Consider the following 144,179-nt stretch of genomic DNA (forward strand, 5'->3'; position numbering starts at 1 on the left):
CACGGTTCAGTAGGGATATACACACGGTTCGGTAGGGATATACACACGGTTCGGTAGGGATATACACACACGGTTCAGTAGGGATATACACACGGTTCAGTAGGGATACACACACGGTTCGGTAGGGATACACACACAGTTCGGTAGGGATATACACACGGTTCGGTAGGGATATACACACGGTTCAGTAGGGATACACACACGGTTCGGTAGGGATGTACACACGGTTCGGTAGGGATATAGACACGGTTCAGTAAGGATATACACACGGTTCAGTAGGGATATAGACACGGTTCAGTAGGGATATACACACGGTTCAGTAGGGATATACACACGGTTCGGTAGGGATACACACACGGTTCGGTAGGGATATACACACAGTTCGGTAGGGATATACACACGGTTCGGTAGGGATATACACACGGTTCAGTAGGGATACACACACGGTTCGGTAGGGATGTACACACGGTTCGGTAGGGATGTACACACGGTTCGGTAGGGATGTACACACGGTTCGGTAGGGATATAGACACGGTTCAGTAGGGATATACACACGGTTCAGTAGGGATATACACACGGTTCAGTAGGGATATAGACACGGTTCAGTAGGGATATACACACGGTTCGGTAGGGATATACACACGGTTCGGTAGGGATATACACACACGGTTCAGTAGGGATATACACACGGTTCAGTAGGGATATAGACACGGTTCGGTAGGGATATACACACGGTTCAGTAGGGATATACACACGGTTCAGTAGGGATATAGACACGGTTCAGTAGGGATATACACACGGTTCGGTAGGGATATACACACGGTTCAGTAGGGATATAGACACGGTTCAGTAGGGATATACACACGGTTCGGTAGGGATATACACACAGTTCGGTAGGGATATACACACGGTTCAGTAGGGATGTAGACACGGTTCAGTAGGGATATACACACGGTTCAGTAGGGATATACACACGGTTCGGTAGGGATACACACACGGTTCGGTAGGGATGTACACACGGTTCGGTAGGGGTGTACACAAGGACACCGGGATATACACATGGTTCGGTAGGGATATAAACACGGTTCGGTAGGGATGTACACAAGGACACCGGGATATACACACGGTTCGGTAGGGATATACACATGGTTCGGTAGGGATGTACACAAGGACACCGGGATATACACACGGTTCGGTAGGGATATAGACACGGTTCGGTAGGGATATACACACGGTTCAGTAGGGATATACACGCGGTTCGGTAGGGATATACACACGGTTCGGTAGGGATACACACACGGTTCAGTAGGGATATACACACGGTTCAGTAGGGATACACACACGGTTCGGTAGGGATACACACACAGTTCGGTAGGGATATACACACGGTTCGGTAGGGATATACACACGGTTCAGTAGGGATACACACACGGTTCGGTAGGGATGTACACACGGTTCGGTAGGGATATAGACACGGTTCAGTAGGGATATACACACGGTTCAGTAGGGATATAGACACGGTTCAGTAGGGATATACACACGGTTCAGTAGGGATATACACACGGTTCGGTAGGGATACACACACGGTTCGGTAGGGATATACACACAGTTCGGTAGGGATATACACACGGTTCGGTAGGGATATACACACGGTTCAGTAGGGATACACACACGGTTCGGTAGGGATGTACACACGGTTCGGTAGGGATGTACACACGGTTCGGTAGGGATGTACACACGGTTCGGTAGGGATATAGACACGGTTCAGTAGGGATATACACACGGTTCAGTAGGGATATACACACGGTTCGGTAGGGATACACACATGGTTCAGTAGGGATATACACACGGTTCGGTAGGGATACACACATGGTTCGGCTTTGCCACCACAGTGCTGTTAAAATGTGAATAGGTAATACACAGACATAGTTGAAGGCTGAAAAGAGGACAGTATGCGGCGGGTTTGGAAACATATTAAAGGGCATGGGTGGCTATTCTTCCTTCTAGGAAGCAGTACACTCCTGTTGGAGCTAGTTCCACCCCTACTGTAACACACCTGATTCTACTGATTGGCTGTTCCTCAACACATTGACTAGCTGAATCAGGTGTTATAGTAAAGATGGGGCAAAAACCTGCACAACCAGCTCTCCAGGAGAAGACTTGGTCGTCCCTGTTATAGGGTGACCTCTTTGGGTGAAATAATACATTACTGCTATTATCCCTGCAACAGGGATGTACACAGGCTTTTCACTCACTAATGATCAATTTGGTAATAAGGGTTAAGTGAGAGAGAGGAGCTTAACACAAGGTTCACTATAGGGTGTTTCTTCTCACGCATGGTTTATATTTAACCAATAAGGTACGGGGGGGGTGTGGTAAATGGCTACGGGCTGTTCTTAAGCGCGACGCAACGCGGAGTGCCTGGTTACAGCCCTTAGCCGTGCTATATTGGCCATATACCACGAACCCCAGTGGTTCCGTATTACTATTATGAACAGGTTACTAACGTAATTAGAGCAGTAACAATAAATGTTTTGTCAAACCCGTGGTATACGGTCTGTCTGATATATCACGGCTGTCAGCCAATCAGCATTCAGAGTTTGAACCACCCAGTTGATAAAAATATATATATAATCTTACCCATAAGGTAAGATATATACATAATCAATGATCACTTAATAATCCCTTAATCTCTCCAGTTTCGTAAAACAGTCTAAACAACCTGGTTATTCATCCCGTGACTGCTTTAAGCCCTTAACTCAGCGTTTCCCAAACTCGGCCCCGGGGGCCCCCCTGGGTACACATTCTGATTTTAGCCCTAGCGCTTCACAGCTGATTTAAATAATGAACTCATCATCAAGCTTTGATTATTTTTTATCAGATGTGTAGTGCTACGGTAAAAAACCTAAATGTGCACCACTTGGAGTCCCCAGGATCGAGTTTGGGAAACACTGCCTTAACTGTAGCTGTGTCCTTTATGTTTTTAACGAAATGTGTTGCACCCCCACCGATGTGTTGTAAATATGTATTTTTCTATTTCCGTTTATGAGTTGATTTTTTAAAAAGTTGTTTTATTTATTGTCTGCTTGGTCTGTAACGTTGTCACTTGTCTGCTTGCAGCACAGTTCATTCCTCCATCTTGGCAAGGTCGTTATTGTAAAAGATAATGTGTTCTCAATGACTGACTGTTTGTTGTAATTGTACGGACGGTTCATCCCGTCCTGCATATAGCTAGCTAGTGGTTCAGTAACATGAATACCCAATGAGAGTGCATGTACTGTATGTTGATGGAGTAGGCTAAATACAAGTCGCAATGTTGAATGTTGTCACGGTTGCTCAGTTTCGGCTGTGATTGCATCACAACCACACAGGCTTGTGTTTGATCCATCCGCCAAAATCTCCATGCCCCTGTGGCAGCTAACCGCCACCCCCATCCACTGTACCTTCACCACACCCTTCCTAAAACTGAGGTAACACATTGCTCCTCTGACAAACTCGCTTAGCACAAACAATTTAACAAAAAAATTAATATCTGTCTCTACCAAAAAGGAGGAATATAAATGAGGAATACACTTACGAGAATATGTTACCTCTCCCTGAAACAGACACGACTAAAACACAACAACTCTCCCTGCTCAATTCCCTAAATATAGGGCTTTTATTTTGAAAGGTTTGCCTGGCTTACGTCTGAGAGGGGATGCAGGTTGTCAGACCACCACAATGGCTTCCCCTCCACCACAACAACAAACACCACTCCCTCCCCATATACCTGACAGCTAACCCTGAGCAAATATCAATATAACCCGGCTATGTCCTCCTGTCAACGTGAGGATAAATCACAGTTGACCGCATAGTGCATAAAGGCAATGCAAGAACCATTCATGTTGAGTTTCTTTTTAGGCTCAGGTCACAGAGATGCGTCGGAAAAATCTATAATTCCTCTGATCGGTAGTTTACCTAAATTTAGTCCACTCAACTGTAGTAGAAGTGAGCCATAGAGATGGCTAGAGGGCACACTTGCCACAAAAGACTGTGGTGGTGTGATGGCATAGGCAACACCATGGAGGGCTTTCACCATTTTCAAAGAGTTAACTGGGTGGGATTTGCTATGGTTTCTGAGTGATCGGGCAAGGATCAACGCATAGTATTCTTCCTCAAACGAGTTTGTCTATACTTAAGATAAGATTCAATAAGAATTGAATCCAGGTCAGTGGGAGGGATCAGCCAATGAAGTATTCTCCTGTTAAAACATTCCAGCGTGACTTGATGTCAGTATATTGCCAACGATGGCTTTATGCTCGTTTGAAACACAAAATAAGACAACTGACTACTTATAATGGAGATAGCCATCCATGCTGCTGCCCATGCTGTCACAGAGCGATCGATGGCAAAGATAAGACGTGGACCATCAATCAATCAACCAATCAAATGTATTTATAAAGCCCTTTTTACATCAGCAGATGTCACAAAATGCTAAACAAAAATCGAGCCTAAAACCCCCAAACAGCAAGCAATGCAGATGTAGAAGCACCATCTATCCATCTCTATGATGTGAGCAGTTTAAAAAAAAACATATATAGGCAGAGGCCTGGTTTATGAAGATCGGTGTGTGCATTAATGGAACAATGTTACTCTAAGCCCTTACATACGGCATCATACTGTACTACTGTCTTTACCCCATTAGCAAGACATGTATCAATAATGTGAGGAATATATCAAATGTAATATCTGTTGTAGCAGGTCATTCTCTGTTTATTGCATGTGGCAGCAGTGGCTGTGTCCACAATGTATGTACTGTATGGTCAACCAAGTGGGGATGGGTTGAGGGAATCACTTCTGGACACACCCACATATGCACAAACACATGCACAGCTACACACACAGGGCCATATATTTCTAGTGTATATATGGCTCTGCACACACACACACACACACACACACACACTTATTTACTGTGCGCAAAATGCTACGGGTGATACTCTTTTCCTACTCCCGGTCGGTTCCGCTCTATCGCTCCAGTCCAACGATGATCCTGAGAGGATTCTCCAACAGCTGTGCTGTTGTCACTGATATTTGGGCAGATTATGTCCAGGGGGCGTGTACACACACTAGCGTGCACGGTGGGGGTGCACGTCAGCACTCCTGATTAATAACCAACCAAGATGGTGGGTAAAACCCTTCTCTTGATAAGATTGTTTGGGGAAAAACGAGACTCGATTCATGTTGTCCACGGCACTCGAGCCGTGCAACACAGGGCTGCCACGATGGGCATAGGGTAAAGACTTGTTGAGGTAGGAAATCAGAAATCACTACACGCCACACGTGAACTGCGCAGTAGCCAACCATTGTTAGATAAGCAGTAGCTTCATGCAATGGAACTAGCAGGTCATCGTTTAAACCAATTCCCTCAACCCATCAAATCTCTAAGTAGTGATTTCATGGAACGCAGGCTACATACAGTACACAGTATTACTAACACAGTATAATTTCCTGATTTAAATCTTATGAACATCCATCCATGCACACTTCGCCATATGCATGTATTGCAAGTACATTCCAGTCAAGGTATGATGCGAGTGGACATGTCTGAAGTGAAGTAAACGATACGTAGCACTAAGCACAAATGTCCCATTGGAGCATTATCATCTCTGTCCTCCATGTGGGTGGGTTTGTGGGTAGCCTCGTCAAACAGGGCAGGCCTTAGGAGAACACTGTAATCTGTAGCCAAGATTAAGCAGGTCCTATGTGCTTAATCCCTGAGCAGAGCACACTCTGATGAAACCCCAGCAGGCTAAATCAGGGCCAAATAATCCCACATCCCAATGAACGCATGTTTTAATTGAAAGGATTCTTTAGCTCCTGCTACTACTAAACTACAGTATCAGCGGCTTGAGGCTGATAGATAAAAAGAGAATATGAGCATAACATTAGAAAAGGCTATAGAGTACCACAGTATGAGTCATAATACCCATATAACCTAGAGGTCAAACAGGGAAATGATTCCAATCATTTTTACACCATTCATTTTTCCCATTGGGGATTTTAGAAACACTTAAAATAAGGGCTGTGTTTCGTGTAGGCTTACCCTGGCTTGACGTTTTTATAACCGTGTAAATCTCTCTTGGGCAAGGTGACTTTTATCAATATATTTGACTGTATTTACTCCCCCCAAAAATACATGCTAATTAGCTGTGTGTCTATCATTAAGAACTACAAATCCCATGATGGTCTGGATGAGACTTCCCAATCAACGCTAAAGTAAGAATCTCTGGATTAATTATCTAATGTTAGCTAAATGTAGTAATGAATAAATAGGCTACATTTCTTTAACTAGACAATTCTGTGAAGTGTCTTGTGCAAGTTTTAAATTGACACAATACCTGTTAGCAAAGGTATCAGCTAGAGATGGTATGCAGGAGCTTGCAGGGATTCATAATATATTGATAAAAGTCACCTTGTCCGAGAGAGATTTACATAATTTTCAAAACATCACGCGAGAGTAAGCATACACAAAACACAGCCCTTTATTTTAAGTGTTTCTAAAATCCCCTATGTGAAAAATGAATGATGGAAAAAACGATTGGAAACATTTCCCTGTTTGACCGCTAGGTTTTATGGGTATTATGACACCTCCACTGTGGGACTCTATGAACAAACACTTTAAAATTATTAGTTTGGTGCTGCAATGCAACGGCGGGAACCAGCACTAATATAAATGCTACAGCTTTAAAAATGGATTAATCTAAGAAAGGGAAAATTGTATGTAAATCCCAACTATCATCAGGATAGGCATACTTTAGGGTTGTTTTTATTACAGAACGTTCTCTGTCTTCAGTTCCCTTGTGAAAAGCAATGATTGGACACATCTGTGATTCTTATTGTTTCAATTTAACCCTAATGAATGAAAGTGTCATCCAACTAATACATCAACAGCTGTCCTATTCTGATCTTTCTCCAAAATAATGAAGTGTTCCCGCCAGCTAGCAGACAAAGCATCTGACCACTGTGCCTTTTGTGGGGTGCAATGCCTGGCTGTCTCATACAAGGCACCATCAGTTTAGTTGGTGATTCTCAATTGAGGGCTTTGGCGCCACTAGGTGGCCAGATACCGTAGTCCTTGTGCATCTCTGAAGTTGCATGTCATGGTTGTGTTCAATTGGGCACACCATAGTTAAACATTTTGCAACTGTGTGTTCTTATTGGATAAGTTCAGCTAGTAGCTCCACACTGAACACGCCACAGCTGTGAATGTTGGTTCCCCTTTTAAAATGATATATATTCTGCCTGTGCAGATGGATGGAGTGATTTGAGCGAGACAGAAGCATGCAGTGCCCCCATCTGCCAACCCAAGTTCAGCGTCTGGCTTGGGTCACTCAGTGCCACACCACCAGAGGAATCATCTGTTCTCTGTTCTCATTTGACGTGATTAAAAAGAAAGATCGGAAATGACCTCAACCCCAGCCGGGACCCCATGCCTCCCAAGCCTTTCAAACCGGTGTAAACAAAGTCCTAAAATAAAGAGCTATTTTTGTGTACTTCCTCTTAGGATAGGGGTGGCATAGGCACTAGTTTGAGGCTGTCAACACAACGACCATCAGTACAAAATCTACACAAAACCTGTGCGACTGCCAGATTGATTAAATATAATTGCATCCGCCACTGTTCCACTCTTAATGCCAGTGCATTTTAAATAGAGTCCCGTCATATTTACGTAGTACAGTCAAACGGTTGAAGGATTTAACAGAAAACACAATTGTGTTGATGTACTCACTACGCCTCTTTAAACGGAGGTACTCAAAAGGAGAAGTACAACTCATAGATATTCACGATCTGTGATGCATAAAGAGTATGAGCTGTGTAGAATATGTGGTTTAGAGATCATAGACAACAGCACCCTATGGTGCCCAGGAGAGTGAAGGATTGTTGTATTTTATTGTTCATGCTTTTAGGCGCAGGTCCAAATACGCTGTCACTAAAAAAATGAGATATCAAATGATAAAGGGTTTAAAACGTGAAGTTGAGGGATTAAATCAAACTAATCTCCTGACATTTTTTTTGGGGGGGGGGGAGTGAATATCCTGAATTGTTCATTTAGCCAACTGATGTCAATTCAATTTTATAATACGTTTTTGTTGTTGTTGTTTTTTACAAATTTTTGCACATATGGTCATTTGTATAAAAGACAAGGGGGAATAATTTAGAACAACCATAACATTGAGACATACAGTGCATTCGGAAAGTATTCAGACCCCTTCCCTTTTCCACATTTTGTTACATTACATCCTTATTCTAAAATTGATTCTATTGTTTTTTCCCCTCATCAAGCTACACACAATACCCCATCATGACAAAGCAAAAACAGTTAAAATAAAAAAAAGAAAGCTAATTTATTTTAAAAAAAAGTTTTACATAAGTATTCAGATCCTTTCCTCAGTGCTTTGTTGAAGCACATTTGGCAGTGATTAAAGCATTGAATCTTTTTGGATATGATTCTACAAGCTTGGCACACTTGTATTTGGGGAGTTTCTCACATTCTTCTCTGCAGATCCTCTCAAGCTCTGTCAGGTTGGATGGGGAGCGTTGCTGCACAGCTATTTTCAGGTCTCTCCAGAGATGTTCGATCAGGTTCAAGTCAGGGCTCTGGCTGGGCCTCGCAAGCCTCTCCTGCGATGTTTTGGCTATATGCTTAGGGTCATTGTCCTGTTGGGAAGGTGAACCGTCACCACAGTCTGGGGTCCTGAGCGCTCTGGAGCAGGTTTTCATCAAGGATTTCTCTGTACTTTGCTCCGTTTATCATTATCTCGATCCTGACTCGATCCCAGTCCCTGAAGCTGAAAAACATCTCCAAAGCATGATGCTGCCACCACCATGCTTCACCGTAGGGATACTGCCAGGTTTCCTCCAGATGTGACTCTTGGCATTCAGGCCAAAGAGTTCAACATTAGTTTCATCAGACCAGAGAATCTTGTTTCTCATGGTCTGAGTCTTTACAGTAGGTGCCTTTTGGCAAACTCCAAGCAGGCTGTCATGTGTCTTTTTACTGAGGAGTGGCTTCCCGTCTTGTCACTCTACCATAAAGGCCTGATTGGTGGAATGCTGCAGAGATGGTTGTCCTTCTGGAAGGTTCTCCCATCTCCACAGAGGAACTCTAGAGCTCTGTCAGAGTGACCATCGGGTTCTTGATCACCGCCTTGACCAAGGCCCTTCACCCCCGATTGCTCAGTTTGGCCGGGTGGCCAGCTCTAGGAAGAGTCTTGGTGGTACCAAACTTCTTCCATTTAAGAATGATGGAGGCCACTGTGTTCTTGGGAACCTTCAATGCTGCAGAAATGTGGTACCCTTCCCCAGATCTGTGCCTCGACACAATCCTGTGGGACCTTATATAGACAGGTGTGTGCCTTTCCAAATCATGTCCAATCAATTGAATTTACCATAGGTGGACTCCCAATCGAGTTATAGAAACATCTCAAGGATGATCACTAGAAACAGGATGCACCTGAGCTCAACTTCAAGTCTCATAGCAAAGAGTCTGAATACTTATGCAAATAAGGTATTTTTTAAAATATTTTGAATACATTTGCAAAAATATCTAAAAACCTATTTTTGCATTGTCATTATAGGGTATTGTGTGTAGATTGATTTTTCAGAACAAAATGTGTCAAAAGTCAAGGGGTCTGAATACTTTCCGAAGGCACTGTAGAAACTGACTGTAGAGACAGTCTGTAATTATTTTCTGGCACAAGTAACAGAGAAACGAGAGTTATTTGCCTCTCCGACAGAGATAAAAAAAACACAAGAAAGAATTATGAGACTCAAGGGAAAGAAAATGTCTTAATTGTGTCCATTCCTGGAATTAAATCACTTTCACACAGAAAATTGATTAGATTGAGATTAAGGTGACGGTAAATGAATCCTCTCCAATGCAGTGGAGTACACAATTGATATGTTGACATGTTGTAAATGCTGTAATGGACAAAGATAGTGTGATGTAAGTGAGTAGATCATCATCATTTTGCTCATATTCATCATCATTGTCATCCTCGTCACGGTGCTCCTGTTTGGCTCAGTTAGTAGAGCATGGTTCTTTCCACGTAAGAATTGTGGGTTCAAGACCTGCTGCCATACAAAAATGTATGCATGTACTGCTATGAATTGCTTAGGATGAAAGTGTCTGTGAAAGGGCATATAATTATTAAAATATATATCATGTTGTTGATTTTAGTGGGAGGTGAGACATCATGGAAAATACAGTCTAGTTCATTGTCCAGAGATGGATCATTAAAAATGATAAGTGATATTGGCCCTCCTCCAGAGTTAAATTATGATATTGGCCCTCCCCCAGAGTTAAATTATATGATATTGTCCCTCCCCCAGAGTTAAATTATATGATATTGGCCCTCCCCCAGAGTTAAATTATATGATATTGGCCCTCCTCCAGAGTTAAATTATGATATTGGCCCTCCCCCAGAGTTAAATTATATGATATTGTCCCTCCCCCAGAGTTAAATTATATGATATTGGCCCTCCTCCAGAGTTAAATGATATGATATTGGCCCCCCTCCAGTTAAATGATATGATATTGGCCCTCCCCCAGAGTTAAATTATATGATATTGGCCCTCCTCCAGAGTTAAATGATATGATATTGGCCCCCCTCCAGTTAAATGATATGATATTGGCCCCCCTCCAGTTAAATGATATGATATTGGCCCCCCTCCAGTTAAATGATATGATATTGGCCCCCCTCCAGTTAAATGATATGACATTGGCCCTCCTCCAGAGTTAAATGAGTGAGGGACTTTGAGGCTCATAAAAGCCTAAACGTTTTTAACTGCTGACAACAGCACTGCTAGTCATAACATGCCGTATACCGGAATTGAGCCATTCCTGACAATTGAATGACTGATTCTATCATCAACATTAACGAGATTAGAGTCCTTTACCATTTGGAGGAAAGCGGGAGTGCAACAAAATGTGTGAACATGACTGTGACAATAGTAAGCCTGCATTCTAATCAGTTTGTTTGGGTTGCATAATGTGTAGGCCTACAACATAGTAGACCTAATGTCACATTAACAGTGTTAATAATATCCGGCTGGGTAGCTACAGTACAGTATATGGCTTTTTCTTGCCAGTAAGAAAATTAGATTTTTCAGATGTATGCACTGCATGTTAGCTGAAGGTAAAGTATGCCTGGGCCTGTATTCATAACGCCTCTCAGAGTGCTGATCTAGGATCTGTTTTGCCTTTTAGATCATAATGGATAATATCACATGGACAGGGGAGGAACCAAGGTCGTCACTCAGAGCTGAGGATTGTCCTCCTGGTGAGCCGCTACTCTGGGAAGAGTTCAACAGGAAACACCATCCTAGGCCGAGAGGAGTTCCCCATCGGAGCCTGAAACGAGGAGTGTTTGAGGCGAGAAGTGGAATTATTTGTTGGGAGAAGGGTCACTGTGATGGACATCCCCGCCTGGACGGGGCGCTATTTCCCCCTGGACTCCCTGGAGAGCGCTAAGCAGAGGTTGGCATACAACGTGTCCATGTGTCCTCCAGGGGACCACACATTTCCCTGCTAGTCATGGACATGTTCAGGGGGAAGGAGCGGACGGTGGAAGAGCAGCTGGAGTTTCCCATCAAAAGTATCTGGCGATACCCCATCGTGCTGTTCACTGGGGGTGACACTCTGAGGGAGGAGGACTCGAGGATAGAGCAGCTCTTGGAGAGAGGAGCCAGCTGGAAGCAGCTGGTGGAGAAACGCAATAACAGGTACCATGTGTTTGACAATGTGAGCGGGGACGATGATGTCAAACAGGTCAGAAGGCTGCTGGAGAGGATAGAGGTGATGTCGGGAAACAATGGCAGATGCTTTGAAATCAATGACAGTCTGGGAAAATGTTGAACACGAGGAGGGAGATTGAAAAAAGGACAGATGATAGACTGAAGAGGGCCCAAAGAGGGACATAGACACTCAGAGCTCTTCTTCACTCAGGTGAAAAACTGTAATTTCAACCAAACACACAGTACAGTACATATTCGTAACAAACTACTGTATTTTGGTTAGATTTGGATGAGATCTTATGTCTCACTGTCTCACTCATAGAAGCAACCCACAGACTGACAGAGCTAAGGATTTTGCTCCTAGGAGGAAAATAAGATGGGAAAAGCTCTGCGGTAGCGTGGTTGACACGCTGGGCTGGGGCTGGCGCTCCGTGCAGGACAAGTCTGAGCGGGTGAAGCGGGAGGTGGTACGCAGCGTTCATCTGTGTCCTCCGGAGACTCACGCCCTCCTCCTCGTGGTCTCGGGTGACATGACCTTCACAGAGAGCGACAGGCAAGCTTTAGAGCAACATCTGGAGCTACTGGTCCTAGAGGTGTGAACCCTCACCCTGGTACTGTTCACCATGGGGGACTGCTTCAGAAAGGTCACCCCTGAGGAGCTCATCGAGAGCTGGAGTGCCCCCCGGTGGCTGGTGGAGAAAAGTGGGAACAGGTACCACGTCATGGAGAATGAAAACCCAGTGAATAGCCAACAGGTGGCTGAGCAGCTGGAGAAGATTGAGATGGTTGTAGGGTACGAAAGTGGGCTCCTTCTCACAATGTACCAGCAGGCGGAGGAAAGCAACCTGGAGCGAAAACTGTTATGTGAGGACAACCTAAAGACAATGGCGAGCATGAGGAAGTATATCAAAGAGAGGGAGGAGAAAATAAAAGAGATGGAGGACATCTACAAGAACGAAACGTCTAGACACGTGTTGAAACGTGTCTAGAGAAAGACAAAGTCATCAAGGAGATGGAAACTAGTTTTAAAGCGGACAACAGTGGTGTATCCGTCAATGCATAGACAAATGCACAATAGCTGAAAAACTCTGTCAGCCAATAACTATTGTTTTGGCAATGCAGGTAAATATATAGATCCTTAACTAAAAACAGCCTGCAATGGGGTGGGGGGGGGGGGGGGGGGGGGGATTGTTTTAAGATGGTCACACCATGGATCATTTAGCTATTTGGCCTTTACTAGTATAGCCCATAGAAACACATTGAATAACACAAATGGCATTAATGGCAAAAAAGATAGTCAGAAAAAACATCATAAGGAATAAGGTTTTGAAGTGTTTGTCCTACAAATGGAGCTGGCTGAGGCTTAAACTGGTGATCGTCGATGGGTATAGGGATATTGTTATCCATGTCGGTTCCAGCGATGTTAGGACGAAACAGTCAGAGGTCACCAAGCGCAACATAACTCCCGCGTGTAACTTAGCTAGAAAGATGTGCTGGCGACGATAATTGTCTCTGGCCCCCTCCCAGTTAAGGGGGAGTGATGAGCTCTACAGCAGACTCGTACATCTCAATTGCTGGTCGAAAACTGTTTTCTGTCCTCCCAAAAGATAGAATTTGTAAATAACTGGCCCTCTTTCTGGGACTCACCCACAAACAGGGCCAAGCTTGGCCTGCTGAGGAGTGACGGACTCCATCCTAGCTGGAGGGGTGCTCTCATCTTATCTACGAACATAGACAGGGCTCTAACTCCACAATGAAATAGGGTGCAGGCCAGGCAGCAGCCAGTTAGCCAGCCTGCCAGCATAGTGGAGTCTGCCGCTAGCACAGTCAGTGTAGTCAGCTCAGCTATCCCGATTGAGACCGTGTCTGTGACTCGATCTAGGTCGGGAAAAACGAAACATGGCGGTGTTCGCTTTGGCAGTCTCACTGGAATAAAGACCTCCTCCATTCCTGTCATTATTGAAAGAGATTGTGATAATATCTCACATCTCAAAACAGGACTACTTCATGTTAGATCCCTCACTTCCAAGGCAGTCATTATTCAATGAACTAATCACTGATCATAATTCATAACCTTAATGTGATTGCCCTGATTGAAACACGGCTCAAGCCTGACGAATTTACTGTGTTAAATGAGGCCTCTCCTCCAGGTTACACTAGTGACAATATCCCCCGTGCATCCCACAAAGGCGGAGGTGTTGCTAACATTTACAAAAGCACATTTCAATTTACAAAGGGGAAAAAAAACGACTGCGCTTTCATTATTGAGCTTCTAGTCATGAAATCTCTGCAGCCTACTGAATCCCTTTATAAACCTACTGTTTTACAGACCTCCTGGGCTGTATACGGCGTTCCTCACTGAGTTCCCTGAATTCTTATCGGACCTCGTAGTCATGGCAGATAATATTCACATTTTTGGTGACTTTAATATTCACGTGGATAAGTCCACAGAGCCAGTCCAGAAGGCTGTCAAAGCCATCTTCAACTCAGCGGGTTTGGTCCATCATGTCTCCAGACCTACTCATTGCCACAGTCATACCCTGGATCTAGTTTTGTCCTGTGGAATAAATATTGTGGATCTAAATGTTTTTCCTCCTAATCGGACAACCATTTTAGTATGTTTGAAATTGCAACAAATAATCTGCTCAGACTCCAACCAAGGATTATCAAAAGCTGCACTGCAAATTCTCGGACAACCCAAAGATTCCTAGATGCCCTTCCAGACTTCCTCCACCTACCAAAGGACATCGGGGTACAAAAATCAGTTAACTACCTAAACGAGGATCTACATTTTTTTTGCGTAATACCCTAGATGCAGTCGCACCTCTAAAAACATTTGTCTCAAGAAAGTAGCTCCCTGGTATACAGAAAATACCAGAGCCCTGAAGCAAGCTTCCAGAAAATTGGAATGGAAATGGCGCTTCACCAAACTGGAAGTCTTCCAACTAGCTTGGAAAGACCGTACCATGCAATATCAAAGAGCCCTCACTGCTGCTCGATCAGCCTACTTTTCCAACCTGATTGAGGAGAATAAAAATAATCCGACATTTATTTTTTTATGCTGTCGAAAAGCAGCATTCCCCAAGTGAGGATGAACGAATACATGAACTTCTTCACCAAAAAGATCATGTTCATTAGAAAGCAAATTACGGTCTCCTCTTGAATCTGCATATTTTTCCAAAACTCAGTTTTCCTGAGTCTGCACAGAACTGCCAGGATCTTGGGTCAATGGAGACACTAGTGTTTGTTTATCCTGAATCTCTTGACACATTCACGAAAATGGTCATCATGGCCTCTAAACCTTCCATCTGCCTACCGGACCTTATTCCAACTAAACCACTAAAAGAGCTACTTCCTGTGTTTGGCCCTCTTATGTTGAACATAATAAACGACTGACTATCCTCTGGATGTGTTCCAAACTCACTAAAAGTGGCGGTAATAAAGCCTCTCCTGAAAAAGCCAAACCTTGACCCGGCAAATGTAAGAAAAAAACTATTGGCCTAGATCGAATCTCCCATTCCTCTCAATAAAATGTTTTAAAAAGCTTGTGAAGGTGGTACCTTTTAATGATACCTTTTAATGGTGTCAGCCCAAGGTTCTGCATCTGTCCTCGTGCTCCTAAACCTTAGTACCGCTTTTTACACCATCGATCACTATATTCTTTTGGAGAGATTGGAAACCCTATTGGTGTATGCAGACAGGTTCTTGCCTGGTTTAGATCTTATCTGTCGGAAAGATATCAGTTTGTCTATTGATCACTACATTCTTTTGGAGAGATTGGGAACCCTAATTGGTCTACACAGAAAAGTTCTTGCCTGGTTCGATCTCGTCTGTGGATGGTTTTTCCTCTGACAAATTAATGGTAAGTTTCGGTGTTCCTCAAGGTTCCGTTTTAGGACCACTAAATGTTCCTAAAATATGCATGTGTGCATGTGTGTTTTGTGTGTGTGAGTGTATATATGTAGTATGTGAGTGTTTGTGTGTGTGTGTGTGTTTGTGTGTTGGAGTGTCGGTGTGGTATGTGTGAGTGTGTGGGTAGAGTACATTGAGTGTGCATAGAGCCTGAGCAATAATGTCAGTGCAAAAACAAGGGGGGCAAATGCAAATACTCCGGTGCTCAGCCCTCCGTTTCCTGTAGTCCATGCTCAGCTCCTTTGTCTTGCTGACGTTGAGGGAGAGGTTGTCCTGGCACCACACTGCCAGGTCTCTGACCTCCTCCCTGTAAGCTGTCTCATCATCGTCAGTGATCAGGCCTACCACGGTCCGCCGTGTCATCGGCTAACTTAATGATGGTGTTTGAGTCGAACGTGGGCACGCAGACATGGGTGAACAGGGAGTAGAGGAGACTAAGCTGGCGCCCCTGTGTTGAGGTTCAGCACGGCGGATGTGTCAGAATGTCCAGGGTCCAGTTGCAGAGGGAGGTGTTTAGTCCCAGGGTCCTCATCTTAGTGATGAGCTTGGAGGACACTATGGTGTTGAACACTGAGCTGTAGTCAATGAACAGCATTCTCACGTAGGTGTTCCTTTTGTCCAGGTGTGAAAGAGCAGTGTGGAGTGCAATAGAGATTGCTTTAACTGTGGATCTGTGACATACAGGTGTAAATTTGGAATCATTCCTTTATCTATTTTTTTATTTGCCAGAAAGGCCTGTCATTAATTATATAAAACAAGAAGCCGAACTTTAAAGTACATAAAGACTGTTTTAAATGAAAATGTCCTTGGCTGAATTGGCCAGCGTAAATGCAAGACAATGGGCACAGCATCAGTGGTGTGGCAACTGTACAATAGCACATAGCAGCTACAGTAATGATGTATTTTACAGTAAAATATATTATAGGAAATATATCAGTCAATGTATGTTGGTACTGTAATCTGATATTTCCTGCATCAACCTTAGTGCCTCGTAACAAATATAGCACTATTTATTATCTGGTGTAGAGGGTGAATTAGCCTTGCCCACAATATTCAGGTGGTTGAGTCGCGCCGTCACCTTGGCACCAAGTCTATTGGTCTGAGACTTCAGAAACATCTCCAGCTGCTGCTCTCTTGACTCCCTGTGGAAGTTATGAGTCAAAGTTAAAGACATATTAATAATCATACCTGTTGTTCTTGGTTTTGAAATCTTCCATTAAATAAAAAAGAGATCTGTTTTAGATTAGAAAGAATCACAAAGTGTGTGTGTGTGTGTGTGTGTGTGTGTGTGTGTGTGTGAGAGAGATAGTAGTTGATGCTAACACCAGATGCTGAGTGGGAGGGAAAGGAACAGTGTTGTGTTCACCTGGAGGTGTTTACTGTACTGACAGGCATCATCTGGGGAGTTTTACAGGGACTCGGGGAACTAGTGGAGGAGAAGCAAAATGAGCTGTTGTTATCTCCACTTTAATCTAACCTTTATCTAACATCCTCTTTTACAATCCCAACCTGGCCACAAGGGGGCAGTAGTACAGCAGCATCATTATAATTCTGTATCTCTTGACTAATTTTGCATCATGCTGATATAACGTCATTATTTTAGCCAAATTAGAAGAGATCATTTGATTATAATATGATTTTTGACAAATCCAATTACTAACAATTAGCATGCCACACCATCAATAGAAGTACAGAGATAACGACAAACCAAACATGAAGGAATAAACAGAAAATGGTGTGCGTGACATAAATGCTAATTTAAGTTATTGATTGATGACAATTGGCAAGGACTCAAGGGAAGACACACTGATTGAGTTGTAGGCTAAATTAAATGCCAGTATTCCTCATAGGGATTAGAGGTTAATTTAGTGGAAACACAGATGCATGATGCTCCTAGTCCTGCAGTGTATGTGTGTGTGTGTATGTGTGTGTGTGTGTGTGTGTGTGTGTGTGTGTGTGTGTGTGTGTGTGTGTGAACAGTATACCTGCTGTCATCTTTAAAGCTGTCGTCTTTCAGCTGTCTGGGAGTGGAAGGTACATTCTCTGGCAGGGGAAACTCTGCTCGGATCATCTCGGGTGTGAGAGATACTCCCGTGCTTTCAGACCTGGTAAAACACATCAGTCACACAAACCTCTGAAATGGATTCCTGTTACTTTCAGTCCCCCTGCCTGTCAGTGTGTGTTAGTGCTTACGGTCCATCCAGTAGCTCCTCTGTCATATCTTCTGGAAGGCCATTCAGAGCTGTGGGCGCCATGGTGGGCAGAATGTCACTGTTGAAGGGGTCAGACCTGGTGGAACACACGGTTAGGTGATAGACTCGGAGGTCATTAAAGGACTGGTACATTAACTGACTCAATGACTCAACTCTATTATATCAACTGTATTTATAAAAGGTAACACAATTTCAGCCCATGTTGTACAGCTGAGTATAAACATACAGGCTAACATCCTGTTGATGTTTGCAATATCTTCACGTCAGATGACTAGGCAGCCCTATGGTTTGTTGTAGAGGCCTACTTTAACTGATAGGCAACATTTCACTTGGACTTGTTTGGACACTACTTCAACAAAGCAGAGGATACAGCGCTGGCTCTTAGTAACCCTGGTGCTGGAATGGATTCCAGAAAGGAGTCTGCACCATGGCCATAGATCTTAGACAAGGGAACAGAGTGCCGGTCCCCCCTCACCCTGTAAATATGAAGTAAATCACTGTGTTTCCATTCATAAGTCTGTCTGTGAGACTTGCACTGGTCTGGGCCTGTAGCTAACGTGCTACAGCTTAGCCTTAGCCATTCTGGAGGCAGATCTGGAGGCAGAGAAGAAGCACGCAAGAACATCCTTGGAAGAAGTGGACACGCACAAACACACTGAGCCAGCTGGTGGAAGTTTGTGGATGACAGCGTACTTCCTAAGGAGCAAAAGGGTTTTCCACGTTCGTCAAGTCAAAATGCTCTGAGGAAGGGTAGGAGGTTTTTTAAGTGCAACTTACTGGTTGCGTGCAGGGCCTTCATTGAAGCTCTATGCAATCAATGGAAAATCTGCATATAATAGCAAAACAATCCTAACTAACTATCTCCCACAGGAGACGGCTGAGGGGAGAACGGCTCATTATAATGGCTGGAATGGAGTAAATGGAATGGCATCAAATGCCTGGAAACCATGTGTTTGATGTATTTGATACCATTCCACTCATTCTATTCCTGTAATTCCCACGAGCCCGTCCTCCCCAATTAAGGTGTCACCAACCTCCTGTGCTATCTACCTACCCATAGCATCCCAGTACCATGAAACCTCGGCTGTGGGCTGGTCAAACAAGATGATCAAACAAGATAAGCTCATTAATAAAAAAAGTGTTCAGTTGTGTGTGAAGAACAACAGTCTATACGTTGCACTGTTTGCTCAAGAATACATAGTATAGATGAGTTAGTACATCATGATCCATTAAGACACTGTCACTTTAGCGGTCGCTTTACGCAGCTGTATGTGTGGTGTGAGCCCTGTAAAGCTGTGCTACTGGATCCTTACATGCGCGGGGCCCAGCTACTGGTGAGTGTGGGACTGTTGGACAGAGAGGCCAGGGCAGCCGATGGGAACTTCTTCCAGGTCATCACGCCTCGGATCACATCCTGCAATTTGATCAGGATAAAGAATTGTGTAATTGTTGTAAAAACGACTTTGGCTTTAGTCTCAATTACCACAAATGTCCACATTGTGTGAAAAATCAAGGTATTATATTCTATTCTATTATTTTTTATTCTATTTTAATTCTATAGAAATGCAATGCTAGTACACAAAAATGTGAGAGTTTTTGCTTAATAACTCCTTTTGATATGAGAGACCTACTGTTCGGTCTAAAAATGTATTCTGAGTGCTGGGGGTGTGCATTCCAAACACAGAGGGCTTTGGGATGGTGTACCGGGGCAGTGTACACAGGTGGTACTCCAGATCACACTCTAGGTAGAGGGGGTCTGCTTTGAAGGCATGGAGACCGGGGGGCTGGGTTCTACAGAGCAGAACAAAGTCCAACAAGGAACACGAACAGTATAAATTATCAATGCAAAATTATTCACAATTATCGATATTCTCAGGCCCGGTGAAGGATTCCACTATTGACAAGAGGAACAGCTGTTGTGGGAATCATCAGGACAGAGATTCCAACAAAACATTTCCAACACTATGCATGATAGTAACACCAATCATTACGACTACATATGATATGCATGATGAACACATTTATTTATACAGCAGTGGAGGCTGGTGGGAGGAGCTATAGGAGGACGGGGTTGTTGTGATGGCTGGAATGAAATAGAATAATTGGAACAGAGTCAAATGTGGTTTCCATATGTTTGATGTGTTTCATACCGTTCCATTTATTCAATTTCAGCCATTACAATGGGCCCGTCCTCCTATAGCGCCTCCCACCAGCCTCCAGTGATATACTGTAAATAAATAAATAGATGTGTTCTATCCTATTCTGTGTTATTCCCTTACAAAGATTCTGAGGGGGTGAGCGTAGGGAGGCTTCAGCAGGGCGCTGGGGGCCGTGAAGCTCAGACTGGGACACTCATCCTCCTCGCCCTCTGGCTCGGCCACTGCACACCCCGAGGGAGAACGGATCACCCTGGGCAACAGTTCATCCTGAAAGACAGGGACACAACCACGTAAGCAACCAGTGCATTAGGAGACTGAAACAGGAGAGACGACCTGAACTTGTTCAATACCAAACACACATTTTTGTTTTCCGTTACAAAATGTTTTTCTACAGTGTTCCCTAATGAATATGACCCAGCAGAGAAAAAAATAAAAAAAGATTTATCAGTCTTGTATAACAGCCATGCTGGCAAGATTAGAGATACACCATAAAAATCATATCAATGAGATGGGGCCAATCTATTAGAAACTCTAGTTCTGCAATTGCAAAAATCCTACTTGACGTTGTCCTAAAGTAAGATCAGATCTGACAGTTGTAGGATGTTCCTGTAATAAGTATTGTTGTGGTAAAGAGTTTGCTATGGAGAGCTGCCCGCAAATGAGTAAGTGTTTGTATGATGGGAGCTAAGTGGGGACCATGAGCTCTGGAGAAGGGTGATTAATGGTTGTCTTGTCATGGTCTTGTCAAACATGGGAAACTATAGGAACATTAAAAAAAATAATGGTTTGATTACATAAACAACGAGGTTATTGCTGTATCAGTTTGAGCAAATACACACACGCTATTGGATGTCAGAGGAGCAGAGCAGATCCTAGTCTCTGACAGTGACACCATTAAGTAATCAATCAAACCATTCAGAGTTCTCAGGGTTATTGCTGCTTCACATCATTGTTTATGTTATATCACTTGTACATCGTCTCGTAAAAGGCTTAAAGGATTGACTGTGATTTATTTCCTTTGTATAAATGGATCTGTGTATTACACACCACCTACGTAAGCGTCCCACAGTGTTGGTGGTGAGTCTCTTGGCTCACCTGTGCCCCAGTGCATAGCGTCCTGGGCTGGGATGGGGGGGAATGTAGCTAGCGGCAGCCTCAAAGGCCGAAACAGGCTGGTACCCCATTAACTTGTAGTGCTGGGGAACCTTGAGAAACAACACACGTAATGGGACACAAGTGAGCACGTTACTGTACAATTTCTAAGCAAAATCCCTGTCATCATCAGCAGGTACGTTTACATGAGTGACTGATAGGCAAACATAGCTCGTTGTTAGTGCTACAATGTACAAGCAACATCAACAATTCTTTATTTAGGCAAAGACCTCTTATGTAACCGTACCTTCAGGTTGAAGAATGGTGTGTGTCATTTGACCAGGACCTCAGTAGGCCTAACAGGGACGGCACCCCATGCATTGGGAGCCTGGGCATACAGTACAAGGCCAACACTACGTTATGGTCATTTTCACTAAATCATTTCAATGAATACAAGCTACTGGGCAAATCAAATCAGTGTCCCTTCTTTTCAAGTAGTCCACGCAAGAACAAGATGGCTTTTTATCAAAGTGCACTGCATTTACCAGTTGATCAGACTGGTTAGGAAGAGAGAAGATGTGAAGATGTGAATGATGTGATGTGGATGTGAATGTGAAAGGAATCACGTTGTCTGGTGAGATCTTCGGGGGATGAAGGGGCTCCTCCTCAACTGAAAACAGAAAAATGCATGCATCTTGCTTGCTTCCAACATCAAAATGACTTGGGGGTTCACATCATTTGAAAATAGATTTTTATTTTATTTTGGCACAACAAATGCGTGTGCTGCATCGTTCAGGTATGTATTTTGATCATATGCCTGTGTCAAATAGAGAACACGTTTGCCCTGTGGGGTCTCAACAGTGCAATACCTCTTACTCCTGTGGACAGGCGCTTCAAGCTTTGAGTCAGCTGCCTCAACGAGACCAGTCTGTTGTTCACACGACATTGAATCACCACCTGAAACACATGGTGCACTCACTTAGAGGTCGTGTTGTTTCAAAAGGTTATGCATGTTTGTGAGTAAACCCGCTTCCTGCTGTATGACATCTGTTACGGTACATGTTTCTTGCTCAAATAGAGAATGATATAAATACAAAACCCAAAAATGTTTTCAAGTATGCATTGGGCTAAATTTGATATTAAAGAGAACCAGGACTTGGACATTGTCAGCTTTCCAACTGCCTATGAGATATTGTATAACATACTGGTTTTACAGTTTGTCATTTGGTTGAATGTAGGCTACATCATTAACTATAGCTTACCTTAGGAATTTGCATCCCAGACATATGACAGGGACTACTACATGGCTTAAGATCGTTATCATAGAGAGTATACACACCGCCTCACAGGGCTTGTGGTTTGTGAGTGAAACCGTTGTGTTGAGTGGGCTGGGATGAGGCACTCGATGCCTATAGGGCCTAATCTAAGGCCAATGGAGTGAAAGAGAGAGGGCTAAGTACTGTACCTTGCTTGCTGCTGGAAGAGCCTCAGAGCTCTCTGCCTGATCTCCAGATGACTGCTGGTTTTGATTGTGAAAAAGAAAATGGATGAAAGCAGCTCTCATGCTCAAGGGGGAAAAAGCAATATGCATTCCATTTGAAGCCATTTTAGAGGCAAACAGGTCAGTTTTGACTTCAACATGGTACCTGGCCTGTGTTCCTATGCTTCCTGGCTGATGTTTTGGTAGAGAGCTTAGGTTGGCCTCTAGCAAAGTCCTTCTCCTTCCTCACCTCTCCTTTTCTAACCTGGAATTAAGACGGGCGTTCGTCATGTTCAGAATATGAGCAAGTGTGACTAACAGGGATCAATCCCGGGAGAATGCATTAGCCCACTAAGCCAAAGCCTAGGCGTTTGCTAGGGGAGCCATTGCAACTCTTCAAGTCTCAGGTAAGGTTACTGATCATCACACTAGCATGGTCAGTAAACTACCCCTGTTACACAAACGTATGAAACAGATGAGGACAAGGCATAGGGAAGAGGTGTAAAGGAAGTTTTGGTTCCTGGCATGAGCTCCAGATTCCAGAGAAGACACATGAAAGGAGTTTATCCAATCACCAAGTGGAGTGATTGTTCTCTCTAAAAACAATGGTGGCCTGTAAAGAACAGAGTAAATACAGACAATAAACAGAGAGAGGGGAGAGGAAGTGCTGTTAAGTGTCCTGGGAGAGATCTGTCACCTGTTCCCCTTTAGAAGAAACAGCAATAGCAGTAGCTCTCCCTGACATTACAGCGTCATGTTGCGTATCTAATTTAAAGTCACTATGGTTGGCTTCATACATTTACTGGCCGTTCTCAATCAAACTCAAATACAGTTGCACAGCCTGACTTCAAACCAAATCAAATCAAATTGTATTTGCCACATGATCCGAATACAGCAGTGAAATGCTTACTTACAATCCCTTAACCAGCAATGCAGTTCTAAGAAAAATAACTTAATACACTACACATACAAAAGTATGTGGACACCCCTTCAAATGAGTGGATTTGTCTATTTCAGCCCCACCCGTTGCTGACAGTTGTACAAAATTGAGCACACAGCCATGCAATCTCCATAGCGAAACATTGTCAGTAGAATGGCTTTCCTGAAGACCTGAGTGACTTTCGACGTGGCACCATCATAGGAGGCCACCTTTCCAACAAGTCAGTTCGTCAAATTTCTGGCCTGCTAGAGCTGCCCCAGTCAACTGTAAGTTCTGTTTTTGTGAAGTGGAAACGTCAAGGAGCAACAACAACTCAGCCATGAAGTGGTAGACCACACAGAACGGGACTGCAGGGTGCTGAAGCGCGTAGCGTGGTAAACACTCACTACCGAGTTCCAAACTGCCTGGAAGCAACGTCATCACAATAACTGTTCATTGGGAGCTTCATGAACTGGGTTTCCATGGTCGAGCAGCCGCACACAAGCCGAAGATCAACATGCGCAATGCAAAGAGCCAGCTGGAGTGGTGTAAAGCTTGCCGCCATTGGAGGAGGAGTAATGGTCTGGGGCTGTTTTTCATGGTTCGGGCTAGGCCCCTTAGTTCCAGTGAAAGGAAATGTTAACGCTACAACATACAATGACATTCTAGATGATTCTGTGCTTCAAACTTTGTGGGAACAGTTTGGGGAAGGCCCTTTCCTGATTCAGCATGACAATGCCCCCGCACATAAAGTGAGGTCCATACAGAAATGGTTTGTTGAGATCGGTGTGGAAGAACTTGACTGGTCTGCACAGAGCCCTAACCTCAACGCCATCCAACACCTTTGACTTGAATTGGAATGCCGACTGCAAGCCAGGCCTAATCGCACAACATCAGTGCCCGACCTCACTAATGCTCTTGCGGCTGAATGGAAGCAGGTCCCTGCAGCAATGGAGTGGAGGCTGTTATAGCAGCACAGGGGGGACCAACTCCACATCAATGCCATGATTTTGGAATGAGATGTTCGACGAGCAGGTGTCCACATACTTTTGGTCATGTTGTGTATATGTAACAGTATAACTTTAAACCGTCCCCTCGCCCTGTCTCCATTCATCATCCTTGATTGGAGTCCACCTGTGGTTAATTCAATTGATTGGACATGATTTGGAAAGGCACACACCTGTCTATATAAGGTCTCACAGTTGACAGTGCATGTCAGAGCAAAAACCAAGCCATGAGGTCGAAGGAATTGTCCGTAAAGCTCAGAGACAGGATCGTTGCGAGCCACAGATCTGGGGAAGAGTACCACAAAATGTCTGCACCATTGAAGGTCCCCAAGAACACAGTTGTGTCCATCATTCTTAAATGGAAGAAGTTTGGAACCACCAAGACTCTTCCTAGAGCTGGCCTCCAGGCAATACTGAACAATCATTGAAGAGGGGCCTTGGTCAGGGAGGTGATTGAGGGAATGGAGCAAAGTACAGCGAGACCCTTGATGAAAACCTCAGACATTGGCGAAGGTTCACCTTCCAAGAGGACAACGAGCCTAAGCACACAGCCAAGAAAACGCAGGAGTGGCTTCGGGACAAGTCTCTGAATGTCGATGCGTGGCCCAGCCAGAACCCGGACTTGAACCTGATTGACCATCTCTGGAGAGACCTGAAAATAGCTGTGCAGCAACGTTCCTTATCCAACCTGACATAGCTTGAGAGGATCGGCAGAGAATAATGGGAGAAACTGCCCAAATACAGGTGTGCCACGCTTGTAACGTCATACCCAAGAAAAATCGAGACTGTAATCGCTGCCAAAGATGCTTCAACAAAGTACTGAGTAAAGGGTCTGAATACTTACATAAATGTGATGTTTTTTTATTTTTCTACAATTGCAAAAAAAAATCTCAACCTGTTTTTGCTTTGTCATTATGGGGTATTGTGTGTAGATTGAAGAAGAAAACAAATCTATACATTTTAGAATAAGGCTGTAATGTAACTAAATGTGGAAAAAGTCAAGGGGTCTGAATACCTTACGAATTCACTGTTTATGATTATTAATGTGAGTAAATTATGGTTCCTCACCATCTGAAATAATTGGCTCTCTCCACCTGGATGTCCTGTCGCACCCTGGTCTCAAAGAATGCCTCCTTCATCTGTCTTGTCTGGATGCCCAGCTTAGGTTGGGCCATCATGACTGAATTGTAAAATATATATATATATATACACTGCTCTAAAAAATAAAGGGAACACTTAAACAACACAATGTAACTCCAAGTCAATCACACTTCTGTGAAATCAAACTGTCCACTTAGGAAGCAACACTGATTGACAATAAATTTCACATGCTGTTGTGCAAATGGAATAGACAACAGGTGGAAATTATAGGCAATTAGCAAGACACCCCCAATAAAGGAGTGGTTCTGCAGGTGGTGACCACAGACCACTTCTCAGTTCCTATGCTTCCTGGCTGATGTTTTGGTCACTTTTGAATGCTGGCGGTGCTTTTACTCTAGTGGTAGCATGAGTGAACAACCCACACAAGTGGCTCAGGTAGTGTAGCTCATCCAGGATGGCACATCAATGCGAGCTGTGGCAAGAAGGTTTGCTGTGTCTGTCAGCGTAGTGTCCAGAGCATGGAGGCGCTACCAGGAGACAGGCCAGTACATCAGGAGACGTAGAGGAGGCCGTAGGAGGGCAACAACCCAGCAGCAGGACCGCTACCTCCGCCTTTGTGCAAGGAGGAGCAGGAGGAGCACTGCCAGAGCCCTGCAAAATTACCTCCAGCAGGCCACAAATGTGCATGTGTCTGCTCAAACGGTCAGAAACCGACTCCATGATGGTGGTATGAGGGCCCGACGTCCATAGGTGGGGGTTGTGCTTACAGCCCAACACAGTGCAGGACGTTTGGCATTTGCCAGAGAACACCAAGATTGGCAGATTCGCCACTGTGCTCTTCACAGATGAAAGCAGGTTCACACTGAGCACATGTGACAGACGTGACAGAGTCTGGAGACGCCGTGAAGAACGTTCTGCTGCCTGCAACATCCTCCAGCATGACCGGTTTGGCGGTGGGTCAGTCATGGTGTGGGGTGGCATTTCTTGGGGGGCCGTGCTCGCCAGAGGTAGCCTGACTGCCATTAGGTACCGAGATGAGATCCTCAGACCCCTTGTGAGACCATATGCTGGTGCGGTTGGCCCTGGGTTCCTCCTAATGCAAGACAATGCTAGACCTCATGTGGCTGGAGTGTGTCAGCAGTTCCTGCAAGAGGAAGGCATTGATGCTATGGACTGGCCCGCCCGTTCCCCAGACCTGAATCCAATTGAGCACATCTGGGACATCATGTCTCGCTCCATCCACCAACGCCACGTTGCACCACAGACTGTCCAGGAGCATGCCAAGGCGTTGTAGGGAGGTCATACAGGCACGTGGAGGCCACACACACTACTGAGCCTCATTTTGACTTGTTTTAAGGACATTACATCAAAGTTGGATCAGCCTGTAGTGTGGTTTTCCACTTTAATTTTGAGTGTGACCCCAAATCCAGACCTCCATGGGTTGATAAATTTGATTTCCATTGATCATTTTTGTGTGATGTTGTTGTCAGCACATTCAACTATGTAAAGAAAAAAGTATTTAATAAGAATATTTCATTCATTCAGATCTAGGATGAATTATTTTAGTGTTCCCTTTATTTTTTTTGAGCAGTGTATATACACACAGTTGAAGTTTACATACACCTTAGCCAAATACATTTAAACTATTTTTTTCACAATTCCTGACATTTAATCCCAGGAAAAATTCCTGTTTTAGGTCAGTTAGGATCACCACTTTATTTTAAGAATGTGAAATGTCGGAATAATAGTAGAGAGAATTATTTATTTAAGCTTTTATTTCTTTCATCATATCCCAAGTGGGTCAGAAGTTTACATACACTCAATTAGTATTTGGTAGCATTGCCTTTAAATTGTTTAACTTGGGTCAAATGTTTCAGGTAGCCTTTCACAAGCGTCCCACAATAAGTTGGGTGAATTTTGGCCCATTCCTCCTGACAGAGCTGGCGTAACTGAGTCAGGTTTGTAGGCCTCCTTGCTTGCACACGCTTTTCAGTTCTGCCCACAAATTTTCTATAGGATTGAGGTCAGGGCTTTGTGATGGCCAGTCCAATACCTTGACTTTGTTGTCCTTAAGCCATTTTGACACAACTTTGGAAGTATGCGGGCCATTGTCCATTTGGAAGACCCATTTGCGACCAAGCATTAACTTCTCGACTGATGTCTTGAGATGTTGCTTCAATATATCCACAATTTTCCTCCCTCATGATGCCATCTATTTTGTGAAGTGCACCAGTCCCTCCTGCAGCAAAGCACCCCCACAACATGATGCTGCCACCCCCATGCTTCACGGTTGGGATGGTGTTCTTCAGCTTAAAAGCATCCCCCTTTTTCCTCCAAACATAACGATGGTCATTATGACCAAACAGTTCTATTTTGTTTCATCAGACCAGAGGACATTTCTCCAAAACATACAATCTTTGTCCCATGTGCAGTTGCAAACCGTAGTCTGGTTCTTTTATGGCGGTTTTGGACTAGTGGCTTTTTCCTTGCTGAGCGGCCTTTCAGGTTATGTCGACATAGGACTCGTTTTACTGTGGATATAGATACTTTTGTTCCTGTTTCCTCCAGCATCTTCACAAGGTCATTTGCTGTTGTTCTGGGATTGGTTTGCACTTTTCGCACCAAAGTACATTAATCTCTAGGAGACAGAAAGCGTCTCCTTCCTGAGCGGTATGACAGCTGCGTGGTCCCGTGGTGTTTATACTTGCGTACTATTGTTTGTACAGATGAATGTGGTACCTTCAGACATTTGGAAATTGCTCCCAAGGATGGACCAGACTTGTGGCGGTCTACAATTTATTTTCTGAGGTCTTGGCTGATTTCTTTTGATTTTCCCATGATGTCAAGCAAAGAGGCACTGAGTTTGAAGGTAGGCCTTGAAATACATCCACAGGTACACCTCCAATTGACTCAAATGATGTCAATTAGCCTATCAGAAGCTTCTAAAGCCATGACATCATTTTCTGAAATTTTCCAAGCTGTTTAAAGGCACAGTCAGCTTAGTGTATGTAAACTTCTGAGCCACTGGAATTGTGATACAGTGAATTATAAGTGAAATAATCTGTCTGCAAACAATTGTTGGAAAAATTACTTGTGTCATGCACAAAGTAAATGTCCTAACAGACTTGCCAAAACTATAGTTTGTTAACAAGAAATGTGTGGTATGGTTGAAAAACGAGTTTTAATGACTCCAACCTAAGTGTATGTAAACTTCCGACTTCAACTGTATATCTGTAACTTAGTAACAGCAAATACAGTCTGCAGCAGACCCAAATGGCAATGAATTAAGCATTCCAGACTTTGAATAATCTGAGTTAGCTTTCAGTCATACTAGCAAACAAGTCATCCGACAAACCCGGTTTCTCCCCTCTTTACATTAAGTGAATAGTGAATGACACTCCTTCATCTCTTAGAGAAAATCTCATGTATGTTGATTACTGGTGTGAAAGTTGATTACTGGTGTAAAACTTGTCCAGGTACCTTCCCTCAGGTCTTTAGAGCTCAGTTTATCAGTCCGTTGTATCAGTATCTTGACCACTCCAGCAGGGGCGGACACATCAACTGCTGTCTTCAGGCTCAGCTTCGCATCACTCTCTCTTCTCTCCCTTACAGTCTATTGAAATCATACAATACCAATCACACACCAGATATGTTCCTATTCGTATGATTACCTCATTATCTACGTCATTGTATAGTCTGCTAAATGAACTGGAGTGAGTTTCTGGAAAGCCCTGTCACTAACATTGTCCTTTATTTCTAGGATGACTCTTCTCTCTGTGCAGCTGGGTTTTCAAGATAAATAAGGTGTGATGTCAGCTAGAAGACTTTCTGGAAACGCACCCCTGGTACAGCAGGGGTTAAATGGTTGCAGTACCTTTGACTTTTCAGGTGTCCGCATTGACCTCTGCTTGGTTTGGGTCAGAGGTGTCTCAAGGAGATAGGTGGAGGCCCTCGACTGTCAACAAACAAAACTTATTTTGCATATCCCACGTCTTTCTCCTGTTGACTGGGTCAGAAACAACACCAATAAATGTATGTAGCACATTTCCTGCAGTCAAATGACCAAATTACCCTGTAGTGGCTTCATCTGTGGAATGTTACTCATATATTTTTTTGTAATTTCATAATTAATAAACGTTTTTTTATTTTTTAAATGCTGAAAAGCCGATGTTTCTATGTCAAACGGTTTTGTGATATTTCAGTAATATTGGGACGCAAACTGAAAATGTAATACATTTTAACGCTATATCTGACATGGTGCAGGTGTCTTCTTTTTTTAAGCCCATAACCATGTATGTGAGGTGTAAACTTATGTTTCACAGTCAATTTGTTTAAGAATACCAAGAAACAGTCTGTGTGACCATGATTTAGCCCACTGCAGTAAAATGTCAATAATAGTTTGTTTCCATCACTCTAGGCCAAGGGCCCAAACCTAATGCTAACGGAGTAAAAGAGAGAGGGCTAAGTACTGTACCTTGGGGACTGCCTGCTGGAAGACCTCCAGAGCTCAACATAGCTATAAGTTGACTAACAACTTACCAGGCTTTATCTGCAATTAATAACTGAATTGTGTACTTAGCTAATAATTTGACTTTGATACTGCCATTGGGGCTGTTGGCATTGTATGAGTAGATATATCCTATCAATATTTGCTAAACAAAATAAACAATAATCTTCAAAATAGTATCAGTGTAGATGAAGGGGAGGAGACAGGTTAAAGAAGGATTTTGAAGCCTTGAGACAATTTAGACATGAATTATATATGTGTGCCATTCGGAGGATGAATGGGCAAGACAAAAGATGTAAGTGCCTTTGTATGGTAGTAGGTGCCAGGCGCACGGGTTTGAGGGTGTCAAGAACTACAACGTTACTGGATTTTCTAGCTTGACAGTTTCCTGTGTGTATCAAGAATAGTCCACCACCCAAAGGACATCCAGTCAGCTTCAAATCAAATCAAATTGACATAACTGTGGGAAGCATTGGACTCAACGTGGGCCAGCATCCCTGTGGAACGCTTTTGACACCTTGTAGTCCATGTCCAGATGAATTGAGGCTGTTCTGAGGGCAAAAGAGGGTGCAACTCAACCCGCCAATTCTTCAATTAACTCATTCATATCTTATCTTCGTATCTTTTATTGCGAGTCCAGGGAGAAGTAAACATGGGAATATTTGATCCGAAGCACACACATTGAATGGATTGGATACCGATGCATTTTGATATGACTGCAGTTCCCTTGCTTGATAAATCATTAACTCCTCTTAGTCATAACACAGGGGAGTAAAACTCGTCCACTGTCAGTGATGGAGTGCACCCATTTTCTCATGGGAACTGAATCAAAAATAATATTTTATATACAGACTAGAAACAAGAATAACCTGTTTATCTTTATAAGTGACCGTGCGTGGTTTTGAGTCTGTAGCCCAGGACTTAAACAAAGAAGTTAGCCATGAACAGAAATCAATTAAACAAAAGGATATCATCATAACTAGAATCGTGCAGAAGAACCATATATGTGCATTTTCAAGAAATGTAGATAAACATGATACATCATTATAAAAAAATTGTAAAAAATTTGGGGGGGGGGGGTTTATTCAAGTATCTATCAACTATAAAATCCCTAATGTGTTATATGCACACTTAGAAACAGAGAAACATTTGATTATATGAAAATGGAACAGTATGCACTTGTATGGTTCTTCTCTGCAAGAGTTCATTTTTTATCTCTCTAAATGTTTGTACAATTTCTATTTTCAAAGTTTGCAGACAGAGAGTGTCAGAACAGTACATGTGCTGCACTTATGTGCATAGCACTCGTTCTAGGAAATGTGCGTAAGCATTGTTTACACAAGGATATTGTAACCACTTAACAATCACATATTTTCCATTCTTATCAGTAAAGAAATATATTTGGCTCAGTGCATCAATTGACGGAACTCACAATGACACAAAATAACAAGCAATAACGTGACACAAAGCAAGAAAACAGGAACTTTGCTGACCATATATCAAATATGTACATAATTGTAACTATGACCTGGTAAAAATGGCATAATTCAATATAGTGTTTGATGAACTAACCTTTAACATTTCAAAATGGTTCTGGCATACCTAAGTGTCAGGTGGGGCGAGGAGGACCCGCTGAGGGTGCAGACATAGGGTTTGGGGTTGAACTGGGAGATGACCACCTGTAGAGTGACCTGGGACGTGTCATACTGGAACGGTCTGAATGTGACGGTCACCTCCACCTTCCCATTGGCTGGAATCACTCCTAGAATCAAACACAAACAAACGATTATACCGGTCTTGACAAACTCAGAATTTTGACCAATAATGCATTTTTGAAAGGAAAATATTGCATAGGCCTACCTAAACTCAACACTTCGAACCCCTCAAACCACGGAAAACCTAGAGATAGGCTTTCAGATCTCTCTACCTAGTACTAGGCTATTTGCGTAACCCAGGAAATCCAGCATCACTCATTGTCTGGAAAGCATCACCATCAATGCCAGGGACAAAACAGCACAGTTCCCCCTGTTCTAGATGCACCGAGTCCCTGACTGCTTTATGTCAATGTGGCTGTTGCAGACCATGAGCATCTTTCCACAGTAATTCAGACACAAGACATGATGGTGGTGTTGAGGAATCACAGGTCAGGGCTAGGTAATGAGCTAACAATATTACATAAGTTCATAGAGGTTAGTCTGGCTGTCAGCAACAACAACAAAAAAAACGATTATGTGGTTCAAAGTTGAAACTAATCACCTCAATTAACTAACACCAAAACATAGCCGGAACCTTTTTGTGAACCAGAAATGATCCTACCGTCAAATACTTCTAAATAAATTGATACACATCTGGCAATGAGACTCGTGGGCTTAATACATTAATCACAGAATATATACCAACTGTAGATAGAATAATACAGGTGTTATCCTCACTGTCTGTCTGACTGAGCTGTTAAGATGTTGTTGCTATCTCGTTCTAACATAATGGTGTTATTACCACTTTATTCAGTGGCCTAATGTAAAGTGCTACCAAGTCTGTTGATTGGAGTTACCTGACAGGGGCTGGACAGAGAAGGCCTTGTGTGGCTGGATGATGTACACCTGGAACTCAAAGTCAATGGGACAGCTGCAGCTCAGAGGGATCACATGGTTGACACTGGAAGGTCAAAGACGAGTCAAAGGTCAAAGATAACAAGCATAGATATCGCACTGCCCCAGAAAGGGCAACAGCCTACATGTTCTTTGTGACCTACAATGTAAAGCTAAATCAAATTCAGTCGGCCACTCAGTTCAAAAGACAATCATTTTTATCAAGAGATAAAAAATATCCTACGAAAAAAATCTGTAAAATGTAAACAATTATTATATCTCTAGGGCTCTACAAATGTTTATATTCTGATATTTGTGAAGTATTCTCTTTCCAAGCGTATTGTTTTAACTGAATATTGTTGAATATGCAAGACAAATACTACTGACCCTAGCATATACCCCAGCATATGGCTTATTTAGAGAACTACGATTAGCTATCTACCTGTGCAAATGGACTCTAATATATTGACTGCTCACCGCATCATTAGTGTCAACAGAGATTATTAAAAACAAACGTTTATGATCCGTTACATGACCATAATAACACACTGAGTTTATTCCACAAACAAGCCTTTGTTGCCACTCATCATGTTTATCTGGCAGGCTAATTCAGAAACTGGTGCACTTAGCAAACACTTAGCAGACTAGGCTGTAGCTGTTGCCTATCCCTTACGGAAGAAACACATGAATTTCACATGTAAACACATGCAAGACGAAACCTTCTAGCAGTACCCTGGTCCCAGATCAGTTTGCAATGGAGTGACAATGACCTTAGTTGGCAAGACAGCACAAACAGATCTGGGACCAAGCTTACCTTGCAGCAACTATGGAGAGAAACGTTGACAACAAACAACATCTAATGCATAAACACAGCAAATTCCTATTTTGATTGACAATTGAATAGATTAGAAGTAGAAGTTGAAGACATCACTGTCAGGCATGACAGCAAGCGAACTTGATTAGAAACTAACATAGCACTGGATCCCAACCTTGCAATGAACCCGAATACAGTCATAGAAGTAGCGCCATTCATCAGGACAGAAGTGTACTTTCACTGTGTAGGACAGTCCGGGGATGCTGTACAGAATATCAAAATGGAGGAATTAAGCATCAACGCTAACACTCATACGAATCGAAGATTATAGACGGAATGCATAACATGACATCAAATAGTAATAAACAAATACCTGTTTTAAATATTTTGTTTTGAAATGCTTTGTTTGGGTTGGGATAATGTGAATGTTGATCACTTCAGATGATATGTTGATAAGCTTCTGAGGAAGATTACAACAAAGATGAATTAGATGATGCCTTGTATAAGAATGTACTGGTAGATGAAGTGCATATAACTGCACAATTGTATATAAAAAGTCAGTGCTTTGTCTTTTGTTCTCTTGGAACAGTCAACACATTGCTGAAGCTCATTGCTTCACTCACCAAGCTCCTCTGATAATCCTTCCCCAGTTTAAACCCACTGAAGTGAAGTGCTGAGGGTTCTGCTTGGATTGCACTGTTGCTCTTGAGTTTGGTATAGGTTTCTGGAAGGTATAAGTATAATATAAATGAGATATATGTATTCACCATCTGCTTAGTCCCATGTGGCTCAATTGGTAGAGCATGGTGCTTGCAATGCCAGGGTTGTGGGTTTTATTCCCATGGGGGACCAGTACAAAAAAAAGTATGAAAACGTATGCACTCACTACTGCAAGTCGCTCCGGATAAGAACATCTGCTAAATGACTAAAATGGAAATATAAGAAACCAAAATGCCTGAGGAGCCACACACTGTATAATGTAGGCTATGGTAACTCAGATAGCAGCATGAGCATACTAGCCCAAGCACTCTACTACAATAAACATATTCTTCTTGACTGAATATAGCCTGTCAAACATATGACTGAGATGTATCAAATCGTTCAAGTGTAAGGGTCCTACGGGTCTCTAGTAGGTGATGAGGGACATCAGAGGGACTTCTTTTTCTGTCCTCCACCAATTGGCACAGGGGCCGAGGGTGTCTTCTTCCTTTGACTGTCTGTGAATGTCTCTGATGCAGTGTGTGCCACTTCCATCACTTCCATCACTTCTCCATTTAAAACAGTGCTGAAGAAGATCGCAAACAATATCACACATCACATCACATCAGATATGTAAATGCTTGCATTTCAAAGATGCAATGTTGTCCATATTATAATGAGAAGAACCAAATGACACAAAGCTAGCAAGCCAACGTTGTGCATGTGCAGCTACAGTGGTTGACACTGGAAAGCAAGCAAACTAGCTAGGGACGGGTTAGCAAGAGAGAGTGGAAGCTAGCACAACATAGAGGAGCAGCTAGCAAAGAGGAACAGCTAGCTACTATAACGTTAGATTGTTATCAAACTACATGACACCCGTGCGTCTTTCTGGATATATTAGTCTGTAAACAGTTTTTGTAGGTTCGATTTGGTAGCTCATAAACAACACAAGTTTTTATTCGTTGCATCATGTCGGTGCTTTTCAAGGTTAAAAACGGCCCGTACCTGTTGTTTCACCTACAAAACATCCACCAAACACTCTCGTCGCCATAGTAATGCTTCCGTGGGACGTGGTTAGTACAAGCAAAGAGTTTCTAAACCCAGAGGCGCAACATCGCCAGACTTCTGGGAACGCTTGCAAAACAGACCCAGCATATAAAACCGGGTTTGGGGGTTTGAGAATTGAATGAGAGAAGCGAAAAATTATTCTTTAGTGGTTAATTTATCTAAAGGCACAACCTAGATTCGAGCCAATGTATTAAGCAGTTGAACATGGTATTACTACAACCTCGTGAAAGTGAAAACAACGTCATATTGAAGGAGTGCCTTTGATATGATGGCACGCACATGCGCAGTACAGCGTGAGATGACCGTTAGACCCGATTACGTATTTCTGCGCATGAATTTAGCCAACATCACCATGACTTCGCCTACAAGCGTTTTCGGGGATTTCTGTTGGAGAAGCAGTTTCTGCATATCTTCATACTGTATTGTCTTTGGTAATAGTATATTATAAAAAGGTCAGGTGTAATAACCGCACAAACAAAACACATGCAGTTGGTTTGGACAAAGACAGTGGATGCTGATTGATTACTTGCTGCTTTGAATAGGACGATTATTTCAGACTTTTAGTACCGAAAGTCAGTTTACAGTTTCTTCAAGTCTATAATTTAGTTAAACATTTTTTGGTAAATGATGATTGTGACTGACAAAATGCACATTGGAATTATTGGAATCCTACTGGGCATGTACTTGAAGGTAAGAATGCACACGCGTGTTTGAAAAAGCTGGGCATGTTTGGCAAAGGTACATACATATACACTCCGTGTAAGAAACATTAGGAACACCTTCATAATACTGAGTTGCAGCACCTTTTGCCCTCAGAACAGCCTCAGTTCGTCTGGACATGGACTATAAGGTGTCAAAAGCGTTCCTTAGGGATGCTGGCCCATGTTGAATCCAATGCTTCCCACAATTGTGTCAAGTTAGCTGGATGTCTGTTGGACCACTCTTAATACACACGGGAAACTGTTGAGCGTGGAAAAACCCAGCAGTGTTGCAGTTCTTGACACACTCCAACTACTACCATACCCTGTTCAAAGGCACTTAAATATTTTGTCTTGCCCATTCACATTTGAATTGACACATATCACAATCCATGTCTCAAGGCTTCACAATCATTCTTTAACCTGTCTCCTCACCTTTATCTATACTGAGTTGAAGTGGATTTATCAGGTGACATCATTAATAGATCATAGCTTATACCTGGGCAGTCTACTATGTCAAGGAAAGGGAATCTAGGTTGAAGGTTTAGATTTCGAGAAAATTAGAAACTAAGGAATACTTATTTTTATGTTTTGTGCACTCAGTGCCTTCAGAAAGTATTCACATTTAACCTTTTCCAAATTGTGTTGTTACAAAGTGGCATCATTTAAAACATGTTTTTGTCAAATCTACACAATACTTTAATATAAAAGCAGGGTGAAAAAACTAAAATATTTTTATTTTTATATATTAGGAAGGTGTTCCTAGTGTTTGGTATACTCAGTGTATATTATTTTCACATTTAGTGGAGACTACAGCAGTGAGTCTTATCTGGGTATGTCTCTCTAAGAGTTTTCCACAGCAGGATTGTGAAACATTTGCACATTATTCTTTTCGGGATTCTTCAAACTCTGTCAAATAGGTTGTTGATCATTCCTAGACAACCATTTTCAGATCTTGCCATAAGTTTTAAAGCAGATTTAAATCAAAAACTGTTACTCGGCAACTCAGGAACACTCCAGTGTAGATGTGACCTTATGTTTTCTGTCATTGTCCTGCTGAAAGGCGAATTAATCTCCCAGTGTCTGGTGGAAAGCAGACATAACCATGTTTTCTTCTAGGATTTTGCCTGTGCCCATTCCAATGATTACAAGCATACCCATAACATGATGCAGCCACCACTATGCTTGAAAATATGGAGTGGTACTCTCCACGTGTTGTGTTGAATTCCCCAAAACATAACACTTTGTATTCAGGACAAAAAGTACATTGTTTGCTAAATTTTTTGCAGTATTACTTTAGTGCCTTGTTGCAAACAGGATGCATGTTTTGGAATATTTTTGTTCTGTACAAGCTTCCCTTTTTTCACTCTGTCAATTAAGTTAGTATTGTGGAGTAACTACAATGTTGATCCATCCTCAGTTTTCTCCTATCACAGCCATCAAACTCTGTAACTGTTTTAAAGTCATCATTGGTCTCATGGTGAAATCCCTGAGTGGTTTCCTTCCTCTCCAGCAACTGAGTTAGGAAGGACGCCTGTATATTTGTAGTCACTGGGTGTATTGATACGCCATCCAAAGTGTAATTAATAACTTCGCCATGCTCAAAAGGATATTCAATATCTGCTTTTTAACATTTTTACCCATCTACCAATAGGTGCCCTTCTTTGCGAGGCATTGGAAAACCTCCATGGTCTTTGTGGTTGAATCTGTTTGAAATTGACTGCTCGACTAGGGGACCGATAATTGTATGTGTGGGGTACAGAGATGAGGTAGTCATAAAAAAATAAACATGCAACTTATTATGCGGCTTGTTAACAGATGTTTACTCCTGAACTCATTTAGGCTAGCCATAACAAAGGGGTTGAATACTTATTGACTCAAGACATTTCAGCTTTTTATTCATTTGTAAACGTAAATTCCTCTTAATTCCAGTGACCAAAAAAACTAAATTGAATCCATTCTAAATACAGTCTAACAACAAAATGTGGAAAAAAGTCAAGGGTTGTGAATACCTTCTGAAGGCACTGTAGGCTATGGGGAGATGACACGTGCACACGTTCTTTTTCTTTTCAACTGTGAAAGGTTCAAGCAGACTGTGAGCCGTACATCATTCTTATTAGAGAGGAGGAGCGGTGCCTTCATGAGTTGCGACTGCATAATGTGTCCAAAACTCCCCAACCAGGTGAGATGAGACCGTTTGTAATTCTTCCCCCTTAGAAATTCATACCCAGCATGGTTTGTCATGTTTTCCTACGCTAAACAAATATAGGTTAACATGTTCCTTCTCTATTCCATAATAGTCAATGTTCTTAGAATTTGTTTATTTAATGGCATTATATGATATGCATACCACATAAGAGTAAAATCATTTCCAGTCCCACAGGTATCAAAATCTGAAACAGCACCACACATCAGCACATCACTGGGAACCAGGCCAGTTTGACTGTGGACTAGGTTTCCCTCTAGTGGCAGTATAGAGTAGGTTACATCTCAACATTCATAATTATCGTTGTAGTTACTTCCCCACTGTGAGTTCAACATTACTGTCATGTTGGTGAGAACAGTTAATCAGATTATCAGAGCTGTTTGTCTTGCTCCTCTTGTTATTACTGGACTATGGGCGGCAGGTAGCCTAAGAGCATTGGGCCAGTAACCTGAAAAGTTTCATGGTTCGAATCCCCGAGCCGACTAGGTGAAAAATCTGTTGATCTGCCCTTGAGCAAGGCACTTAACCCCAATTGCTCTTGTAAATCACTCTGGATAACAGAGTTTAAATTACTAAAATGTAAATTATTCACAACGACCAAACAACGATTGCCGTTGTACTGTTTGCCTTATAATTATAACACAAATATTTACACACTTTGATTATAATTTGAGAGATACAAGAAAACAGTACATGATTTGTTTTTCTTATTCAGACTGCAAGGGTATGTGGGACCACTTGAATTGCTGGTCTCCTGCTTTTGTAGGGGAAACTGCATCACAGAACTGTCCCAATTTCTTCAAATCAGAAGGTGAGAAACCCCCATCCCATTCCTGGCTGTTACGATGTGTGTGGTAGACCCCTACCCCACCCCTGGCTGTTACGATGTGTGTGTTATACCCCCCCCCCCCCCCCCAACCCCTGGCTGTTATTTGTTAGACCCCCACCCTACCCCTGTCTGTTATGTGTTAGACCCCCACCCCACCCCTGTCTGTTATGTGTTAGACCCCCACCCCACCCCTGTCTGTTATGTGTTAGACCCCCATCCCACCCCTGTCTGTTATGTGTTAGACCCCCACCCCACCTCTGTCTGTTATGATGTGTTAGACCCCACCCCACCCCTGTCTGTTACGATGTGTTAGACGCCCACCCCACCCCTGTCTGTTATGATGTGTTAGACCCCTCACCCCACCCCTGGCTGTTATGATGTGTTAGACCCCCACCCCTGTCTGTTATGATGTGTTAGACCCCGACCCCACCCCTGGCTGTTATGATGTGTTAGACCCCCACCCCACCCCTGGCTGTTATGTGTTAGACCCCCACCCCAGCCCTGGCTGTTATGATGTGTTTAGACCCCCACCCCTGTCTGTTATGATGTGTTAGAACCCCACCCCACCCCTGGCTGTTATGATGTGTTAGACCCCCACCCCACCCCCTGGCTGTTATGATGTGTTAGACCCCCACCCCACCCCTGGCTGTTATGATGTGTTAGACCCCCACCCCACCCCTGGCTGTTATGATGTGTTAGACCCCCACCCCACCCCTGTCTGTTATGATGTGTTAGACCCCCACCCCACCCCTGTCTGTTATGATGTGCTAGACCCCCACCCCAGGCTGTTATGAGTGTGTTAGTTAATGATCCACCACCAAGATAATTTGTTTCCATTCAATACAAAAATGTTTGTCTTTCTACCATAAACTGTCGATTGATGCTCATACAGGCGATCGACTAAAAGGACAGAGGAGTGGTATAGAGTTCATAAAAGGTCTGCTTGTGGAAACAGCGGCATCGTGAAGTGATTTATGACAACCTTACATAACACAAATGACGCCTGCAATAACAATTGCCTGCACTAAAATACCTGAGATACTGAAACTGCATAATACCTGAGATACTGAAACTGCATAATACCTGAGATACTGAAACTGCATAATACCTGAGATACTGAAACTATGTAGGTCTTAGAAAATCTTAGGTCTGTTCTATGGTCAAGGTTTTTTACTCTGATGCTGACTATTTTCACGGCCATAATTTATTTATTTGAACAGTACAGCAAGTAAGTATTGATGAGGCTGTATGATTTTCCAGGTAAAGTGGATCGAAACTGCACAGACACGGGCTGGACGGACCCATTCCCTCCTTACGAGCATGCATGTTTCAACGAAACCTTCCACTTACTTGGAGAGGTGGGTACATGTGTACTTTTCGTATGTGCTACATTACTGGTTGTGTCTTTGATTCAGGACAATTACTTCAAAACAAGGGAAAGCCATATCAGTGTTGAGCATTGATGTAAAAATACATGGACAATTTATGTAAAATAATTCTTACCCCGGGCCTCTTTTTCCTCCCAGTCACATGACTCCCACATGTACTTCCCCTATGTGAAGACCATGTACACTGCAGGCTACGCTCTCTCTCTAATCTCTCTCACCATCGCCATCACCATCCTCTGTCTCTTTAGGTGAGAAACAGAGAATCAAGTCCAAGAACTGTTATGATAAAAAATATGCTAATCCATTTGAGTACTCAATAAAATACACTGTAATCAACATGCGTGTCTTAATATTGGGTCTCAGTGGGGGATTAAACATATTACAAAAACATGTTGGTCGAGGAGGACATTTCAAACTGCTTTTACACTTTTCCTGTTGTCTAGGAAACTGCACTGCACCAGAAACTACATCCACATCCAACTCTTCGTTTCCTTCATCCTGCGTGCTACCTTCATCTTCATCAAAGACTCTGTGCTCTTCACCGATGAAGACTTCTACCACTGTGACGACTACCCAGTACGTATCTACTGTACTTTGTAGTGACTGTCAATGCATGTGAGAATGGATGAACACATTGATAGAGAAATGTGTAATTTAGTGTGTGAATAGCTGTGTTTTGATAAAAGTTGTTCATCTTTCAACATGATATGGACATACTAAAATACCCCTCCTATATACACACAAAAGTATGTGGACAACCCTTCAAATGAGTGGATTTGGCTATTTCAGCCACACCCGATGTGTACAGGTGTATAAAATCGAGCACACAGCCATGCAATCTCCATAGACAAACATTAGCGGTAGAATGGCCTTACTGACGAGGTCTGTGACTTTCAACGAGGCACCGTCATAGGATGCCACCTTTCCAACAAGTCAGTTCGTCAAATTTCTGCCCTGCTAGAGCTGCCCCGGTCAACTGTAAAAATTGTCTGTTGAGTTCCAAACTGCCTCGGGAAGCAGCGTCAGCACAACAACTGTTTGTCGGGAGCTTCATGAAATGGGTTTCAATGGCAGAGCAGGCGACTGCTCGGCCATTGACATTGACATGCGCAATGCCAAGCGTCAACCGGAGTGGTGTAAAGACCCCCGCCATTAGGCTCTGGAGCAGTGGAAACGTGTTCTCTGGAATGATAAATCACACTTCACCATCTGGCAGTCCGACGGATGAATCTGGGTTTGGCGGATGCCAGGAGAACGCTACCAACCCCAAAGCATAGTGCAAACTGTAACATTTGATAGAGGAGGAATAATGGTATGGGGCTGTTTTTCATGGTTCGGGCTACGCCCATTAGTTCCAATGAAGGGAATTTTAACACTACAGCATACAATGAATGACATTATAGACGATTCTGTACTTCCAACTTTGTGGCAACAGTTTGGGGAAGGCCCTTTCCTGTTTCAGCTTGACAATGCCCCCATGCACAAGCGAGAGCCATACAGAAATGGTTTGTCGAGATCGGTGTGGAAGAACTTGACTGCCCTGCACAGATCTCTGACCTCAACCCCATCGAACACCTTTGGGATAAATTGGAACGCTGACTGCGAGCCTGGCCTAATCGCCCAACCTCACTAATGCTCTTGTGGCTGAATGGAAGCAAGTCCCCGTAGCAGTGTTCCAATATTTAGTGGAAAGCCTTCCCAGAAGAGTGGAGGATGTTATAACAGCAATGGGGGGTGGGGCGCAACTCCATATTAATGCCCATGATTTTGGAATGAGATGTTTGACTAGCAGGTGTCCACATATTTTTGTTAATGTAGTGTATATGTCTTTTCTCATCATATCCTGTAGGCGGTGTGTAAGTTAGTGGTGATGTTCTCCAACTACTGCATCATGGCTAACTACAGCTGGCTGCTGGTGGAGGGACACTACCTCCACACCCTGGTCAGCCTCTCCTTCTTCTCCAAGAAGAAACACCTTTGGTGGTACATCATCCTGGGCTGGGGTACGGACACCTGTCCACTCTACATTACAACAACACTACTGATACCATGTCATTGTCATCTGGCAATGTCATGTCATTATGATCAGTTAAGAGACAGACTTGATAGTGAACTACTAACTGAAATGAGAGGGATTGGATTTAACTAAACCATTTTTGTTTTCTTTTCCTACATAGGTTTGCCAATGATTGTCATTGTATCCTGGGGTTTGGCAAAATACTTCTATGAGGATGAAGGGTAAGATACAGATTAATGGGATGTCATAGACTATTTTAAACAGATGACAATTGCATCATCATAGTTCACATACATGCATATGTTTCCCTTTCTCGTCAAGCTGCTGGGAGACAAGGGTACACGACTGGGTTTGGTGGATTCTCAGATTACCAGTCCTACTCTTCATAATCGTAAGTGCATGAATCGCTGTTGATAACTAATGATTAGGCCAATGCCTTGTTCAAGATTGTTCAAGACGGAATACCAGGGCGCGTTCTCAGAGCATGCGCAGGCCAGCTGGCAAGTGTCTTCACAGACATTTCCATCCTCTCCTTGTCCCAGATTATAATCCTAACATGTTTCAAACTGACCACCATTGTACCTGTTCCCAGGAACTCCAAGGTAAACTGCCTAAATGACTATCCCCTTGTAGCACATCACATCTGTAATTATGAAGTGCGTTGGAAGGCTGGTCATGTCACACATCAACACCATCATCCCAAACAACCTGGAACCACTCCAATTAGCATACTGCCCCAACAGATCCACAGATTATGCTCTCAATTGCATTTCACACTGCCCTTTCCCACCTGGACAAGAGAGGAAATAACTAAGTGAGATTGCTGTTCATAAACTACAGCTCGGCGTTCAACACCATATTCCCCTCCAAGCTCAGGACCCTTGGACTGAATCTCTGCAACTGGATCGTGGACTTCCTGACAGGCCGGCCTCAGATGGTGAGGGTAGGCAACAACACTTCCACCATGCTGACCTTCAACACGGGGGCCCTACAGGGGTGTGTGCTTAGTCCCCTTCTGTACTCCCTGTTCACCCACAACACCATCAAGTTTGCTGACGACAACAGTGGTAGGCCTGATCACCGATGGTGATGAGACAGCCTACAAGGAGGAGGTAAGAGACTTAGCAGTGTGGTGCCAGGACAACAGCCTCTCCCACAATGTCAGTAAGACCAAGGAGCTGAGTGTGGACTGCAGGAGAGAGGGGAGAGCATATCCCAATCCACAATGACGGAGCTGGAGTGGAGCAGGTTGAGTGTTTCAAGTTCCTTGGCGTCCACATCATTAAGAATTTAACATGGTGTAAACACACATCCACACAGTCGTGAAGAGGGCACAACAATGTCTCTTACGCCTTGGGCTGAAAAGGTCTGGTATGGGCCCTCGGATCGTCAAAAAGTTCTGGGCTCAACCCCCTTCAGCGCCTGCACCCGGGGGCGCCCTGTGCAGCCCACGGCAAGATGCCGCCCTGGGCATCTGCCCATGTCGTCCGTACCTAAATCCGCTACTGATTTGTATTAGTCTATAAATAAATCTATTTGCCAAAATTCGTCATCTCTCCCATGTCTTATTCGACTAGTGTTTTTGAAAGTGTAAGGATAATTCAGCCATAGTTGTTCTGAAATGTTTATTGCTTGCCAACATTTTATTCCCTCTGTTTAATATAACACACATACATTCATTATTCATTTCGGTTGCCTATCCTGACGTGAAGTTTGTTCTATAGAAAGTATTTGACTCTTATGTGTGCCACAGAAAGTATTTGTCTCTAGCCACAAAATTAAGGAAATTAGGGGGAGATTTGTCACAACACCGGCCCCAGGATCTCCATATCAGGCAGTGTCATGGGAAGGCCCGAAAAATTCCTAAAGACTCTCACCAAAGTTCACTGTTCACTCTACTACAGTCCAGCAAGTGGTACTGGAGCATCATCTCTCCGACAGGCTCCGAGACAGCTTCTACCCCAAGCCATAAGACTGCTAAATAGCCATAGATAGTTAATTAAATGGTTACCCGGACTATGTGCATTGACCCTATCTTGCACTGACTCATTCAGTTTCTTTCTTTTTTACTATTTTCTGTATTGTAGAATAATAGTGAAGACATCAAAACTATGAAAACACATGTACTAACCTTTTTTTTTTTTTTTTTTTACAAATCAAAATATATTTGAGATTCTTTAAAGTAGCTACCATTTGCCTTCATGACAGCTTTGCACACTTTTGGCATTCTCTCAACCAGCTTCACCTGGAATGCTTTTCCAACAGTCTAGAAGGAGTTCCCACATATGCTGAGCACTTGTTGGCTGCTTTTTCTTTACTCTGTCGTCCAACTCATCCCAAACCATCTCAATTGGGTTGAGGTTGGGTGATTGTGGAGGCCAGGTCATCTGATGCAGCACTCCATCACTCTCCTTGGTCAAATAGCCCTTACACAGCTTGGAGGTGTGTTGGGTTATTGTCCCGTTGAAAAACAAATGACAGTCCCACTAAGCGCATACCAGATGAGAGGCATATCGCTGCAGAATGCTGTGGTAGCCATGCTGGTTAAGTGTGACTTGAATTCTAAATAAATCACTGACAGTGTCACCAGCAAAGCACCATCACACCACCTCATCCATGCTTCACGGTGGGATCCACCCATGCAGAGATAATCTGTTCACCTACTCTGCGTCTCACAAAGACACAGCAGTTGGAAACAAAAACCTCAAATTTGGACTCATCAGACCAAAGGACAGATTTCCACCGGTCTGATGTCCATTCCTCGTGTTTCTTGACCCAAGCAAGTTTCTTCTTATTGGTGTCCTTTAGTAATGGTTTCTTTGCAGCAATTCAACCATGAATGCCTGATTCATGCAGTCTCCTCTGAACAGTTGATGTTGACATGTGTCTGTTACTTTAACTCTGTGAAGCATTTATTTGGGCTGCAATCTGAGGTGAAGCTAACTCTAACAAACGTATCCTCTGCAGCAGAGGTAACTCTGGGTCTTCCTTTCCAGTGGTGGTCCTCATGAGAGCCAGTTTCATCATAGAGCTTGATGGTTTTCGTGACTGCACTTGAAGAAACTTTCAAAGTTTTAGAAATTTTCCAATTGACTGACCTTAAAGATGTAATTTCTCTTTTCTTATTTGAGTTGTTCTTGCCATAATATGAACTTGGTCTTTTACCAAATAGGGCTATCTTCTGTATACCACCCATAACTTGTCACAACACAACTGATTGGCTCAAACGCATTAAGAAGTAAAGAAATTCCACAAATGAACTTTCAACAAGGCACACCTGTTAATTGAAACGCATTCCAGGTGACTACCTCATGAAGCTGGTTGAGAGAATGCCAAGAGTGTGCAAAGCTGTAATCAAGACAAAGGGTGGCTACTTCGAAGAACCTCAAACATAAAATAGATTTTGATTTGTTTAACACCATTTTGTTTTCTACAGGACTCTTTCTACAGGACTATGTGTTGATGTCTTCACTATTATTCTACAATGTAGAAAATAGTAAAAATAAAGAAAAACCCTTTAAAGAGTAGGTGTCCAAACTTTTGATTGGTACTTTATACACACACCAAGTGTACAAAATATTAGGAACACTTTCCTAATATTGAGTTGAACCCCCCCCCCCTTTTTTTGCCCTCAGAACAGCCTCAATTCATCGGGGCATGGACTACAAGGTGTCAAAAGCATTCCACAGGGATGCTGGCCCACGTTGACTCCAATGCTTCCCACTGTTGTGTCAAGTTGGCTGTCCTTTGAGTGGTGGAGCGTTCTTGATACACAAAGGAAACTGTTGAGCATGAAAAACCCTACAGCTTGCATTTCTTGACACATTCAAACCGGTGCACCTGGCACCTACTACCACTCCCCATTCAAAGGCACCTACATCTTTTGTCTTGCCTATTCGCCCTCTGAATGGCACACATACTCAATCCATTGTCTCCTCCCCGTCATCTACACTGATTGGAGTGGATTTAACAAGTGACATGAATAGGGGATCATAGCTTTCACCTGGTCGGTCTGTCATGGAAAGAGCAGGAGTTCTTAATGTTTTGTACACAAGAAAACACCCTCATATGCTGCTACTCTGTGCATTATTAGACTTTTATTATTATGTATCCTGATGCCTAATCACTTTACCCTGCCTTCATGTACATTTCTACCTCAAATACTGTGCCTCATACCCCTGCACATTGATCTGGTACTCCCTGTTGCAGTGCATTCGGAAATTATTCAGACACCTTGACCCTTTCCACATTACATCCTTATTCTAAAATAGATTAAATACATTTTTCTCATCAATCTACACACAATGAGGTCGAAGGAATTGTCCGTAGAGCTCAGAGACAGGGTTGTGTCGAGGCACAGATCTGGGGAAAGGTACAAACAAGTTTCTGCGGCATTGAAGGTCCCCAAGAACCCAATGGCCTCCATCAGTCTGAAATGGAAGAAGTTTAGAACCGCCAAGACTTTCTAGAGCTGGCAACCGAGCCAAACTGAGCAATCGGAGGAGAAGGGACTTAGGTAGGTGACCAAAAACCCGACGGTCACTCAGAGCTCCAGAGTTCCTCTGTGGAGATGGGAGAATCTTTCAGAAGGACAACCATCTCTGCAGCACTCCACCAATCAGGCCTCTATGGTAGAGTGGCTAGACGGAAGCCACTCTTTAAGTAAAAAGCGCATGACAGCCGGCTTGGAGTTTGCCGAAAGGCACCTAAAGACCCTCAGACCATGGGAAACAAGATTGAACTCTTTGGCCTGAATGCCAAGTGTCACGTCTGGAGGAAACCTGGTTTCATTCCTACGGTGAAGCATGGTGGCAGCATCATGCTGTGGGGATGTTTTCAGCGTCAGCGACTGGGAGACTAGTCAGGATCGAGGGAAAGATGAATGAAGCAAAGTACAGAGAGATCCTTGATGAAAACCTGCTCCAGAGCACTCATTACTTCAGACATTGGCGAAGGTTCACCTTCCAACAGGACAACAACCTTAATTACACAGCCAAGACAACGCAGGAATATCTGCAGAGAAGAATGGGAGAAACTCCCCAAATATACTGTAGGTGTGCCAAGCTTGTAGCGTCATACCCTAGAAGACTGTAATCACTGCCAAAGGTGCTTCAACAAAGTATTGAGTAAAGGGTCCGAATACTTATGTAAATGTGATCAGTTAATTTTTTTTATACATTTGTAAACATTTTTAAAACCTGTTTTTGCTTTGTCATTATAGGGTGTAGATTGATGAGGGGGGGGAAATCTATTTCATAAATTTTAGTAAGGCTGTATCATTAAAAAAAAGTCAAGGGTTCTGAATACTTTCCAAATGCACTGTAGTTCATTCTTGTATTTATTTTTTACTGCATTGTTGGAAGAGGCTCATAAGCAAGCATTTTCACCGTTAGTCTCCACCCATTGTATGTGACATACAATTAGTTTTTTTTTACATAACTGATAATGTAAATATTAGTTTTACTCCGTACGGTATTCATTTGTTGCCATTTCATTGCAGATTAATTTGGTATTTTTTCTGAGTATCATAAGAATTCTGGTGGGGAAACTGCGGATGCCAGACATGCATGGAAATGAATTCAGCCAATACAAGTGAGTTGTCAACAGGACCATACTGTACTAACGCCAAAGGATTTCAAAGATGTTTATTCTGTAGGCTAAAATAATAAATAACTTAATTGCTTACGAGTGTTATAGTACCTGTGCCAACTTTCTGTAAGCGTTGCCCAGTCAAACCTGAAAGACCAGCACAACGGCAAACTAATGGAATCTCTCAAAACGTGTACAGTATTGATTCGTGTCTTTTGTGTATTGTAGAATTGAATATTTTCCTTGGATATTTTCAGGAGACTTACCAAATCGACTTTTCTTTTGGTGACCCTCTTTGGTTTGTACTACATCCTCTTTGCCTTCTTACCCATCAAAGTCAGTGGTTTAACTTACAAAATATGGACCTTTGTTGAGCTGGCTCTTGCATCAACACAGGTAATTTTGACTTTTCATTTATTTATTTTTTTACTTTGATGGAATACTATTTGATGTCTAAATTCCCCTTTCTTCCTTTCCAGGGCTTTGGAGTTGCTGTTCTTTACTGTTTTCTAAATGGGGAGGTAGGTTTTTGTCCCATTTCTCAAAATTATTATGCAAGTTGAAATAAGTGGTGTAAATGTGCTATTGCTAATATTATGCAGCAGCCCTGATTAACTAGTGTCGATGATACACTATCTCCATCCCCTCCAAACCTCCACACACAGGTACAGTACGAGGTACAGAGGAGATGGCGCAGGTGGAGGCTGAAGCAGCATCTACACAGGGAGCCCAGACAGCATGGTTCCATGAGCCAAAGCGTCTCTCCCCTTACCCAGGTCTCCTTGCTTCCCTGTTCCGGACCGGCCAGCCTGGCATGACCTTTGACCCCCCCCAACCCACCAAATCACTGGTGATCTCCTAGACATACCGGTTAAAAACGCTTACACAGATGACTCTCTCAAGACATCAAATTAACTTAAGTTCTGGAACTTTCTTGAACTTGAGGAATGGTCCACAGAATCACTTGGCCACTGGCATGGGAAACAGCACTGTACTGTGATGTTGTGCCATTCCCTCAAGCAACATTTCTAGGACTATGGACAGTGGACTTGGCCTGAAGATCTAAGACATTTGGGTTCAGTGGAAATCCTAAGAAATGGGAACATGTTCAAAAAGCGGAAGTAGGACTCAGATCTTCAACATCAACATGTGAAAGAGAAATCCTGGAAAGAGGTCTGGTTATGACCAGCCTTTTGTCCAGAGAATTTATCAACATGATTGAAAATTCTCACTTTTTATTATACTTTGAAGACAGATCTTTTAAGAAACATAATTTACTGTTCCTTTGCACCAATGTACTGTATAAAATAAAATACATTTTCTGAAATAAATACCAAGATCAAGGGCTGCACTTTTTCAACAGGATAACAACAAATTGCTGGTGAGTGGTCTAAAACTGTGATCTTGATGGTCTCAACACTTTACCCATGTCAATGTCAGATTTGATCCCTCGTCTTCTTGTTCATTGTAACTTATTATAAATTGGGTGGTTCGAGTCCTGAATGCTGATTGACTGACAGACATGGTATATCAGACCTTATACCACGGGAATGTCAAAACATTTCTTTTTACTGTTCTAATTACATTGGTAACCAGTTTATAATAGCAATACGGGACCTCTGGGATTTGTGGTATATGGCCACTATACCACGGCTATCGGCTTTTCTGAGGCACAACGCAAAGTGGAGGCCATATACCACACCCCCTCGGGCCTTATTGCTTAATTATAAAATGGTTCTTCTACAAAAAATGTGCACTAATGTCCTTAAGATAACCTCTACATTGGGTACTTTGCTTTCATTTCTTCCACAAAGGCAATATATTCTTTTATGGCATCTTCTTTGGACTTTCCTATTGGATTGAAAACAGAAACAGGACATATTGAAGATTTGTTACACATTCAAAACAGAGAGAGTGGAAAAGCAGAATAATACATTGTCCAAAATACTTACCTTCCTGTGCTTTCCAACCATCCCATTTAGATTTTCCTTGGAAGTCAAATATTCCCGGACGCTCTGTGGACACAACGGATACATCTTAAAGTTACTCTTACAACAAAAAAATATTGCTTTAACTGGCAGGTATTGGCAGTCTGAAAGCCCATCGGACAAGTCGGGAATCTTTTTTGGTTACCTGAAGATTATGATCCCTTGATTGTTAATGTAAAAAAATAAGCTGCACTGAATAGAAATGTAAAAAGCAACAATTTCTATGAATTTACTGACTTACAGTTCATGTAAGAAAATCATTAAATTGAAAATAAATTCATTAGGCCCTAATCTATGGATTTCACATGACTGGGAATACAGATATGCATCTGTTGGTTACAGATACCTTTTAAAAAAAAATGTTTAAGTAGGGAGGTGGATCAGAAAACCAGTCAGTATCTGGTGTGACCACCATTTGCCTCATGCAGCCCAACACATCGTCCCATAGAGTTGATCAGGCAGTTAATTGTGGAATGTTGTCCGACTTGCCTTCAATGGCTGTGCGAAGTTGCTGTATTATGGCGGGAACTGGAACACGCTGTCGTACTCGTCCATCCAGAGGATCCCAAACATGCTCAACGGGTGACGTGTCTGGTGAGTATGCAGGACATGGAAGAACTGGGACATTTTCAGCTTCCAGGAATTGTATGCAGATCCTTGCGACATAGGGCCTGTGCATTATTATGATGAAACATGAGGTGGTGACAGCGGACAAACGGCACGACAATGGGGCTCAGGATATCGTCACGGTATATCTGCATTCAAATTGCCATCGATAAAATACAATTGTGTTCGTTGTCCGTAGCTTATGCCTGCCCATATCATAACCCCACCGCTACAATGGGGCACTCTATTCACAATGTTGACATCAGCAAATCGCTTTCCCACATGCTGTCTGCCATCTGCCCAGTACAGTTGAAACCGGGATTCATACATGAAGAGCACACTTCTCCAGTCTCCCTCGAAGATGAGCATTTGCCTACTGAAGTCGGTTACGACATCAAACTACAGTCGGGTCAAGACCCTGGTGAGGATGACTGGCACACAGATGAGCTTCCCTGAGATGGTTTCTAACAGTTTGTGCAGAATTATTTGGTTGTGCAAACCCAGTTTCATCAGCTGTCCGGGTGGCTTGTCTCAGACCATCCTGCTTGTGAAGAAGCAAGATGTGGAGGTCCTGGGCTGGCGTGATTACACGCGGTATGCAGTTGTTAGGCCAGTTGGACGTACTGACAAATTCTCTAAAATGACGTTGGAGACGGCTTATGATAGAGAAATGAAGAACCAATTCTCTGGCAACAACTCTGGTGTACATTCCCGCAGTCATCATGCCAATTGCACATTCAGTAAAGACTTGAGGGACAAAACGGCACATTTTAGAGTGGTCTTCTGTCCCCAGCACAAGGTGAACCTATGTAATGATCATGCTGTTTAATCAGATTCTTGATCTGCCACACCTGTCAGGTGGATGTATTATCTTGGCAAAGGAGAAATGCTCACTAACAGGGATGTAAACAAATTTGTGCCCAACATTTGGGAGAAATACGCTTTTTTTGCATATGGAACATTTCCGGGATCTTTTAATTCAGCTCATAAAACCAACACTTTACATGTTGCATATATTTTTTTTCTTCAGTATATTTACATGCAGAAGTGCCATATATTGCTAACCTTCCACATACACGGGAGGAATCTGAAAAATAAGGTTGTTATCAGTAAATACATTCTCGGAGCAGGCTCAACTTGCCCGACTGCCATACAATGTCCGTCTTTCACAAAGATCAGTTTCAGGCTTACTGGAATCCTTTGCAATTTGGTTGTTTTCACTTCTTAAATCACCTGCCCAATGGGGCAACCTCACCATCCTCAACTGGTGCAACTGTTCAGGTCACTTGCCGCAGGAAATAGGGCAACACTTCATGTCAATCCCTGAATGGTTTACTCACAGTCAGAAAAGGCAGCTAAACAATTGATAAGTCAATACATTTCGTAACTCTTGAGAAATGCACATCCGAGACAAAATGATAAGCCTTGTAATAAGACACTATATAAAAGCACTGCTGCAGGTAGGACATCCCAGAAATATTCTGTAATTGTCAATTAGGGGCAGTTTAAGGGAGAGTTAATGAAACCAACCATGGAAGTACTATATGTTGTAGCAAACTTCGGGGGTAGCCCCAACCGAGATTTGAACCTGTGAATGTCAAGCCAACACATTAACCGTTAAGCCAAGAGCGTACAGTTAAGGTGTTGGCTTGACAGTCGCTGGATCCGGGTTCGAGTCCTGGTCGGGGCTACTCCCCGAATTCACTTCAATATACTTTCATGTCTGGTTTCAATGACTCTCCCCTTTAACTGCCCTTAATTTACTTTTTTTTTTGCTACAACTTCCGAGTCCGTTGGAGAGGAGTACAAATAGTATTCCCTGCCAAATAATAGACTTTGTGCGATTAAGATTCACAGAGCTACGCCTCCTCTGGCTTAAGCGATCACCACGCCAACCAGACATAGATTGATTAAGTGGGAGACAGCTTGTGTCAATTGCAGAACATTTCCTTCCCACAGCAGCACTAGTGGACAATGCTGGAAATATCAGTAAAAGCATAGTGCCTCAAAGTGCTCCAAAACTCCTGGCCATACTTATAAGACGTTGTAAGTACAGTATATTCGGAAAGTATTCAGACCCCTTGACATTTTGTTACATTACAGACATATTCATACGTGGATTCAATTGTTGCTTCTCCTCAATCTACACACAGTACCCCATAATGACAAAGCAAAATCAGGTTTAGAAATTCTTTCAAATGTATATATATATAAAAAAAAAATTAAATATGACATTTACATAAGTACTCAGACCCTTTACTCAGTACTTTGTTGAAGCACCTTTGGCAGTGATGACAGCTTCAAATCTTCTTTGGGTATGACGCTACAAGATAGCACACCTGTACTTGGGGAGTTTCTGCCATTCTTCTCTGCAGATCCTCTCAAGCTCTGTCAGGTTGGAAGGGGAGCATTGCTGCACAGCTATTTTCAGGTCTCTCCAGAGATGTTAGGTTCAAGTCCGGGCTTGGATGGGCCACTCAAGGACATTCAGACACCTTTCCGAAACGACTCCTGCGTTGTCTTGGCTGTGTGCTTAGAGTCTTTGTCCTGTTGGAAGGTGAACCTTCACCCCAGTCTGAGGTCCTGAGCACTCTGGTGAAAGGATCTCTCTGTACTTTGCTCCATTTATCTTTCCCTCGATCGTGACTAGTCTCCCAGTCCTTAACGCTGAAAAACATCCCCACAATATAATGCTGCCACCACCATACTTCACCGTAGAAATGCTGCCAGGTTTCCTCCAGATGTGACGCTTGGAATTCAGGCCAAGGAGTTCAATCTTGGTTTCATCATAACAGAGAATCTTGTTTCTAACGGTCAGAGTCCTTTAGGTGCCTTTTGGCAAACTCCAATTGGGATGTCATGTGCCTTTTACTGAGAAGTGGCTTCTGTCTGGCCACTCTACCATAAAGGCCTGATTGGTGGAGTACTGCAGAGATGGTTGTCCTTCTCCAATCTCCACAGAGGAACTCTGGAGCTCATCCAGAGTGACCATCGAGTTCTTGGTCACCTCCCTGACTAAGGCCCTTCTCCCCCGATTTCTCAGTTTGGCCGGGCGGTCGAACTCTTGGAAGATTTCTGGTGGTTCCAAACTCCTTCCATTTAAGAATGATATAGGCAACTGTGTTCTGGACCTTCAATGCTGCATAGTTTTTTTGGTACCCTTCTCCAGACCTGGCCTTCGTCACCATCCTGTCTCGGAGCGCTACGGACAATTCCTTCAACCTCATGCCTTGGTTTTTGCTCTGACATGCAAGGTCAGCAGTGGGACATTATATAGACAGGTGTGTGCCTTTCAAAATCATGTCCAATCAATTGAATTTACCACAGGTGGACCCCAATCCGGTTGTAGAAAAATCTCAAGGATGATCAATGGAAATAGGATACACCGGAGCTCAATTTCAAGTCTCATGGCAATCAAATGTATTTATAAAGTCCTTTTTTCATCAGCAGATGTCACAAAGTGCTATACAGAAACCCAGCCTAAAACCCCAAACAGCAAGTAATGCAGAAGCACGGTGGCAAGGAAAAACTAGGAAGAAACCTAGGCTCTGAGGGGGGGCCAGTCCTCTTCTGGCTGTGCCGGGTGGAGATTATAAGAGTACACGGCCATTTAAGGCAAGATGTTCATAGATGACCAGCAGGGTCAAATAATAATCACATTGCTTGTAGGTCAGTACCTCATGAGTAAATGTCAGTTGGCTTTTCATTGTCGAGCATTCAGAGGTTGAGACAGCAGGTGCGGTAGAGCGAGTAAGTCGAAAACAGCAGTTCCGGGACAAGGTAGCACGTCCGGTGAACAGGTCAGAGTTCCATAGCCGCAGGCAGAACAGTTGAAACTTGAGCAGCAGCACGACCAGGTGGACTGGGGACAGCCAGGAGTCCTCAGGCCAGGTAGTCCTGAGGTATGATCCTAGGGCTCAGGTCCTCCGGGAAGGGAGAGAGGGTGAGAGAGAGATTTAGAGGGAGCATATTTAAATTCACACAGGACACCAGATAAGACAGGAGAATTACACCAGATATAACAGACTGACCCTAGCCCCCCGGCACAGACTATTCCAGCATAGATAATGGAGACAGGGGTGGGTCGGTGGACACTGGACCCCCGCCCGGCGATACCCCCGGACAGGGTCAACCAGGCAGGGTATAACCCCACTCTCTTTGCTAAAGCAGAGCCCCCACACCACTAGAGGGATATCAACAGACCACCAACTTACTACCCTGAGACAAGGCTGAGTATAGCCCACGAAGATCTCCTCCACCGCACAAGCCCGAGGGGGTGCAAAACCAGACCAGAAGATCACATCTGTGACTCAACCCACTCAAGTGACGCACCCCTCTTAGGGACAGCAATAGGGTCAGAGGCAGAGAATCCCAGTGGAGAAGTGGGAGCCGGCCAGGCAGAGACAGCAAGGGCAGTTTGTCGATCCAATTCCTTGCCGTTCACCTTCGCACCCCTGAGTCAGACTACACTCAATCATAGGACCTACTGAAGAGATGAGTCTTCAGTAAGGACTTAAAGGTCTAGACCAAGAACGCCTATCTCACATGGATAGGCAGATCATTCCATAAAAATGGAGCTCTATAGGAGAAAGCCCTGCCTCCAGCTGTTTGCTTAGAAATTCTAGGGACAATAAGGAGACCTGTGTCTTGTGACCGTAGCGTACGTATGCATGTATGGCAAAACCAAATCGGAGAGATAGGTAGGAGCAAGCCCATGTAATGCTTTGTAGGTTAGCAGTAAAACCTTGAAATCAGCCCTAGCCTTAACAGGAAGCCAATGTAGAGAGGCTAACACTGGAGTAATAGGATCACATTTTTTGTTTCTAATCAGGATTCTAGCAGCCGTGTTTAGCACTAACTGAAGTTTATTTAGTGCTTTATCCAGGTAGCCGGAGAGTAGAGTAGAGTAGAGTATTGCAGAAGTCTGATCTAGAAGTGACAAAAGCATGGATTAGCTTTTCTGCATCAGTTTGACAAAAAGTTTGATTTTTGCAATGTTACGAAGATAGAAAAAAAGCTGTCCTTGATATGTTCGTCAAAAGAGAGATCCAAAGTAATGCCGAGGTCCTTCACAGTTTTATTTGTGACGACTGTACAACCTTCAAGAATAATTGTCAGATCCAACAGCAGATCTGTTTCTTGGGATCTAGAACTAAATATTTTAAAGTAAAAAATATTCCGCCCTCCACTTCCTTATGTCTGAAACAGGCTTCCAGGGTAGGTCATTTTGGGGATCCACCATGTTTCATCAAAATGGACAGCTGTGTGTCGTCCGCATAGCAGTGAAAGTTGGCATTGTGTTTCTGAAAGACATAACCAAGAGGTAGAATATATAGTGAAAACAATAGTGATCCTAAAATTTTACCTTGAGGAACCCTGAAACTTACAATTGATTTGTCAGAGGACAAACCATCCACAGAGACAAAACGATATCTATCCGACAGATAATATCCAAACCAGGCAAGAACTTGTCCGTGTAGACCAATTAGAGTTTATAATCTCTCCAAAAGAATGTGGTGATCAATGGTGTCAAAAGCAGCACTAAAGTCTTGGAGCACGAGAACAGATGCAGAGCTTTGGTCTGATGCCATTAAAAAAGGTAATTTACCACCTTCACGAGTGCAGTCTCAGTGCTATGATGGGGTCTAAAACCAGACTGAAGCAATTCGTATTTCATCATTTTTTCTTCAGGAAGGCAGTGAGTTGCAGAGCAACAGCTTTTTCCCAAACCATTTTTTTTAGGGGAATGGGAGATTCAATATAGGCAGATCGTGACTTACATTTTCTGGGTCAAGGTTAGGCATTTAAGAAAAGCTTGATTTCCATCACTTTTAGTGAGTGTGGTACATCCAGATAATGGGGAGCCATTAATTATGTTCAACATAGGAGGGCCAAGCACAGGAAGTAGCTCTTTCAGTAGTTTAGTTGGAATAGGGTCCTGTAGGCAGCTGGAAGGTTTGGAGGCCATGACTATTGTCTCCATTGATCCTAGGTCCTGGCAGTTCTGTGCAGACTCAGGACAACTGAGCTTTGGAGGAATACGCAGACTCAAAGTGGAGTCCGTCATTTGCTTTCTAATGATCATGATCTTTTCATCGAAGAAGTTCATGAATTTATCACTGCTGAAGTGAAAGCTATCCTCTCTTGTTGAATGTTGCTTTTTAGTTAGCTTTGCAACAGTATCACATTTTTTGGGGGGGATTGTTCTTATTCTCCTCAATTACGTTGGGAAAATAGGATGATCGAGCAGCAGTGAGGGCTATTTGATATTGCATGGTATGGTCTTTCAAAGCTAGTTGGAAGACTTCCAGTTTGGTGGAGCGCCATCTCCATTCCAATTGTACAAAACTAGATCCAGACTGTGGCAATAAGTAGGTCCGGAGACATGTTGGACAAAACCCACTGAGTCAATGATGGCTCCGAAAGCCTTTTGGACTGGGTCTGTGGACTTTTCCAAGTGAATATTAAAGTCACCACAAATTTGAATATTATCTGCCATGACTACAAGGTCCGATAGGAATTCAGGGACCTCAGTGAGGAATGCTGTATACGGCCCGGGAGGCCTGTAAACAGTAGCTATAAAAAGTGATTGAGTAGGCTGCATAGATTTCATGACTAGAAGCTCAAAAGATGAAAACGGCGTCATTTTTGTTGTTATTATAAATTGAAATTTGCTCATAAATGTTAGCAATGCTTCCACCTTTGCGGGATGCGCGGGGGATATGGTCACTTGTGTAACCAGGAGAGGCCTCATTTAACACAGTAAATTAATCAGGCTTGAGCCATGTTTCAGGCCAATGACATCAAGATCATGATCAGTTCATTGACTGACTGCCTTGGAAGTAGGGATCTAAAATGAAGTTGCCCTATTTTGAGATGTGAGATCTCACAATCTCTTTCGATAATGACAGGAATGGAGGTGGTCTTTATTCCAGTGAGATTGCTAAGGCAAACACCACCATGTTTTGTTTTGCTCAACCTAGGTCGAGGCACAGTCTTAATGGTGATAGCTGAGCTTACTATACTGACTGTGCTAGAGGCAGACTCCACTAAGCTGGCTGCCTGCACCCAACTCATTGTGGAGCTAGAGGAGTTAGAGCCCTCTCTAAATTGAAGAATAAGATGAGAGCACCCCTCCAGCTAGGATGGAGTCCGTCATTCCTCAGCAGGCCAGGCTTGGTCCTGTTTGTGGGCGAGTTATCTACAAATTCTATCTTTTGGGAGGGGCAGAAAACAGTTGTCAAACAGCGATTGAGTAGTGAGAGATTTCTGTAGAGCTCATCACTCCCGCTAAATGGGAGGGGGCCAGAGACAATTACTCGATGCCGACACATCTTTCTAGCTGATTTACAAGCTATGTTGCTCTTGGTGACCTGTGACTGTTTCATCCAAACATCATTGGCCCCGACGTGGATAACAAAATCCCTATAAGCTCTACACTCGCCAGTTTTAGCCTTAGCCAGCACCATCTTCACATTAGCCTTTATTTCGGTAGCCCTGCCCCCTGGTAAACAGTGTATGATCGCTAGATGATTATTTTTGTCTAATATTGCAGGTAATGTGGTTGGCAAATGACTAGGGTTTTCAATTTGTCAGCTAATGGTGGGAGGCATCGGCGGCTCAGACCCCGTAATGGGTGGAGAAACGTGAGAAGGCTCGGCCTCAGACTCTTTGCTTAATGGGGACAAGCGGTTGAAAGTTTGAGCGACACCGGTTGAGCATGCCGACAGCATTTCTTTCCAGAAGCCTTGAGAAAATTGTCTGGATGCGGGGACTATGCAGGGGATTTATACTACTATCTGTAGTTAACTGGAGGCACAGATGCTGTTCAATCTTTCCTACACTTAAATTGCCCTTGACTAACGATTGCATGTGAAGCTGTGCTTGCAAGACTGCTATCCTGACCATAAGGCGATAGTTCTCCTGTATATTAGGAGTACAGAGACTGCAATTAGATGGCAATGTTAATTGAACTACTTTGCTTTTTCGGCTGGTGGAGGTCCTGTAGAACCATGTCCAGATAAAGCGTCCGTCCGGGGTGAAAAAGTTGAGCGAGGATAAAAACAAAGAAATTGGTAAATGTACTAAAAGTAAAAACCGAACATTTTGGCAGATAGCAAAGTAGCAACAAACAGCACGGAGACAAGTCCGGAAGATGAGGGCGGAACGATTGATTCTGGTTTGTCCCCACAGAGGATGAAAGGGTCTGAATACTTATGTAAATAACATATTTAAAAATAAAAATAAATACATTTGCAACAATTAAAAAAAAAAAAACTTTTCACTTTGTCGTCATTATGGGGTTGTGTGTGTAGATTGATTTTTTAAAAATGATTTCACCTTTATTTAACCAGGTAGACTAGTTGAGAACAAGTTCTAATTTGGAACTGCGACCTGGCCAAGATAAAGCAAAGCAGTTCGACACATACAACACAGTGTAACACATTAAATAAACAAACATACAATCAATAATACAGTAGAAAAACCTATATACAGCATGTGCAAATGAGGCAGGATAAGAGAGGTAAGGCAATAAATAGGTCATGGTGGCAAAGTAATTACAATATAGCAATTAAACACTGGAATGGTAGGATGTGCAGAAGATGAATGTGCAAGTTGAGATACTGGGGTGCAAAGGAGCAAGATAAATAAATAAATAAATACAGTATGGAGATGAGGTAGATTGGAAGGGCTATTTACATGTACAGGTGCTGTGAGCTGCTCAGACAGCTAGTGCTTAAAGGGAGGTAAGAGTCTCCAGCTTCAGAGATTTTTGCAGTTCGTTCCAGTCATTGGCAGCAGAGAACTGGAAGGAGAGGTGGCCAATGGAAGAATTGGCTTTGGGGGTGACCAGTGATATATACCTGCTGGAGCGCGTGCTACGGGTGGGTGCTGCTATGGTGACCAGTGAGCTGAGATAAGGCGGGGCTTTACCTAGCAAAGACTTATAGATGACCTGGAGCCAGTGGGTTTGGCGACGAGTATGAAGCAAGGGCCAGCCAACGAGAGCATACAGGTCGTAGGTGGGTAGTATATGGGGCTTTGGTGACAAAACAGATGGCACTGTGATAGACTGCATTCATTTTGTTGAGTATTGTTGGAGGCTATTTTGTAAATGACATCGCCGAAGTCACTCTTCAACCAGACACCTAGGATTTTGTAGTTGTCCACATATTCTTAGTCAGAACCGTCCAGAGTAGTGATGCTGGACGGGCGGGCAGGTGCGGGCAGCGATCGGTTGAAGAGCATGCATTTAGTTTTACTTGCATTTAAGAGCACTTGGAGGCCACGGAAGGAGAGTTGTATGGCATTGGAGCTCATCTGGAGGTTAGTTAACAAAGTGTCCAACGAAGGGCCAGAGGTACACAGAATGGTGTCGTCTACGTAGAGGTGGATCAGAGACTCACCAGCAGCAAGAGTGACATCATTGATGTATACAGAGAGGAGAGTCGGCCCGGAAATTGAACCCTGTGGCACCCCCATTGAGACTGCCAGAGGTCCGGACAACAGGCCCTCCGATTTGACAAACTGAACTCTTATCGGAGAAGTAGTTGGTGAACCAAGCGAGGCAATCATTTGAGACGCCAAGGCTGTTGAGTCTGCCAATAAGAATGTTGTGATTGACAGAGTCGAAAGCCTTAGCCAGGTCGATGAATACGGGAAATGTTTTATTTGATCCATTTTAGAATAAGGCTAATGTAACAAAATGTGGAAAAAGTCAAGGGGTCTGAATACTTTCCGAATGCACTATATGCAATTATATATTGATGCTTAAAGTGGTACAAGAAAGATTAGGCAATAATCAGGGATTTGGCTTTGAGGTGCAGCCTGTAGAACAGGTTGAACAGAATGACTCACCCGTGTTGACGTTGCCAAGTGTTGCCTGCTTGTACAAACCATATACTACTGCTAGTTCAGCGTAGCTAGGTTGTACCGTCAGCCTCCTCACCTCATCGGCAGCCTTTTCAAATTCAGCCTTGAGAAAAATAAAACATGTTTTGTATTGCCATCTTTGTGGGGACCAAAGAATTGATTCTCATCCAAAATCCTATTTTCTCTAAATCTAACCATAGCCCTAAAACCAAGCCCTATACCTAACATAGCATTTTTGTTTATTGTGGGGACCGACAAAATGTCCCCACTTGTTCAAATTTTCCTTGTACAATCCTTGTGAGGACTTCTGGTACCCAGAAGGATAGTTCCAAAATATATACAAAAATCTATATATACAGACAGTATGTATAAATAACTTAGCTTATGCCAAAGAAAATACTTGTACACCACATTGTGCCATGTGTTAAAATTATTCGTAACAGATTGAAAATGGGATGAATACCTTAACACACAAAAAACATCTCACTATGACAAAGTCAATCCTGTAGCACCCAGTGAAAATGTATATCTACACTAAGCTACATGCAGTAGCTTCATAACAGATAAACTGCAACAAAAAAAACTTTTTAAATGAAATGCACAGTAGATTCAGGTATTAACACCTGGAAGGTATCAGTAACAATTTGACTTGACTTTGGGTTAGATACTGCACAAATAAAATATAACTACGTTTCTGCTTACCATAGACATGTTGTTCCCCAGAAAAAGACCCAGCTCCTCCTTGCATGTGGAAATGCTCACTTCCGCGATTCTGTCTTACCTTTCACCTTTGAGGAGGTGGTGACATATCAAATTCCATTGGAAATGCGGAAGAAATGGGGAGGTGACAAATGCAATAGCCTATAGCTACCACAAGAGGCCAGCATGTGTCCACAGTCGATCTCCAGGTCAGTAAGGATAGTGAGTGGCAAGTAAATACATTCATGAACTTCTGCATAACAAAGAATGGGTAAATTGTGGAAAATAGTGTGTTTATTCTGCCAATAAGCACTATAAGAATATACATGTCTTTGATTTCCTTTTGTGGATAAACCTATGGAACTTATTGCATTTAACAGAAGAAATGTAACAGTCAGAATATAAAATAGCTCTTACAATTTCACATGTACCATAGAGTCTCCATGACAGCCGGTTAGTTTGATTGTTCAATAAAATTAGTACATTTTATACAATGTCATCATATTTAAATTATACCTATAACAGTGTAACTTCAACACAAAAACAAAACATGAGCCATCCTCGATTGGGTTTGGTGCCAGCAACAATTTGGGACTCGATAGTACATTTTTGCAATCTTCGATAATATATTTTCACAATCTTTGGTACACATTTGATCTTTGAAAGACTCTGACCAGGTAAAGTATAAACATTATAGTGCATTCATTGACGCATCAAAACAATGCAACAATAGCCTAAGGCAAAAAAATATAAAGCTCTATTTTTTTTTTTTTTAACACATCGCCGATGCAGTAAGAAGTGATTACACAGCAGAAGCAGGCATGACACCACCGAACAACCGATGACATTGCTGTGAGGTGCAACATTTTAGCTCTGACTGACCACAGCAGGCAAATCAGACAGCTGAGCCAGATTCAGCCACGAGCAGGGCAGACAGAGCTGAGGCATCTAACAGCACTACAACTACAGTGTTGGATGCCCAGGCTTCCCTCACGTTGAAGTGTAAGCCTGAGACAGTACAAGGTTGTTGTTTTTTTTACCTGATAGCATTGGATGCCCAGTATCTGACTGGCTAAGACACCAGTAGAAAGACAATGACAATGTCTGGTTTCCAGTTTAGTTAAAGGGAGTAGTGGCAGCGAATTAAACGCAGCACTATAATAGTCATCTCCAAAATGCATCACTGTACATGTGTCGGAGGCTTAGTGAGCAATAGAACCATAGTTCATTTCTCTTGATAAAAATACCAAGTTAGATGGTAGTGCTAGAGATGACATGTCTACCAAACAAGAAGCATGTTCACGAGTATAACAAAGGCCAATGAAATCCCTAAATTGCTTTTGATGCATAAGGCTACTGTTGGTGAGATTACATCCCTTAATATGACACAGTCAGTACTTCTCTCCCATCTCCACTTGCCTGCCTCTGTGTGTGTGTGTGTGTGTGTGTGTCTTCCATGCTTCCTTCATTCAATCCTGCATGTAAGACTAAACCAAGCATCTCTCAAACATTACTGATGTCCTCCTGTGATGGCCCATTACGCTCGTCCTCAGGCAGTGTGAACCGGATGGCTCGGCTTTTCTCCCAACCCCTCCTGATACGACTCAGCCGGAGAGCCACGCATGGCAGGGACAGAGCCAGCCTCCCCAGCAGCACAGCCAGCGGCAGGGCCAGCACCAGCAAGAAGGTGGGAGGGAGGTAGAAACGATACTGCTCCGGGTCCAAGCCCCGGTCCCAGCCATAGGTCAGCGTGTGGAGGGTGGCCATCAACAGGGCCATGTAGCCCAGTCTGGACTGGAAGGGAGAAAGAGAGAGGACCATGATAATTAATAACTTTGAGTTGAACTGAATCTGGGTGAAAGCCGGCTTCAGATGTACTCACAACAAATTAATTTGGTTTGAAATCCAGCATTTTCATTCAATACAATGTCAGGTCATGAGATCTGATGGCCAATTTCAAATCAAACTTTGTCACATGCGCCGAATACAACAACTGTAGACCTTACCGTGAAATGGTAAACCCTTAACCAAAAGTGCAGTTCAAGAAATAGAGTTAAGAAAATATTTACCAAATAAAATAAAGTAGAAATAATAAAAAGTAACAATAACGAGGCTATAAACAGGGGTACAGATTATCGAATCAGTGTGCAGGGGTACAGATTTATTTGTACATGTAGGTAGGGGTGAAGTGACTATGCATAGAAAATAAACAGCGAGTAGCAGCAGTGTAAAAAACAAATGGAGGGGGGGATCAATGTAATAGTCTGGTGGCCATTTGATTAATTGTTCAGCTGTCTTATGGCTTGGGGGTAGAAGCTGTTAAGGAGCCTTTTGGTCCTAGACCTGGCGCTCCGGTATCGCTTGAAAATGTCAGTTTAGACACTTTTAGCCCCGCGGCTTCGTGAATGTTGACCTGTTTAAAGGTCTTGCTCACATCGGCTACCGAGAGCGTTATCACACAGTAATCCAGAACAGCTTGTGCTCTTGTGCATGCTTCAGTGTTGCTTGCCTCGAAGCGAGCATAAAAGGCATTTAGCTCGTCTGGAAGGCTCGCGTCACTGGGCAGCTCGCTTCTGGGTTTCCCTTTGTAGTCCCTAATAGTTTTCAAGCACTGCCACATCCGACGAGTGTCAGAGCCGGTGTAGCAGGATTCAATCTTAATCCTGTATTGATAATTTGCTTGTTTGATGGTTCGTCTGAGGGCATAGCGGAATTTCTTATAGGCGTCCGGATTAGTGTCACACTCTTTGAAAGCGGCAGCTCTAACCTATAGCTCGATGCGGAATTTGCCTGTAATCCATGGCTTCTGGTTGGGATATGTACATATGGTCACTGTGGGGATGATGTCTTCGATGCACTTATTGATGAAGCCGATGACTGAGGCGGTATACTCCTCAATGTCATTGGATGAATCCCGGAACAAATTCCAGTCTGTGCTAGCAAAACAGTCCTGTAGCGTAGCATCCGCGTAATCTGAACACTTCCGTATTGAGCGAGTCACTGGTACTTCCTGCTTTAGTTTTTGCTTGTAAGCAGGAATCAGGAGGATAGAATTATGGTCAGATTTTCCAAATGGAGGGCGGGGGAGAGCTTTGTATGCATCTCGGTCTGTGGAGTAAAGGTGGTCTAGAGTTATTTTCTTCTGGTTAAGTTTGCCTGCATTAAAAGTCCCCGGCCACTAGGAGAGCCACTTCTGGGTGAATATTATATTTTATATTAAACGTTAAAATACACTTACAAACTCTTGAAATTATTATAATCCCCCCCCAATACATTGCCAATCAAACCCCTTTATGAAAGACTAAATGCAAATGAAGTTGGCCTACCCAGATGTACAGAACACCTGGGAGATGATTGTTGACCTTTGAACCTTCTACATAACCTTTTAGTAACTCAACATCTTAGTGAGGTGAAAGGAAGTGGTGATTTGAGTGGTATATTATATGTGCAGTATATTAGCTCATCATGGAAGCACGAGTGTAGTAAAGAGGCCCAAGGGAACAGTATGACCTACAAGCTCAACATTTGTCCTTAATGAGCCCCTGTAGTCAGCGTGTGTGTGTGTGTGTGTGTGTCTGTGTCCGTGTGTGTTCCCTCTAATTATTAGCACAGTACAGGGCACTACAGAGAGCAGCTGAATTATAATTACCCTTGACAGGTGGGAAGGTTCAGTCGTGACTCACCCATTTCATCCTCATCCCTAAATATACACGGAACAAAAATATAAACGCAGCATGTAAAGTGTTGGTCCTGAGCTGAAATAAAAATGTCCAGAAAATGTCCATACACTAAAAAAAGTGTATTTCTCTCAAATGTTGTGCACAGATTTGTTTACATTCTGTTTAGTGAGCATTTCTCCTTTGCCAAGATAATCCATCCACCTGACAGGTGTGGCATATCAAGAAGCTGATTAAACAGCTTGATCATTACACAGGTTCACCTTGTGCTAGGGACAATAAAAGGCCACTTTAAAATGAGAAGTTTTGTCACACAACACAATGCCACAGATGTCTCAAGTTGAGGGAGCGTGCAATTGGCATGCTGACTGAAGGAATGTCCACCAGAGCTGTTGCCAGATAATTGAATCTTCATTTCTATACCATAAACTGCCTCCTTAGTCGTTTTAAAGAATTTGGCAGTACGTCCAACCGGCCTCACAACCGCAGACCACGTGTAACCACACCAGCCCAGAACCTCCACACCTGTCTTCTTTACCTGCGGGATCATCTGAGGGGGGTGCATCTGCCTGTAATAAAGCCCTTTTGTGGAGAAAAACTCATTCTGATTGGCTGGGCCTGGCTCCCCAGTGGGTGGGCCTGGCTGCTAAGTGGGTGGGTCTACGCCCTTTAAGGCCCACCCATGTTTGCACTGTTGCCCAGTCATGTGAAATCCATAGATTAGGGCCTAATTTATTTATTTCAATTGACTGATTTCCTTATGAGAACTAACTCAGTAAAATCTTTGAAATTGTTGCATGTTGCGTTTATATTTTTGTACAGTATACATGTGTATTACTTAAAATACTTAATGTATCTAATTTTACCAATAATTATACAAGGCACTGTTAAGAGTCAGTGCGAGTTAACAGTTCCTAATACCAGCCTAACTCACTTAAAGCGATGGCCGTCTGTCGTCAGCACTACGAATCAGCTGGACTGAACTCACTACACTGTCTGGCTGGCTGCAAGCTTAAGGGACTGCAGGACTGTAATCTTGATGGAGAATAATGCTCAAATGTTTTACTGCGGCTTCGGGCTGTAGGCAGACAGGCCATTCTGACAGGCCAAGCAGAACCCAGGCCTTTTATCACACGAACTAGCAGCATGTGACTAATCTGGCGCCGACTGGATCAGCTTAGCATACATATGAAGGGAAAGTTCTAAATGCTCCAAAGGAGGACAAATCCCTGGAAAATGGAACCAGTAAAGTTCCCCCTTTATGAATTCCGCGGCATGCGAGGAGAAGAGTTGACACACACAGCTCAGAGGTTGTCTTTCTACAGTAGGCTACAATGTTAAATTTGTTTTGCCAAATGACTGCTTCATTGAACTAATGCTCATGTACACAGAAAAGGTGTCTGTGCAAATGCGCTGACCTGTACGAAGCTGAACTCCCTCCAGTTGAGCGAGTTGCCCACAGTGGGCAGTGAGGAGATAGCCAGCAGAGAGAGAAGGCCCAGGGCCAGGATGCCTATAGACAGATACAGCTCCATCCTCCACACCTCCTCCTCTACCCACGAGTCTTCCTGGCCTACCTTCACCTGCACAGTAAACACACATTGTTGCTTACTGCGATGTCAAGTGGTTACACTATGAATAAGCCATTACAAATGTTTTACCATATTGAAAACGTTCTAAATGCTGATGTAATGTTTTTAATGCTTTAGAACTATACATTTATAATAGCAATACTAATTCATTAATAGTATGTAGGCTAAACTATTTATAAATAGTTTACTGATGCTTTTCTCACCTGTTTGAAGGCAGCGTTGAGCAGATTGTAGCGAGCAGACCTGCGCATGGGCAAACACAGGCTGTAGACGGCGTGCAGCGCTGCGCAGAGGAAGGCACAGAGGCCCAACTGCTTCCGCTGCTGCAGCCAGCGATCCAACCAGTTGGGGAAACGCCTGTACTTGGTGCCCCACGACAGCTGCAGGAAGGCAGCCACAAGGCCAGGCAGGTAGACCAGAGCCAGGGTCACCAAGGCCACCGAGGGGAGTGTCACGTTTACCATCTCCACCGGAATTTTGTAGAATGTGCTCTTCCCTGCCGTGGCATACGGGTGGACGACGTCACGAAGAAAGTTGTAGGCGTAGAAGAAGAAGAAGAGGCTGAGGGTGGAGAGACATGGGACGCGCCACGAGGGGAAGAGGTACAGGGGGGTGTTCTCTATCTCCTGGGCAGAGGAGAGGCGGCCCATGTCAACAGGGATGAAGCCCAGACTGCGGCAGATCTGGAGTACAGCGCTCTTGGCCTTACTACTGTCACTGCAAATCAGCACCTGGATAGTAAAGAGGTGAGAGTCACAGAAGAGTGTCAGGGAAGGGAATCTTCACCAAGGAGAACCCAACTGAAGAGACACAATACTTTACCAATAGTCTACATCACATAGTTTAGCTACAATAACACCATATGACCAACACCTGTGATAATATGGTTGCAACATGAGAATATGTGAAACATGTAACATTACATAAACTGTGGACATTGTCCGGTTTAGAGCAAAAGACTATAAAACAGTACATCCAAATGTAATTCAGAGTAGTAATGTCTGTCTGTCTTCTCTGGCACTGTTGTGTGTGCAGAGGACTTAGGCTTTACCTGTCTGCTGCCGTCCCTTGGCCCCGTCTGCAGGCTCCAGGCCGAGATCACATTGAAGGCCTTCACCACACTGCTCTCTGGGAAGATATTGGCCAGCTGCTCCGCGTAGGACTGCTTATCCCTGTTGATCTTAGTACCATTACTAACATCCACCAGAGTCTTCCCCACTAGCGGCTCCCTCAGTCCAGCCAGGGTGGAGTAGTGCTCGGGGAAAAGGGCCACGAACACCAGGTCAGCCTGGGTGGCAGCCTGGTGCTGGGTGGTCACCTCAGCCTCCTCGGGAAAGAGGGAGGCACAGCGCTTGGGGTTGCGGCTACCCACTACCACCCGGTACCCAGAGGCTACCAGCCTGGTGGCTAAAGAGCGGGAAAAGTCACCTGTGCCCAGGATGCCAACCAAGGGGGTACCTGGATCAGAAATTGAGGTTTTGAGGTGTCTGGGGCTGGCACCACCAAGTATAAGAGGCTTCTTCATCTCCTCCTGGGGCATCCTGTCCTGAGCTGAAAAAAAAAAAGAAAGGTCGCTAACATTGTTAAATGTCTATCAATAGACAATTGTGTCTGTGCAGCATTCAATGTAAAGATGATTTTGTTATTGACACGGATTAACACTGATGTAACGTTGATTCAACTGGCAAACTAGCTAACGTAAACTCACCCCATTCCGTACAAATGTGCGCAACCGCAACGTTCAAACGAGGCTACAAAGGAAACTAATGGGACTGTAGTGACTTTGTTGACTTCAAAATCAGGGGTGTGAACTACGTTTCTATTCAAGCGTTGATCGACATGGTAATGGCTCTATAGTATTGGAGAAAAGTTGAAAAAAACGGACCCTCCGTTACATCGTGTAATGTACAGCACACATAAAGAAACTAGATCTGTATTACAATCTCTCTCCACCAGGTGTAGCACTTCTCTCATCGTTTAAAAACAAGAAATGGACAGTGACGGGGGTAAGGGGGATGGATACCTAGTCATTTTTTGCATCATTATTCTCAAAGCCGCTGTTTACTTCTAAGATCACCCTAGCACCGCCCTAAAAACCAGATTCAAATTCGACACAAACCTTCAAATAGGTATGTAATGACACATTATATCAACTCTTTGTAGTGTTTTATTTATATCTTATAGTCGATAAGGTGATAAATTGGACAGATCGAGTGAAAAAAAAGCTATTTTCCCACACAACATCTCTCCTTCTCACTATCACGCATTAATTTCGCTTCCCCACCCGCCATTTTTAAAAAGACCCTACGGGCTCATTGCCTGCTTGAATTATGCATAAACGGGCAGCGTTTAGGTCATGTAATTGATTCTGTTGGAAACGGGAGAAATTGTGCTTTACAGTGGTATTGACATTACAGTTGATCTGGAAGTATTATGTTTTGGGGGAGCTAAAATAAGGGCAATTGTACGGACCAAGGCGATGTACGAGTTTACGTGAATTTACGTTAGCTAATGCAACCTGCTTTATAACTGCTATAACTAACTAGCTAGCGAACATGTTACTACTACTACTAGGCCAGCGAAGTTACTAGCTATACATCCTTTATTTGTGCACACCTCAATACTTAGACATTGAGGTATTGAAGCCAGGGCTGCGCATATTGATATTCTAGCTAGCAAACGTTACTCCTACTCAAAGGAGAGCGAACGCTAAGTTACTTAGCTAGCTAACAGTTAGCTAGCTAGCTGTGCAGGCTAACGTTACCTACCTGTTATTGCTTGGTTGAAAGCAATGCTTGCTAGCTAACTTTTTTCTCCAAAATAAAGAACACGGAACTACCAACTCTTTTCGACAAACTTGGCCAACTTCTAAAAATGTCCTATTTATACTTTAACTAGCTAGCTACAGCAAAACAGTGGCCACAAATTATTGTTGAATTCATGTTTTTTGGCTCACCTTTCTCGACGTCTGTGTATTTATGTCTTGCGCTCATAACTTTGTGACTCAGAAATCCGTCCCCGCCCCAACTGCCCCCTCTGTGTGAAGAAGATAAGTTCTTCCCCAAACTGACATGAGAGTTAGCCTACAATAGGCTAGGACTGGCCATTCAGTTAACAGTAGCAACAGTATACGTAATTCCTATCAAGAAGACAGCAGTCAACCCATAATTAACATGGTTCGAAAAGCTCTGACTCGTATGTAAAATTGATTGTAGTGTCTGTGGGTATTTAGGATTTTTCTTTCAAGATGTTCTCTGTGGTGCATTCATTTTACATTGGATGTTTGGCTTGCTGTTATCACAAGTTTATTTTCCATGGGGATCTTAAATGCTGCTGTTTTAAAAGTCAGCCCAGGGATTTACTGTAAATTAAAAACATAGGCCCACTAAAAGTAAAAGGGAGATTTGACTGCAGGTCAGAGGCTGTCAACACTTGTCTGCCTTTGCCAACTGTAGAAGGTTAAATGTATCCTTCAGGCTTACATGGTTTCGTCTGTCTCTCTCTCTACTCACATAACCTACATTTGTCCATTTTCTATCCATTTGTAAATTATGGATATATATGACTATGACCTATGATGGAGATATTGTAGTCTAATTTTGGAAAGTCATGTGGCATTGATTGCGCAGTATGTTTTGACATGAGTAGGCTACATCTAAATGTTATGTGACTCCATTGCCATGCCTCTCCTATGTCAGACATCGCCATATATTGCTGCAGCATTTAAGGCCACTTTAAACTCTGACTTTACACTCCGAGATCCGTTATGGCATCAGTGTTTGTGGTTAACTTTCATCTCAGCCGACAGCTCTATCTGGGCTCATGTTGGATGCCAGGCATGTCCGAACCATTTCCCCGCCTGCCTTGCGCCCAAGCCCTGGCTGCTCCGCTGCATTACTGTAACCTTCCCGGCTCCATCGGTCAAGAGGAGCGCGTAAAGCTGGGATTTCTGTGGAAAGCCTCAGCCTTGATCACAGAATCACACAAATATATGACCATCGGCATCCTTTAACTCGTCCGTGACTGATTTGGAGTATAATATCACACTAATCCCTCTTGTAATCTAGAAATCACAGAGCATTTAATGTGATTTATTGGAAATAAATGACACAGGACCAACGTTTTTTCATGAAGATTGTATACATATTTCATATACATGAACCTGTGTTTCAGTCTATTTTAACATGTAATATTTCCCTTTGTGCCACCAACTGTAAGAATGCATTTGCCTATCAGCAGCAGAGAACCATTGCCACATTCAGTTTACTTACAGTGAGGGGCTAAGTTATTTCTCTTCTACAACATGTTTTAAGTGTATAATGTAAAGACTTGATTTGTAACAGAACAAGGGACTACTCACTCTGTGACTTCTAGGGTCAAAGGTCAACAGAGATCCAGCCAAGTCTAAAAACCTTTGTCCACATTATCCACTGGCACCACGTCATCCACTGCCCAAATCTTTCTCCCAGACTGAGGATATGTTGTCATTATGAGCTGGGCAGTGGGCGCTAATGCAGCCCAGCAGACCTTGACTCTGTGAGTCAGTCTCACGGCATCAGATAACGCAGACTGGGCTGGAGAACTGGGTCAGACTAGAGTTGGAGCCTGGGAGCAGACATGTATAGCCAGCAGTAGCAACTTATGGTCAGCGTATTGACAATGGAACACTTTGGTGCTTCAAAATTTGGACACATACACAGACAGCGGCGCAGATCAACGTAAAATTCTGTGTTTACCTGGGATTTTGCTGATGATATTTCAATGGGCATTGCTCAATGTGCTCACATGATTTCAAAAAAATCTATTGCATTGTACCCTATGTCAGTCTGCATGTTCCTAACTAAGGTTGGATATACTGTACTGGGCTATGTGACATTTGATTGAGTCCTCTACCTCCATTGGCCTCTGAAAAAATATCATCCTCCTAACGAGATATGTGATTAGGGAAATTGTACCCTATGAATCTACCACAGGGCAGCGGTCAGTTCATTGCAATGACCTCCATAGCATGGATAGTGGTGCGCCCTTGCCTCCCTCTTTCCATGGGTGTATTGTTCAAATCCCTGGTAAAGGTCACATCAGCAGCCATGTGAGTAATGAGGCAGTAAGTATTTATCCTTTGTTGATGGAAACAAATGTGTTTATACTGAACTGGGTGGAGCACCGAGATAATTCGGTTTCACTTGTGCTATATGAAACAGGTCCAACTTAATATAAAATTGATCCTCAAATTCGTTTTTTTTCTTCTAGATCTACACAATCAGATAAAAGCTCATAGATTTAACTTGTATACTTTTGTGAGTGGTGTATTTCTTTGATTGGTTGACATGTAAGCTATATATAGAAAAGAGGGGAGTTTTGAAATCCATTATAAACATTGTGGATCGTATAAGAACCAGTGTAGCGGAGTTTCCTTTTCTTTGGCCACTAAGAAACATAGTTATGTAGTTCCACAGATGTGTGTAAACCATGTCCTGTTGGCCTTCTCTTTGAGGAACTGTTTCATCTTGACTTGAAATGACTAATACAAACCTACATACTTCGATCACCACTAATCTCTTTGTGTATGTTTTCAGTGACCTGTTACTATATCATTTTGGATGATCGAGATATTCACACAGCTAAAGTGATAACATGAGATTGAATCTGTCTTGGAGATACCCAGGCCTGTTGATGATGAAATTATAGCTCAAATCCACCCACATCAGAAAAACAGTTTTCTGCCCCTCCCAAAAGATAGAATTTGTAGATAATTGGCCCTCTTTCTGGGACCAAGCCTGGCCTGTTGAGGAGTGTCGGACTCCATCCAAGCTGGAGGGGTGCTCTCATCTTATCTACGAACATAGACAGGGCTCTAACTCCACTAGCTCCACAATGAAATAGGGTGCAGGCCAGGCAACAGGCAGTTAGCCAGCCTGCCAGCTTAGTGGAGTCTGCCATTAGCACAGTCAGTGTAGTCAGCTCAGCTATCCCCATTGAGACCGTGTCTGTGCCTCGACTTAAGTTGGGCAAAACTAAACATGGCGGTGTTCGCCTTAGCAATCTCACTGGAATAAAGACCTCCTCCATTTCTGCCATTATTGAAAGAGATTGTGATGCCTCACATCTCAAAATAGGGATAATTAATGTTAGATACCTCACTTCCAAGGCAGTTACGGTCAATGAACTAATCACTGATCATAATCTTGATGTCATTGGCCTGACTGAAACATGGCTTAAGCCTGACAAATTTTCTGTGTTAAATAAATGAGGCCTCACCTCCTGGTTACACTAGTGACCATATCCCCTGCGCATCCCGCAAAGGCGGAGGTGTTGCTAACATTTATGATAGCAAATTTCAATTTCAATTCAAAAAATATATAATAATATGTTTGTCTTTTGAGCTTCCAGTCATGAAATCTATGCAGCCTACTCAATCACTTTTTATAGCTACTGTTTACAGGCCTCCTGGGCCATATTCAGCGTTCCTCACAGAGTTCCCTGAATTCCTATCGGACCTTGTAGACATGGAAGATAATATTCACATTTTTGGTGACTTTAATATTTACATGGAAAAGTCCACAGACACACTCCAAAAGGCTTCCGGAGCCATCATCGACTCAGTGGGTTTTATCCAACATGTCTCCGGACCTACTCACTGCCACGTCAAACCCTGGACCTAGTTTTGTCCTGTGGACTAAATGTTGTGGATCTAAATGTTTTTCCTCATAATCCTGGACTAATCGGACCACCATTGTATTGCGTTTGAGATCTCAACAAATAATCTTCTCAGACCCAAGCCAAGGGTCATCAAAAGTCGTGCTATAAATTCTCAGACATCCCAAAGATTCCTAGATGCCCTTACAGACTCCCTCCGCCTACCCAAGGACGTCAAAGTACAAAAATCAGTTAACCACCTAACTGAGGAACTCAATTTAACCTTGCGCAATACCCTAGATGCAGTCGCACCCCTATAAACAAAACATTTGTCATAAGAAAGTAGCTCCCTGGTATACAGAAAATACCCGAACTCTGAAGCAAGCTTCCAGAAAATTGGAACGGAAATGGCGCAACACCAAACTGGAAGTATCCCTATTAGGTTGGAAAGACAGTACCGTGCAGTATCGAAGAGCCCTCACTGCTGCTCGATCATCCTATTTTTCCAACTTAATTGAGGAAAATAAGAACAATCCAAAATGTATTTTTGATACTGTCGCAAAGCTAACTAAAAAGCAGCATTCCCCAAGAGAGGATGGCTTTCACTTCAGCAGTGATAAATTCATGAACTTCTTTGAGGAAATCATCATGATCATTAGAAAGCAAATTACAGACTCCTCTTAAATCTGCGTATTCCTCCAAAGCTCAGTTGTCCTGAGTCTGCACAACTCTGCCAGGACCTAGGATCAAGGGAGACACTCAAGTGTTTTAGTACTATATCTCTTGACACAATGATGAAAATAATCATGGCCTCTAAACCGTCAAGCTGCATACTGGACCCTATTCCAACTAAACTACTGAGTTATTTCCTGTGCTTGGCCCTCCTATGTTGAACATAATAAACAGGTCTCTATCCACCGGATGTGTACCAAACTCACTAAAAGTGGCAGTAATAAAGCCTCTCTTGAAAAAGCCAAACCTTGACCCAGAAAATATAAAGAACTATCGGCCTATATCGAATCTCCCATTCCTCTAAAAAAAAAATGAAAAAGCTTTCCATCTACATAACATTGCAAAAATCCGAAAATTTCTGTCCAAAAATGCAGAAAAATGAATTCATGCTTTTGTCACTTCTAGGTTAGACTACTGCAATGCTCTAGTTTCCGGCTACCTGGATAAAGCACTAAATAAACTTCAGTTAGTGCTAAACACGGCTGCTAGAATCTTCACTAGAACCCCCAAAATTTGATCATATTACTCCAGTGCTAGCCTCTCTACACTGGCTTCCTGTTAAGGCAAGGGCTGATTTCAAAGTTTTACTGCTAACCTACAAAGCATTACATGGGCTTGCTCTTACCCATTTTTCCGATTTGGTCCTGCCGTACATACCTACACGTATGCTACGGTCACAAGATGCAGGCCTCCTTACTGTCCCTAGAATGTCTAAACAAACAGCTGGAGGCAGGGCTTTCTCCTATAGAGCTCCATTTTTATGGAATGGTCTGCCTACCCATGAGAGATGAAGACTTGGTCTCAACCTTTAAGTCTTTATTGAAGGCTCATCTCTTCAGTAGGTCCTATGATTGAGTGTAGTCTGGCCCAGGAGTGGGAAGGTGAAAAGGAAAGGCTCTGGAGCAACGAACCGCCCTTGCTGTCTCTGCCTGGCCAGTTCCCATTTCTCCACTGGGATTCTCTGCCTCTAACCCTATTACAGGGGCTGAGTCACTGGCTTACTGGTGCTCTTCCATGCCGTCCCTGGGAGGGGTGCGTCACTTGAGTGGGTTGAGTCATTGACATCATTTTCCTGTGTGGGTTGGCGCCCCCCCCTTGGGTTGTGCCGTGGCGGAGATCTTTGTGGGCTGTACTCGGCGTTGTCTCAGGATGGCAAGTTGGTAGTTGAAGATATCCCTCTAGTGGTGTGGGGGCTGTGCTTTGGCAAAGTGGGTGGGGTTATATTCTGCCTGTTTGGCCCTGTCCGGGGGTATCGTCGGATGGGGCCACAGTGTCTCCCGACCACTCCTGTCTCAGCCTCCAGTATTTATGCTGCAGTAGTTTGTGTCGGGGATCTAGTGCCAGTCTGTTATATCTGGAGAATTTCGCCTGTCTTATCCGGTGTCCTGTGTGAATTTATGTATGCTCTCTCTAACTCTCTCTCTTTTTCTCGCTCTCGGAGGACCTGAGCCCTAGGACCATGCTTCAGGACTACCTGGCATGATGACTACTTGCTGTCCCCAGTACTGCTGCTCCAGTTTCAACTGTTCTGCCTGCGGATATGGAATTCTGAGCTGTTCACCGGACGTGCAACCTGTCCCAGACCTGCTGTTTTCAACTCTCTAGAGACAGCAGGAGATGTAGAGATACTCTGATGGATCGGCTACTGAAAAGCCAACTGACATTTACTCCTGAGGTGCTGACCTGTTGCACCCTCGACATCCATTTTGACCCTGCTGGTTACCTATGAACATTTGAACATCTCCACCCGGCACAGCCAGAAGAGGACTGGCCACCCCTCATAGCCTGGTTCCTCTCTAGGTTTCTTCCCAGGTTCTGGCTTTTCTAGGGAGTTTTTCCTAGCCAACATGCTTCTATACCTGCATTGCTTGCTGTTTGGGGTTTTAGGCTGGGTTTCTGTACAGCACTTTGAGATTTCAGCTGATGTAAGAAGGGCTTAAATAAATACATTTGATTTGAAATTTGATATGTCTGGATCTGACAGTGTGCCAGCAGCAGCTCATGTCCTCCACGTGTTAGTTTATCAACAATGGGACTCTGATAGTGTTGGGTTGAATCACCCTTTTCGTGTCTGAGATAGAGACATTTTTTCCCTTGCAATGGTGGGAAAAGCAACACATCAAAAGCAGGACATCAACTATGTCCATCACCTTATTTGTGTGGGTTTATTCCTCTTAGAAAAACCTACCAATGTCACAGCAATACAAACTGTCACGATCGTCATCAAGGAAATGACCGGACCAAGGTGCAGCGTGGTAAGCGTATTTTTTTTTATTTTAAATGTTGCCAACAAAACAATAAACAGAACGAACGAGAAGCTCCGTAAGGCTATACATGCCACTAACAAAGACAACAACCCACAAATAAGAAAAGGAAAAAAGGCTGCCTAAGTATGATTCCCAATCAGAGACAACGATAGACAGCTGTCCCTGATTGAGAATCATCCCTGACCAAAAGCAACAAACCAGAAAGCATAGACTTTCCCACCTGAGTCACATCCTGACCAAACAGACAGAGAACACAAACATCTAAACTGGCTACTGTTTCACACATCATTTTGGTATCCAACGGACTGATCGTGTGGGATTGCTAGGTTAGAATCTACTGTAGTTAAAATGAATAAATAACAGGCACAAGCAAATTTGTTCTCATTGGATTTTATTATGTAATATAAAACCAATCAGGGTATGCTTGAGTTTATTTATTTTAAAAAAAATATGCTATGCTCCACTGCGTCCTTTTTTTCCGGCAAAATAGCTTATGGGAGAAAGAAAAAAGTTTGACATCCCTTACCACAAACATACTTTAATGTTGAAAAGGTGGACTTACAGTATATCAACCACTGTAATTACATTTACTGAAATAGATTCATTTGGATTGTTGTGTCAAAAAAGGTGAGCTGGATTAAGTCATGTAGTACCTTAAAGGGCTTAAAAGGTCCAGTGGAAGAGTCAACCCATGTAGAAGGGAGTCCCAGGGTGATCCCCAGCAGAGTCCCATCCACCATCATCTGAACACAATTCAAGAGAGCCTTAATCAATTGTTACACCAAATGTAAACCATGTGCTACCAATTAGGATTTAGAATAGTCAATGGTGGACATTATTTTGTTCACCAGCCCAACAAGGCTTGTTACGAGAGTAGAGAGGATATTTACTGTTCAAAAGGGCACTTACCTTCTGGCACGCGCATCGGTGAGAGAGGTCTGAGCATGTGAACCAGGGAAGCGTCTGATATTCCAGACCCAGCTTTGGTAGTTGTACATGGATAACCTGGGTATTTGCCCATTGGAGCACCTGTTACTAATGGAAATCAGTGTTATATAAGGTAAATGACTAGCTGAAATCTCTCGCTCTCTCTCTGTGAAATGTGAGCTAGCTAAAGCACAATCACCTGCTCTCATTGAATATGGGTTAACTCCATTTTGGGCCGTTTGGCAATCCTGTGGTGGAGGTGAATTGAGGAAATTCTGTGCCCACTGACATCCCTGTGGTGGAGGGAAAAAATTCAATTGGCAGGGAGGAAGTAGAGTAGTTCTGGCCTTTGGAACTGAAGTGACTTTTTGTCTTTTTTTATGTCGCTGTGTCAGACCATTCAGCAGTTCATTTTTCTCCGGTGGTGGGACAAACTGGGAAAGGACATAAACACGAGAATTGCTGATTGCAGTTAAAATAGGACTTTGATTTACATATAAAAAAAGGGACAGTTTGGAGTGAGTAGCCTACCTCAAATCCATGAAGAGACTCAACTGCTACTGGACAAATGGGCAGCTCCAACATGGCGTGCTTCACTGGTGGAGAAATGGGCAGTTCAACCACGATGGGCTCCAGTGGAGGTGGAGGGAAGAAATGTGATAGGGCGGGAGGAGGCTGAGTTGTTCTGGCCTGTGGAACTGAAGTTTCCATGTCTGTCTGTCTTTTTCTGTGTCGCTGTGTCAGACCCTTCAGTGGATTATTTTTCCGCGGTGGTGGGAAAAACTGGGATAGGACATAAACAAATCAAATTGTATTCGTTACATACGCTGAATACAACAAGTGTAGACCTTACCGTGAAATGCTTACTCACAAGCCCTTAACCAACAATGAAGTTAAGAAATTAATAGTTAAGAAAAGATTGACTAAATAAGTCAAATAAAAAAGCCTACATAAATGTGTGAATTTCTTATTGGAGTTTAACTAGGACCATGATTTACATATTAAAAGAGATAGTTTGGAGTGAGTAGCCTACCTCAAATCTCTGAAGCGACTCAGCTTCCACTGGAGCGATAGGCAGCTCAAACATGACGTGCTTCACCGGTGGAGAGATGGAACGCTCAAACGTGATGTGCTTCACTGGTGGAGAGATGGGACGCTCGACCACGATGGGGTTCACTGAAGGAAAGATGGGCTATATATAGTGGTTTAGAAACAGAAGGTTAGTCCAGAAACAACACAAATAAATTAAACACAAATAAAAACCAATAAAAACAAACAGATATATGCCACCATGTGGCTGGATTGTTTACTTCAGAAGGAAACAACACTTTTTAAGATCTTCTGTTGAGATTTATTAAATGGCCTAAAACATACCTGTTTGCTTACTTATGAAAATGCAAACCATAATAATCATCCCCTCCCTCATCATCCATCTTAACTCCTGCGGTCTCATCCAATGAAGAAACGTACCTGTGCCCTACTCTGTGTGCACAACAGGGTAACACAACACCACATGACGAACTTAGATTGGTACTCCTGACACTTCTGCCATGCAATCTCAATCATCTCCTTAAGAGTCCCAACACTACAGGAGAGGAAACACACCAGGTTGTTTAGAATGGGTGGAAGGAGGCTTCACACCGTGGATATGAAACTGTCTTTCAATTTCAGATCTGAACTCAATCTAGGTACTCTGGGTAATCGAGGTCATCTGAAACTCCATTACATTGGTCCAAAATCTCAACGTAAAGGCAGTGTAATCATAGCACTCCAAATCCCAACATGAATGTACTGGAAGACAGTGTAGCTGTGCAGATGTCATTGCTGTGTTAATGAACAAAGTACTTACTTTGCAAGAAGCCCAGAGGATGCTGTGAGGACTCCAGGCTGTTCCTGTGGGCTCTGCTGAGGGAGATCAGAGGAAGTAGGGAGGGGGAGGGGGAGATAGGCAGGAGCATCGACAATCTGAGAAGAACCAGCCTCTATTCCCCAGTTGGCCCATTGATCAGGTTGATGCTGGTGGTTCACAGGTGGAGAGATGGGAAGCTCCACCACAATGAACTTCACTGGTGGAACGATGGGAAGCTCAAACGTGATGTGCTTCACTGGTGGACAGATGGGCCGATAAACAACGATGGGCTTCACTGGTGGAAAGACAGGAAGCTCAACCACGATGGGCTCCACTGGTAGAGAGATGGGCAGATCAACCATGATGGGCTTCACTGCTGGAGAGATGGGCAGCTCAACCATGATGGGCTTCACTGGTGGAGAGATGGGCAGCTTAACCATGATGGGCTTCACTGGTGGAGAGTCGGGCAGCTCAGCTACAATAGGCTCCACTGGAAGTGGAGGGAAGAAATCCTGGGCCCTTTGGCATCTCTTTGGTGGAGGTGGAGGGAAATAATCCGATAGGGCGGGAGGAGGCTGAGTAGTTATGGCCTGTGGAACTGAAATTTCCATGTCTTTCTGTCTTTTTTTATGTCGCTGTGTCAGGCCCGTCAGTGGCTTATTTGTCCACGGTGGTGGAGCAAAGTGGGAAAGGACCTCAACAAATCCAATCAAATTGCATTTGTTACATGCACTGAATACAACAAGTGTAGACCTTACCGTGAAATGCTTACTCAAAATGAAGTTAAGAAAAGATTTACTAAAATAGGACCATGATTTACAAATTGAAAGGGACAGTTTGTAGTGAGTAGCCTACCTCAAATCTCTGAAGCGACTCAGCCTCCACTGGAGCGATAAGCTGCTCAACCACAATGCTTTTCAGTGGTGGAGAGATGGGCAGCTCAACCACGATGGGTTTCACTGGTGATGAGATCGGCAGCTCCAACACGGTGAGCTTCACTGGTGGAATGATGCGCAGCTCAACAAGGTTGGGCTTCACTGGTGGAGAGATGGGATGCTCGACCACGTTGGGCTTCGCTGGTGGAGAGATGGGATGCTCGACCACGTTGGGCTTCACTGGTGGAGAGATGGGTAGCTCAGCTACAATGGGCTCCACTGGAGGTGGAGGGAAGAAATCCTCAGCCCTTTGGCATCTCTTTGGTGGAGGGAAATAATCCGATTGGGCGGGAGGAGGCTGAGTAGTTCTGTCCTGTGGAACTGAAGTTTCCATGTCTTCTTCTCTTTTTCTATGTCGCTGTGTCAGACCCTTCAGTTGCTTATTTTTCCACGGTGGTGGAGCAAAGTGGGAAAGGACATCAAGAAATCAATTTTGCATTTGTCACATGCACCGAACACAACAAGTGTAGACCTTACCGTAAAATGCTTACTCACAATGAAGTTAAGAAAATATTTACTAAATGAGCTAAAGTAAAAACAAAAAGACCATATTCAGAGGGGTTGGGTTAAATGAGGAAGTCACATTTCAGTTGAATGCATTCACATGTACAACTGACTAGGTATACAACTTTCCCTTTCCATATAAATGTGAGAATTGCTGATTGCAGTTAAAATAGGACCATGATTTACAAATTGAAAGGGATAGTTTGGAGTGAGTAGCCTACCTCAAATCTCTGAAGCGACTCAGCTTCCACTGGAGCGATAAGCAGCTCAACCACAATGGGCTTCACTGGTGGAGAGATGGGCAGCTCAACCACGATGGGCTCCACTGGTGGAGAGATGGGCAGCTCAACCACGATGGGCTCCACTGGTGGAGAGATGGGACATTCGACCACGATGGGCTTCATTGGTGGAGAGATGGGCAGCTCAACCACAATGGGCTCCACTGGTGGAGAGACGGGCAGCTCAATCACAATGGGCTCCACTGGTGGAGAGATGGGCAGCTCAACCACAATGGGCTCCACTGGTGGAGAGATGGGCAGCTCAACCACAATGGGCTCCACTGGTGGAGAGATGGGCAGCTCAACCACAATGGGCTCCACTGGTGGAGAGATGGGCAGTTCAACCACAATGGGCTCCACTGGTGGAAAGATCGGCGGCTCAACCACGAAGGGCTTCACTGGTGGAGAGATTTGCCATTCAACCACGACGGGCTTCACTGGTGGAGAAATGGGCAGCTCAACCACGACGGGCTTCACTGGTGGAGAAATGGGAAGCTCGACCATGATGGGCTTCACTGGTGGAGAAATGGGCAGCTCGACCACAATGGGCTTCACTGGTGGAGAAATGGGCAGCTCAACAATTATGGGCTTCACTGGTGGAGAGATGGGCAGCTGAACCACAATGGGCTTCACTGGTGGAGAGATGGGTAGCTCAACGACAATGGGCTTCACTGGTGGAGAGATGGGCAGCTCAACCACAATGGGCTTCACTGGTGGAGAAATGGGCAGCTCAACCATGATGGGCTTCACTGGTGGAGAGATGGGCAGCTCCACCATGATGGGCTTCACTGGTGGAGAGTCGGGCAGCTTAACCACAATGGGCTCCACTGGAGGTGGAGGGAAGAAATCCTCAGCCCTTTGGCATCTCTTTGGTGGAGGGAAATAATCCGATTGGGCGGGAGGAGGCTGAGTAGTTCTGTCCTGTGGAACTGAAGTTTCCATGTCTTCTTCTCTTTTTCTATGTCGCTGTGTCAGACCCTTCAGTTGCTTATTTTTCCACGGTGGTGGAGCAAAGTGGGAAAGGACATCAAGAAATCAATTTTGCATTTGTCACATGCACCGAACACAACAAGTGTAGACCTTACCGTAAAATGCTTACTCACAATGAAGTTAAGAAAATATTTACTAAATGAGCTAAAGTAAAAACAAAAAGACCATATTCAGAGGGGTTGGGTTAAATGAGGAAGTCACATTTCAGTTGAATGCATTCACATGTACAACTGACTAGGTATACAACTTTCCCTTTCCATATAAATGTGAGAATTGCTGATTGCAGTTAAAATAGGACCATGATTTACAAATTGAAAGGGATAGTTTGGAGTGAGTAGCCTACCTCAAATCTCTGAAGCGACTCAGCTTCCACTGGAGCGATAAGCAGCTCAACCACAATGGGCTTCACTGGTGGAGAGATGGGCAGCTCAACCACGATGGGCTCCACTGGTGGAGAGATGGGACACTCGACCACGATGGGCTTCATTGGTGGAGAGATGGGCAGCTCAACCACCAAGGGCTTCATTGATGGAGAGATGGGCAGCTCAACCACAATGGGCTTCACTGGTGGAGAGATGGGCAGCTCAACCACGATGGGCTCCACTGGTGGAGAGATCGGCAGCTCCAATACGGTGAGCTTCACTGGTGGAGAGATGGGCAGCTCAACCACAATGGGCTTCATTGGTGGAGAGATGGGCAGCTCAACCATGATGGGTTTCACTGGTGGAGAGATGGGACGCTCGACCACGATGGGCTTCACAGAAGGAACGATGGGCTATATATAGTGGTTTAGAAACATAAAGTTAGTCCAGACACAACACAAATAAATTACCATGTAATTGACACATGGCCTAAAACACACCTGTTTGCTTACTTATGAAAATGCAATCCATAACAATCATCCCCTCCCTCATCCATCCTAACTCATGCTGTCTCATCCAATGAAGAAACGTACCTGTGCCCTACTCTGTGTGCACAACAGGGTAACACAATACCACATGACGAACTTAGATTGGTACTCCTGACATTTCTGCCATGCAATCTCAATCATCTCCTTAAGAGTCCCACCACTACAGGAGAGGAAACACACCAGGTTGTTTAGAATGGGTGGAAGGAGGCTTCACACCGTGGATATGAAACTGTCTTTCAATTTCAGATCTGAACTCAATCTAGGTACTCTGGGTAATCGGAAACTCCATTTCATTGATCCAATATCTCAATCAACTTAACTGTAAAGGCAGTGTAATCATAGCACTCCAAATCCCAACATTAATGTACTGGAAGACAGTGTAGCTGTGCAGATGTCGTTGCTGTGTTAACGAACAAAGTACTTACTTTGCAAGAAGCCCAGAGGATGCTGTGAGGACTCCAGGCTGTTCCTGTGGGCTCTGCTGAGGGAGATCAGAGGAAGTAGGGAGGGGGAGATGGGCAGGAGCATCGACAATCTGAGAAGAACCAGCTTCCATTTCCCAGTTGGCCCCTTGACCACGTTGATGCTGGTGGTTGTAATAGTCCTTCCCGTTCTCATACTTGTACGCATACTCATACTTGTACTCGTTGTTGTTTAGGGTCCACCTCTCTGTAAAAAAGAATTAGAGCAGAAGCTTTATCCTCTCATATCCATAAAGGAATGTTAATAAAATGATACAACCAAGACCCAACTGAGGTGTGAAATACTTACCCCATTGGCCATGTTTTTCATTCCAGTGGAAATATCCATAATCGTCGCCCTTGTAAAACCCGTCCACATCAGCCTTAACAATATAATCAACACGGAGACAGTCAAACGAGAACAACTTTAAAGAGAGTAAAACCTGTTACTGAAGCAAAATAGCTGGAAGGTACAGTTTAAATTGAATCCCTTTTAATGTTATCAGAATGTATTGGGGGAAATCAAATCAAATTGTATTTGTCACATACACATGGTTAGCAGATGTTAATGCGAGTGTAGCGAAATGCTTGTGCTTCTAGTTCTGACAATGCAGTAATAACCAACAAGTAATCTAACCTAACAATTCCAAAACTACTACCTTATACACACAAGTGTAAAGGGATAAAGAATATGTACATAAAGATATATGAATGAGTGATGGTACAGAACGGCATAGGCAAGATGCAGTAGATGGTATCGAGTACAGTATATACATATGAGATGAGTAATGTAGGGTATATAAACAAAGTGGCATAGTTTAAAGTGGCTAGTGATACATGTATTACATAAAGATGCAGTAGATGATATAGAGTACAGTATATACATATGACAAGTAATGTAGGGTATGTAAACAAAGTGGCATAGTTAAAGTGGCTAGTGACACATGTGGCTAGTGATACATGTATTACATAAAGAGTCCTTAATTTAAACAATAACAAACTGGAGATGCCGCCTCTGTTTTGGGAAGAAAAAAAACAGAGGAATGGGCCTGGAGAAATGTAACCACTCAAATTCAGACGGAGCTGGCCATCCATGATATCCAAATGAGTTTTAACCATGTTTTAAGGTTATACAGTGTTGTTTTCATTACATTTACATTGTTTACACACATTGGATTAAAACAAGTTTATATGTTGTGTTCTGATGGGGTACGTATGACAATTGAATTAAGATCATGAGGCATGTACAAGTTATATTCTATAAGAATCAAACGGGTATATATCATTCATTAATAAATAACTAAGGGTTATAACTTTAAGGAACCAACCAGCTAATGTTGGGAATATCTTGAAAAACTCCTGATGTCAATGTTCGGTTACAACCAAACAGGGATCAAACTGGAACATTTCCAGGCCTATGTCCCTGGAATGTTCTGACCGCAACATCATTCTACTGATATTCCATGGACCTACAGGAAACGTTTTGAATGTTGCCAGAACTTTAGAGCCCTGAATGCTGATTGGCTGACAGCCGTGGTATATCAGACCAAATACTGCATATATAACAAAACATGTATTTTTACTGCTCTAATTACATTGGTAACCAGTTTATAATATCAATAAGGCACCTCAGGGGTTTGTGGTATATGGCCAATATACCACAGCTAAGGGCTGTATCCAGGCACTCCATGTTGCATCATGTTAAGAGCAGCCTTTAGCCGTGGTATATTGGCAATATACCACACCCCCCTCAGGGCTTATTGCTTAAGTAACCCACTGGGCACAGACATCATTTCAACATCTAGTTTTGATTTAATTTTGGTTAAGTTGTCAACTAAGGTGAACTCAACAGCAAAAATCACTGGGTACTTGCTAACTCTGGTCTATGGTGATAGTGTGGAGGAACGCACACTTCCGCCCTGGTCCAGAGCTAATAGGCTACTTGCTACCGCCCTGCTCCAGAGTGAAGTGTTTGATTACTCACATTATATGGATCCATAGTTGCAGGATCCATGTTTAGTCAATCTTCAACACAGACGCACTGCACCATCCAACTTCTCCGGTACAATTTCCGGTAAGGTCTCCAACATTCGGAACAACAGACCTTAATGTTTTCAGAGAGTGATGCAAGTAGTCGTCTCCAGAAACAAGTCGATTTAAACTAGCATTGATTGCTCTGGGTTATTTATAGGCTAGATAACGTCACAATACTCAGCGTCAGATTGGAACTCACAGATATTCTGCAACTCATTATGTAAATGTGGTAACACAACTTTGAGTCATAATGCAAGTAATCACACTGCACGCGACCACTATTGACATGGGACGGGTTGGTAATTGGAGTCAAATATTTGGCCACTTCCTTGTGTTTGTTTAAAGCTGAAAATCGAGTAGCCTAGCCTAGGCCTAGCCAACAAGACAAAAAAGGGTTCAAGGGAACACTCACAGCAACACATTAAATTACTATTCTGTTCTATTTAAGTATATGGGAACACCCATGAGGAACATACATAGGAAATATTTAGTCGGTTTGCATTACCAGTGTCTATTGGTAGCCGATAATGACAGACTCAATAACAAGGAATGACCTGGAATAAATTTTAGTTTAGCTGTTCGCTGATTGCTTAGCTGCTGAGACAGGGTGTGAGATGTTAAACCCCAGCTCTGAAACAGAAGGATTAACAGATTTGGTTCAGACATGAAACCGTCACTTTCTTAGAGATTGAAGACAGAATACAAGAATGTGTGAATGTAAATGTAGGTTGACATGGATGGTGTGGGGTATGCCATTTGTTACAAAGAGGAGGTGACGAACTAATATTTCACAAAACAAATATTAGATAGGCCTACAGTAAAATTACTCAATTGTTAAGTTCCTTTTCAAGCGCATTGATACCATAGGCTAAATGTTGTGATTCGTGTTGATTTTCAGCGTTCTAATGATTGGGAGTTGTGCTGAAAGGACAGCTCCTGCCCCATACATAGAGCTTTTCGTTTCGCAAAAAATAAATAATGGCTATTCTGTTCTATTTAATTATATGGGGACATGTTCTGTACAACCACATGGTTTGCATGTAACAAAATATAAATGGCGGGATCAAAGTGTTTAATGCTTTCTAATTCCATATCTTCCTTGCTGTAATATTAGGATTTGTAATTCATACATAAAGATTGCCCGATTATTGTTTCGATCTTAATCCAAATTGCAAAAGGCTTTACTCCGCATGTGTTACGTCAGCGACCCCCGTAGGACTGGAATAGAATAGGAGCGCTCCAAATCCGTGCTGAGCACCAGCGAGCGCCCACCCATGCCAATATTCGTACCCTTCGTCTGTCTGCTCTGGCACGAATGCCTAAGGCTTATGGACAAAACAAAATAGAATAGTTGCCTTGAGGAAGAAAATATATTTGGTGTCCGTTTTTTTCACTTCTAATTACCCACGCAAACCTTCCACTATTACTCCTCCAAGCTCAGCTGACTTTCTATCGCTTGCTTCTCGGATAGTCCAGAGGAAGCGACTTGTGGCCGCTGTGGTTGGCATCGTCATGGTGTTGGCCCTTATCATAGCAATACCGCTGCTTGTGCAAAGTACCAAGACTTCGGCTCACTATGAGATGATGGGCACCTGTCGAATGATCTGTGATCCATACAGTTCGAAACCCGCCAGCGCCACGGCCATTGAGCTTATGCAGGACCTGAATGCCATCCCGCCGCCAATGGCGCATGGCTCCAAGGGTGAATTAGGGCGACCTGGGAAAGCGGGACCAAGGGGTCCGCCGGGAGAACCAGGACCCCCTGGCCCAAGAGGACCACCGGGAAACAGGGGTGATTCCGGGAAAGCTGGTTACCCCGCAGTAACGTCAGGGACTGCAAAGACCGAAACGGACACGGACGAGGTTAACATGGCACTCGGTGAAACAAAGGTTGCGTTCTATGTCGGGTTGAAGAACCCACACGAAGGATATGAGGTGCTTAAATTCGACGATGTTGTCACAAATTTGGGAAATCAATACGACCCAACCAATGGCAAGTTCACTTGCCAAGTGTCCGGAATGTATTTTTTCACATACCATGTGTTAATGCGAGGAGGCGACGGGACAAGCATGTGGGCAGACTTGTGCAAAAACGGACAGGTAAACATTATTTCATTCAATTAGCATATACGAAAATATTGTATTCTCATTCACGAATTTATTTGAAAACAATTAATGTCTATAAAATATTATAAATGCATGCAAAAACCCAAAGGGTATGGAGAAAAACGAATACTTTACGCACTAATTTTACGCACTCACTTTATATAATTTAGCTAGTGAACTTTTCGGCTTTATATTAAGAAATTTACGTCCCTTCGCATTTGCTTAGCAATGGTAAACTCAGTTAAATCGGGTAAGCTATACATTAGATTACCACAGTAAAGAAAGGCTCGAACATTTATCTGATTAAGCCTTTGTTCCCCCTTCTGTGATGTCCAAAGTGACATAATATCATCTATTCTACAAAGTGGTAGTGGAGGAATTTGTCTGACAATAAGAGACGAAATCAAATAACCAGAAAATGTCAAGCTAATGAGGATTATGGTTATTTTGTGTGTCCCTTCCACTACACAGGTTCGGGCAAGTGCTATTGCACAGGACGCAGACCAGAACTACGATTATGCAGGTAACAGCGTGGTTCTACACCTGGATTCCGGAGATGAGATTTATGTCAAACTGGACGGTGGCAAAGCACACGGAGGCAACAACAACAAGTACAGCACCTTCTCTGGATTCATTTTGTATCCAGATTAAATAGCCTGACAAGTTTGAGGCTACCCATGACTCTACCTCCAAATGAGGTCCAAACAGAACTTCATCTTTAATTTCGCTCTCTCATTTCCTTTGAAGAGCAAGGTGCTTGTAATGGTCTTCTAACCACCAATAATATATAGGATAAATAGGCTATATAGCAGTTGAGGTTGTTTGATTGAATGTGGTAAACATGACTTTATGCAGTAGTGTGTTTTACTCAATAGGAACCCCTTATGTGGAGAAATAGCCTATATGTAGCTAAGGTCAAATGCACAGAGATAGAATCATGTAACCCATGTGTTCGGTACATTCAGAGTCCAGAATTGTGTTTTATATTACATCTCTAGGCCAATAATGCATTATATTTTGTCCTCATGTACCAATAAATATTATTTTACAGTATGTCTCATTGAATGTTTTTTCAAATATTTACATGACAGAGCGAGTTACAGTAAGTAGGGACTGCATACATTTTCGTACTGGTTCCCCGCGGAAAACCAACCCACAACTCTGGCGTTACATGCACCATGCTCTACCAACTGAACAACATGGGGACCACAGCATGGCTGAGTCTTATGGAGCAACGCTGCAGGTTAAAGTGACAACCTGCCATCCAATACTAGCACTAGTGAAGGTGCTCCTCACGTATACATTCTATCAGAGTCAAGACTGAAATGTGTGATTTTCCTTCACACATTTCATGTTTTCTTTACGGCTTCACTTCAAAAGAAGTGCACAGCCTTAGGGTTAGTTTATGTTGAGGATCCTTATTTTGCTCAATCTCCACAAGGTTAGTGGCTATTTGACAAAGAAGGCAGTGGTGTAAAGTATTTAAGTAAAAATACTTTAAAGTACTACTTAAGTAGTTTTTGGGAGTATCTGTACTTTACTATTTATATTTTGGGCAACTTTGACTTTTACTTCACTACATTCCTGAAGAAAATAAAGTACTTTTTTACTTTCTCCATTTTCCATGACATCCAAAAGTACTCGTTGCATTTTGAATGCTTAACAGGCGAGGAAAAGTGTCCAATTCGCACACATCAAGAGAACACCCCTGGTCATCCCTATTGCCTCTGATCTGGCGGACTTACTAAACACAAATGCATCTTTTGTAAACAATGTTTGTGTTGGGGTGTGCCCCTGGCTATCCGTACATTAGTAAAAACAAGAAAATGATGCCGTCTGTTTTGCTTAATATAAGTCATTTGAAATGATTGATACTTTTACTTTTGATACTTAAGTATATTTAGAACCAAATACTTTTAGACTTTTACTGAAGTGGTATTTTACTGGGTGACTTCCACTTTTACTTGAGTAACTTTAAGGTGTCTATACTTTTACTCAAGTATGACAATCGGCTACTTTTTCCACCACTGAAAGACGGTGATAATAATCTGTCCTTTCTACTACCTGAGGCCGCCGGTTTGTTTAGATTTCGTTTGTAGTTTAGGGTTGGGTTTAGGAATGTGGTTTAAGGTTGGGGTAAAGTTCAGGGTTATGGGCTCTCATAAATTGACTCACAGAGGCCAACATGAAAAAATACTACAGTTTACTACAGAATACTACAGTACGTACTATAGAATTATATAGTAAACTGCAGTATACTGTAGAAAAGAATATTACACACTGTAGTATCCATCGATCATGTGTAATACTTACTATAGAATGTTGTACTATACTGTAGAATACTATAGCAAATACTACAGCATTTTCCTAAAAAAAAAACACTGTAGTAAATTCTACAGTAAAGACTACAGTAATGTCCGCAAAAACACAACTTTTTAAAACTATAGTAAACACTACAGTATTTAATTAGCATTTACCCTGCACATTCCCCCATTTTGCAATTTGTGCCACCCATAAGTAAGAAACCTACATGCCAAGTACAGACCACATATTGTGTTCCCTACAGGTTATAGAAAAAAGCAGAAGCTCTGAACTATCTGTTCAGACACAAGTCCTACCTACCTACCTACCAACCTACCTACCTACCTACTTAGTTAACTGTAAATAGTACAGTATACTACCGTATACCACAGTAAATATTCACTGTAGTGTTTTTACAGACTTGAGTGAATACTACAGTAATATCTGCAAAAACACTACAGTGAATACTATAGTACTTATACCATAACAACTGTAGTATATTTTTTATATGGGGGTATAGGGGATTTTATCATACATACATTCAAACATTACAAACCCATGAGTCACATATGCCTGTTTTTCTCTCGTCTGATGTCTTTTCTGTGTTTTAATGTGGCCTTCCTACTGGTCCAAGTGAGGGAGTTACAATACAATATACATGATACAGTCTACACTGAGTCTACAAAACATTAGGAAGACCTGCTCTTTCCATGACATAGACTGACCAGGTGAATTCAGGTGAAAGCTATGATTCCCCTTATTCACTTCAATCAGTGTAGATGAAGGGAAGGAGATGAAAGCCTTGAGACAATTGAGACATGGATGCCATTCAGAGGTTGAATGGGCAAGACAAAAGATTTAAGTGGTTTGAACTGGGTATGGTAGTAGATGCCAGGCACACTGGTTTGAGTGTGTCAAGAACTGCAATGTTGCTGGGTTTATCACACTCAACATTTTCCTGTCTGTATCAAGAATGGTCCACCACACAAAGGACATCCAGCCAACTTGACACAACTGTGGAAGCATTGGATTCAACATGGGCCAGCATCCTAGTGGAATGCTTTCAGTACCTTTCAATACCTTGTAGAGTCCATGCCCAGAATAATTGAGGATGTTGTTCTGAGGGCAAAACGGTGTGCAACTCAATATTAGGACGGTGTTCCTAATGTTTGTACACTCAGTATACATGAGATTGTGACTAGGGTTTTGCTGGTGCTGTGAAAATGTGTACATAGAGTAATGTAATGGTAAACCAACCAAATGGACTTCAACTGAAGCTTTTAGCTTCTCAGATATATGTTGTCATCTGTAGGAACCGAATAAGATGACTGTACTCATTAGACCTCTACTGAAGGGCTTATTACTTTTAGGTGACTGCTGTGGTCCATCTGTATTCCCAGACACAGTTGCATTGCTGTCCCCTTATTACTTTTCAACAACGGTCCCCATATGTCTCAGGGACTGTCAGTGGCTTAAAGAGGATGATAGATGGATGTGTGTTTAAGGTGGAGGAGAGAGAGAGAGAGAGAGAGAGAGAGAGAGAGAGAGAGTGAGAGGAGTCGACTAATGAAGGTACATCTGCAACGGACAAGGTGTGTCTTTTCACTTTGACATGATGAGTTCATTGTGACGTATCATCAAATCAACCCGAGTTTATTGGTCGCGTACACAGTTTAGCAGATGGTATAGCGGGTGCAGCGAAATGCTTGTGTTACTAGCTCCTAACAGTGCAGGAGAATGTCAAACAAGCACGCAAATAATCAAAAGACTTCAAACAAGAAGTCAATAAATGTCCGAAAACCCAAATAACTCTGTATCAGTCATCCAAATGCAATCAATCGTGGGAGGTGAATGATGGTGTGTAGACCTGGGTCATGTTCAGTAGGGCACACCATAGCAAAACAAAAAGGAGCATTTCTTATTGGTCAAGTTCAGATGGTACCTCCCTGTCACAAAATGTTTCAAAACATTTTCTTCCAACTGAACATACCCCTGGATAGGAATTGACTGAAAATTCATTAAGAGTCCTTGGAGGAACCATGTCTAGCCAACAGCACACCTAGTTCCTAAGAGGATGACTGTGTTGTGTCTCTAAGTGATGATTTCACCAGCTTTCCACCTGGAGGCAGGCAGATTGAACAGCTGTCGATCAATTAAACAGCAATCATGCAAAACAAATATTAGCCAGTCTGGTTCAGCATGGCTCTGGCTAAGTTGTTGATTTATTTCACTGTGTTCAAGATGACTAAATTCATACCCTACTATTATCCCCAAAATAACCACCCTGATAAAAGCCTTTCTGGCATGGTTTCATCAAATACACTCAATAGTCAATATGGAAAACTTTTGTCCATTTCCTTTTTGCATGTAGACTATAATGTATCCACCTTTCATGTATCCTACTCATTACCAATGGCGTCAAAGTGCTACCAACACATATTACACACAGAACATCCCCTGGAGAGTGTTGTGGTGTGTGGTGATGATACGTCTCATCACCCCGCCTCATCACTTCTTAATTAAGGGAGGAAGTGGAGCTGCCTGCATCGACTCACCCGAAGACATCACCATGCACACAGGCACATTTCAAGACTCAATGGAATCTAATACAGACCCCATCCGGGGGAGCTGTGGGCTATGTAAACGTCCTGGTGTAATGTCACGGATAGAGATGCACTGAGAGCCGGACGGTTTGCAGAAACACTCATAAGTATGGTGGACCCAGGGGGCAGGCAGCTGACAAGGTGACAAAGAAGTGCTAATGACACAAGTGACCACAGGGAGTTCTATTTTCGAAACTCTTCAAAAAAAAGTCCTGTTGTTGATGCATAAGTTGCCACGGGGAGGTGTCCTCATTTTGCATATCAACATGGTTTTCAAAAGGAAAAACACAAACGGCCAGACAGATTTGAGATCAGTGATACTGAGCTGTCTGTTTTCTGTTGTTGAAGCAGAAACAGTTAGAGGCATGAGATTGAGGGAAAAACAACAGTCTGGACAGTAAAATTAGGTTCCGGGGGTGTTTGGTGATAATGTGGAAGATCTCCAGACCAAAAGAGTTTGATGTCAGTAAACATTCAGGTAACAGATAAATGACTTAAGTGTGGTAAGTATTCGAAACCGGGTAAAGAACCAAGGCATTTCTTCAAGGCCACATTAGTCCACTGAGCCTATAGGCATTTGATCAACTTACCATATACTCAAACAAACTGGCCAAGAGAGGTAACGTACAGGGCACGGATGTTAATGCAACGTCTATTCCACGTTGGTTCAACGTAATTGCGTTGAAGGGGCATGGAAACAACGTTGATTCAACCAGTACGTGCCCAGTGGGAATTGACTTGACCCGACCCCTACACCTTGATATTGTGTAGGGGGAAATGCAGCTGAAAAGGCCATCTATGCTATAAACACTCATATGCATTCCCTCTGTAAAACCTTGTGATGTGATGACCTTGTCTCGACTGCAGTCGCTCACTAAAAACAAAACATGAGGGAGAAATGTTCTCCCTCACTCCAATTGAGACATCAACAACAGCAAGGAGGTGTCACTTGCCACAAGATGGAGGGCCAGAACGATCCTTCCTGGATGAGGGTGAAAGATTGGAGGGTGACAGGCAGTCTGGTAAAGCTCCTTGATAGATGAAAGGACGAGTCTGGCTCTTTGCTCTGATGTGATTCAGTCTGACAGGCTTGAGTTGCAGGCAATGTTGTCCTGTCCCGGGAATGATCGCTTCTGCCCCGAGTCCGCTGCTCTGCCTCGTGAGTGAGACAGTCTGACTGTGACTGGTCTTCTCCTGCTCTGAAAATTGAGAAATGCATTTTGAATCATGTAAATACAGTACTAGGTATCACATACATACACACAACACGGCAAAGTACTTAAAGGAACATACCACTCAAAAACCTATTGGTATTTGTTTCGTTAGTCCTCTGTTGATACAATCCCAACATGCTTTGCATGTCAGCAGTCAAGATTCAGAATGTTGAACTTTCAAAACACAGAAAGTGTCACAGAACGATGATCATGTTGATGACGATACTGTGACACTTTCTGTATTTTGAAAGTTCTACATCTTGAAAACTTGATTGCTGACATGAAAATCACTTTAGGACCATTTACCAAAAGATCGTTTTTGAGTGGTATATCCCTTTAACTTCTGTTTGGAAGAAGGAGGCTCTGCTCAAGGCCGTTAGTGTTTCCCATTTGATGCATTTTCTCCAATCTCTTATGGGCTGAGCTACTAAGAGGATAGTTCAGTTTCCCATTTATCAGTCTGACATTATTTTCAGATAAGTGTCAGTGTCAGTTTCACTAAACGCCTCTCAGTTTGAGTCAACGCGTAATCGGATAGCAGGGTGACATCCAGACGGGTCACCTCCAGACGGGTCACATATTATTTCTGATTTAGGGATTGAGGGATTCAAATAAAGTTTGTTTTGTTTAGTCTCTGGGTGGAAATCATTCAGATTCACTGTTACATATCTCTACAATACATTCCACAAATCCAAGACATCAGTTTGTCTCTCCTTCTGACTTTTATTTCCTTTTCAAAGTCAATGGAGGGAAATGTTGATTGATAAATAAAGTACTGCCAATCCCTGGGGAGTTTAGTGTCTGTCTTCATCTCTCGTTTTAGAATTGGTTAATCGTACATCCCCAAAAAAATAGTGTGTGACGGCTCAGATCATAACAGAAGCCAGTAGAGTTGCAATTCAAAATAATTACGATGCACCATCTCATTGCTCTGTGGTTTCCAAGTCTCGCTCGGACTTCTGTTCTGTTTGAGAGACTTTAAAGGACGGGACCCCAAAGACAGTGCTACTGGTTGCAAATTACGACTCGGAAGTCAGACCTGGGATCCCAAGCATTGCACACTAATGAAAGACCTGTTTCGTTGCTACAACGCAATACAGATGCCATAACGAGTTGCTGTGTAGAAGTTTTGACTCAGCAATACGATGTGCAATGACATCGCAGAGTCTTCTAATGCCTATCAACCTTGAGAGCTTGTTGATTTAACACTTTTCAGTGGTCATATCATCCTCACTTGCAACTGTTAAATTAACACTTTTCACAGCTTCCCGGTTCTCTCCTCTACAGGGTTACATTTAATGCTTGGAATCAAATGATCTGTCCCCAGTGGAAGCTCTTCTCACTTTCTGTAGATCCAGAACAATCACATACCCCCTTTAGCATTCTGTAGCATTGGTCTTTGAGGACACTTATCAGCCACCACTGTCACACTTTGTCCCGGCACCTCATTTTCTCCTAACACGGTCCGACTCTGGAGATCCATAGCCTCCAGCTGAATTATGTCCCTCAATCTGCATTGTGCTGCCTGTTGGAGCCAGAGATCAGATGATTCATCGGGTAGAGAATGGGCCACATGGCATGGAGCTGTCAAAAACACATCTCTGTTAGGTTGTACCCTGTGCATGATGAGGAGCTCAGAGGGATACGGAGATCCATCATGACACCCCATCCCCTCCCTTCACCCCTCGATCCATCACCCCCGGGTACAAGGGAAGGATCGCTCATACCTCTCAGAACTGGGGGTTCCCATCACTCATTCTGCACTCTCCACCACCTCTACGCACCTCCCTCTCTCACCCTTTCTCTTTATCCCCTTCATCCCTCCATCCCTCTTTTCCTCCCGCCGGTTACCAATGGGGGCTCTCACTCACTCCTCTCAGAATCTCAGTTCAGGGGGTTGCCTTCTGCATGGCCCTCAACCACCTCTACACACCTCCCTCTCTCATCCTTTTCTCTTCCTCCTCAGGCACTGATCATCATCACTTGTGTATGACACATAATCGTTCAGCTTCTGCAAGAGTCTTCAACTTTTTGATATTGAGTTTTCCGGCTTTGAGATGATCACGCTTGTGTGGCCCATTCATCATTCTTTTGTATTTTTTTTCTCAATTTTTAAAAAACTTCTGATTGAGGTGAAACCATTTATTCTGATAATCAAACAGGGGTTTGAGTAAAAATGCATCAAACGTTTGGTAGAAGGAGAAAGAAAAGGATGATGAAACTAGAAGACATTATCCCCCCCAAAATAATAAGTAAACACTGAACTCTTACAACACCATCAACTCAATCAGATCAGGGTTAGGATTGCAAAATGTATGTTTTCCCCAAAACCCTGGATGGAAGATTCCTGTATTCTTGTGGTAAACTTCCAAACAGGATTTCTGGAAAACCTGGGAATCTTGGGGAAAGTTACCTAGAATTGTGCAACCCTAATCAGGATACAATATGCCTAGCAGAAAAACAAGTAAAACAAATCCCAAACACTTATTAGGGAAACTAAGACAAAGACACTTCCACTACCTTTGTTTTAAAAGCTCACCTCAACACAAATTGCATTTAGCCGCCCTTTAACATTGAAATTGACATGGCTTGTATACAAATGAGATAGTTGCTCCTCCAGGGGCATTGAGAAAGGTTAGTGACTCCACAATGCTGAATGGGAGATGAGGTCCCACATCCACAGGCTACTAATGAGCCTCAACAGCTAAAGAACAAAAATATGTTTGATTAGTAAGAGCAAATGAAACCTCCCTATCTGGGATTTGCCGTTCAAACGGGGACTTCACCAACACAAAGGACTAACTGGAAGGGGATATTTCCTGTTGATCAGTACATCAAATGTTGAAATTGCAGAGGGTGCTTTTAATTGTAGCATTGATAAATGAAGAAAAGGACTCAGAAAAGAACAGGGTTTGGTCAAATTACGGCAATATTGTTCTGTGCAGGACTCCTCACTGTGATGATGTGGGCATTCTTTACTTGAGGGCATTGTGTTTCAAGAGAGTACAGTTCCTTAACCAATCTAAGCATGGCAACTAATGCAACTACTGCCGATGAGGCACATATTTTATTCTTCCGTGGTCGGCAATCAAAATATGACAAGTACGTCTACAGACGTCATGTCTAACAATGAGAATCAAGTCCCATTTTGAAACGACATCACAAAACACAAGAATCCCACATACCAAAAACGAAATCGAAACAGTGTGCCGTCCCTCATTTTGACGACTCATAATTATGACTTCCGACTGTAATCACTTATTGTTTGTGTTTTGCTGTGGGTTGAGGGGACGGAGGGCCACGGAGTCACATGTATGAGTTCTCTCTAAAGTTCACCAGACCTTACTGTGGGCAAAGTGATTAAATTGTTAGAATAAAGAACATGTGGAAGAAATTAAGAAAGAGGAGAGGAGTTGAAGAGGGTGTAGTAGTCACAGATACCTTAAAAAAAGGTATAGGTGTGTATCAGAAAACCAGTCAGTACCTGGTGTGACCACCATTTGCCTCATGCTGCACGACACATCTCCTCAAATCAAATGTTATTGGTCACATACACATATTTAGCAGATGTGGGTGTAGCGAAATGCTTGCGTTCCTAGCTCCAACAGTGCAGTAGTATCTAAAAACAATTCACAGCAATACAAACAAATCTAAAAGCAAAAGAATAGAATCAAGAAATATATAAATATTAGATCGAGCAATGTCAGAGTGGCATTGACTAAAATAGTGTCATTGACTAAAATAGAGTTGATCAGGGTGTTGTTCGTATCCTGTGGAACGTTGTCCCACTCCTCTTCAATGGCTGTGTAGAGTTACTGGATATTTGCAGGACCTGGAACAAGCTGTCATACACGTTGATCCAGAGCATCCCAAACATGCTCAATGGGTAACATGTCTGGTGAGTGTGCAGGCCATGGAAGGACTGGGACATTTTCATGGGGGCCGTGCATTATCATGCTGAAACATGAGGTGATGGACGGCATATAAATGGCACGACAGTGGGCCTCAGGATCTGCAAGTGTGTTCGTTGTCTGTAGCTTATGCCTGCCCATACCATAACCCCACCGCCACCATGGGGCTCACCATGTTAACATCAGAAAACCACACGCCCACATGTCATCTGCCCGGTACAGTTGAAACCGGGATTTATCCGTGAAGAGCACACATCTCCAGCGTGTCAGGGGCCATCGAAGGTGAGCATTTGCCCACTGAAGTTGGTTACGATGCTGAACTGCGGTCAGGTCAAGACCCTGGTGAGGACAATGAGTACGCAGATGAGCTACCCTGAGATGTTTCTGACAGTTTGTGCAGAAATTCTTCGATTGTGCAAACCCACAGTTTCATCAGCTGTCCGGGTGGCTCACCTGCAGACGATCCGGCAGGTGAAGAGGCCTTGTGTGGAGGTCCTGGGCTGGCATGGTTACACATGGTCTGCGGATGTGAGGCCGGTTGGACGTGCTGCCAAATTCTCTACAGCAATGTTGGAGGCAGATTGTGGTAGATTACACATTTTACAGTGGCCTTTTCTTGTCCCCGACACAAGGTACACTTGTGCAACGATCATGCTGTTTCTTGATGTGCCACACCTGTAAGGTGGATGGATTACCTTGGCATGGCAAAGGAGAAATGCTCACTAACAGGGATGTAAACACATTTTTGAGAGATATATGCTTTTGTGACTATGGAACACTTCTGGGATTTTTTTATTTAAGCTCATGAAACATGGGACCAACACATTACATGTTGCGTTTATATTTTTGTTCAGTATAATTTATCACATGGGGATGTCACAATCGAAGGCCAAAACTCCCTCCCACCAAAACAGTTTTTGACCGCACTGTGCCTTTAAATTAATGATTTTTTCATCCCATAAACTGGGTGCTGCACATACTCAGAGAGGCTGAAGAATAAGAAAGGTACTGCGTGAAATGAAAGCCATGACCCAAGTCACGTAGCAGTGTCACAGTGATGAGTGCTGTGGTAGTCACAACAGCAGCCCGTTGTAAACAAGGTCAAAACCTGCCATGATAGGTGGCTGAAAAGCACAACAACCGTAACCTTGTGTTCAGTGGTGAAAGGCACAGAAACTACGACGGGTTTTCTTCCTCTGAATGACTTCAAGTTTAGGAGACGACAGTTGAAAATGATTGAAGATTGAAAGTGTCCTTTCTTTTTCACAGGCAAGGGTATGCAATAAAACAAGCTCTATAAAAGAAACGATGAAAACATTTGTCATTATGTATTATATGAAAGTATAAAATGTAGTGAATACAATACGTTTAGTGTGCATCCATCTTCCCACTCCCTTCCATTGCTCTGTCAGACCGACCCTTCAGCCTAAGCTCTACGACAAACTCCACAAGCTCTCCTTCATCACCTACAATCTATTGCCAGACCCCCACCTCTTTCTTCCCAAATAAATATTGAGAAGAGGAGAGAGACCCTATCCCTTACCACCCATTTAGTCTGAAATACATTTAAATGGCTTCATTATTTATCTGCATTAACTGCTAAATTATACATAATAGGTGTGGGGGTCAAAGATCACTGCGCGCCCAGCTCCCACTGATTAATACATGTTTTATGTTTTATTTCCTGGAAGTGCTTAGAGATGGAGTGTGTGTGTGTGTGTGTGTGTGTGTGTGTGTGTGTGTGTGTGTGTGTGTGTGTGTGTGTGTGTGTGTGTGTGTGCGTGCGTGCGTGCGTGCGTGTGTGTGTGTGAAAGAGAGAGTGATAGAGTGTGTGTGAGAGAGAGAGAGCGCAATAGAGAGAGAGAGAGAAAGAGAGAGAGAGGGAGATAGAGAAAGGACAAGAGAGAGATGGAGGACAGGGAGAGTGAGAGAGAGTGAGAGAGCGAGAACAGAATGATAATTCCCGTTTAGTATGCAAACATCTCTACCTCTCTGGAATATAAATGTCTGAGGGCTGAGATGTGGGATTGTGTGCATACTGCTTGCATTTCAAGAGTGTGGCGAGACTATCAGAGGTGGATGATAGTGGGATGTGTAAAAACCTTGGCTGTGACAACCTTGGCTGAGAGAGGTTTTGAATAGGATTTATTTTTTACAATTCTGTATGTCTGTGTAGACATCTTCAACAGAAAATCCAGACAGATCATTTAAATGAAATCTGACAGTAAAATGACCCAAATGATAGTGATTGTATGCATCACAGCCGGCTGGTGGTAACTTAATTAGGGAGGACGGCCTAATAGTAGTGGCTGGAACAGCATAGATGGAATGGTATCGAACGTATCAAACACATGGTTTCCATGTGTTTGATACCATTCCATTCACTCGTTTTCAGCCATTATCATGAGCTGTCCTCCCCGCAACAGCCTCCTGTGGTGTGGATGTTCATTGCATTTCTCCAGTAGCCCTGCATGTTCAACTCAAGGCTCTACAGTCGTCCTGTCTATTGACACAATGTACATTTATTCAACATTGGCATGGCATGAAATAGAAATAAAGGTCCTCGTTGAGAAGAGCAACAGAGGAAGACAGTGGTTATGGGGCAGGGAGAGGGTATCATTCAATCTGCATGACTTGATGACAAATGCCATCTTATCTTTGGAATATCTCTGTAAATGATTGATTATGGCTGTGTCCCAAATAGCACCCTATCCCGTATGGGCTCTTGTCAAAAGTAATGCACTACATAGGGCATAGGGAACCATTTGGGATGCTCTGATGTCTTTATTCGTAGCCTAATTATCAATACTGCTCTGCTGGCTAATAGGTTAATAACTACAATAGGAGGGATTGAGAGCCTGTCATGGGGCATGCTTGCTCATCATAGGAAGTATTTAGTTCCATTGTGAAATGTATGCGTCTCACACATACTTTATGTACAGCAATGTTATTTTATGTACAGCAACTTACAGCTATGCTTAATAATGCTTACTCCCTTGATAGTTTACATGCTTGTTTGCATCTTACGTTTGCTTGTGGTATATGGCTATGTTACCACCGCAAAAAAGGTTCAACTGGGAGCGTGCTATAGAACTGATTAACACTTATTAGCGATTGTCTGCCATCTACTGGACAAGACTAGAAAATCCCTGTTTGAATTTCCGAAGCGCTATGCTTTCTCGATTCCTTACTTCCTCCCTCCGTCCTATCCCTCCTTCATTCCTTCCTTCTGAACATAAGAGGAGCCCACTTACAAGAATGACCACAAGATGTCGCCCAAGTTTGTTATATTAATGTAATTGGTAAATTGCGAAGACTTGCCTGTAGCTGTGTGTCGGCCAAAAACCAGTGACGACTATTAAGACAACGATGATGATGCAATTACAGTCCAAAAGTCCAACTTGACCATTGATAAGAGAAACTGTTTGCACAAGAAAATATATAGATCTTAAACTGTATAACATTCACATCCATCTATTCTAACTAAACAAAAATAACCTCAAACTTTTATAAAAATCCGTCAATTATATGAAGGGGAAAAGGTTGGCTTAGGTCCACACATGACCTAGTAACGTATTTCAACATGCATTACATGATTTACACGTTATTCGACGGTGACATCGTTAATGGTTTTTATATTAGCATCATCATTACTATGAAATGTTGAACGTGACTGGAATGGGTTCACTGGAAACGACAAAAGACCATTTCTTGAAGCGGCCACTGGAGGACAGCACAATTCCGGTATTGTATCTCAATGTCTCGCACTGTATCGCGCCCTGTGGCCTATCCGAGATGGCAGAACACTTTTCAACACACAGTTCGAATCTCTAGAATAGAAGAAACAACGTGTAACCGATCTGAAACTTGATAATTGTCTACATGAAATACACCTAGGCCTATATGGGCCTAAACGCTACATATCAGTAAGCCTAGCAGACGAAGCGTTTCCATAAGTGGTGACTTTATTTTATCATTACAAGTAGTATACAATTGAATCATTTAAAATGCATGTACTTTTTTAGTAATAAAATTGTTGTATATAGCCGAATGTAAATATTGTTCAAAGCTAGCCTAGATATAGGCAACACACAATCGCAATGGGCCTGGTTCTGAACAGCTAATTTAGGCCTGCTGTATATGAAGCAACGTTCGTGAATAATTACAATTCACAATGGTTATTTAGCTCAATAGCATATTGATAATTTATTATGGATAGTCTCTTAATTAAAGTACACTAGCTTTTGAGATAAGCATTTCAGTTTTAGCATTTTGATTATAAATCTACCCAATACTTTTTAATCTAAAATGTGTAGGCTATAGCTAATGTATTATAAGAAAATACATTATCGTATAATATTATATGACATAGGATTAGATCACATGAAATGTAATACTAACATATTATAATTGTATATAATAAACTAGGCCTATAAAATAATACAATATCACGTGAGTTTATATTATATATTATTTGAATGCAAAGTTATTCAACAAATAAAGTTGATTTTACAGTTATTTCGCAGTAGGCCAATTGCTTTATGGTGTCTTGCATATTTCTCTGTACTAACAAGATAAGCATTGCAAATGCTTTAACGGCTAACCAGGGTCATCCTTTCCACAGGAAAAGAGTTCAAGATGCCAGTGACAATGACAGTACCGTTATTCATTCGCTTTATGATAGTTAGGCTACCAATTTCATTATTTTTTTTACCAAGTTTGATATTTTGTGTAAATGAAATAATGCTTTTCATGCCATTGTGCTCTGTTCTTCTGACTGCAGATACACCTTTGTTTTAGGAAATAATACAAACTGATATTGCTGTTGCCAGTTGCTTGGGTTTATGATTATTACTCGCCAGACATTATAATGTCAAAATACGACCAAGTTTAATTTAACAGACAACGTCCTTCATCATAAGGTTCATTCATTCATTCGGGAGTGAATTCTGTAAATTATTGCCCAGACATTTTTTGTTTGTTTATTCGACTAATTTATGGGATAAACATTAAATGGTAGTGTTTTGAGATTCCACAAATAACCGAATAAACCAATGTTTTTCAACTGTCTTTGCAACTTCCTCCGATAGCCCAAATCACTGATCAATGCCCACAACGATCATTGGATTTTACAAGTGCTGTGCGCTGACGTGCTCTTGAGTGTTCCTGTTCTGACTGCTTTGGGACAAGGTGCAGGTTGACCTTTCGTTGCCTAATTGTTATTGTGTAGCTGACTCCACTCCATTTACATTCAATTGTACGAAACCACAAGTTATCTTAGACTGGGATGCAAGAGACACATGTATATTGAGGTCATATCCTTGAACGTTTCTATTCATGTGGGCTGTCTTTGTCCTGATGTTCATTTACGCATCCAGCCAGGTGTTTCCGTCCACCACACACCTACAAGTCTCTCAACCAAAAAAAAAAAAAATGTATTATACCAGTCTGTTGTCTTTTTGCAAAATAGTAAAGCTATCGAAAATTAAAGCAATTCGACCATGGCCTCAAACTTAAATAGAAAGTGTCGGAGTATTCGTTTAGGAATTATCTGGGGGCTTTTCAGCTAACGTTAGTGAAGGAAGAAGTGTGTGTGTGTGTGTGTGTGTGTGTGTGTGTGTGTGTGTGTGTGTGTGTGTGTGTGTGTGTGTGTGTGTGTGTGTGTGTGTGTGTGTGTGCGTGTGTGTGTGTGTGTGTGTGTGTGTGTGTGTGTGTGTGTGTGTGTGTGTGTGTGTTGCACCCTAGCCCACCATATTCAATAATACGAGCTGCAGGCCGTCAGTGCATTTATCATCCTATTACTGCAACAAATCCAGGTCCAATACATGAAGGGTAAAATGAATTACCAACGTTAAGCCGTCAATAAAGTCATTTCTGTAAATGGTGTCTCAGAAGACTCGCCGCATTATTCAACCGGCTTTATCAGCACCTTGGAAATTACGCGCGGTCCTCTTGAGCGCATAATATTGCCCTGCTTACTTTGATTAAGCGCCTTGCCAGGGAATAGTGACAGTGCTTTTGACCGGCTTTTATTCACTCTACTGTGATGAACGCCAAGCTGATCAGGCGGAATGAAGAGTAATTAAAAGCTATAAATTATATTTTGCGGTCCCTCTCAAGGCGTCTCTTTGTGGGCAAGATAAGAACCGGAGTCCTCATTTACCGCCTGAAAAGGGACTACGTCTCCACAATGGCTACTTGGCTAAATAGCATATTGATAGTGTCCCAATTATAATTTAATTAACTACCCACACTAACGCTATAGCTTTTGGGATAAAGATTTCAATACTAGCATGTTGAATGTGAATCAGTCCTATAGTTTTGAGCAGAATACATTATTTCGTGACTAATTACTCTTATTTATGTGTCATTTTTTTATTGTATCCCTAAGCATGGACAAATGTTGTCACACAACAAAGAAGCTCGAGCGTCTACCTTGTTGCAAAAAAATAAGAGGTTCTCAATGAACAAACATAAAAGGCCTATGTCTCCAATGTGTGTTTGTTTCGTTTGTTTTTGTTTGCTGCTATATCTATGTTTCAATCTGGGATTATAATGTTATATTTGTAGTGATTTTTAATTAGACTCTCTACCCGCACCCCACTGCACCTGTGGTGTAGCCTATAGACGATAGTGACACAGATATAGGCCTATAGAAATGCAAATTGTATGCCTGTTTAAACTTAATAACAATGAGAATGAACATAAACCATTTTCAATTTTACGATACAGGCCACCTTGGAATGGGTTTATGAATGATTAGCCTGATTTGAGATATTTTACATGACCACGTCACCATTAGGCCTAATACTTCTTATTATATGTCTGATACAAACGCTCAAACAGACCACCTCCATCACCCCCTACCACCTCCGTCAACTAACCTAACTCAACTTGTCCCCCTGTTTCTTTATAGCAATGTAAATATAGCATATACCTACAAGCACGTGACCGGTCAAAGTCAGGCTATGCACAGGTGAGGATGATTACAAGCGTTTATCAAGTGATTTATCCATTTGGAAAGCAGAAATTACGCCTGCGTAAAGATACATATATCATAGGGGTTTTGTTGCCGAGATGAGAGTCATTTAAGACATGGGTTGCCAATTTGACACACCCATTATTTTAGATACAAAACAGGAAAAACCTAAACTAGGGTGGGAAAATGCATGTCAATTGTATAGGCTACGGTTCCTTTCAAATGTGGAGGAAGAGGACTTAAGAAAAGCATACACATGTCACCTTTCAGTGGTAAGAGAGTGGATGGCAATCAAGTCGATAGACAAATTAACGGGAACCATTTGTGGCCTAAATGTATAGGTAGCCTATAATATTTCTGTACAAGCCCAATGTCCCTACCATGTTTTCCCCTATCGGTGATGAGCACGGTCATTTGGTATGGAAGAAAAGCGCACCGCTGAGACCCCTTGTTTTGTGCCTAAAAGCCATCAATTATTTATTTGCTGAGATTCGTAAAATTCGATTGGACGTCGTCACTTCTGACAGCGCGGATCTGCACAAGTGATTGGTCTATTGCACGTGTGTTGGCACTCACGTGCTTCCGGTTGGTGTGAGAGAAAAAAAAGTGTGTGAGAGGGATAACGGGCTTTAGGAGAGTTTAGAAAGATCGCGCCGACATACATTAGAGAAAGCTAGCGACGACGCTGCTGCGCGCGATGTGTAGTCATTCGTGGTAGCGCAGGGCTATTGTGACACTTGGATCGCTTTAGTAGGCTAACATGTCGACAGTGTAGAACATTGTCACATATATCAAAAGTATTTGATATAGGCTTCCTTCATAATATAGTCAGATATATTTTTTTGTTTGCTATTATTCGGATACGGCATTGAGCAACAAGTGGAGTTTGGCGTGGAGAGTTTGCGCTCCAGCCAAAAGTGTACCAGTTATGGAAGAGCGAATTGATCAGAACAGCCGTGATTCGACTGAGGGAGAGAGTGTGTCCCTCTCCCCGAATCTACCATCTCCTCCAATTTTGCCCCACCAGGCAGCACAGCAGGTACATAGAACCACAAACTTTTTTATTGACAATATTCTGCGGCCAGACTTCGGCTGCAAGAAGGAGCTTGGGATTCGGGAGCGGGCGCAGACCTCCGGCAGAGAAAACGTCAACCCTTTGGTAATCAGGCCATCTCACGCGAGCAGCCTTTGCCAGGATTCCAACTGCAGTAGTGACAGTACTTCTTCGTCGTCGTCCTCGCCGTCCTCGAAACAGAGCTCGACAAAACAAGGTGAAGGGAATGGGACTACCACAACGAGATATGGAGACACCGCGTCAATAGTGGTTGTGAATGCCAGTAATGGAGGATCTCCACCCGCTAAAGAATCTACGCCGATGTTATGGCCTGCGTGGGTTTACTGCACGAGATATTCGGATCGACCATCATCTGGTATGGCGCTGGTTTCCGAATCATTTTACCTCTGCATGTCTGAAATGTGAAAGTCCGTTATTTTGGTTATGTTTGGAGTAGGCCTAGCCTGTAGGTCAATTTGAACATCGTAAACATCTCTCTCTCTCTCTCTGTCACCCCCCCCCCCCCTCTCTTTCTATATCGCGTCGCTCCCTTGTAAATGTATTCAGTTCGTGAGCGTCACGCACGATAGGCTAAATGAAGAAACATACCTTGAAAAAGCTAATAATAACAACACCAGCCAAAACAACAAATGATGATAGGCCTGGATTATCATAGTAGGCTAGACTAGACATGTGCCTATAGTACTTGTCATAATCTCTCTAACAGTAACAGTAACACAAACATACACACACATTTGCCACTTTGTTTTGGTGACAGCATTTAAAAACTATATATTAATAAGACTTGGCAGAGCATGTTAGGAAGACCAACCGGGCTGCAATTTGATTATCCTCCCTAATTTGTATTATTCTCCTCAAACTAAAGCAATGCCGAAAACCGGTCCTCCATGTTATCACATTGTTTATGCAAAACTCATTGAAAAGTTTTGCATGGACAAGACAAACTTGAAAGGAGTGGACACCGAAACGTCCACTTTAACTGTCGTCGTTTTGTTTTACTATCTTGTTTTACTTCACACCATATACCTATACTGACTGTTAACTGTTAGGCAAGCCTTCGATGTAGGCCGTCTTCAAATCACCCAAACTGCAAAATATGCACGAAATTTAAAAAAAAAAATCGATAGATTAATCAAATAGTTTAGTCTATATTATCTACATAATCCAACCATTATGTCCTTCGATTCGGCCACAATAGCTGACTAGCTGACCTGACTACCTGACGAGCATATTGATGGGCCTATGGTGTAAATCAGGGTTTGTATAGACTGCCTTGTCAATATGTTTGGGGTTTATTTTCCACAGTCTTTCTGAATTTGACATGAGATTCAGAATTCATAAAATATGTATTGATTGACTAAAGTGATTGATTGACTGATTAAGCTATACGATTTAGGCCTAGGCTATATGAATTGGGGGAAAACACTAGGTCTACTGGTTTCGATATATTTCGGGAATGAAATCTGGTAAAACAATGTAGTACTACGAAAATGTAATTAACCCGACATACTATATAATTGTTTTAGCTAATCAAATAGCCTAGGTTATATTTTCGGCAAGTAGGCCCTGGCCTAGCCTGTGTATGTGCTTGCTATTGTAGGCCTACTACTGTTATTGTATTCAAAAAGTAGCCTATATCTGCAGGTAAACGTGACCCCATGTCGTTACATGTTAACCTGTTAACCTGGCTCATGTTGTTCCAAATGACAAAGATAAAGATGACGTAGGGCTACAGTCCATAACGCGGATGAAAATGTCCAATAAAAATATCCCGCCAATTAAAAAGTATAAGGCTATATATAGCCTAGCCTTTGTGTTTATGATAGCAGTAGAAGCATTGAGTTTCACACAATACAGTATCAAACTGATTTAAACCGTATCCTACAATGCACTGACTGAATTGGGATCCGCAGCTTGTTTTTGCAATATACGACCTAATTGTGTTTTTTAGCCTATACAAATAGTTTTTTTTCCCTGAAATGACAGTCTACATTTTGTTGTGTTGTCTGCTTTTTTGGAGAAGTCAATCGAATGGATGAATAGTAGGCCTTTATCGCTGTTAGGTAACACGTTTGCAGAAAGTGTGCATAAAAAGATAAATGATTAATTAGCCTACATCCATGTATCTTCTTCATCGCGATATTAGCCCCGTGTATATGCTACATTATGAACCTCTCAGATGTAATTACGTGCACGCTGCATGGCTGTGGATAGAATAAGCCAAGTATCTCAATACCAGCTTGCAAAACAGTAGCCTTTACGTTCCAGTGCAATGGCGTTTTAGACAGACCTATTGCAATGTAGGTCTAAGCATAGACTAGTGAAATAGTAAATAACCAAATATGTTGCCTTAGTTTGTTTACTTTGACATTTTCTGGCACCGAGTTTTTATTACACACGTTGATGGAATGAGCTCGTTAACTGACGGAGGAATAGTGGCTGAGCTGGGGCATAGGTCTACTTGTGCTAAGGAGGACTAACACCACACTGTGTGTTCTCTTGCTTGCACCGGTCTGCAGGGTAGGCCTACAGAAAAAAAAGGCATGCAAATCAACAATAGTCTGTTAGTAAGTATAGGCATGTAGTTTGATATTATATTGTTATTATTGGTATTACCAATAGGAAACTATGAAATTCTTAGACCACATATAGCCTAGGCCAAAACATATGCGTACAAAAATAGGCACGCAAACGAGGATAACGGTCTGTCACACCGCTAGGCCTACATTTTATTTAGTTTTGACGTTGCTTATATGTTTTTGGTTATGTATTATGTAATTGGAAGATATGTGTTACTGCATTTATGAAATTATGAATATTCAAATGAATAAATTATGTCAATACAACTGTTCATCATTTAGCCTTGTTTGAACCTTGCGCCTGGGGTAAAATGGTCGCAATGACTGCAAACACACATTTAGCCATGAACAATATTTATTACATTGCAATACTCCATTGTTTTAGTCATGTGTAAATTCATGTTTGTTGGGCCTAGGACTAACTGATATTTACGTGTTCGTTTCACTGTTGTTTCTACATCAGGCCCAAGGACACGGAAATTGAAAAAGAAGAAAAATGAGAAAGAAGACAAGCGACCCAGAACCGCGTTTACGGCTGAACAACTGCAGAGACTTAAGTCCGAGTTTCAGGCAAATCGCTACATAACAGAACAACGGAGACAGTCACTGGCCACAGAACTGAATCTCAATGAATCCCAAATAAAAATTTGGTTTCAGAATAAGAGGGCAAAAATCAAAAAGGGGAACGGCTACAAGAACGGCCTGGCTCTCCAACTCATGGCCCAAGGACTGTACAACCATTCCACAACCACGGTCCAAGAGGAGAAGGATGATAGCGAGTAAATTCCCCCCTCGTGCAGGGCAAAATAGACGCTGAACTGAAGCAGAGTGCTTGAACTCTTTTGTGAACTGAAAACGAAAGAGGTAAATACGATTTGACTGGGACAGATGCTATTTAAAACCGATTTCTGTTTATGATACAGTATATGGACATAATTATATAAAATATGAACATTATTAAAGTTTATATATAGCCAAAACAATATGACGTTGTATATATTTAATTTCAGGTAAGGTTATGTCTGTATCAATCCCTACTTGCTGGAGATTTAAACTTTTCTTTTTCTTATGATGTTGTTGGCCATTGTTTTAGTATAAGTGTCTGACTCATAGATTTTTTTTGTGATTTCTGTCGCCCCTCTCCCCAATCTCTCACAATTCTACAGACTGCGTTTCTGAACCGACGTGCCAAGCCAAAGATTTTAATATGTTCAGAGAATATGTAGTCTGAAATAAATACAAAATGTAGAATGTGCGACAGCTTCATTCCTCATTGAAATGCTATACACAAAGCGTAGTTTGTGAATCGATTATAACTATTAGCTTTCAAGGCCCAGGACTAACACTATGTCGTCTAAATAAAGTCCGAGAGACAGTGACCAAATATGGGGTATTTTGTTGAGCTTTCGGGACAAATATACAACTTCAGTGACATAATTATTTATTTTAATGCGAAACAAACCTACCTTTTTACATTTTGTTCTGACATCTAAGACATATTCTTCATCATAGACTACGCGTACCTTTTTAGTAAGTTAATTCAGATAATGTTGACATGCATATATTTCCCACGAGCTATGCCATTTGCTATACAAACATTGCTTGTTTTAATAGGACAGAAGGTCCAGGCGTGCCTCTCTATGTGCAGCCTAGCCTACCTTAAAAAGCCTACACACTCACGGAAACCATGTAACCTATAGGCAGGCCTATATCCGTCAAGGTCACTGTGTCCTCATGGAAGTTATTTTTTATTATTCGTTTATTGGGGGGGGGGGGGGGGGGGGGGGGGGACAGTAGTAGTAGTATTACGATTAGTAGGCCTATTGTTATTGTTCTTTCTTCAATAATATTGTATTACTATGAGTACAAGCATTATCTCGGCCCTTATCATTGGGATACACTGTATGTCTACATTTCGGCTAATGGTATAAAACATGGTGATGACGTTTCTAAATGGCAGTGGTGGAAAAAAGTACCTAATTGTAATACTTAAAAAAAGATGCCTTTATACAAAATGCCTTTATACAAAAGTAAATGTAATTGCTAAAATATACTTAAGTAAAAATATAAATCATTTCAAATTCCTTATATTAAGCAAACCAGACGGCACAATTTTCCTTTTTTCTTTCATTTACGGATAGCCAGGGCCACACTCCAACACATTTACAAACGAAACATTTGTGTTTAGTGAGTCCGCCAGATCAGTCAGTATGGATGATCAGGGATGCTCCCTTGATAAGTAAGTGAATTTGACAATTTTCCTGTCCTGCTAAGTCCTACTTTTGGGTGTCAATGAAAATGTATGAAGTAAAAAGTACATTATTTTATTGAGGAATGGAATGTTGTGAAGTAAATGTAAAAGTAGTCAAAAATATAAATAGTAAATTAAAATACACAGATAAAAAAAATAAAAAAAATACTTGAGTAGTACTTTAAAGTATTTTTACTCAAGTACTTTACACCACTGGTATATATGGTGGCTGGTGTCTTCTCCAAGAAACTGCGTGGCTCAATTCAGAAAGTCAACATCTCTGTGCAGTGCTTTAAATAACACTTTCAGTCTCCTCATGAAATATATAAGGATAATAAAGTCGACACGCTTAGGTTTTTTTTTAACTTGACTACATGACTACAAAAGTATTAAAAGCTTTTAGAGATAAACATACATGTAACAGAAGATTAAGTTCCACTGAAGTGAATAGTGAACACGTTGCAAGAATTCACCATATGAGTTAAAATGCTTAAGAAAACAAATCTAAAGCTATATGCAACGGATGAGCAGGCGGACACACACACACACACACACACACACACACACACACACACATACACACACACACTGTATTACATGATTGCATTGTATAGGATACTATCTCATAACTTGGCCTTGTGGTAAAGCAATATTATTATGGCAACCATCAAGATGACGTTCCGGCCAAAACAGCATCAATTCTGCTCTTGTTAAGTCAGCGTCCCCTCCCTTACAGACACACACACACACACACACACACACACACACACACACACACACACACACACACACACACACACACACACACACACACACACACACACACACACACACACACACACACACAGTATTGTATAGAATACTGTCTCATAACTTGGCCTTATGTTATGTATATTTATTCATTTCCTGTTTTTTGGGTACTTTCTCGAGTCAGAGTTAGGTTGTCCTTTTGTCTAGCTCCCTGCCCTGCCCTGCCACCGTCACCGGACATCTTAACACATGGTAGCTATTTTTCCAGAATGGATCTCTTTTCACTTATTTAACTATTCTCGGCATTTACAAGATTCAATTAAGCACGCAGGCGGTATGGAGGAACGCCAAAAGAGGCAGAAGATCTAAGAAAGGGACATTTTATTGGTCAGAATATCAGATCTTTAAAGAGCAAATTTATGGAATAAAAAAAATCAGAAATCAGATTCCAACTGTATAGTTGGCGCCTTTTCCGTGCACTCTTGTCAGTTTCAAAGCTCAAATTCATTAGTCTTTTTGCACAAAGGGACGTATTTCTTTTCAATCTAGCTGCTATATAGGCTACTCTTGCCCTAAACTAGCCTACGTTATTCTTTTGGACTAGGTTCCCATTCGGCCTGTAACCTACGTTTACGTTTGATAAGCCTCCCCGTGCACCATGCGACATGACACGCGTTGTTTTCAATGCCAGTATGTTGCTCATTGGGATAGCCAATAGCTTAAATGTCCCGACGAGGCAGCACCGGCCTTTGTGTCTGCGTCTCAAAGCCCATGGGCAAGCCATAGGTCAGACCGGGCAGTCAAAACAAGTCATTTCTATTTATAGCACAACCTATAGGCTACATTAGGCCAACCAGACGTTCATTTAAATTCGAGGACAGCGATACTTGTTATTTTCTTTGTTAACTTCCTATGTTAAAATGTTGAAATTTGAACTCTGTGTAATGATTATCAAATAGGTTACTGCGTTAATCAGACATACGCCAAACAAACAAAAAAAAGTGAACTTTCCCAGGTTAGCACTAAAGGACACACATTCACAAAAGTATATATTAGTAGATATTTTCCCCAAAAAATGTAATAGAACATGGAAAGAAAAAGGTTTACTAAAAAGCTTGTACAGTCCAATCCTAGACCGGAGTATGATATGGCTAAAGTAGATTTGGCACTTTATTTGACTTAACCTTTATTTAGACAGGGTTCCATTGAGACCAAGGTCTCTTTTCGAGAGAACCCAAGACCAAGCAATTACACAATCATAGCAGGAGCGTAGGAAACACACAAACAGCCAGATTCCTCAGTGAAGAGGTCCCCTACCAACAACCTGAATTACCCGAAAGGAACCATTCATTATAGGTTGTTCTGAAAGTGAGGGGCGAAGAAACTAAACGCCATGGGCTTCTGAAACGATAGTTGTAGTACGAACAATGGCTATATCATCTTGCAACTTTCGTTGAAACAGAGTCTAGGCCAGCCTACTTCATCGACAGAAGAAGTAGGCCTAGTAGCTAAACTCACATAACACACTTTTATATAGCCTTCGTTTGAACTTGTTCACGTATTAGAGTTACCTAATAGGCTACGTAATACGACTGCTCTGGATGAGTGTCCACTTTTATCGAATATTATGGTATTGTTTTAGTTCTCCAAAATACCTTCAACGTAGTTATCAATTGGTGAACACTATGCTTTGCAGGTGTGTATAGGATTTAGGTGCTTTCCTGCGTAGGCTTGCAGCATTATCTTCTTTAAAATATTCCCTGTGCGACTAAATACGCCAGGATATTGATATTCCCTGCAAATATGTAGCCTAGCCTATAGACTACATTTCCTTTATCTTTATACCCCATGAAAATGATTAATTCATTAAATCAATTTCTCTAAGTTAAATGTACTTTCAACAACAAGCCTAGAATGGGACCTATATTGTCTAGATAACTCATAGTTTCTCAAAATAAGCGTAGGCATATGCTATTACATGTGGAAAACCACATTTTTGCATTACCCCAAAATAACATTATCTTACTACTTGACAACGGACGTGGTTCGTAGCATAGTGCAGGTAAGAGAGAAAAAAAACAATGGCAAAGTTTAAATTAATATAATACGACATGGATAATTTGTTCGTAATTTCCTCTCCGTTCAAGATTAAACGCTTCTACCTTTTTGAGGGCAATTAAAAATAAAAAAAAATGTATACATAAGTCCCTATTTATTAAAAATTACTTTTACTTTTTGATACTTGCTTACTCAATCAATTATTAAGGATGACTTCGTATTGCAGCAAGCCTGGCACAAGTGCAATACATTAGAAATGAAACTATGAACAATTGACAAAATAAACCTTGAATTTCAGGATATGGGCGGCAGGGTAGCCTAGTAGTAACCGGAAGGTTGCAAGTTCAAACCCCCGAGCTGACAAGGTACACATCTGTCGTTCTGTCCCAGAACAGGCAGTTAACCCACTGTTCCTAGGCCGTCATTGAAAATAAGAATTTGTTCTTAACTGACTTGCCTAGTTAAATAAAGGTAAAATAAATAAATTAATTCATTTTTTCATACCAATTGATCTTCTATAGGCCTATAGCCCATTGATTACTGGGCGTACTTCTGAAAGTGCAATTGCAATCATTAATTCATTTGATCATTAATTCACAATACATATTTTCCAACATAATTTGGCTCCGTCCAACACACACAATAAAGCCTATTCAATTTAAATACATGGTCATGTACCTAGTTTATTTCGTTGGTCCTAATATAAGCCTATCTGTTTGTTACGTAACCAGAAATGAGTTCGGATTTAATTAACGGTTGCCCACTTCTCTGGAGAGGACAGCAGCCCAACCATTTAACCGCCCCTGGGCTTCTCGTCGGTTTTGTTTTTAATTATTTCCAATGTTGTTCGAACTGCTCTGGGTTTCGACGTTCAATTAACTCCCCGAGTTTTAATAAACACACACGCACACCACTCATGCATCATTTATTTGAATAACTTCTGTTAACATTGGACTTAAATTATGGGTGGAGTAGCCTGGCAATTAATGAAAAATGTACAGCATGAATTAATTCCAGACTTTTTAAGGACATTTCCAGCCACCATAAGCTTATTAATGTAGTCTAGTTAATGTAGAAATGTAAATTCAATGCATTATGACATCTTAATAAGACATCTATAGATAGATAGACACAGTTCATACGGCACCTATACGCATAATACATTGTTATCCAGCTCAGTGGTTGGTGCAGAAAAATATAATGGTACGGTCGTACGCAACAACTCTTTCAAGTATACTCGGTGACGCCTTTTCTCTATGTTTGTTTCTACCACGTTGTCTATGCGTTAGCTGATGCTATCCTTTTTTTTGTTTGCATTGGCAATTTCAGGACGAATACGTTTATAGTCTAGGCCCACTATCAATGGACGAATGTAATATACATAGCCTAATATTCAAATACAACGTTGAACTTACAATCAAAAGTGCGGTGAAGTTCCCAGCACGATCAGTAAGGCCTACGGTAGCTGCACAGTGGACAGGCAAGCATTTGACTTGACATTACATTACATGATGTGACATGCTCGCCTCTTCATCATCTATTGGTCTGACAACACAGTGCAGTAAGTTGGAAAAAAGTAACTGAAGATAAAAAATATATATATATTGAGTATTTGACATGCTATGTGTGCAAACCCGGATAAGAATTCACGAAAAAGATCTCGGGAATCGCAAGGTGCAATCTACATTGCCCTAGAATAGCACGGAGTGACGCAAAGGGGGAAGTTATTCAGCCAATTAAAAATGACAAGGATACTTTCCCCACCTAATCATTTAGCAGATGCATGAGGTTTATGTATAAAACAATGGAACCCTGGGATCCAGTGCATACTTAGCATAGTCTGCCTTACAGCTACAATATGCATTTAATTTATATGCAAATTAAAGCAATAAAAGAAGACTCTGGAAATTACTCCATTTGAAGGGGGAGCTGTAAAAAAAAAAAGATTTTCAGGTAGAGTGTACTGGATGCTGAATGTACTAGCCGGATACAGAATGAGGATACAGAATAATAAAAAAGAAACCAAATATCGTTTTGTTATTCACAATGTTGAGAGAATGGATTGGGAATATAGTTGGGGTCTTTTGAGGTTGCAGGCTGCATCACCAAGGAGAATTGCAGGTTCGCATGGAGTCCCTTTTGTGTCTCCTCCCTGACCAGCAAAGTCACGCTAGGGCAATCAAAGTGATGCGGAGACATCAAGTGATCCTCAATAGGGCTAAAGTATGCAAATGCACCGGCGAAGTGAGCTTTAATCCTGTTAAAGTACAATGTGGATGGAGGCTCAGGGGTCCAGGGTCTGTCTTGTTTTAATTCCTCATCTTCCCTGACCCTGTGTTTACTGTTAGGAACCTATTTCAAATCCATAATAGGGCCTCGGACAGATGCAGATCAACATACATGGACAGACAGACAGACGCACACAGAAACCTGGCATCAGACACAGAAAAATGCACTCACATACACAACAAAACACACACTTACCTACATGCACATGCCCGCACGGTTCACATATGCATGCGCGTACGCAGAGACACACACACACAACACGCACGCACGCACACACACAGACACACACACACACACGCTCACACACACACACACACGCACGCAGGCAGTTGAAAAGAGCTCCTTAGATCACTACCCTGTGACCATCCCACTGCTAAGTACAGAACCTTAGAGTAATCCCCTTCCAGCTGCTGCCTCCTGAATTATGGGAGATTCCTCTTCAGGGGGAGGGGGAGGGTTTAGGGAGACACAGGCCAACAGTTTCAACACCCTCTCTTCTCTCCCACCCATTGGAAAGTCATTATTTGTTTTCCATCCAGAAATGAACCACATTCAAGACTGAAAACTAAACTGATAACCAATAAGGCAGTGAGTGATATGTGCACAGGAAATCATGTTTGGTGGTAAAATGGAAACATGAAAATTCTTTCTTCAAGTGGAAACAAAGAAGTTTCAGAAAAGTTTCTAGGCTCAAAGTGGATGTAACCGATTCTCACTCTTAGACATTTTAGAAGGTTGTGGCGGTGTGTCAGTGAGGGATTGAAGCCCTTAGCTGATTCCCCTTCAGCCCCCAGGATTGTTGTCAGAGAGAGAGAGAGAGAGAGAGATAAAGAAAGAGAGAGAGAAAGCGAGAGAGAAAGAGTGAGGGAAAATGAGAGAGAAATATCGAGAGAGCGAGAGAGAGAGAGAGACAGAAAGAGAGAGAAAGCGGGAGAGAGAGAGAGACAGAAACAGAGAGACAGAGAGAGAGGAGATAGACACAGAGAGAGAGAGAGAGAGCGAGAGAGAGAGAGATAGCGAGAGAGAGAGAGAGAGAGAGAGAGAGAGAGAGGGAGAGAGAGAGATAGCGAGAGGCTGGAGGGGGCTCTAAGGAGCATGCATGTGCCATGATCTCCATGGCAGAGAGGACAGGGGGAAGACGGGAAGATGACTCATTGCATTTTATGGCCTGTCAATTGCACCGCTCTATCTTTGGGAGCAACACAACAAAGGTGGCATTGACAGAGAACCTCCCACGGCGCAGCTGAGATGGTCTGGGGGCCACTGGGCAAAAACAGCCGTAAATATCCGACAGATAAGTACAAATTACATGGCGGATATAGGCAGCGCCACTTGTTTGTTCTGCAAGTCAAATTCTCTGCTGCCTGTGCCACCGGCAGCAGAAACACAGACTTGCTCATGTCAGCTTATGTGTGAGGGAAGGGAAACTCTCAGCTTTGGAGAGCAGCCTATGGCGATAGTATGGTCACATCTTATTGTGAAAGGGGATGAGTCCTGTTCTGTGCAGAAAATAGCCACCAATGGCCAAAGAGTCATTCTCCATTTGCTGGTGGGTGAGAGTATATTTGTAGTGAGTATAAACAAGTATATTTTCTACAGATTCAACAAGTAAGCTAAATTCAAATAATTTTTTTAATTAAAGAGACAATAGAAAATCTGACCTCGTCTGCTGTTTTATAGTTACCTAATTGAAATAATAAAATAAAATAACTACCCAACGTAATATCAACTGCTTTTATTTTCCCACTGAGTGATGAAAATGCTTTGTTTTTGTCATCGTCAGTCTCCAAGAATGTGACTCGGCGTCCTCGATAACCCCAGTATCCATAACCTTCCCTTGCTCTCTCTGAGGCGCACATGCCACTCGTAAGGAGAATGAAGAAGTGTAAAGGTTATAATTTGCTACATCGAGCGTGCTCTTTGGTAGACGGGATTCTTTTGGACAGCTATATGTCTTTAATTAATAAGGAAGCGACTTCAAATTATACTATGTCCCACCACAGCTATGTGACAGTCACAAAATGTATTCTTCCACTTAAGTCGAGGCTAGAAGAAAACCAGAAGAGTATGTAAGTTTTGATCTTTTTCTTAAGAGAGACTTGGTTGTTTATGGTGTAGCTTATCCACTCAATTGTTGGAGCAATGTCAAAATACACAAGCTAAGGTCTGATATCTATACAATATAAATCCTCATCTTGAAATAAGATGTTATAGTATGCTCATAATGTGAAACATTTATATTGGAGTCATTTAGCAGACGGTTTTATCCAGAGCAATTAGGATTAAGTGCTTTGCTCAAGGGTTCATGGACAGACTTTCCACCTAGTCAACTCTGGGGGTTGAACCAGCAATCTTTCTGTTACTGGCCCAACGCTCTTAACCACTAGGCTACCTGCCACCTCCATAAAAGGCATAAATACCTGGGTTAATAAAATAATAGTAAAATCAGTCACTTTGATCCATTCAATTCTGTCCAGTAATAGTGAATGTACTGTTTCATAAGTAGACTATTAAAGTCACGATTTAAACTGTGGAATTGTACATTATGTACATTATCATTGTGTAATATAGCTGTACAAAACAACAATATTTCTGTAGAAAACGTTTGAAAGTTTCAATTTATATATAGAAATAATAGCATATGTAATGTATATAGACATTATTCAATTTACATCTCACAAAATCTTATGAGAGATTTAGAAACTTGTTGAAAGGCATTATGAGTCACAAAAATAGATCACAGCGAAATGCAGCACTTATAATTGGCTAAGAATGCCATCAACATAACCACATGCCTAACCATGACCAATCAGAAATAGCATTATTAACAAGTTCACCAGTACCCAGATTGAATATATGTTAAAGCAGATTTCCTTCGATCGTCCCACTTGAGTGAAGACAGAACAAAAAGACACAAACAACTTCTCTTGAGTTGATGGGTTCATGTGGCCTCTCATCCTTCGACAATGGCTGCATTACTCCAGAGGTGACACATTTATATTCCTTACAGGAAAAAACTCCACACATTGAAGGCTGGTGGTAGAATGTTAACTCCGTCCACAATGACATCTGTGGCGCACATTTCACATTGTCCAGACTCATCTTGACATTCTCTTTAAATGAAGGTCCAGTATTATGTACACAGACAGATAAAGAGTAGGATCTGGGATTATCAAAGAGGCATATTGTACGGGTGGTCAACAGCACCTTCATCTAACATGCCTTGGACATATGGAATCACTTCATGGGATGGTGAAGTGAAGAGTGGAGAGATGGAGGGATGGTGGAGGAGACGCTAGGGGGATAGTGGCGTGGGCGGGCAGCTTGGCTGGCCATGTTTTCACCCCAGCCTCCTCACTTCAAAAGCAAGGGGCTGTTGGGTAGATTTCTCCCTCGCTCCGTCTTTCATCGCCCCGGCCTCGGGGGTGCCGAGAGGTGATGCGGGAGGCGATTAGTCATATACAATTTACATACGCTTGTCATGGGCTCTCGTTACAGACTAGTGATGTCATTGCTAAATTGGCCCTCTGTGACCAAACAGTTTGGGGAGTTATTCTGTACGTATTGGCGCAGCAAACTAGCTCCTCACATTATGCTAAGCTACGCTTCATCTCTTCTCCGGCCTGGGTCTGGCCACAATACTTCGTCCACATCACAAGATACATTTTCTCTTGCCAAACATCGAGGGAGGTATCTCCTAGCATGGCGTATCCAACCTTGGACAGAGGCAACCTCTATGTCCCCACATGCGTCCTCCATTGCCTGGAGAAGTGGCATGCGGGCATAGGGTTGGCGATCATACACTTTCCAGTGCCAGGCTGAGAATAATTCCTCTATGGGATTTAGAAAAGGTGAATATGGGGATAGGTACAAAACTATACAAAATTGTTTGGACCAGAACAGCCCGGTGAAAACTAATATTGGCCCATAAAACCACAAATCTAGCAGGCTCCTGATCTGGATCAGGGACAAGCATTGTGTAAATTGCATCCAGAAAAGTGAGCATATGGCCGGTGTTGTACGGACCCAGTGTGGCATTGTGATGGAGGACCCCGTTTTGAGTGATGGCAGCACACATAGTTATATTACCCCCACGCTGTCCAAGGACATTGGTAATTGCCCTCTGTCCTATTACATTTCTTCCGCGGCGCCTGGTTTTGGTGAGGTTGAAGCCAACCTCATCCACATAAATAAATTCATGGCGAATTACATGGGCATCCAGCTCCAATACTCTCTGTAACAGACACAATGATATACAGATGAGTAAATATGGTATGTCTGAAGTACTGGAAGTAGTGTTGCATACATACCTCTACAAAGTCATGTCGCATATTCTTGACTCTGTCAGAGTTTTTCTCAAATGGCACCTTGTAAAGTTGTTTCATCGTCACTCGGTGCGGCTGGAGGATGCGTTGTATGGTAGACAGGCTTACAGCATTGATGTTGTTAAGTATGGTGTCATTATTCAAGATATGCTCTCTAATCTCTCAAATCCTAATTGCATTGTTGGCCAAAACCATATTTATAATTGCAGTCTATTGAACATCTGTAAACAAGCGTCCTCGTCCTCCATGATGTCTTTGCCTTTCCACTCTGTACAGAATTCAAACACATGTGTTCAACGTAGGAACTGTAAACAATGTACAAAAAAATGTAGTACAGCATGATAACCAACCTCATTCATTCAATGCAGTGCAGTAAATGGATGGCTTAGAGTTACAAATGTTTATGCAATACTATGCAGTCATACGTATTTTACAGTACATTACTGTAATGCTAAAATAGTCATTAGATAGTTGCATACCTGTTCTCATTTCTGAAGGTTCGAATTATGGACGCCACTGTAAATCGACTCAAGTTGGGCTGGACGCTCAGTCCAGCCTCTCTCATGGTCAAACCGTGGTTGATCACATGATCAACAAGTGTTGCCCTAATCTCATCAAAGATGGCTCTCCTTCCTTCTCTTCTTTGCCCTCATCCTCTTCTTCCTCTTTCTCTCCCCCCTACTCCTCTTGCTCTCTGTCCATTGCTGGCATCCATTGTTCAAAACAGGTAATCTGACCTTTGACCTATTTATAGGCCTATACTACAGTAAAGCAGTGATTGGTTAGTGATGAGTTAAGCTATTAGTGTTTGCACATGTGAGGAGTGTGTGTGTGACCTGGTGAATAAGTGTAGCATTTTGATTGGTTGTGTTTGGAAAAGGAAAGCAAGTCACTTCCTGTTAGATTGGTTGTGTTTTAGGTAGAGAATTGTGTGTAGTGTTTTGAAAAAAGTGTTTTATGCAATTGACAACTGAGTCAAAGGCTGAGAAATAGCTTATGGTTTTGGATATTTGGTGTGTAGTTTTGCACTTTGAGTGAGAGGTGTCGTGTGACATGAAAAGATTTTGTGTGTAAGCAGTTGGAAAAAACTGTAATACATATGTATGTTATTGGCAGCAGTTGCTTCCTTGTCTAAATGAGATGAAAAGGCAGAGATAAATGGATACTGTACATTGGTATACTGTATACTTTGTATTGGTCATAGAGATTGATAGAAAAGGGACGATGAAAGAAGAGGTACGGTATTTGTGTAGGAGGATGTGTGTGATCTGTGACCTGTGTGTTTCTGTAAGTGTGTGTGTGTGTGTGTGTGTGCGTGTGTATGCATATGAGTGTACCTGTATGTTTATGTGTGTGTATGCTTCTGTGTGTGTGTGTGTATATGTGTGTGTGTGTGTGTGTATACATATGTGTGTACCTGTATGTTCAAGTGTGTGACAACATTATCCATTCATATGTGTTAGTGTGTATCTGCATGTGTATCTCCTATACCCTTCTATGTACTTTCCATGGCTGCTGGGCCACGCTGGAAGCCTCATGATAATCTGTTATGGCACCCATCCATTCTGCTGGTCTGTGATTTACTGCCATGTGTCATCCACAGCCTCTCACCAAGGGAAGTTAAATGACCCGAAAATAACATTAATATGTACTAGAGATAGATGGAGTGCTGGACTGAAGGGGTGGTCTCTGGCATTGGCTTTCACACGTGGAAACATTACCTCAAATACGACCCGCAACACCGATAAGGGTCAAGAACCGGCATTCAGTTTTACAGTCAAATGCTGTGGAAGAGTCAAGTGTTCTGCTGGTATGGCTAAGAGTCTGTTAGAGACGATGTAGGCTGGCTGCTAAACTCTCATTGGTGCAGGTCCTCTTGTGTTGATCTGATTGGTCACAGAGAATTGAAGGAAAAGTCTCGCAACCAATTGAATTTGTTTCTCCAAAGAATAGTCGTTCATGAATGTGTATAGTTTGCTGAATTAACGTGAGTATTAATCTTATCCAGTTGCACTTGGCAGATGGTGACATGCTAGAAAAACAATAGTTTGTTTGAATCAAGAACGATCAGAGCAAACATCACTTTAAACTCCTACAATTTGAAATGATGTATACTTTTACTTTTGATACTTCAGTATATTTAAAAACCAAATACTTTCAGACTTTTACTCAAGTAGTATTTCCCTGGATGACTTTAACTTTCTATTAAAAGGTATCTTTACTTTTACTCAAGTATGACAATTGGGTACTTAATACGCCGCTGATGATAACCCTAGAATTAGCCTTTCGGAGCCCACAAGGCAACACATACTACGCACGTCATAGACAGCAGTTCTAACATACTAACCAATTCAACTGTGCCAACACAGTTTCATACTGGATGCACAGACTTGAGGTTCACATCACCACTGTGAGACATCTCTGGAACTGAGTAGCATGTAGACCGTGAATAACTGTTTTAGCACACACACCCAGCGCCATGTGTGGTCTGTGGAATGCCATCTAAAGCCTGTGTGTTTGCGTGTGGTGAACCCGCACACACGGTGTGTCTGTGTGTGCATGTCCACTATGCATGGCAAGACAGCTGTGAGGATGGACTCTCATACGCAAAGCGTAACGCTACGCAAATGGTAAGCAAGCATAATGGTAAGCAAGCATAACACTGTGCAGAAACATTTCTGTTTGAATGTGTGTGCAGTGATGGATATCCAACTATCCATACTTGTCTGTGCCAGTCAAACAGGTTGCTGTGAGCGTGGACACCTGGGCACTCGGCCTTAAAAGCACATGCGGTGCAATTACAGGCATGGACCATGAAAAAAGTGGCATCTGAACGTAGAATGAACTTACTGTGGGCTATTGAGTGGTGCAGTCACACTCGGTAAGGTGTGAAACTATCTACCGCGTGTGTTGGTGAAGACATTTATGAGGAGGAGTTTGAGACTTTTTATTATGGTCACTAGAAGGATATAGCGAATACTTGTATAGTCGGTTTCACCCTCTGCTTGCAAATAGGAGGAACTGGCATGGGATACTTAGAACCTTAAAGTTGCTCTGGAAAAGAGTGTTTCAAAAATCGATCTGAATTGTGTATATATTCTTGCTTTACTGCCTTCTAACTCAAATTAAAAAAAAGTGGCCCTGAAAGCTACCTGATCCTATGTGTACTACATGATTGATTTGAAAAGAGTAAACTAGTATGTCATTTCGAAAATAGAAACCTTACACTAAACTACCATGTTCCTGGTCATATAGTCAACAACAAATAAAATATATATTTTTTGGACTTCAGTACACAGTTGTTTTGGTATTATTCCCTTTGCATCTGTACAGATGTAGGTTCTTAATTTGATCACTCTTTTCTTGATAACAATTTTCCTTCAAAGCAAGGAATGTAAACTCCATGAATTATAATCCACATAATAAATCACATTTCCTGTTGCTGCAGGATTATTTTCCTGTTATAACAAATTGACTTAGATTAAATGCTACGTCTGTACATTTAACACAATTCTCCACATTTTATACAGAGCAGATGGGCCATAAGCAAAACAAACGCCAGAAGAGGACAAGAGGAAAGACAGAGGGTAAAATCATATATTTCCTTCAAATGGGGGTGAGATGAACCACAGATGTTTGTGGATGAGATGAGCTGACTCACACAGCTGGTGAGAGAACATTCTTGTCAATGAGTGGACAGCCTCCTCGAGTCTCATGCCAGTACCACGAATCATTGAATCTGTGCTCTCAGACATGAAATGAAATCACATATTAGAAATAAAAAGGGAGTTGTCGTAGGTTGAATCCAGAAACACTTGGGAAACATTCTGGCTTCCCAATTCCCCTACCGGCCTTGACGAACTTCAGAGCACCGTGACATTGCTCCATCAATCTGTGTTTAAGACTAGCACAGCCGGCCATGCTAGGGCTCTCTCTCTCTTTCTGTCTCTCTGTCTCCCTCTCTCTATGGCTCCTCTTATCTGACACCTGCAGTTAAATGAACACCAGAGCAGAACTGACCATGACTGCCTAATAAGAGGCAGAACAAACACAGCCATTGAGAGAATTCATCCCAATTCAAAGGGCCATCAGAGTGGAAAAGAGGCTCAAATGCCCTCAATTCAGAGCTGCAGCAACAACAAAAAACCACATAAAAAAATAAGAAGAGTATGTATTAGAACAAAGTACAGTCTGGTAAAGCTCCATATAAGTAACACATGGGAGGCCAGATCTTTTGAATTTCCCCAGTTTTGACTTTCCCCAGTACAACCATGTAAGAAAGAAAAAAAACATACATGCAGAAATATTAATATGTGACTCTTTACCCATTGCTGTACCCTTGATCTGAACATAGTCTTTTTTTAGGCCATACCTTGCGGTGTGGCTGCAGCCCCCAGACCAGACCAGGCCACAGCCCAGTCTACTGGGACAAGTGACCCAGGTCTTTGTTCTGCCCGACCCAACCGCCAGTAGGGGGATGAAGATGTGATGGGCTACCCTCCTGTCCCCCAGCCCTCCAGCCCCTCAACCCTCCAGGCAATTCAACCCTCAGCACCCAGACCCTATTCCAGTGGATCCCCAGATGCTATAGGGGATGGAACGGGGAGTCCGGACAGGCTGAGTTAGCTTAAAGACATATAGTCAGCTGGGAAACGTTCCACTATAGGAAAGAGGCTGTGCGTGTGCATGACCGACAGAGGGGAATCACAGGCAACACAAACGGTGAGCCGCATGCTAGGATTGCGTGTGCTTTATTGCATACATTGACATACAAAGCCTGCAGGCGATGAAACATGTATGTACAATACTATCTACCACATTCATTACTTTATTCAATCTTACTGTAGTACTGCTGTGACAAATTCTGTGAACAATTCTGTCAAGATGATATTTTACCTACATGTTGTTGACATGCACATTTGCGTTTAAGTGCTTTTATATTGTGTGTGTTTTTCCCTGGAAGTGTATTGGGGATCATAAAAATGCCATGCTTCATAAATAGCAGCTCATCACGATATTAACACTCAAAACAATCTGTGTCTGGTAGGGCTATTTTGAACAATACATGAAGGGAAAAGGGAGAGACAGCCAGCATGTTAGGATGTCTTCTTTCATTTCCCCCCACTAAAGCAGCAGTGCACAAGAAACAGAAAGTACCATAGTTTGGTTGCAGCAACACCTGCAAGCCAGGGATCAGGTCCCACAGTGCACAGATGTCAGTTCAAAATCTAGTTTTGATTTCAATTTGTTTGAGTTGTCAATTAACATGAATTCAATGGGAAATCAATAAAAATCACAACGTTACTGGATTTAGGTTAAACGTTGGATGAAAAACAGACCAAATACCCCTACGTTGATGACTTTTTGCAAATCCAATTCATTTTTTTCCACATTGTTTCGACGTCATCACATTGATTTTTTGGGTTGAAATGATGTGGAAGCAACATTGTTTCAACCAGTTTATTCCATGTGGAAATAAAAAAGGGTAAAAAGATAGGCATCTGTCCTGGAAAACTATAAACAAATACGATTGAGTGAACATTTGGTATTGTAGAGCAACTACTCTGCACGCGCCAGTGAATAGTGAAAGAGTAGTCTCATGGAACACGGCTGAAAGCTACATGCATTCAGATGGACACCAGTTCACAGTACCTTCAAATGGACACCTGTTCACAGTACCTTCAGATGGACACCTGTTCACAGTACCTTCAAATGGACACCTGTTTACAGTATCTTCAGATGGACACCTGTTCACAGTACCTTCAGATGGACACCTGTTCACAGTACCTTCAAATGGACACCTGTTTACAGTATCTTCAGATGGACACCTGTTCACAGTACCTTCAGATGGACACCTGTTCACAGTACCTTCAGATGGACACCTGTTCACAGTACCTTCAAATGGACACCTGTTCACAGTACCTTCGTATGGACACCTGTTCACAGTACCTTAGGATGGACACCTGTTCACAGTATCTTCAGATGGACACCTGTTCACAGTACCTTCAAATTGACACTTGTTCACAGTATCTTCAGATGGACACCTGTTCACAGTACCTTCAAATGGACACTTGTTTACAGTATCTTCAGATGGACACCTGTTCAGTACCTTCAGATGCTATCACAAAGCAGCACATGAGATACTCAGATCACAAACTGACAGTCCATTTGCATAGATCAGCCTGTTGTGCTAGTTCAACATATTCTCGGGCTCCGACTGTATTAGGAGAGATGGAAAAGACGAAGCAACAACACAATTTCAAGATGGCGACAATTTATTTCCAAGCAATGTGTTTCCAAGGAATTGGTCAGAAATCAAATCATTTTGGGCTGTAAGAGGTTTCTCCAGTCCGTCTTCAAGGCTTTCATTGGACGAGAACTGACGAGAGCTTGACAGGGCCTATCAGCTGTAGATGATCATTGGCATGTGAAGGCCAGATAAGTCAAGTTTAGCAGAGAGTCAGCAGAGTGTCTTAAGACTTTGCGAAGAACGGATTCTATCCAGCTCTGTGTGAGTTAGTATAACATTCTGAATCTGAATATCTGTCCTCAGCTATCAAAAAAAAACACACCATTGACCAAGACATAAGCTCCTTTTGTACCAAACTATGCATGTATGATGATGGAGGGCATTCTGGGTTATATATGCAGTGTGAAAGGGGGCAATCGGACCTAGGAATGTTTTTGGGAGCAAGATTACATGTTTGGTCATTTTGTTTGTCTCTGCTGTCCCCATGGTTACACTGTAAGGGTCAGTTCAGTTACCATGTCATGGGTTCAATCAGTAAGTTAGCCATGAGACACATATTTCAGTTTCCTTCATAGCATCCTTAGACTTCCAGTGGTGTAAAAGCCTTCTGAGTCATGGTCCTAAAGTGATGCATTATGCAGAGTGACAGTGTGTGGAGATTACAGGAGTTTTTTGTAATTACCTGTCAACTTGTTTTGTAAAGCATGCACATCCTGTGTGAGCGCCGAGGAGACGGCCCCAAAAATGATCGCTCGAGGGGGGCAAACAAATCAGTGTCGCAACAAAGAAAAAAGCCATGCACACACAAATGTGTAACTTTAGGCTATTGCTTTTGTTGTTCGAGTTAAAACAGCCTCCATCATCAACAAATGGAAATTAGACAATTATTTAAGTGAGTGGCTCGGAGAAATGATTAAATTAAAGGTCCAATGCACCCGTTTTTTAACTCAATATCAAATCATTTATGGGTAACAATTAAGTACCCTACTGTGATTGTTTTAAATGCAAATGGTCAAAAAGAAACAAAAATTGCTTCCGAGCAAAGAACATTTTCTCAAGCAATAATTTTGCTAGGACTCTCTGGGGGTGGTCTGTGTGGGGAGGAGAAAACAGAACATTAGCTGCTACTGGCAGAGAGGTTTGGAACGCTGTTTCTTATTGGTCTATTAACTAATGGTGATGTCACCAGGCAGGCCAAAACTCCATCTCACCAAAGCAAGCTGATATTTCAGGCGTTCTTTTCAAACAGCTCTTACACTAAAATGGCATTATCACCGTTTGTATAATTTTGCAGTATTATTCCAACGTCATAGTGTGGAAATATATATAAAATACATAAAATCTCATTTTTGACTGCACTGGACCTTTAAACCTATGGTCCCTATAACCCTTTGAATCAATTGTCCAAATTATAGTGCTCTTACGCAAACTCCCATATCTGCTATGTGGTAGAGAAAGCTAACTAATTGTTTTTCCATTACCTACTGATACACATTTATCCAACAGATCGATGCTGTTCTCATTCTATCCCACCAGCTTAATGTAATTAACTACAAATGTGCACCACTGGAGTTTGGAGAGTCCCGTGGTGAGGTTGTTTTAAAAGCCAGGGTTCCCTGAGGAGAACTAAAGAAGCTCCCTGAAGCTGTTTATTTATCCACACACACACACACACACACACACACACACACACACACACACACACACACACACACACACACACACGCACACGCGCGCACGCGCGCACGCACGCACGCACGCACGCACACACACACGCGCAAACACACACACACACACACACACACAGATTCCTCTGCTGCTTACAAAGTACTTCTAAATGGGGTTTTATTGGGTAATGGGGTAATACGTTTATGGGCTAAGTAGCCTCCCTGTGGTCTTAAAAACAATTAGCCCCAACCCTAATTAGGAAGTTTTTTTAATACAACTGTTTTAACATTGTGATTATATAATTGTGTGATTTTCTATTATAGTTGTAATGAACTTGTTGAACATTAGTGTTATTTTTATTGGATTGTAATTTTGACATTTTCTGTTCAAAGAACATTTAATAGCCAATGAAAAACTATGAAAATAATTTATTAAAACAATTCCAAATTTGTCTTGATCTTTCTTCTTTTCACACATTAATTATAGAAAAGCATTTGACTGTTATCCAAAAGATAAAAACAGATACAGACACAAACAACATAAACAAACGGTTATCCAACAGACACAAACTGTTATCCTACAGATACAAACTGTTATCCAACAGATACCAACTGTTATTCTACAGATACAAACTGTTATCCAACAGATACAAACTGTTATCCAACAGATACAAACTGTTTTCCTACAGAAACAAACTGTTATCCTACAGATCCAAACTGTTATCCTACAGATCGAAATTGTTATCCAATAGATCCAAACTGTTATCCTACAGATACAAACTGTTATCCTACAGATACAAACTGTTATCCTATAGATACAAACTGTTATCCTACAGACAGACACAAACTGTTATCATACAGATACAAACTGTTATCCAACAGATACAAACAGTTATCCTAAATATACAAACGGTTATCCAACAGATACAAACTGCTATCCTAGAGATACAAACTGTTATCCTACAGACAGACACAAACTGTAATCCCACAGATACAAACTGTAATCCTACATATACAAACTGTTATCCAATAGATACAAACTGTTATCCTACAGATACAAACTGTTATCCAATAGATACAAACTGTTATCCTACAGATACAAACTAATCCTACAGATACAAACTGTTATCCAATAGATACAAACTGTTATCCTACAGATACAAACTGTTATCCTACAGATACAAACTGTTATCCAACAGATACAAACTGTTTTCCAATAGATACAAACTGTTATCATACAGATACAAACTAATATCCAATAGCTACAAACTGTTATCCTACAGATACAAACTGTTAACCAATAGATACAAACTGTTATCCTACAGATACAAACTGTAATCCCACAGATACAAACTGTAATCCTACAGATACAAACTGTTATCCAATAGATACAAACTGTTATCCTACAGATACAAACTGTAATCCCACAGATACAAACTGTAATCCTACAGATACAAACTGTTATCCAATAGATACAAACTGTTATCCTACAGATACAAACTGTAATCCTACAGATACAAACTGTTATCCAATAGATACAAACTGTTATCCTACAGATACAAACTTTTATCCTACAGATACAAACTGTTATCCTACAGATACAAACTGTTATCCAACAGATACAAACTGTTTTCCAATAGATACAAACTGTTATCATACAGATACAAACTAATATCCAATAGCTACAAACTGTTAACCAATAGATACAAACTATTATCCAATAGATACAAACTGTTATCCTGCAGAGATACAAACTGTTATCCAACAGATACAAACGGTTATCATACAGATACAAACTGTTATCCAATAGATACAAACTGTTATCCTACAGATACAAACTGTTATCCAATAGATACAAACTGTTATCCTACAGATACAAACTAATCCTACAGATACAAACTGTTATCCAATAGATACAAACTGTTATCCTACAGATACAAACTGTTATCCTACAGATACAAACTGTTATCCAACAGATACAAACTGTTTTCCAATAGATACAAACTGTTATCATACAGATACAAACTAATATCCAATAGCTACAAACTGTTATCCTACAGATACAAACTGTTAACCAATAGATACAAACTATTATCCAATAGATACAAACTGTTATCCTACAGATACAAACTGTAATCCCACAGATACAAACTGTAATCCTACAGATACAAACTGTTATCCAATAGATACAAACTGTTATCCTACAGATACAAACTGTAATCCCACAGATACAAACTGTAATCCTACAGATACAAACTGTTATCCAATAGATACAAACTGTTATCCTACAGATACAAACTGTAATCCTACAGATACAAACTGTTATCCAATAGATACAAACTGTTATCCTACAGATACAAACTTTTATCCTACAGATACAAACTGTTATCCTACAGATACAAACTGTTATCCAACAGATACAAACTGTTTTCCAATAGATACAAACTGTTATCATACAGATACAAACTAATATCCAATAGCTACAAACTGTTAACCAATAGATACAAACTATTATCCAATAGATACAAACTGTTATTCTGCAGAGATACAAACTGTTATCCAACAGATACAAACGGTTATCATACAGATACAAACTGTTATCCTACAGATACAAACTGTAATCCTACAGATACAAACTGTTATCCCACAGATACAAACTGTTATCCTACAGAGATACAAACTATAATCCTACAGATACAAACTAATATCCATTAGCTACAAACTGTTAACCAATAGATACAAACTATTATCCAATAGATACAAACTGTTATCCTGCAGAGATACAAACTGTTATCCAACAGATACAAACGGTTATCCTACAGATACAAACTGTTATCCTACAGATACAAACTGTAATCCTACAGATACAAACTGTTATCCCACAGATACAAACTGTTATCCTACAGAGATACAAACTGTTATCCTACAGATACAAACTGTTATCTACAGATACAAACTGTTATCCTGCAGATACAAACTGTAATCCTACAGATACAAACTGCAATCCTACAGATACAAACTGTTATCCTACAGATACTAACTGCAATCCTACAGATACAAACTGTTATCTACAGATACAAACTGCAATCCTACAGATACAAACTGTTATCTACAGATACAAACTGTTATCCTACAGATACAAACTGTAATCCTACAGATACAAACTGTTATCTACAGATACAAACGGGTATCTACAGATACAAACTGTTATCCTACAGATACAAACTGCAATCCTACAGATACAAACTGTTATCTACAGATACAAACTGTTATCCTACAGATACAAACTGTAATCCTACAGATACAAACTGTTATCTACAGATACAAACGGTTATCTACAGATACAAACATATACCCTTTGCCTTTGAAACTATGGCAAACGTATCACTTGAAGTAATTATATGAATGGAATTCAGTTTATATTAATGTAAGTGACATGTCTTCGTAAATGTTATTGGAACAATATTTTGGAATCTGTGTATTCGTGTGCGGTGAGAATGTGTCAGTGTGTGTGTGTGTGCATGCTTGTGTGTGTGCATGCATGCACACTCATCGGTGGAGGTTAGGGACGCAAGAAAACTCCATTATCCTCTAAAAGCAGGGCCAGCCAACCTTAAACAGAGACATGCTTTATGCCTGGGCAGCTCGACAAAGTGACAGATCCTAAAATGGAGCAGCAAACAGAATCGTCCTCACCCTCTGAGATGCATGGAACACTGCAGACTTGATCGTGAATATTTGTTAAAGTAATCTCTGCAGAATAAAAAAATAAACACACACACACACACACACACACACACACACACACACACACACACACACACACACACACACACACACACACACACACACACACACACACACACACACACACACACACACACACACAAATGGAATGGTGATTCCCCAGCTGTAGTGGTGGTGTCTGAAAGCACAGATGTTCCCTTGCCTCTCACAGACATGGAGGCGTTGCTTGATCTCCCAGCCAGATGTGAACACATCCCCACCACTTCAGGACAGGAAGTTTACCCAGTCAACAAGACTGCCCATACAGTAAAACTTGGTATACGGGCATATGATTTAAAGCTGTCTTTTCCATGGACAATGGTAAAGTGCTTTGCCTTTTGAGGAACTGAATTCGAAATGAAACAACTGAAATGCAGATTGGATGAATATTAATTAAATAATGAATAATTTTAAAAATAAAAATAAAAACAGAGCAATATAATCCCTGATAGTAAGAATAGTGTCAGGATTTAATCAATATCAAACTGTACATAGCGTCTGTCTGTCTCATTGGCTTATAATCTACCTCGTACAGACTAGAATTGATTGAAATAATTCAATAAATTGAGTTTTCTATCAAATCAAAGTGTTTTAATACAATAACGGTACATTGATTTCAGAGAGATAAGACACAATCTGATTGGAAAACGTTTGTGGATTTCCTTCCTTGCAAATAATAACTTTGTTTAGAAGCCCATCCACAATCTTCATTACAATAAGATGTAATTACATTGAATGATTTCATTATTATTTCAATTGCATAAGAACTTCTCTTAGCACTAGTCTGATATTGGTTGGTTTGTTGTGGTTGTGATCAACCTGTATGTTAAAGATCACAATGTACTTAGTGTGTCTGTGTGTGCAAAAATATCCACAAATCATCCTAGTTGCTTGTGTTTAGCCAGTTGTGGTAGTACATGTTCACACTGCGTCTGTTTGGTATGTGCCTATATCTGTCTTCCTGCCTGTAGGAAATGTGCATCTGTGTGTGCACTTGTGTGCCCCTGCCTCTACGGCCTTGTACGTGTGTGGCTCCGATTATGTGGGCGCTTCGGCCCATCGGCCCCATCTATGTGCCTACGCATGTGCCCCTATGCATGTGTGTCTGTGTGTGTTCATCGATAGCATGGGGGATACATCTGCGTTAACTTAACCCATTGGGAGAGGCTCCCAGCAGGTAGCTAGCTGTATGTCAGCTTGGGTCGGCACAAATCATTTGGACAGGCAGAAGCGTGAAATCTTTCCAGGCCGGGACAGATGACTTCTCTTGAACCCTCGCTGCCCTACCCTGGCCCTGTGCACTCTGCACACAGATCCATGGCCAGAGCACGGCCAATCCTTAATCCTGGCAGGCATACCAAATTGCAACCTGTTCCCTATGTAGTGCACTACTTTTGTCACTAACTAGGGAATAGGGTGCCATTTGAGACGCAGCCCTGCACTTGCTTTGACACAGCAGAATGGCAGCAATGCGGTTCAGAGGTTTCAGGTGCAGCACGTGGACCACTTTGCCCTTGTGCCCCGAGACAGGAAACCGTATCCCGCAAACCTGCTGCACCCCACGCGAAAACAACAACCTCGATTGCAGCCCATGTCCAATCAGCTCAGTCTCAAACAAACAGACTCCCCTCATCCGGCGAGGACCAAACCATCTCCTGATCATCACCCTCTGCTCATCCCCTTGGACTAATCCACCCTATATATGTGTGTGTGTGTGGGGGGGGGAGGGGGGGGGGGTGGACTTGTATAATGGAGAGAGACAGAGAGAAAGAGAGAGAAAGAGAAAGAAACAGAGAGAGGGAGAGAGAGATGGGGGTGCAGGGAGAGAGAGCTCACAGACAGAGAGACGAAACATGGAACATATGTATGTTAAGAAAGAGGAACATATATCGCTTCTGCTTTATCTACTCTACCTGAGTATGAGCAATACAAACAGTCACCATTATGTGCATGTATTGACAAATGTTAGTGTTTATATATTTTAGAAAAGTTCAAATGTTTCCCATATTGTCGCAACAAATTTGTCAGCTATACATTTGTTTGAATTAAAACACTTAAAGTAAAAGGTAGACAAACGTCTTTCATTTCAGCGTGTGTCCTGTTTCTTAAGAGCCCTGTGTCTCACATATCCGCTGATTGAAATAGTGTTATCTTTTTGTAGTGAGGTGGATGACAGAAACCCTAATGGAAGGCAGGTGTGCTCATGTGTTTGCATTAAGTCCTCAAGTGGGAAAGTGGGTGCAAAGTCAAACCACATGGAGGGGGTCGAGCTAGCAGGGAGGTGTGACTGGGCAGCCATGTTGGATCTCCATGAACAAATGCTGCTGCTCCACAGTTGGTACTGTGGCTTCATAGGAAATACAGCGAGACTATGGCTGACTTGGCTGACAAGCGAGACTATGGTAAGTATTAATACAGTCAAAATGTTTCTAGAGAAGATTTTTTTTCTGGACAATTTCACCAGGATTGTGTATGCAGAAACACACTATTGTGACAAGTACAAACCTTTTAATCTAAAATGATAAAATTGTGTAAGCAGTTCTTTAAAAAGCTGGAATCCCGTTGCGGATTCCAGCTTTTTAAAGAACTGCTTACACAATTTGAAACTGCCACGGCCGTGTGATTTTACGACAACAAAGACGTCACTGTAACGGTCGTCGGTGGAAGAAGGTGAGGACCAAAGCGCAGCGTGGTACTTGTTCATGTTATTTATTTCAACTGAACACTATCAAACTAAGAAACAAAAGCACAACTGAAACAGCTCCGTCAGGTGCAACCCGCACTAAACAGAAAAATAATAACCCACAACTCAAGGGTGAACACAGGCTGCCTAAGTATGGTTCTCAATCAGGGACAACGATTGACAGCTGCCTCTGATTGAGAACCATACCAGGCCAAACACAGAAATACCAAATCATAGAAAAAAGAACATAGACTGCCCACCCAACACACGCCCTGACCATACATACAAAGACATCACAAAGGAACTAAGGTCAGAACGTGACAGTCACTTCAAACAATGGACACTGTTTTATTCCCTCGGACATCACATCACATCATTGCACGTGTGATAGAACAGAAGAGTATGTAGAAGTTTTTTTTTTACCCACTATTCCTCCTCTGCTCAATTTCAGAAAAACAACAGTAAAACGTGTGCCTAGGCTTCACCTGATGCAGATTTCAGCTTTAAACGATAGCTACAATGTGCATAGTAGACTGATACATTGCAATGTTTAGTAATCCTCTAATACGTCTAATTCTTGGATAATGAGTACTTGGCGATTATTCTGACCTGATGTTAGGTGCCATGTCACAGCAATGTAGTTTACCACAGTAAAATAGTGTAAAATTCCCCCATTACTCATCTGACCACTGAAGGATTTCACGTGTCTTGCCAGTGGCAGTGCATCGTCTTCGGCAAATGGGCTTGAACGTTTCACAGACACAGAAACGGCCCAGAATAGGAATCGGACACGCAGGATTGTAGGCTCGTTAACAAATCTTTGTCTCTAATGGCGTAACGGGCAGAACAGTCATGGCTGTCGGCCTGGGCCATATAACATCCGAGCTGGAACACGGCATTGATGATGTCAGGGGGAGCGTACAGTACACACACACATACACTCAAATTCACACGGAAGCACTCACACACATGCATATACTCGGGCATGCATGCACACACAAACACACACAAGCACACAGTAGGCTTATGTCATGAATAGTGTTAAGTCTCCACAAAAACAGAAAACAGAACATTTGGGGCGGGGGGGGGGGGGGGGGGGGCATTCACAATGAAAATGATTGACTAATCGAGGTGTTCCTCATCCTTTTTCAATGCAAACATATATGATCAACTCTTCCGAGAGGAGAGACAACTGAGAGAAGCTGTGAGGCTGTGAGGCCTACATGTGCTGCAGAAGCCTGGGGAACGGGTGAGTCTACTCTCCAGGCTCCAGGATAATCACAGTCCTGGCTTATCTGAGCGGACACAGGGAACTATGAGTGACACTGCCACACTGTATTCATCACAGCCCATTTTCAAATGGGAAAAAGACATGCTAATGAGCTGGCGAGAGATGTTTATGAGGAATCCCTTAACAAGCCAACAGATCACTAACAGATGACTGCTGGCTCTTAGCCATGTGATAGCATCAAGCTAGCCCACTTTTTGCATACCATAAACTGTAGAGCAGAGCTACAGTTGAAGTCGGATGTTTACATACACCTTAGCCAAATAGATTGAAACTCAGTTTTTCGCAATTCCTGACATTTAATTCCAGTAAAAATCCCCTGTCTTAAGTCAGTTAGGATCACCACTTTATTTTAAGATTGTGAAATGTCAGAATAATAGTAGAGAAAATGATTTATTTCAGCTTTTATTTCTTTCATCACATTCCCAGTGGGTCAGAAGTTTACATACACTCAATTAGTATTTGGTAGCATTGCCTTTAAATGGTTTAACTTGGGTCAAACGTTTCGGGTAGCCTTCCACAAGCTTCGCACAATAAGTTGGGTGAATTTTGGCCCATTCCTCCTGACAGAGCTGGTGTAACTGAGTCAGGTTTCTAGGCCTCCTTGCACGCCATGCTTTTTCAGTTCTGTCCATACATTTTCTATATGATTCAAGTCAGGGCTTTGTGATGGCCACTCCAATACCTTGACTTTGTTGTCCTTAAGCCATTTTGCCACAACTTTGCTTGGGGTCATTGTCCATTTGGAAGACCCATTTGCGACCAAGCATTAACTTCCTGACTGATGTCTTGAGATGTTGCTTCAATATATCCACATCATTTTCCTTCCTCGGGATGTCGTCTATTTTGTGAAGTGCACCAGTCCTTCCTGCAGCAAAAGCACCCCCACAACATGATGCTGCCACCTCCGTGCTTCACGGTTGGGATGGTGTTCCTCAGCTTGCAAGCCTCCCCCTTTTTCGTCCAAACATAACGATGGTCATTATGGCCAAAAAGTTATATTTTTGTTTCATCAGACCAGAAGACATTTCTCCAAAAAGTACGATCTTTGTCCTCTTGTGCAGTTGCAAACCGTAGTCTGGCTTTTTTATAGCGGTTTTGGAGCAGTGGCTTCTTCCTTGCTGAGCGGCCTTTCAGGTTATGTCGACATACAGTTGAAGTCGGAAGATTACATACATTTAGCTTGGAGTCATTAAAACTATTTTTTCAACCACTCCACACATTTCTTGTTAACAAGCTATAGTTTGGGCAAGTCGATTAGGACATATACTTTGTGCATGACACAAGTTATTTTTCCAACAATTGTTTACAGAGAGATTATTTCACTTATAATTCACTGTATCATAATTCCACTGGGTGAGAAGTTAACATACACTAAGTTGACTGTGCCATTAAACAGCTTACAAAATTCCAGAAAAGGATGTCATGGCTTTAGAAGCGGTTGAAAAAATAGTTTTAATGACTCCAACATAAATGTATGTAAACCTTCGACTTCAACTTTAAATATAGGCTAGGTTTTCATGCCATGGTCAGTCTCTTTCTACTAGGTTTAGATAGCTGTGCTTAACCCATGTTAGCCTGGGTAGAAAATTCTTAGCCTCTATTCAATACATATCGTGGAAGTTCTAGCTTTACAACATGCTAAAATGTTTAAGTCATTGTTCCCGCGTTAGCGTAGACTTAATTTATGGTAAACGCTGCACATGTCGGCTAAATCAGAAATTACTCATACATTTCTATCGCTGTAACGGTACGTTTTAACTTGCTCTTGTATTCCTCCTTGCCATGCTAGATTTGCCCTCGTGTGAATGCCAGCAAGCTAGCAAGCAAGGTAAGTACCGCTAAGTATCCAGTAGGGGATGGAAGCTATAGTGAGCTTCGATTGGTCAAGGTTCAGCTTTCCACCAACTTTGGTGCCGGCTTGTTCACGTCCCTCGCCCATACAGGTGTCCCTCGCCCATACTGGCGTCCCACGCCCATGCTGGCGTCCTTCGCCCATGCTGGCGTCCCTCGCCCATACTAGCGTCCCTCGCCCATACTGGCATCCCTCGCCCATGCTGGCATCTCTCGCCCATACTAGCGTCCCTCGCCCATACTGGCGTCCCTTGCCCATACTACCGTCCCTCGCCCATACTGGCGTCCCTCGCCCATGCTGGCGTCCCTCGCCCATACTGGCGTCCCTCGCCCATGCTGGCATCCCTCGCCCATGCTGGCGTCCCTCGCCCATACTAGCGTCCCTCGCCCATACTGGCGTCCCTCGGCCATGCTGGCGTCCCTCACCCATGGTGGCGTCCCTCACCCATACTGGCATCCCTCGCCCATACTGGCATCCCTCGCCCATGCTGGCATGTCTTGTCCATGATGGCGTCCCTCGCCCATGCTGGCATACCTCGTCCATGCTGGCATCCCTCGTCCATGCTGGCGTCCCTCGTCCATGCTGGCGTCCCTCGCCCATACTGGCGTCCCTCGCCCATGCTGGCATCCCTCGCCCATGCTGGCGTCTCTCGCCCATACTGGCATCCCTCGCCCATGCTGGCATCCCTCGTCCATGCTGGCCTCCCTCGTCCATGCTGGCATCCCTCGTCCATGCTGGCGTCCCTCGCCCATACTGGCATCCCTCGCCCATACTGGCATCCCTCGCCCATGCTGGCATCCCTCGTCCATGCTGGCATCCCTCGTCCATGCTGGCGTCCCTCGCCCATGCTGGCGTCCCTCGCCCACTTTGCTTATTTTCCATTGGAAATGAACGGCTTTCCGTAGTTTCATTGCCTACATTGTATTCAGTTAAGAGGCACTGTAACACTTCAGGATACAGATTGAATAGAATGTATTTAATGAGTTGCTTTAGTATAGGACCCATTTTGAAAATATACTGTACAAACATAGCAATAGTGGAAAAACATATATTATTCCCAATAGCAGTAGCATGATCCAGATCTTTCAAAACATCATCATTTGTGGTATATTTCAATCAAATCCCATCTAAATATAATTTAGATCTCAGCCATTTGGCAGAAGCAGTATTGGTTCATAGCTATATTGTCGTTATGTTTTCCAACTACATTTCCATAGTCAACAAATAGGATGACTCTATGTTAGTAAAATATCAAAGTGACAGAGCGATGGAGACGGGAGTGTGACAGTCAGTGGCTTCAGCCTGCCAGGCTGCGTTCTGGGGTTGTGTACACAAAACATGTAATGATAGAGAAGTCCTTTTTTTTGCATCTGTGCTCCTTATGCTTATGTTAGGAGTGACTTCAGAGATAGAAGATGAGCATGAAAGGAAATTAGCGCCGATCCTCCCTCTCTCTCCGAATCCAGAAGTCTGCTCCAAATTACTTTAAGAGCAATATCAATTTAATCAAGATGCCGCTCCCTTTCTTCGAGTCTTCTCGACTTCTCCGGGTTCACGACTTTCTCGGCAAACAAGGCCAAGTCGGGAGGAGGAGAGGAGCAGAAATCATTAAAGTCCCTGGCTGATGGATCGAACATGGCACTTATGCTAATGCCCATCGCTTTAGCAGCCTCGCGTGACATTCTTGCCTTGCCAGGGCTGCTCGTGGTGGAATGTGTAGTTGTGGCATAGAAGTGGGTCGCAATGTCCCAAAGATGTTTCTCCCAAAGAGCTCCAAATCCATATCAATCTTTCCTTCCCAACAGAACGTATGGAAGAATACAGCCTCGAGCCTACATAGACCTGAATTACCATGCTAATTATAGTAATATAGCTAAGAGCAATATAGACTCTCGAAAAGTTCAGGCAATAGAAATGAAGCCCATACAATGACTCAATGCCATTCATAAACAGTACACCCAATGCCCATGTATTGTGGTAGGTTGTTGTAGCTTTAAAAAAGCATAGACAAAATAGTGAACAACATATTATATTCTCTGTTTTGAGATGATCTCCACTCAAACCCCCCCCAATACATTCCCATCGATCACACAACATTGTAGGCTGGCAAAACAATAATCACAACTACTGGTTTTGCAAGTGTGGGTTAGTGGGGTCTGGTACAGCATGAAATTAGATGTTTCTCTTAATCAACACATCTATTCAAATGGATATGCCTGAAGAGGGCCAATTTCAACTCGGCTTATGAAGAGCCCTGTTTGTTCAGCTTTAAACGTCGGAGTCACTGTCAGCAAAGCAAGGAAGCGTGGCTGCAAGGGAGCTATTGGCATAGGACAATACAATTCAATAGTGGTTGGGTAAACACCGTGGGAAATTACCATGTCAAATTTCTACAAAATGTTAAGCCCTATCTGTTAATGTCAGTTACGCCCTGTCACCCTGACTGACCAACTGACTTGACTCTTTCCCATCAAAGCAATTACTTCATTATTATTACCATATACCACATACAGTACCTGATTGCCAATTTAATGCTTTTGAATTCCAAATGTGCTTAGATTCCCTATAACTATGAATCATTTATCTTGCACTTGTTCCCCCTTATCATGCACACACGCACACACACAGCGAAAGACGAAAGGCACAGAATGAAGGACTGTCCACATGTCTTATATTCAACCACGATTGGCAGATAAAATTGCATGCACATGCATCGGAGTTCCTTTCGCTTAATTTGATGGCTCTCGAGGGGTCAAGGATTTCTTCAATCAGAAAGTCTGAACTATGACACGGAGAATGTCTTTATTCTCCTCCATGAAAACAATTATTTGAAGCCAACAGCCTGTTCCCATCTGCATGCGGACTGTCAAACTTCTTGGTGCAACTTTTACTGGCATAAGAAAATAATACGCGGTGTTGAATTTGTGTCAGCGCGACTCAGGAAAATAAGATATCACGTCTTGCTGTCTGCCTGATGTCAGCTTCTCAGATTCAAACCCAAATACCTCATCCCAAGCAGGCAGTAATGGAGGCTGCCAAAATCTGGGGTTCAGCCAAAGTTCATATGTCTACAACCACTAAACAGCTCTCCCTTTCTTATGGACGGATTCAGGCGGTGCTGAAGGACGTCTCTTTGTATGTTATTACGATGGCCAAACCAAACTCAAGGAGACAACCTTCACAGCACCCTCAGTAGTATGGGAAGACGGTTTGTTTGGTGTCTTGATCCAGTGTTGTCAACTTGAGTAGAATGATGTAGTACATTCAAGATGGACGCCATATGGGCCCAGCCCAACGTCAACCCAACATAAGAAACTCTGAAATGGCTATATTGTGGTTTCTGTGTTCATAAGCCTTTGGACAACATAAGGTAAAAACCAATACTACTGTATTGGCCATTAGCATTGCTAACAGACTCTTAAGGCCTTTTCAGAGCCGACTGTATGAAGGCTGAATGGTACATAGGTATACCAGCATGTTCTGCCTGTTTCAAGCCACAGCTAAGAGAGCACTTAACTCAAAACCATATTGCACAACCCTTGAAACATGCTTTCAATTTTCCTAAATCAAACACGTCAATAAAAACAACAACGTCCACATTGATGCTATTAGAGGGGAATGAAGAGAAGGCCTCTTAATACAATATCTTCCACAAGTTATTTTCAGTGGGATCATTTTGTTTCACTTCTCTGCTGTACGTTACCAAGATAGATCTGCCATGTTTTGTGTCGGATCAAATAGCTGGGTTCTGACATCTGCGTTGGTAACACACTAAATAGTCTACAGTACATTGCTCGTTTGTGCAGTCTTTACAGACTCAATTCCACTTCCTGGCTGTTTGTTATGACCAAGATTTTTGTTGGAATTGACTACAATGATCAATCCGATAACAAGAAAGTAAACAATTTGAAGATAGATGAGTTCAAGGGTAAAATATATATTCTTAAATAAATTACTATAAAAAAATATATAGATAGCTTTTGTCAGGTGAATTACGTAACCAGAAAGATATACCTACTAATTGAAACCTTGCACAATGTAAACCATTGGCCTGTGGTGTATCCCAGACTGATATAGCATTAGAGTCGTGCCATGATTATGGACTAATACTTCATCCCTTGGTATGAGGCATATCAGATGACACTTTTCCCCAGTCAAGTCCAATGAAATCATCTCTCATCACTAGTAAACAAGTACACCGTCTGGCAATGTCCTGCTTTCAGCATGTGCCCTAAACTATTTAGCAGCATGGGTCTGGACTGCGGTCATCCCTCTTCTCTCTCACTTCTCTCTCTCTCACTCTCTCTGTCTAGTTAATGTCTCTCTTTCTCTCTGTCTAGTTTCTCTCTCTGTCTCTCTCTCTCTCTCTCTCTCTCTCTCACTCTCTTTGTCTAGTTTGTCTCTCTTTCTCTCTGTCTAGTTTCTCTCTCTGTCTGTCTCTCTCTGTCTCTCTCTCTCTCTCTCTCTCTCTGTCTAGTCTATGTCTCTCTCTCTCTCTGTCTAGTTTATCTCTCTCTCTCTCTCTCCCTCTCCCTCTCTTTGAGTTCAATTGTGTTCTTCACTCAGGCTCTCAGACTCATCATCAAACATGAACCTCTGCACTTAGATTTCTAGTTGACTAACATTACGGCACAGTATCACAGATGAATGTATATATCTGAAGCCTTGGGTTCCCTTAACTCTCCAATATCCACTTCTGTACTTGATGCATTAACTGCCCAGCTCAATGGAGAGGCGGCAGATGACTGAGCGCTGTCTTACGGCAGTTTTTTCACTCCCTTCACACACTTTACAATGGCTCTGTTCTTCAGTCACCCCGTAATTTAAGAGAGGAGAATGTCATTTCCATAGGCTTCTATCTCTGAATCTCCCCTGGCCTGGCAATAAGGAAGATCTGGCATCTATAAAGATATTGAATACGATTACAGCTAAATCAGTCTTGTGGTTTTTCCTGGGAAAACTTATGAAGTCCTAAAAGTCTCCCAGTTATGAGTGGGCTCAGCGGGTCAGGAACCCGAGGGCCCAGAAGAAACAAGGAGTGAAACACAATCCAAGCATCAGCGATCCTCTGAATAGTAATGTACTGACTAGAAGGAATGATAACATGATAACTTATGGAGGCTTCTTAAAGCCTACAAATGTACATGACCCGGGCTTTGTAAAGAAGTCATTTTCTCTGATATATATTTCTCTAATTCGTCTGTTGCACATGTGGTTTAGAAGAATCTATACGGCGCTGTGCTCCGCCACATGGCTCTTTCTTTTATGCAATATAAGATGGAAGAAGGGAATGATTGAATCACTTCTCCATTTTGTGTAATGAAGAACTGTTGGTTTACGTTAAATACATTTCGAGAATAGTGGGGATCCAATTGGCTGTGTGTGCAATCAATCACAAACTGACAGCAGATTTTCATTAGGCAACGGTACTCCTCGGGTTGGTGTAGAAAAGTCTGAAAAGTTTGCAAACACAGAACAAGAGCGGGGATGAACGGCACATATTTAGTCTAGCACCCAAGGCCCTTTGGTGATTTCACATCAAAGCCTCGTACCCTGAACAGGGAGCCAAAAGCAACAATTAGATATCGCCTTGATCACTATGTGGTTCATGTTTATTGAGTTTAGGAGTCAGCTGTAGGTCAAAATCAATCCAACATGGTGGGATCCGATGGGAAAAGGTGAGGATTTATTGAATCAGGGTTGAAGAGAGCTCAGTACTGCTCAGTACTGGCCACTTCTAAAGCAAAACGTAGGTTTATGTAGCGGTAAATGTAGATTTTGCTCTGGGGATTTATAAGTGTGGCATGGAGTCAATGGAAATGCAACAACATGTAAGAGCTAAGAGGTGTCAGAAGAACATGCTAGCCCTCCTGCTAAAGCAGCACCAATTGGCCCAGTGCTCTGATAAATTACAAGTTGAGAGGCTAACAATGCTTTCACTGAATCAGTTTATTTGCTTGCTGATTAACTTGGCTACAGAAGTTGAATCAGTTAGCTACTTGTAACATTTAGCTACTACTGTAGCTAGCTTACTAGCTACTAGCTAGCTAACTGAATCCATACATTTGAATCATTAATTAATTTGGGTAATAGTCACATTACACACTATGTATTGTGTTTCTATGGACTAAGACAAAAGAAACACACACAATAAACAAGAAAGACAGAGTATCATCAACCCCTCGTATTTTCTGAGGGATGGTATTTGGCACTAAGTCTTCCTTGAAGGAAAGATCGAGGGACTTCGTTCTGTCTCTGAACTGCAGCCAGAGTATCTCCTCTCTCCTCCTATCTTATCCTCTGCAAGCACCCTGTGACGTTCATTAGAGGAGCCCATAGGGGGTGTCCTGCTTTGGGATGGCCCATAACTCTCTGGTCCTGTGAACCCTGCAGTGGTTACAAACTACATTGCTCCTCACCCCACCGCAGCTGGAACCAATCAACACAACTGGTAGGATTCAGTTGGAGGGCTCAACACCAAGAAGGCTCATATTTAGCCATCCCCACAGGGTGAGGCCAAGCTCTTACCTGGCAGGCTCTCTGATAAGATATATTGGGTATATACCGTAGGTTCACAGACAATGGCCTGATGTGATTTGTGTATTTAGTTATGTACTGTGTTAAAGGGGATGCTTGGTTGACATGGAGAAAGATGGCAATAGCGGAGTCAGGATCTCGATGAAAATGGGGCACACATTCCTCCTCGGTGTCACCCCCCTGCACAATGATATATCTCCACCGTGGAAAAGCCTCTCATCCAGCCACGCGTTCCCGGTTCTCCACTCCCTTCCGCAAAGCGCCGTTTCACTCACAAAATGATTAATTAGCTAAAGTGGGGCAGACATCAGTCTTCCCACAATTCCCTGTGCGCACGGTGTTACTGGGGGGAGGGGGGAGTAGCGGCAGGGGCTGTGCGAGGATGCTTGTGAGGAAGCCAGGCACGACTAGAGTCTCCCCCACTATTGGAGGGGTCTCCACCGCATTGCATGATGATGTCCCTGCACAACACTTCACAGTCATCAGAGGAAACACCTATCTGTGCCATTAGATTACTGTAAGTAGACTGCATCCCCCATCTGAATCAACCTCCTCAGTCTGTTTGTTTCCCAACCTATCTCTGAGCCCTCAGCATCCTGCCTGTATTGATGGCGCTTACTGGGGCTTTTTGTTAGTGCAGGAAAACTGAC

The 144,179-nt window shown here is 42.4% G+C and overlaps 6 protein-coding genes and 1 non-coding gene across 12 annotated transcripts; 3 read left to right on the plus strand and 4 right to left on the minus strand.

Moving 5' to 3' along the window:
• Window positions 1-16,458: 16,458 nt before the first annotated feature.
• On the minus strand, window positions 16,459-35,574 carry LOC110497099 (cilia- and flagella-associated protein 221). The gene is given in 22 exon segments (XM_090206643.1): window positions 16,459-16,832; window positions 17,057-17,116; window positions 17,676-17,795; window positions 17,884-17,979; window positions 19,217-19,317; window positions 19,535-19,687; window positions 20,183-20,329; window positions 21,158-21,196; window positions 21,199-21,267; window positions 21,462-21,542; window positions 22,031-22,111; window positions 22,801-22,899; window positions 29,086-29,274; window positions 29,536-29,591; window positions 29,594-29,667; window positions 31,771-31,930; window positions 32,720-32,823; window positions 33,746-33,833; window positions 33,944-34,030; window positions 34,194-34,294; window positions 34,691-34,855; window positions 35,275-35,574. Coding segments are annotated over 18 exon segments (1,809 nt in total). The 5' UTR covers window positions 33,790-33,833; window positions 33,944-34,030; window positions 34,194-34,294; window positions 34,691-34,855; window positions 35,275-35,574; the 3' UTR covers window positions 16,459-16,696.
• A 127-nt stretch (window positions 35,575-35,701) lies between these two features.
• On the plus strand, window positions 35,702-49,643 carry LOC110495829 (secretin receptor). The gene is made up of 13 exons (XM_036952273.2): window positions 35,702-36,027; window positions 38,118-38,217; window positions 38,957-39,052; window positions 40,331-40,428; window positions 40,597-40,706; window positions 40,902-41,034; window positions 42,308-42,461; window positions 42,636-42,696; window positions 42,797-42,866; window positions 47,976-48,067; window positions 48,322-48,460; window positions 48,544-48,585; window positions 48,730-49,643. Exons 1-13 carry the CDS (start codon window positions 35,962-35,964, stop codon window positions 48,880-48,882), a joined length of 1,314 nt encoding a protein of 437 aa, XP_036808168.1. The 5' UTR covers window positions 35,702-35,961; the 3' UTR covers window positions 48,883-49,643.
• Window positions 49,283-61,362, minus strand: LOC110495830 (acyl-CoA-binding protein). Its single transcript, XM_021571295.3, has 4 exons — window positions 61,234-61,362; window positions 60,517-60,634; window positions 50,017-50,079; window positions 49,283-49,915 (listed from the first exon to the last, which is right to left on the minus strand). Exons 1-4 carry the CDS (start codon window positions 61,240-61,242, stop codon window positions 49,842-49,844), a joined length of 264 nt encoding a protein of 87 aa, XP_021426970.1. The 5' UTR covers window positions 61,243-61,362; the 3' UTR covers window positions 49,283-49,841.
• A 140-nt stretch (window positions 61,363-61,502) lies between these two features.
• On the minus strand, window positions 61,503-69,700 carry LOC110495831 (metalloreductase STEAP3). Of its 6 annotated transcripts, none has more exons than XM_021571298.3 (6): window positions 69,456-69,608; window positions 67,551-68,050; window positions 66,703-67,230; window positions 66,326-66,490; window positions 64,880-64,930; window positions 61,503-63,024 (listed from the first exon to the last, which is right to left on the minus strand). In XM_021571298.3, exons 1-5 carry the CDS (start codon window positions 69,490-69,492, stop codon window positions 64,925-64,927), a joined length of 1,236 nt encoding a protein of 411 aa, XP_021426973.1. In that variant the 5' UTR covers window positions 69,493-69,608; the 3' UTR covers window positions 61,503-63,024; window positions 64,880-64,924. The 6 variants fall into 6 exon arrangements, with proteins under 6 accessions (XP_021426973.1, XP_090064237.1, XP_021426971.1 ...); XM_090208111.1 differs by having other exon boundaries at window positions 69,268-69,490; XM_090208110.1 differs by lacking the exon at window positions 61,503-63,024 and adding an exon at window positions 63,371-64,338 and having other exon boundaries at window positions 69,456-69,598.
• Window positions 69,701-76,508: 6,808 nt separating this feature from the next.
• Window positions 76,509-77,844, minus strand: LOC110495832 (uncharacterized). The gene is made up of 5 exons (XR_016488368.1): window positions 77,593-77,844; window positions 77,261-77,495; window positions 77,044-77,169; window positions 76,788-76,877; window positions 76,509-76,624 (listed from the first exon to the last, which is right to left on the minus strand). It is a non-coding gene; the product is annotated as an uncharacterized LOC110495832 (transcript).
• An 8,416-nt stretch (window positions 77,845-86,260) lies between these two features.
• Window positions 86,261-88,178, plus strand: LOC110495834 (complement C1q-like protein 2). The gene is made up of 2 exons (XM_021571303.3): window positions 86,261-87,122; window positions 87,600-88,178. The coding sequence occupies exons 1-2, from the start codon at window positions 86,535-86,537 to the stop codon at window positions 87,777-87,779; spliced, it is 768 nt and encodes a 255-aa protein (XP_021426978.1). The 5' UTR covers window positions 86,261-86,534; the 3' UTR covers window positions 87,780-88,178.
• A 16,571-nt stretch (window positions 88,179-104,749) lies between these two features.
• On the plus strand, window positions 104,750-109,045 carry LOC110495835 (homeobox protein engrailed-1-B). Its single transcript, XM_021571305.3, has 2 exons — window positions 104,750-105,566; window positions 108,254-109,045. Exons 1-2 carry the CDS (start codon window positions 105,065-105,067, stop codon window positions 108,571-108,573), a joined length of 822 nt encoding a protein of 273 aa, XP_021426980.1. The 5' UTR covers window positions 104,750-105,064; the 3' UTR covers window positions 108,574-109,045.
• The last annotated feature ends 35,134 nt before the right edge of the window (window positions 109,046-144,179 follow it).

Source organism: Oncorhynchus mykiss, chromosome 18 (genome assembly GCF_057628025.1).
Source record: "Oncorhynchus mykiss isolate SJ-2025 chromosome 18, ASM5762802v1, whole genome shotgun sequence".
Classification (NCBI taxonomy): Eukaryota; Metazoa; Chordata; class Actinopteri; order Salmoniformes; family Salmonidae; genus Oncorhynchus; species Oncorhynchus mykiss.

What these genes read in the sequence shown, in the direction of transcription:
- LOC110495831 (XM_021571296.3), bottom strand. Translation starts at nt 69,492, where the DNA reads ATGAGCGCAAGACATAAATACACAGACGTCGAGAAAG. An exon ending in CAAGGGACGGCAGCAGACAG is followed by an intron (nt 67,231 to 67,550) that starts GTAAAGCCTAAG and finishes TTTACTATCCAG; the next exon opens with GTGCTGATTTGCAGTGACAG. An exon ending in GGGAGTTCAGCTTCGTACAG is followed by an intron (nt 63,025 to 66,325) that starts GTCAGCGCATTT and finishes TCTCCCTTCCAG; the next exon opens with TCCAGACTGGGCTACATGGC.
- LOC110495830 (XM_021571295.3), bottom strand. An exon ending in ACTTGGCAACGTCAACACGG is followed by an intron (nt 50,080 to 60,516) that starts GTGAGTCATTCT and finishes TTGTGTCCACAG; the next exon opens with AGCGTCCGGGAATATTTGAC. An exon ending in TGGTTGGAAAGCACAGGAAG is followed by an intron (nt 49,916 to 50,016) that starts GTAAGTATTTTG and finishes TCAATCCAATAG; the next exon opens with GAAAGTCCAAAGAAGATGCC.
- LOC110495829 (XM_036952273.2), top strand. Translation starts at nt 35,962, where the DNA reads ATGATGATTGTGACTGACAAAATGCACATTGGAATTATTGGAATCCTA. An exon ending in CAATTTCTTCAAATCAGAAG is followed by an intron (nt 39,053 to 40,330) that starts GTGAGAAACCCC and finishes ATGATTTTCCAG; the next exon opens with GTAAAGTGGATCGAAACTGC. An exon ending in ACTGTTTTCTAAATGGGGAG is followed by an intron (nt 48,586 to 48,729) that starts GTAGGTTTTTGT and finishes CTCCACACACAG; the next exon opens with GTACAGTACGAGGTACAGAG.
- LOC110495834 (XM_021571303.3), top strand. Translation starts at nt 86,535, where the DNA reads ATGGTGTTGGCCCTTATCATAGCAATACCGCTGCTTGTGCAAAGTACC. An exon ending in ACTTGTGCAAAAACGGACAG is followed by an intron (nt 87,123 to 87,599) that starts GTAAACATTATT and finishes TCCACTACACAG; the next exon opens with GTTCGGGCAAGTGCTATTGC.
- LOC110495835 (XM_021571305.3), top strand. Translation starts at nt 105,065, where the DNA reads ATGGAAGAGCGAATTGATCAGAACAGCCGTGATTCGACTGAGGGAGAG. An exon ending in TTCGGATCGACCATCATCTG is followed by an intron (nt 105,567 to 108,253) that starts GTATGGCGCTGG and finishes TTTCTACATCAG; the next exon opens with GCCCAAGGACACGGAAATTG.